General features: G+C 43.2%; 1 protein-coding gene across 3 annotated transcripts; it reads right to left on the minus strand.

Moving 5' to 3' along the window:
• Nucleotides 1-2664: 2664 nt before the first annotated feature.
• Nucleotides 2665-105204, minus strand: cep350 (centrosomal protein 350). 3 transcript variants are annotated; one of them, XM_051933029.1, is made up of 39 exons: nt 104693-105204; nt 76417-76490; nt 72738-72781; nt 70673-70787; nt 70194-70356; nt 65475-66070; nt 65261-65374; nt 61196-61306; nt 56906-57046; nt 53130-53740; nt 52794-52915; nt 50566-51548; nt 50338-50470; nt 40827-40966; nt 38178-38364; nt 35299-35516; nt 32072-32235; nt 31594-31704; nt 30494-30634; nt 29866-30002; nt 28463-28579; nt 27790-27980; nt 27402-27598; nt 23929-24113; nt 23050-23137; nt 22335-22481; nt 21911-22062; nt 17653-17775; nt 13490-13689; nt 13220-13416; nt 12733-12850; nt 12230-12390; nt 10866-11002; nt 10698-10777; nt 8741-10584; nt 6081-6503; nt 5846-5992; nt 3621-3737; nt 2665-3481 (listed from the first exon to the last, which is right to left on the minus strand). In XM_051933029.1, exons 2-39 carry the CDS (start codon nt 76475-76477, stop codon nt 3317-3319), a joined length of 9081 nt encoding a protein of 3026 aa, XP_051788989.1. In that variant the 5' UTR covers nt 76478-76490; nt 104693-105204; the 3' UTR covers nt 2665-3316. The 3 variants fall into 3 exon arrangements, with proteins under 3 accessions (XP_051788989.1, XP_051788990.1, XP_028668252.2); XM_051933030.1 differs by lacking the exon at nt 61196-61306; XM_028812419.2 differs by lacking the exon at nt 17653-17775.
• Nucleotides 105205-106523: the final 1319 nt, after the last annotated feature.

A 106523-nucleotide genomic window follows, 5' to 3' on the forward strand; every position in this document is an offset into this window, starting at 1 on the left:
GCCATAGACTTCCTCCATTTGATATGGAGTCTTCCTGTAGTGAATGTGCAAACCACAGTGGCTACTCCATCCTACAAGTGTTTACAAAGGCAAGCTGGCATTGAACCTGTGCCCTTCATTTACAGTGCATCCTGAAAGTATTCACAGCGCATCACTTTTTCCACATTTTGTTATGTTACAGCCTTATTCCAAAATGGATTAAATTCATTTTTTTTCCTCAGAATTCTACACACAACACCCCATAATGACAACGTGAAAAAAGTTTACTTGAGGTTTTTGCAAATTTATTAAAAATAAAAAAATTGAGAAAGCCCATGTACATAAGTATTCACAGTCTTTGCCATGAAGCTCGAAATTGAGCTCCAGTGCATCCTGTTTCCCCTGATCATCCTTGAGATGTTTCTGCAGCTTCATTGGAGTCCACCTGTGGTAAATTCAGTTGACTGGACCTGATTTGGAAAGGCACACACCTGTCTATAGAAGGTCCCACAGTTGACAGTTCATGTCAGAGCACAAACCAAGCATGAAGTCAAAGGGATTGTCTGTAGACCTCCGAGACAGGATTGTCTCGAGGTACAAATCTGGGGAAGGTTACAGAAAAGTTTCTGCTGCTTTGAAGGTCCCAATGAGCACAATGGCCTCCATCGTCCGTAAGTGGAAGAAATTCGAAACCATCAGGACTCTTCCTAGAGCTGGCCGGCCATCTAAACTGAGCGATCGGGAAGGACCTTAGTCAGGGAGGTGACCAAGAACCCGATGGTCACTCTGTCAGAACTCCAAAGGTCCTCTGTGGAGAGAGGAGAACCTTCCAGAAGGACAACCATCTCTGCAGCAATCAGGCCTGTATGGTAGAGTGGCCAGACGGAAGACACTCCTTAGTAAAAGGCACATGGCAGCCCGCCTGGAGTTTGCCAAAAGGCACCTGAAGGACTCTGAGACCATGAGAAAGAAAATTCTCTGGTCTGATGAGACAAAGATTGAACTCTTTGGTGTGAATGCCAGGCATCACGTTTGGAGGAAACCAGGCACCGCTCATCACCAGGCCAATACCATCCCTACAGTGAAGCATGGTGGTGGCAGCATCATGCTGTGGGGATGGGAGACTAGTCAGGATAAAGGGAAAGATGACAGTATTTTTCTTGCACTTCCCCTAACGTCTTAATTTCCTTTGTGGACAAATAAAGTTCAATCCATCGTACATATATACAGTAGTGCCTTTAGTATCTCCCTATAGTCATGCAGTGATTTTCTGATGTGTTACACTCCGCTTTGCCCGTCTCAGCTCTCCACTGCACACACAGACTGGCAGCACTTTGTTTGACCCCCGGAGGGAAATGCAGCGTTTTTAGAGAAGCTCAGCACTACGATCAACCGGACCCCCTCAGACTCACAAGGAAAGGGAAAAAAAAAAGTGCCATTCCTGTCTCTTATATAGCGCATTTCACAGCTGTCTGTTACGTAGCACCTCTCATTTCCATCTTTTATTCAAGTACTTTTCATATTAATTTCTTATAAAGTCTTTCACATATCTGTTGGTAGTTTTCTTGTTATGTACCGCCCTAATCTATCATATCGTGCCTTTTAAAAGCTTGGTGATTTTCCCTAATGTTATATAGTGCCTTTTATATGGTATCTTTCTCATATAGTGATTTTCTTGTTATATAGTGCCTTTCACATCTGACTATTGTAGGGATATTCTTGTGTGTATTGCCTTTTCCATCGTTTATAAAGTGCCACTCACATCCCCATCATATCGTGAATTGTTATATTGCCTTTCATGTCTGTCTGCCTATTTTAGTGATTGTTCGCGCTATGTATTGCCTTTCATATCTTTAATATACTGACTTTTAAATCTTTTCTATAACGAGTTTTTGGTTATATAGTGCCCTTCAAATCTATCTACTACATAGAGCTTTTCACATATATCCCCCTCATATGTCTTCCTCGTCTGTCTACGATATTTTGCCTTGCAGATCTTTCCTATAGTGACTTTCACATCTTTATTACATACTGATTTACCGGTTATATTGCGCCTTTTCCATCAATCATATGCCTTTCATCTCTCTTCTAAAGAGCACTTTACATTTCTTATATAGTGATTTACCTGCTTTATAGTGCCTTTCACATCCAGCTATCCATCCTGTGGCTTCCAAATCAGCAAGCAGCAGCTCATCCAGTTGAGCTCAATGATGTCAAAAGCACATTTTCACCTCTCGGGGGAGATAAGCCAACGCACACAGACACAGCTCTCTAATGGACCTTTAGGGGGAGACACGGAGTCAGAGGGCTGTGTGTGTGTATCCCGGGTCCTCGTGCAGCCCATGTCTTCTGATGTCACTCGCCACATGCTGGTCCTTGTCATCAGGTCACTTCAGCGAGGTCACAGACGGACATCAATCCTTTCACTAACATTAGGTATCATTTGGGAAGGCTTTTGTCACGTACAGCGCCACCAAGTGGCCGTGTTGAGAATGGCATCACCGAGTCTGCATCTCCCAAGTGATGCTGGTAGCGTGACACAGGTGACACCAAACGACTGCAGTGATGGGGCTCATCTAGGAGGGAGGAGGCTCAGGTTTGGCCACTAGGGTGGGGCACAAGCTCCGGAGCTCCAGCAGGGTGATCCCCTTTCCCAGAATCCCTGCTAATAAAAGTGCTGACTGGTTTTCATTTAGAAATCGTCATTTATTTACAAGTTCCATTTTATTAAACAAATAATTATAATATGTACAGATCCCAAAAAAAAAAAAAATTTACAATGCAGGACTCTAAGTCGCCCGCGCTCTCTCTCTCTCTCGCTCTCCCCCTCATATTTACACGTTGTACAAACGTCCGGGCTGCCGACGTCGACTTCGGTACCTCATTATTACCATTCAGCAAATTTAAAAAAAACCAAACATCCACATGATGGCAGCACTGGGCCAACATGCAGCTTGAACCCAGCAGGAGGTCGTGTGTCACGTGTGCGTGCTGCGGGTTCAAAAAGAAAAAAAAAAGTGCAAGTAATACATTTTTTTTGCACAATTCTTGTCCCTGAGATGAAGATCGAACTGACGAGGACCTGCGACAGGCGTGGAAAGAAAACCTGTAACAGCGTCGGGGGGGGCGTGGGGCTCCGCACAGCACCCCGAGTCCCGGCCAGTCAGGGGGTCATGTCTCGAGTTCAATGTGGATGCCGTGCTTTGTGCAAAATGCAAGCGGCCCTCGTGGGCGTTTTGGGGGGTGGTCTGTGGTTGAGTGGCATCACCAAGTCCACACGCTTTGGTGGCCGAGGCTCAGGTTTAAGGGGTCAACACCAAGGCGTGCTGGGCTCCCATCAGGACAGGCACAGCGCCGCCCTTTTGCTTTCGATCTTCTGCAGGACGTCCACGGTGTCTTTGAGGAGAACATCGAAGACGGTGTCCGTCAGCTGCATCTTCACGAAGAGCTCATACTCGTCGTAGTTGACCCACTGAGACTCCTCCTCGGGCAGCTCCTGAACCTGAAGGGATGAGAAATGAAGAGAAAAGACGTTCAACTTACATACTGGCAGTGCCAACCGGGGGGGGGATACCAACTCTGACCCCACAGGAGTGGGTGGCAAATCCGGTCAAAAAAAAAAGGTGCCGGCGGTCACTCACAAGGATTTGGTCGATGCGGTCTCGCTTCTTCCGTCCAAATTTCAGCAGCTTCTGCCAGTCGGTCTTCTGCTCCTCCTTCAGCCCAATCAGCTTCTGCACCTCAGCACTGATGAAGTCCTGCAGAGGGTCAAAGACGAGGGGGGCGTAAGGGACACACAAGGCCGGTCACAAACGCACACGTTTACGGTCTGAAAGCAGAAATACGCACGGCCAGCGGGGCTTGGGGTGGGACATTATACTGTAAGAGGGGGGTCTGTGAGGACTTCAGAGTGGGCGGGGCTAAGTGGCCAGACGGGCTGAAGTGCGCAAGTCTGACAAAGGAGGAGACCACCACTCGGTCCATAATGTCGCTCGTTTGTTAATCTAACAGTCACGCTGTCCCAGCATCTCATCCAGGAACTTCCTGAAGGTCGTCGAGTCTTCTGTATCAACCCCATGACTTGGTGGTTTGTGTCAAAAAGTTCTTCCTGGCATTAGTTCCCTTAATTATCAGCAGGTGTCCTCATGTACGACATTCACTGTAAAGATCTCCTTCATCAAGGCCTGTGAGGATTTTGAAGACCTGGATTAGGTCCCCACCCCCACCCCCCCAGTGTCCTCTCTTCAAGACTAAACAGGTCCAAGTCCTTCACAGTAGGAAGTGTCCTCAAGTCCCATGATGCACCTGGCTGCTCTCCTCTGCACACAGGACTCCAGATGTGGCCTCATGAGTGCTTTATGTGGTCTGAGGAGAGAGCCCCCGCGTTCAGATTCACGTTTTTATGATGTGACCCAACACTATTTGCTTTGTTAATGGCCGCTGCTCGTTCCTCACATGTTGAGAACGTTGAGTCAACACAAACCCCTCAATCCGTTTCAGAGGTCACTTCCTGTGCCTCTCATCGTGTGTAGCCGACGTTCCTTCTGCCCGTATGTAGCACTCGTTACTTCATTTACCAGACGGTCGCCCACTTCTGAAGCCCATCACGATCTCTTTGTCATCTCCTCCGTGTCACCCGTTCCTCCAGCTGTAGTGTCATCGGCCAATTTCACAAGTTTACTAACTTCACCGAACACTTCAAGCAGGTCCGAGGACAGACCACCCAAGGGACTCCACCGATGACCCCATTCTCCTCTTATCTGCACCCTGTGTCTTCTGCCAGTTCAGCCCCCTGAGGTCACCTCTGATGCCCACCGCAGTCAGAGGCCTTGTGGACATCACTCATTTCTGTCACCTGCTCTGCTTTTGTCAAGTGCAGTTGCCCGTTTAAAAATATCCAGAAGATTGGCTTGGCAGGGTGGTCTTCTTCTCATGAAGCCACGCTGGCTGTTATTTAGTACAAGGTTTTCATTTCACTGCTCTTCTAATTTATTTCTTATTGTCGTTTAAATAACTTCACTCAGCGCCCAAGTCAGTCTCACTGGTCTGCAGCTACCAGGATTCTTTTCTTCTCCGTTCTTAAACAAGTCTGCAACTTTACAGTCCTCAGGTGGTCCTCCTTCCTCAAATGGATGCCCAGATATGCCCAAGTATCAGATTGGCATTGATGCCACGGCGCCAAGTCCACCCGTTTTGATCCAGTTGTGCGTTTTTTGAGCCTCTGCTCACCGGACGTGCCCTACATCCCTCCGTCTTTGTGTCGCGTTGCCTTACTTTACCAGTTATTCGAGTTACTGTGGGCATAGTGTGGTAGACATGGCAGCGCCCTCCAGATGAGACCCAAAGAGGAGGTCCTGACTGTCTGTGGTCACAGAAGACCCCCCGGGCATCCTCTGAGAAGCGGAGGGTGTACCCCACGCCACGCTGGCCTGATGATCTCCCGCCATCCTTACTGGCTCACTTTCTTCTCTCTCATGTCTTCATCTCCTAACAGCTAACGTGTGGCGAGTGTACTGGCACAAGAAGGCTGCGGTCAGGCCATCCAGATGGCGCTATGCACTGGCAGAGATTGAAGTGGCTCCCCCTACTGTCTGTATAAGTGCGACTCTCTCAGCTGGACCCTGCTCAATCCACCAAACGTGGAGCGCCCTTGGCCGTTCTTTAATATCCAGCCTTGCCCTCTACCATCTCATGCCAGCTAGCTCACACGCCCAGGCCCTCTCCTCTCAGTCACTGTTGACTTTCAGCGGCGCCCACCTAAACAAATCAGCTCAGCTCCGGCCGTGGGCGGCCGAGTCAATATTGGCTAAGCTTTTTTCCAGGATGTGACAGTGTGACCCCGCCATGGCGTGTGTGGCTTACTCACCTTGACTTCTTCTGGGTTGTTGGGATTGGTCACCCGTCGGTAGTACGGCAAGGGCTGGCGAGCAGACTTCATCCAGAGGGGCCGGCTGACCCCGAGGCATTCCGCAAAGATCTCTTGGAAAATTTCCCGTGACAAATCAAACACGACCTGAGGGGGATATATTGGAGCGCCGTCAGTTCAGGGCCTATCCCAGCATGCACCACCACACACTGACTGGCATTTGCCATATTCTTACCAACTTGTAGCTGAGCCGACTTCTGCTGTCGCTGTCATGACCAACGGCGTCACTGGCCAGGTAGTGTGCCGGGGCACAGGCCTCTTCAACGCGCCGTCCCGATAGCTTACACTTCCAGAGTTCGTCGACCGCACAGCGGACCAACTTGTCCACCTCTGCTGAGGTGTGTGGGACCACCACGAGTGGCTCATCCCGAGGCTTCAGAAGGGGCAGCTGTGGCCTTGCTAGGGACTTCTGGGGCTCCTTTACAGCTGTGCCCGCTTGCTGCCGCTTCTGCTGCTCTTTCCGGGAGCTCAGGCCAAAGTCCTCGTCAAACCAGTCTTGGTCATCGCCCAGCGCGTCCAGCAGGTCTCGGCCGAGCTCCAGCTCTGCCAGGCGCTTGGCCAGCTCCTCCTGCCCATTAGTGCCAAACACTGGACTTTCCTGTGAGAACAGAAACAGAGAGAGAGACAAGAACTCAGTATGGCACTGGCTTTACCAGGAAATTACAGGCGTGGTACCAACCACAAGGGCAGATGCCCACTAAACACACCTGCAGTCCAACACTCTACCCACCCTTGCTGGATTCTGGCAGCAGTGACAAAACAAGCAAAGAATCTGCATGGCACCTTAATACTTCTTACGTCTCGTTGGGTCAGCCAAGCTGTCCCCACAATCTCATCGGGGTACCACTCAAGTGTCAACACTGTGACTCGAGTTCAATTCAGCTTACTTGTGCGTCTGACCGACATGCAACGTGTCACCAGGATCAGCCACTAGGGAGTGTGGGGACCCCCTTTGTGTACAGAAGTGCTCCCACGCGCCAGTCTGAAGTGCACTTCTACATGATGTCCACTAGGCGTCCTCCAGTATGCGACACATTTATCAAAAAAATTCTGAAGACCCCAGCTAGGCCTGGCACTTCCTGTCGGCTCAGGACTAGAGAGCTTCGTGTCCCTAAAGTCGGTGTCACTCTGCGTGACCGAGAGATCGCATCACACTTAACGGCTGCCCGATGTCATCTTGAGGTTACACGACTTGACGGGTTACTCGACGCCCTTGCGACTTCTCAACTGTCAGATTTCAGGGTCGGAATTTAGGCAACCCATCGACTCGCAGCATTCTTTAACTTTTCCCAATCTGTCGCGATACTGCAAAGGGGGTCTGAGCGGACCCCGAACTTCCACAAGACCTTCCCCTACGACACCGAATGGACGCCTGTGCCGACTGCGAAGGGACGTGAGCCTCTCCTGCACTTGCACCGTCCATCAATGGCGTTACCCTCCACTTCCTAAGGCTGCTACTGCTGTGTGTTTCCTGGGGTCCCCTCTTCTTTGTGACCACCGGTTGCATTTTACTGCAGGCCAAGTACCTGGGGGGGGTGAGCCTGGCACTGTGGACCGTGTGATGCGATACCCACCAGCAGTTGTCCAGAAGTCCCGTCATGCCTGCTAACTCATGTGGAAGCCGAGACTTCAAGCGACTCCTCGCCGGTGATGGGGGGCTCTGTGATGTCTTCGAGACGGCTACATCTGAAAACTCTGTGGGACGAGGGCTTTAACATCACAGCAGGACCGGTCTTTCCATCCCAGAATGCACTTGGTTGCTCCCCATGCACACATTTTTGCAGTGGAGTGACGAGAACTGCACAGCGGTGACGTTAGTGAGGCCTACAGCTCGCCGCCCCCCACTAGTTTTTAGAGTGTCCTCTGCTGTTTGCCTGGACGGTGAGCGAGTTTAGCTGCACACGCAAAAGGGGGACAAGAGGCGTAACCCACCTGTTTACGTGTGCGAGCCCACTGACGGAGACCTCCTTTGGCAAAATGCGCTAAAAAATGTAAACGTCGTCAACGGCCATCGGGAACCTGAAAACAAGCATGGAGCCTGTAGGACCCCTCATCTCAACCCCCAAACTCCTCTGAACCCCCCAAACTCAACATCGTGTCGCTGAGCTCAGTGCTGTACATTCAGATCTCAACATAAACTTCACAAATTTGTAAATATTGAGACTGATGATGTCAGCCTGGAGAAGGAACAACGAGATCACCCGAGCGTCTGCCTCAGGAAGTGAAGCTCCGTGACGTGTCCCACCATTTTCTACCGGTGGCTGCTGGGTGTGTTTATGAAGTAAAGGCTGGTGGGATAGTCGCCTTAGGCGTTAACTGTACACCCTGGTTACGGGGCCACATGGGCCGAGAGATCTACATGTGTGGACCCCCTACTGCTTCTCAGAGACCAGCATATCCCAGTCTCTCTAACTGGAATACGAGTACACATGGCGTCTGTGTTAGTAGGGTGAATGTAAACACACGGAATGAGAGTCTCGTCACTAAACCCCTAAATCCATTTTCAGTGTAATGACGGGAACCAGAGAGGTGGGCACCGCGTGACAGGGGAGTACTGAGAGAAGAACTCCGAGTGGGCCACACCTTCTACTGGACACCTGGGAAGTTCATTTTCAGGTGCAGCACAAAGGTTACGAGGTCAAATCCCAACTCATGTCAAAACTCTGGAGACCCGTTGGATCTCCTCCAGAAGGCAAAGATGCGCAGCATCAGACAAGTGGCCATTACTGCCGCCTACCAACCCACCCTGGCAGGGAAGCCCGTCATCTCTCAGCTTCCACCACCCAACTGACCTTTGCCTGGCGAGTGGTCGTGTTTTCCAGCAGCACTACTCACCGGCCGTAGGCACAAATCAGGAGAAGTGCTGCCATCTTTCTCCTCCAGCTCCTCCTTCCCCATAAGGCGGGGCACAACGTCCTTGAGGACGTCCCGAGAAAGAGGCTGGCGTGGTGGTAGCCGGGGGGCAGACTCGTCCGGCAGGTGGTCTCCCTCTGCGTTGGCCACTCTGATTTTCTCCACCTGGGCCTTCCTGATTTGCTGCATCTGCCACACTGCGTCGCTCACAAACTTGCTAATAATTTTGTCCGCCATCTCCCCCACTTTGTCTCCCGCCTGCTGTCCGGCTGGTCGAATGGCTTCCTGCTCCAACAACGACTCAAACAACGAAGGCTTTCTCTGAGCCTCTAAGCATTCCTTCTCTCGGTTCAGAAGGTCCAGGAGTGGAGTCGGCTGCTTCTCCTGCCGTGTCATGTCCTCTACCTCCACAATTGCCGGTCCGTTCCCATCATGGAGGCCAGAGACACCTTGGGTGGCAAATTCGGGCTTGGACTTCTGGGCAGCCTGGCATGTTTGGTCTGCTACCATCTCGGCTTCAAGGCCAACTGGCTTCCCCATCTCCTGCACGTTGCTGCTTTCTGGCGACGCGTCACCTGCAGATGGTTTCAGGTCCTGGGCCGGCAGTTCATCCAGTGGTGGCTTCAGTTCCTTTTCATCCTCCTTCCTGTCCCACACCCCCTGATCCGGCTCATCTATGGCTTTGGAGCGCTCGTCCAACGATTCTTCATCTTCTGTGGTGTCCACATAGGCCTCAAAATGATCTGGGAGCCGAGATATCTTGTGTGGTGGAGCAAAGATGCCATGCCGCTCCGCACACTCAAAGTAACGGACACCATCGTACATCCCATTGTTGCTTCCTTCTGATTTGTCCAGCTCCACTCCTACCCAGAAGCCATTGGCAAAGCCAGTTTTCCCCTTAAAGCGCAGGGTGCCTGGCTGCACACTACTGACCAGGACCCTGTCACCAACATGGAAGTCGGGAAGCAGGTCAGGATTTTCAGCTGCCGAGGGCTCTGGGGAGTGTCGCTCAATCTCGCCATCGTGCCTCTCCTTGTTCTTATCGTCCTCGGTAGGCGACTTCAGCTCCAGCAGCCTCTCCGACCGAAAGCTGCTGTGAGTGGAATAGGACTTGTCGCTGAGCTCTTCACCGATTTCCTCCGTGCTGTCTTCTTGCTCAAGTGACACTGTCCTGTGGTCCAACTTGGCAGAAGAGCGTGTCCAGCTGTTTTTGAGATTTTCACTGGCGGACGACAACTCAAAGTCATCCCGGTAGCTTTCGTTGGACTCCTCCAGACAGGGCGCCTTCCCAGGACCCTTTGATGCGGAGTCTCCGGTGTCTCTGGTCTTTGTGGAGGCGTCACTCTGGAAGTCCTCTTCGCGCTCTTCGGTCCTTGGCAGGTCAGAAGGAGCCTCTGGCTCAGGTTGACTGTCCTCCAAGGGTCTCTCACGTGCTGGGCCATCATCAGTCTTGACCCTGCCCTGCACTTCAGACTCGTCCCCTTCTAAGTCGTTGTGTTCAGCTTCCAAAGCTGACAGAGCGTCGGTTTCTGAAACTGGCTCTCTAGGTGGGGTCACGCTTTTCACACCAGTAGTCCTCAGGTCTTCCAGCTTTAGAGAGGGCAAGTTGTGAGAGTCCATGTCTTCAGACTCCTCAGATTTCAGCTCCTCCAAGATCAGCGACCTGCTACTGTTGAGGCCGAGCTCGTCTTCGGCCCTCTCTTTATAGTCAGGGGAGAAGGCTCTGTGTGAGGCGTCATGAGGCTGGGGGTCCACATGGTCCGGTGCAGCAGGCTCTAACTCGTTCGGAGACCGTGGGCTCTCTGGACTGCGGCTTCTGGTGACACCTGTGGACAAAGTCACGGGTGGCCATTAGGTATGTGAGGAACACATCCAGTCCAAACCAAACCATCCACAGGGATACACAATTTCACTGTTTGTGCACAATTTGTGAACTCACCCTGCTCTGCGGTGTCCTCTGGTAAGGAGCGGGGGGCTTCTGAATCGGGCAGCAGACTGCTATTCTTGATGGACTCGGGCCTGAGAAGAAGGATTTCACTCCAGTCAGCTGACAGCCCCAAGTGGGACGTGAAGAACACGGCAAGCGAGTAACAAAACTGTTAAATACCAGTGGACAGAGGGAGTCTTCATCTTGGTCGTCTCTGCGCCCATCGAGGGGGTCTTAATCTGTGGCTTGCTCGCTGCCAACGCGTCCTTTTCTTTGCCGAGCTCCTCCTGAGTCTTCTGGATGAAGTCATTGTAAGACTGTAAAGCAAAGGAAGAACAATGAACCACACTGGGGGCGACTTGGATTCGGTTTTTTCTGCTATGCACGGCGCCCACCTGCACATGTAGGCAAAATCACAGTGTAGACGCCCAGAGACCCCACGAGCGTTTGGGACAAAGACGCATTTTTTCCTCGATTTCCCCTCCACAATTTAAAATGACAAAACAACTCAGACATCGTGATGACAGTGCACACGGCAGGCTTTCGCTTAAGGGGACGCATTTCAGTCACAAAACACCGCCCTCCCATTTCAGGGGTTGCATCATAAAGTTTGGGACACAGCAATGACAGCTCCGTCCTATTTAGGACTTTTGTCACATGTCCCTCACATGCAATGACAGCTTGAAGTCTGCAATTCATCGACGTCACCAGGTGCCGAGGGTCTGGAAACCCCATCATGAACAGGAAACAAAGGGGGTGAAGAAGTACAAGGGGGCGGCCACGGACATTGGAGTGAGTTAAAGACACAGGCCGGAGAATCAAGTGGAGCACAACGTTAGAGAAACGAAAGGCAAGCGAAGGAAGAAGAAGCACCGTGAAGGTATTGGCGTCATTAGAACAGGAGACAAGTCAACAACAGACCATTCAGCCCCACCCCCGTATCCTCCCAGTTGAGCTCTGAGGGTCTACCCCCCCTCACTCGGTCTTCTCTTCCTAACGTTTATGTCAAAGTCACCCCTGATTAGTTTCTAACTGTGCCCGCGTGTTCTTGATGAATTTCATTTAAAGTCACCGCCTCGATCCACTGGGCTGCTTTACTTCCCTTCATAACGTTAAGCCCCCCAGTCGGGTCTCCTCTTAACCTCCAGTAAACTAAGTGTGCAGCCTTCTGTGCAACGGGTCAGCATGTTAACTAGGAGTTGTTTGGATTGGTGACAGCGCACCCTTGTGGCGGGAGGATGGGGTTGACACAAAATGTTTACGAACGTCAGCCCACCCGCACTGTAGTAGTTCAGCCACTCCGTCCAAACTGAAGGTGGGCGCTTGTGGTAGAAATCCAGAATCCTGTGATCTTATACAAGAAAACTTCAAGTGGGAGGCTCAGTGTGTCACACAGGTCAGTGTAGTTAAAATTATAAGATGAACACTTTGGGAGGTTGCAAGCGTTAAAGATCCCAGAGGGCAAACCGAATGAACAGTAAGGGTGGACACAAGAACACCCCCGACATCTGGCGTGACCAGAGACCTCCATGAGACTCACTCACCTCCAGCTTCTTCAGAAGGCTCGCCTCCTGGGCCTTCAGCCTTTCCTTCTGCCGTTTCCTTTGCTCCTTCTTCAGCTGGTCGACTATAGACTTGCGCTTGCGCAGCTCGTCCTTCAAGGCATTGATGCGAATCTCGATGTCACTCTGGTCGGACGCCGTTTCTATCAGGAGTAGCAAAAGGAGATCACTGTGGTGGGCAACAGCCCGTCAAGTTCAAGCAACAGAAGCTCCTCAGGCACACAATTCAAAGCACTCAATAAGACCCCAATGTATGGGGGGCAGACGCAGATTTCACATTAAATTTAAGTGCTGCTTCCACTTCTATTACTGTAGACCAGAAACTGAAAGAGAGAACGAGGGCAGCGGACTGCAGGGGCTTTGATGTGCCCACCCAGAAGATCCTCTCTGTGCCTGGCAGCAGCATCTGGTGGTCCCTCTGTAACTTTACTGTAAGGCGCAGTCAGTGAAACAGAAAGAGGTGACGGGGGCTGACAGACGCTTACCTGACTGAAACACAGACTGAGGCTCCTCGGTCCAGGTCCTGGGCGTGCTGGCTGGTGCACTACTGCTCTTGGCACCCACATCTGGCCTTACAGCGGTGCTGGACTTCGAGGGAGCCGTCTGAAAGACAACGTGGAAACTAAGGGACCAGGTAGAAACAAACTCCGTCATGGTACAACCTTGGGGGGGAAAAAGCAGCAGTGGAGGACACAAAAGGAACCAGTGACGTCTCAAAATGACCAAAAAGTCTTCATCTGCAAGACGCGGGCAACACCAAGAACTACAATGGCAGCAGACAGAAAGTTTACAGAAAAGGATTTAAAGGTGAGGGGTGGACTTGTGTTTCTCTCAGATCACTTCAAGCAGTCCAACATGAAATGGCGTATGTGGACAACTCCACAACTGAGACCATCAGTTAAAACACAGCAATGTGCTCACACTGGCATATGACATGCCATCCCCGTACCCGCTCCTTTCACAACATCACACCTGTTTGCTGGGAGATGACGATGGCTCAAAGTCCTGGGAATAAGCCAGCTCATCCTGCTCCTTGGTGTAGGAGGCCACTTCAGAAGCTGCAGTGTTCTCAGCTGGCAGACTGCACACTTCCTCCGGGACAGAGCTGTCGCTGTGCACACTGGACTGGGATGGCACGCGAACAGACGACTCCTCCTCGCTGGCAGCCTCTGTGGAGACAATCGATTTAGATAACGTGCAACATCCACACTGTCCTGCCCACAGCTACCTGTCTCAGCTCACCTTTACGCTCTGGACTGCTGTCCTCCCGCTTCTCTGGACTCTTCTTCTGTCGGCTGGGCTCCCTGTCCCAGGCAGCCAAGGCCTGCTTCTCCATGCGGCGGATCGCAGCCTCTTCCAAGTCCAGCCGTCGCCTCCATTCCAAAAGTTCCTCGGCATTGCGCCGCCTCTGCATCAACTTCTGCTCTCGCTTTGTCAGGAACCTGAGAGGACAAAAGTCACACGTGAGCCTTCCATGGCATTGGAGACGGTCGTACTACAACTTGGCACGGCCCTCATCTGGCCACTGCAATAACTCCAAGACATGATGGACCAACAAAAGGCACACAAGACAAAATGAGGCGAAGGAGCCACAGGGATGGGCTACCTGAGTGGCGGCAAAGCTGCTTTTCGGTATTAGGATTGTCTGTCCGGGCCTTTTAAGAAGAAATGTCCATAAGTCATAAGATGAGGAAAGTCCCCTCACTCTGGCCTGGAAATTGGTGTAGTCGGCAGGATCTCCAAAGTGACGTTTCTCCAGAGTGTCTAGTTTAGTGTATCAGGGATATGGGAGCTTCTGACGAAAGTTTAAATTGCTCCAGAATTCGTGTGTGGACAAATTCATTTGAAACCTCAGCAAATTAATAAGGGGGGGGGGGGGGGGGAGTGAAAGGGATTTTATTAAACATTAGAAGTAAAGGTCATCATAAAACATGAAAGACAGGAGTAAGGGGCACAATCTGCCATCCTTTTCAACAAAGCATAGAGGCCAGAAATGACATTTTAAGGACCCGCTGGCATTGACATGTTGAGTAGCCCAAGAGGTCAGCACGTCTCAGGTAGCCGTTGGTCACCGAGGTGTTCCAATGGTCCGAGTGCTCAGATCAGCTCTTCTAAAGGTGGGCCGTGTAGCCCTTTTCTTTTGAAATGTTTGCCATCAAGTCTAATGTTAATATTCAAACCGTTTAAGGACTCGGCTGTCTAAACTCGAGGACGTACATCTGGAAGAATTACTAAATACGTGCATAAAGTATGCATGTCTACAAGATTTGTAACTAGCGGCCATGAAGAAACAGAGGGAGCGGGTGGTCCCGGCCATAAGACATGCACAGTCCTGCGCCGACTTACACGAGGCTTCACTGGGGGCCAGCGATCAGTCAAAGTGCAGAGGTCTGCTGTGGGTCACCAGAAGGCACCACGCCGGGTTGGTGTAAGGCAGAGTCTCTCAACGATCTCTCGCTTCACCAAGGGGGTGGAGTACCAGCGTTACCAGTGGACTGTCAAAGAACTGAAACTGGGTGACTGGACCATAAAGGCTGAGAAACACTGGTGTAAGGGGAGGGGGTGCGGGCAGAACTCAAAACTAACCTTAAAGGGCCGTCCACCCTCTGAAACAGCAACAAAACATTTATAACGGGGGCTAATTTGGGCATTTTCTAGAACATCCCCCCCCTTCCACATTGTTCTTCGATGGCCAAGGGTCGTAATTATAAATTGCCTTAACTGGGTCAGCCGTATACTGACGCAAGATATACGGTGAAAGTGAGTGCGACAGTCCAGGGGACAAAGACATCAGAAATATAAAGGAGCGCCGCTTATGGCTTCAAAGCTGGGGGGATGCGGGAGTCTCCTTCAGGTGCGCGATGAGATGGCTGAACTACTACAGCAAGTTTCATTTAACAAAAAGGTCTCCAGGTTGGGGATGGCAGATGCCACTTAGCCATACAGTCATGGAGAGCTCCCTGTGAAGACCTGCCAGATGTTCAGGACAGGACAGGAGCAAAACATCAACCCTTAGGCCCATCACGTACACCACGCTATTCAGGGAGTCGATGGCTGTGCTGCCTGACCAAAGTCAAAATATTAAGAATTCTTTGAATTTCGAGAAAGTTGATTCAGTTCATCTGGACATCGTTCTTTTCCAGGGAGACATCACTCATTCAAGTGATCTCCTTGGTCTCTGTCACTTGGAGGAGTGATGTGACGCATCTCCCTGGAAAAGAACGATGTCCAGATGAACTGAATCAACTTTCTCAAATTTCCTTGCCTGGATTATTGATCATGCATAGAGAAATTCATTGAATTATGGATAAAACAGATCATTATATGGATATCTCGGTAACAATGGCCATATGCATGTCAAGTATAAGAATTCTGGTTCAATGAAGCAAAGTCGCCCTGCAGAATCGTGCTGATCAACAAAACCGCGTTAATAAAACTGTCCATTTTGTTAGCCCAAGTACCCAGAGGAGGAGCGGAGGGACGCTGGGGCCTAACCCAGCAGTCATCAGGCACAGTCCCTGGCCAGGGAGCCATTGACACCATCGGGTGAACACACAGACACATAAATCAGGGGGCAAACTATCACCTCAAGTCCACCTGCTCTTATTATTAGATATTTGACCAACACCAGGATCACAACAATGGATTTATTTGTAATGTTAATGGAGGATCATTTGGAAAAAAAAAGTTAAATGTCACTGCTAAAGTAATGTTATTTACGACTATGATGATTATCTGACGTCTCTACTATTACCCAGGAGTCAAGTGACCCAGTGAAGTGGCTATTCATTCATCCCATCCTTTCAGCAATCAATGACCACCTCCTCGTGTGGCGCAGCCGCCATTAAGAGCAGAATCCTCCGAGGTTTAGTGAAGCTCACTCTGGAGGTGATGGGCCTCAGAAACCTCTTCCTGGTTCTGCATGACGCTCATTGTTTTCTTAATGTTTCTCCTTTCCACTATTTTTTAATTAATAGTCGAGTGAAAAATAGGCTCTAATGGACACAAAAACTTGTACAGTTTATTACTGTATGGCCAGTGTTAATGGTCCATTATGGCGGTCGTCTACTTCTGGGGTCTCAGTGTGACACCCAATTTCTTATCTGGGTTACGATCCCCTGGGGGTTTGGACAAATGCTGAATAGTGAACCCTTTTTGTTTCACAGGGATGAGGACTTCATTTAATGTCCACCCACTTTCACCTCAAGATGATAAAGCAGGGAGACGTCGGCATTTCTATCGCACACGGACAGATAGCGAGGGTCAGAAAACTGGAAGTGCTTTATTACCATTGAATGAAACTGCAGGGGTCCCAGTTTGCAGCTCCAAGGTGGCAACGGCTAATAATTAATAATACAGTCGACTCCTATGGTGGCCAGAAAAACATTTTGTGCCACTCACACCAAAGCGAGGGCACACTTTAGTTCCCAGAGCAGGTCTGCTGTATGTCAGTGCACGTACGAGAACCTGGTCACGGTCATTTGATTTGGCAAGAGAAAATAAAATAATGAACTTGTGGTTTGTAAACCGTGTCAGCAAAAATATCTGAAAGCCCGAGATGGATGGAGTTTGAAACAGTGAAGTGTAAGTTAGGCCAACAAGAAGAAAGTCTGAAGGGTGTGAGGTGACATCATCATGTCCTTCTACTCACTTCCACTTCCATTATGTATCAGCGGGATGCAAAGTTCTGCTCAAACGGCTGAATAAATCATTTGGAGATATGACTTTGGGGTTTGGGTCAGGCCGGAATTGGTGGGAATCGTTAAACACAAGGAGCTCAGAAGACAAGGAGATTTCACATTGGGCCTGCGTGATGTAGCATGGGCTTGCTTTGTTGGTGGGGGAGATGGGGGCTTTAAACAGGACAACAAGCTTGGTAAACAGTAAAGAGCTGCCCAGTGACAAATTCACAAAGCAAGCGGTGAAAGGGAGGAAGCTCAGCACTCATTTAATGATGAAGATAACCAATGTACAGACATGCATGACAACAATGTCAGACAGACACACACTGCTACTGGACACGTGCAGCGAGGTGCGGGTGGACAGTGGCTCCACAAGACCACACCGCAGGGTACAGCCCAGCATTCAGTCCGCCCACCAAACGAGACACTTCAGCCAGAAGTCATGAAAGGATGGCGCCATCTGTGCAAAAAGGCACTTGAAGTGTTTCTCATTCAAGCAGAGAAGGTACACTGTGTGCAGACGACTCCAGCTTGTCCCACGCTAAGGATTACGAAGACACACACACACACACACAGCAGTTTCACTCTCTTCAAAAAGCTCCCATGCTTGTCCATAGCACAGCCCCATTAAACCCCCCAGTACGAAACCAATCATCTCCCACCCACGCCCTGGTGCGACTGAACAGAGCATGCTCTATGGCGGCGAGCAAACAGCAACTGTACCTGACCAACTGGTTGTAGATAAACTGCTGGAATTTGGGGTGGAGGTTTGGAAAACAGACACTGAGAGAGGCCCAGTGGTGAGACGTAAAGACAGAGAAGAAGTAGTGGACAGGAGAGCAGTGTCTAGAAAATAAGAGAGAAGAGACGCTGTGACGCGTGGAGAGACAGGCAGGCAAAATGACGGAGGGGTAAACACAAGCAGAGAGCAGCATGCGCCCACCCAGGTAGGGCAGAAGAAATGGGGGCGGGCGGGGAGACGAGTGGCAAGCAAGACGAGGTGTGCCAAGCATAAGAGGCCAGCAGACTTGATGTGCAAAAATGGGGGCTGCAGACGAACATCACAAAGAGCGCCCATTGCTAATGCGGACACTGAAAGGTCATGAGACTCCCTAAGTGAGCGTCTTATCGGTTTGTCTCTCGGTTTCTTTATTTTTGCAGTTTTCACACCCAAAGCCTTCCAGGATTCATAGAAGACACCAGCACCCACCCGAGAGCCCATAATGTACTGGACACCATCAACATCTAGGTGGTGGACAGACGCTATGAAGACGACTAACAGAATGTCAGGTTATATAGCGCCTTGACGTGTGGAGTACAAGTGACAGCAGGGTCTGCTCAGGCTTTAGAACACACTGGTGAGACCTCACGTGGAGTCCTGTGGGGAGTTTGGGTCTCCAGGCTACAAAAAGGACATAACAGCACTAGAGAAGGTCCAGAGAAGAGCGACTGGCTGATTCAGGGCTACAGGGGATGAGTGATGAGGAAAGAATAAAAGAGCTGAGCCTTAAGGAGATGAAGAGGAGACCTGACTGAAGCGTTTAAAATGATGAAGGGAATCAGTCTAGTGGATCAAGACGGTGACTTTAAAATGAGATGAACTCAAACGTCCGCCTTCTGGGAAGGATTGAGGAGTTATAGTGGATTCTACACCATCAGCTGGCAGACAGTCTTGAGAAGCCATTAAAAAGGTTAGAGTGTCAGGTTATATAGCGCCTTGATGTGTGGAGTACAAGTCACAGGAGGGTCTGCACAGGCTTTAGAACACACTGGTGAGACCTCAGCTGGAGTCCTGTGGGGAGTTTGGGTCTCCAGGCTACAAAAAGGACATAGCAGCACTAGAGAAGGTCCAGAGAAGAGCGACTGGCTGATTTGAGGGGGTGTTTCAACTATTCTGTTGGACTGATGAGTGGGTACTCTCCATTTACAACCGATTTCACAATCCGCATTTAAGAATTACAAGCGCCATTAAACACTACATGTGTGGAGGTTTCTTCCGAAGTATCAATCGATTGCAGCGAAGCACCCACAAAAGAACGACAAGCAGCTGAGGGTGGTCCCCAGTGTTGTACCGAGTGCCAAAACAATGAACAGCTAGTCCACCGTGATGTAGTGAGTGAAGCACCAGCACATGAACGACCGCTTGGGGAGCCACGGGGTAAGGCTGTGATGGTAACCGAGGCTGGAGAAAAGGGCGCAGCTTCACAAACATGTACCTTAGGGGGCACACTGGCATCAGTTGTCAGCAAACAGAGAAAGATGGGTGACAAGATTTAAGTGTTCAAAATATTGAAAGAATTGGTGGGGGGGGGGGGGAACCCTTCTGTTACTTTAAAACGACAACAACAGAGGGACACAGTGGGAGCCCCCTGAAGGGTACATTTTCTCTTCAAAGAACCACCCACCAACACTTGGCATAAGTGACCAAGTAGTGGTAGGGCAGAATTTCTTAAACTATTGAGAGTTAGGAACATTTCATTAAAGGTCTACACAGTATCGTGTATAAAGGGGACAACAGGGTGACAACAATGACAAAAGCACTTTTTTCTGGGAGGGAAGACTGGCCTAGCAAATAGACTGGCATTTCTCTTACTCCTGTCGTGAAAACCAACTGAGGGGTGGCAGGATCATCCATCTGATATGTGTACCCGACGCACACCCAGAGGGCAACAGTTTGTGCTGAGAGAAAATATTTACCATTAGGCACAACAGTGGCGTATGTGTGTGTGTGTGTGTATAGAACTAAAAAGGAAACTCAAAAAGGTAAATAAGGATTTTTAAAAATATTTCCCAACAAAATGGACCCTTTAAATAAAGTAAGTTTATAGCAAAGGCGGCTTATAGGCTGAGAGGTGCCACACAGAGTCTACTGTACATGTGATGATGTCTGGTCACCTAAATTCAGAAATGAAAACGAACTGAAGACGAGCCTCACATCTGAGGAGGGTCACTAGGGGTCAGTGTGACGGCGCCTTTACAGAGCATGCTCACATCCACATGCACCACCCCGTGTCCTCGATTAGACCAATGCCAGCGGGTGGAATTATGGGTGAGAAACACACCAAAGAACACAAACCCTACAGGATGATGAGAAAAGGTTCAAATAAAAGCAGACCCAGTCCAAGGTGAGCCTGTGGTGACAATGCCTGGTACTTTAGCACAATCGAGAGGGTTGCACACACACACACACACACACACAAGCCAGGGGTGTCTGCTGCCCTTGTGTACACCAGCATGGCTACTATGCCCATATCTAATAATGCATTTCCTGGGCTTTAGGTGGCAGCACTCTGTCCCCCCCTCTGAGGACCTCTTCATATACAGGGCAGTTTGTTGCTCTTAATTCTCCTATAAACAGAGGGGTCACATTTACTTATTTGGCTGTCACCTTTATCTAAGGAGACTTGCTACATTTATGATACAATTGGTTTCATTTCAGATCAAGTGACGTGTTGAGGGTCAGCCGGTGACGTCAGGAGCAGGATGTGAACCCATAACCCTCAGGGATTGAAGTCCAAAGCCTTAACCACCACACCACACTGCCTGGCACCCCGGACATGTCCCATAAGATCAGATCTCGTTTATTCCATTCTAGCTATTGGCTTGTGGAGATCTTGGACACTGGTGGTGGGACAGAAGGCTTTGTTCAGATGGTGGTCAACACAAGGTGTGTTTTAAATTCATTTGCTCAGTCCTTTTTGTGGCAGGGCAGTCACATTGTCACCGTCCCCTTCAGTGACTGAATGTTACATCACGACACACCACCATAAGGCACCTGCTCAGGGTATTAACACTGGCATTAGTGCCCCTCACTGAGCCAGAAAGAACAGTGGGCTAAATTCAGGGTGACCTACTTTAGAAACGTAATACCAGGCTGGCACTAAAACCAGACAGCTAAAGCGAGCCGAGGACTGATCACACGTCCAACACCTGCAGGGCCGTCGCTCTCAGGAGTCTTCACTTTCTAGCTAAGCTGCCGGGCAGACCCTTTCAGGGCTATTAGGATGACATCTGCATGCGGGGGCCTTGTTTTCCTTTCTCCTCCCATGTCAGACGCACAGCATTGTGCCTCAGTTAGTGCCAACTCGATTCTGAAAATCTGTATGCAAGAATGTGGGGTGCATCCCGAATCACAAGGTACCCCCAACATTCACATACTAAACACTCGGGCATTTTGAAGAGCAAATCACAGAGTGGTGGCACTTTGGGGGGGGGGGGGGGTCCCCGAATAATTAACCCGGGTGTCAACTGCATTGCATTCGGCACTGGTGACACACCTGGGTGGATGAACATGAAACTGGCTGGCAAATCAGGAATAAAACGAGCACCTGAAGGCCTGCAGGCCAGTAAACATCCGAGGTCAGGACCCCCGAAAACTGGGCAGACTGATGGATGTTCCTTTATTTCTCACCAATCACGATGATCCAAACCCAAAACGTTCTTATTTAGTACAGGATTGGGTCATTGATGACATCTCGCCTGAGCGGCCTTGAAAGTTTGCATATTGTAATCTTTAGTTAGCCAATAAAAGGGTCACTTCACTGGACTGGTCACCACAACACCCTGATACTACAGGACTGGCTGAGAAGTGGACTTTGGGGGGTTGGAGGTGTGGGGGGCTACTTCTGTAATCACACCCCACACTAAAGCGGACAAACACAAAAGTTCAAAAGGACAAACCAGCAAAGCAAACAGGGACCTCACATCTGACACACACACACACACACACTTCTGGGGGCACAGGGGGTCTTTAACAGCAGACGTCTGCCAAGTCAAACAAAATGTGAGTGCGCTGGGGGAGGGGGCAGCATTCTCTACCTGAGGGGCTTTGAGGATTAGCAGTCAAGATATGAAGGAGGTACCTGTACCAGTCTGTGCCCCCCACCCACACAAGACCCCCTTCACAGTTACCCACATGCTGCCCAACTAGCACCAGAGCAGAGGCTCTCAAGAAGGGACAGGAATGACGGGTAGCAATTACTTTTCATCCATGTGGCTGCGCATTTTCTTCAGCTTCTGCATTATGCTGCTGGTTTCACTTTCCGAGGCGGACACTGCAGACGGACTTTCCATGCCCTCCGGTGCAGAACTGAGCTTGGCGGCATCTTCCACCGTATCTGAGCTAGGCAGCTCCTGGTCAGGAAAAAACACACATTAGTGTCACAAAACAAGCACTAAGGGGGACTGAACTAGCAGCTGCAGCGGGTCAATCGGGGACTTGCCAAGTTTTAGCGTCGCCCAGAAAGCATTAGAATTGTCGAGAGGTTAGCAACCGAGGGACGGCAAACCAAAGCATTGAATCAGAACCCTGGGTGGTACTCAAGGACCCTCAAATCCAAACACTAAGAGACCTCCTGCCTCGAGTACTCATAGTCTACCTCCCAGAAAAGGATGACGGGACTGACCAGCACGTCATTGCCGGCACACTTGAGCTTCTCCTGCAGCTTTATTGTGGTCTGGCGCATGCGTTTAATCTCCTCCTGTTGCTTCAGGATGAGCTGCCGTTCCTTTCTTGCAGCTTTGTTGGCCTCCTTAAGCCGCTTGATTTCAGCCTGCACAAAAATTCAAAACGATTATGTAAGTAAAAGCTTATGTCAAGTCAACCCCCCCACTCCACACGGGACAGACGAGCCTCAATGAGTACGTGATACTGAAGAACCTCCAAGAAAAAGGTGCCCAGTTATGGAGTAGCTAGTTATGGATCACCCAACAGGCTGCACTTGAGTTAAACTTTTGTGTGAGTGCTGCGATATTTGACCAGAAATATTACATGAACAGCAACCCATGAAAACCCCGTTAATTACACAAAAACATGGAAAACACTGAAGATCAGCACCAATGTCAGGAGCCGTGTGGAAAACAGGACAGCCATGGCGCTCTCACAAAGGCCACATGGACTTCAGTTTAATGTCCACACCGACCTACGCCTGCCGAGTCGCACAGCGAGCAAGTGGCGGAAACTGAACTGGCAAACAACTGTGAGGCTTAAAGTTAAAGGCCGTCGCCTCTTCAGCAGGCAGTGGGGTGTAAAACTCTTCAAAGCAGATAACAGAAGTGCGGCCATTGTCTGATCCACCAGGACCCCCAGCATTGTGTGCATACGAATAGCAAGTTAATGACCTGCTCCTGCTGCAGCCTCAGAAGCAAACCTCTCTTCCTCTTCCGAATTGGTGGCATCTTGTCATCTTCTCCTTTGTCTCTCAAGCGCCTAAGGGGTGACAGTACAAAGGGTTAAAAACCACCCATCAAGTTGTGAAACTTTAAAATATTCTGACGTCTCGTGCACTTTACAGGCAATAAACTTATAAAGTACCACTGCTAACGCCCCCATCGACCATGGCGGTCACCCTTATTACGTGTGCAAACACCCGACATTAAACCGTACACTCAGATTGTGAATACCGTATGTACTCGTGGACAAGTTCTCCCACAGGTAAGTCGGGTCTTGATTTTACCGCATCATTTCTGGTGTTTTATAATGTCGGTCGTGTAAGTCGAATGCGGAAAACTCGTACTATTGGTCCACGAGATTACGATATGCTAAGAGAGGGGAGCCACGGAGCACCATGGGGGTGGGCAATGCGCTGTTTGTGCTCCTAACCTCCCTCTATTGTGCCCACGCGGTGATACCCACACTATTCTGAAGTGACGTTTGCACTGATTTGTGTGTTTTTGTATCTCACACCCTCGTACACCGTTATCGTAAGACCATCCCTTATCTACGATATGAAGCTGGTTTGAAATGAAAAGTCGTTGAAGTGGCGAAAGAAATTGGGAACGGAGCTGCTGCAACAAAATTCAATGTGTCTGAGAAACTGATGTGAGATTGGAGGAGGCAACAAGATGTAAAAAATATTTTACAAATGTGTCGTATTTTTGAACAGGTGTATAAGTCGGGGTCTGACTTGATGATTTTTACTTATACACGAGTACATACGGTAAACCCTAAAAGGGCCTGCACTCCTCATCAATATAAACCACATGGGCCCCACGTCTTACTTTTTCTGAAGCTCCAGCCATGCCAGCTCTGCTTTGGTCTTCTCTTTGAGGGCTTTCTCACGCAGCCTGAGCAGTGAGGACTGATGGTGGGCTCGCACCTCTTCTTCCTTCATATACTGCCGAACCATCTCCATTGTGAATTTGAAGAAGCTGTCTTGACCACCGGAGAAAGGCATACTGGAATCCTGTGAAAGAAGGAGGCAGTGGGCAACACTTCATTAGGCCTCACCATACAGATTCACAAACACTTCGCATATCCCCCAGGTGTTCATCTAAGTTCTCATAACGAAGAGGGAATCCCACCATTTGTAGAGATAAAGCTGAGCAATTCTGATGAGAAGCACTTCCCTACTCAAGTCAAATGAGACCTTTAGAATTCAGTTTCTCCAAAGAGACCTGGCACTAAATGAGATAAGACCACCACAGTGACCCCAGTCTGCTATTGTCCGTCTCTCTCTCTCTCTCTCTGCAAAACAATCATCAGCAATGGCAAAAGTTTGAGTAAGAGATGAACAATTTCCTATTTAGCATTCAGGTGGACTGTAAATGTTACTTACTTCCAAAACTTTCAAAAGACACACTTAGGCCGTGTTATACTTCACACGACGCAAGCTCCAGCGGACACTCCTGCTACACAAGCGTTGTACGGTTTATACTCGCTTGTGTACTTTACGTAAATCTGGAGGAATCCACCAGGTGGCAGTGTGAGATATCATCACGGTGAGAATGGGTTCAGCTTTGCCGTGTTGTGAATTGACTGGAACTGCCATTAAATTCTGATGACACCTCACCACAATATCTCTGAAAAGGATGTTTAATGATTAAATCCATCAGTCCAGAGATTTGTCCATTCCAGCTAGCATTGGGCACGAGGCTGAAACAATCCCTGGACGAGACATCAGCTCATCACAAGGTGAATACAAACACACACATACACGCTGGCGTCATGTTAGTGTCACCAAATCTGCATAACTTTGAAAGGAAACCCAGCAGGAAAACATGGAAACTCCAGGCAGGGAATATCAGCGACGTGACTCCCGGCAAGACAGCAGCGCCAACGCGCCACCACTGTGTCACCCCTATGTGTGTAATCATTACTTAAACAAAATCACCGATTTATCTGTAAAATGATACATGATGAAAAGCATTAAAATATGTAAGTGATATCAAGTATAAATGTAAGGATTCTAAATGTGCAGAGAGTTGGAATGTCACACATTTAATGTGCTCAGTGTGGTGATCTATTGCTGGCGACTGGAGGAAGCCCTAGAAATAAAAGACGTCACAGAAGACGGTATGTGTGACCTTTAAAATGTATTGTGTCGTTACAATCGGGAATACACGACGCTTGAATATCAAAGCACCACAAATACATCTGTATGTCGGCATTTTGCTTCACCACATTGAACCATTTATCAAATATCGAAGTGCGCTCACCGATCTCGTAGGATCACAAAGCGGCTTTATGTCACATGTAGATAGTAAACAGAGACTCTGACGTCACACTCCAACTTGATCACACTGCGTCACCCAACTTTTTGCTGGTACTGCAACCCGAGCACGTGTTGCATTAATTTCTGAGGACCTGCTCAGATGACGCGTCAAATGAACGCTCAGAACGCGTGGCAGCCATGATACAGGCACGTTCTGAGCATGAAGTATAAACGAGCCCTTAGCTCAGAACGTGCAAAGGGAAGACCCCACACTAAAAAGGAAATGGAGGCTCTGCTAAAAAGCATAAAGTGGATGCCTGATGTTAATGGCCCCCCCACCACAGATGGGACTTATCTGCAGGCCTTTTTCTTTATCCAGCCTTCATTTGGACACCAGTGGTGAACCCCAGTCCTACTTGCTAGTTTTTATTAAGGTTCGGTAGACAGAGTAGTGCGGGTTAGAGAAAGGACTAAAAACTGAATAAAATGGGCACCTCCTTGATGTTTTCACAGCACCGCTGAGATGATCCTTGACAGGGGAGGACGTGGAGCCAACTGCTCACCTAACAGCGACTCTGAAGACAACTGTGGAAGACTTTTGACCGATTTCTGATTTCTTTAGGAGATGGCAGCTCTGACAAACATTACCTGAAGGCTTCACAATAGAGCTCTCCAGCAGCGTTAGCGGTGAAAGACACTATAAAATAAACAGCAATCCGCCCTGCTTGGGTTTGGGACATTTAGAGGAAGCTTTAACACACTTGGCAGGATTCCCTAAAGGAAAGGATCTCGCATGCCGATGGTAAGCCTCCATGTGTGCAAGGAAAGGGGGCATCTTGGGACCCCCTGGAACTCTTGACACCCCCACAAGTGAACAGAGTAATGCTGCGTTTTACCAGCACGTCCGGCCACACTTTTACTGATAAATGACCTTAGGGTTTACGTTATTCTCCTGTCACTCGCAATATGTGGCAACAGGTAACGGTGGTAAGGAGCAGAGAGACAATCATTGAGCAGCCACTAAATATAAAATGTGCCCCGATGTTCACGTTCATAAAACAAGTTGGTCAAGCAGTGAATTTGCAGGGCAGTAGTGTCTGTCTTGTCCGTGGTGAGAGATGGACATCTGTGACGGAGCTCCGCTTAACTTTTATTATCAATCCGAGATAACCTGAGATGATTCGGGTACAAGAACATTAAAGAGCATGAACAGGTGACCAAGGGGTCAGAAAGAGAAGGAAATGGTAACTAAAGTTACAAAGGCTAAGCCACAGGCAAAGAAATGGATCAGCCAGGACCTCACAGTGCAGCATTGGCTCCAGCAGACGGCCAACGTGGAAGCAAAATCACGAGTGAGGCAGGCAAGGAGAATTCGCCGATCTCAAGCGACATATTGTATACAAACAGTATGGCCTCTTTATAGTCAACGGAATCAACTGCAACAGAACACGACTCCACTTTAGAGCACAGAGAGATGGAAAAGAGCTACCTGAGCGGAGTTGTTGATTTCCACACTCAGGGTAAAAACAAATGACACAGAGGAGGACTTGTGCAATAGAGAATAGACGAGCTGCTTCAGGATATGAAGGACAAGGAGGAACGTTTAAGTGATTAACTTTGATGTAAATCTTAAATCTAACAAGAACTGATGAAAAAGTACAGGAAAATATGAGCAAAACCGAGAATGAAAGAAGAGTACTTGGTGATGGCTTACAAGAAGTTAAGCCAACATTTACAACTCGAATTGAAGAAGCTGAACAATCGACTTCTGGCACTGACAGAAAAAGCAACTGCTGTAGAATCGGACCGCACGGCGCTCAGTGATGAAACAGCTGCACAGCAGTGTGGGTAAGCGGGGCAGGACGGAGACCACACACCAACATGGACAGAGTCGCACATTCGGTTAGAACTCAAAGTGCTGCCACAAGCTGACCAAATATACTGTTGCCACACACACACACCTATGGAGCATGGCACCATCAGAGACGGCAGCTTAATAAACTTCAACAGCAAAAATGTCAACGCCAGCTGAGGACTCACTTTCACAGAGCAGTGAGAGGACAGACTGCGAGGATGTTCATCATCTGAATCATCGTGAGGCTTGTTCTTCTTCTCCAGTGTGGACCGCCGATGCGATTCTGAAGGCAGGAGAGAACGAAACGACTTCTCTTCAATCTCATCCTCCGTCATCGACTCGTCAAATTTCAGGGAGTACTCGGTGGCCACAGAGGCGTTGTCTAGAATGACAGACCACCACACGATTGTTAACATGTCACAGCAGCAGATAAAAATGACAGTAACAGCAAACAGATTAAGGAGCAGACAGGACAGAGAAAATGAACACGTAAGGAGCACATCGCAATGGGAACGGATACGGAAACAGAATAAGAAAAGGGAACACAGAGGCAGTTTTCCTGAAACAAATCACCTTTTTCATCAGGCAGAGAAGGGATGCTGCCGCTCCGCAGAGAGTCATCAGCAGCCGTGTTCACCTCCTCTTCAATCGAGATGCTCTTGGTCTCCTTTGGGGAGGATTTCTTTTTCCTTTCCAAGGATGGGAGTGGGGAGCCATCACGTTTACTGCTGCTGCTGCTGCTGCTGCTGGCACCACTGAGGGAACTGCAAAACCAGAATGCATTTCTTTCCATAGTGCCATGTCTCCAAAACAGAGAGAGGGTTCAACTGCTCTTAATATACCACAGAGAAATGAACTGGCCACCGGGAGACTTGTGTTCTGATGGCCCCGAGGTCGCCACTCACTCACTCACTACGTACATCACGGTCTGACCGGTGCTGATAACGACTACACTACTTTTTACACACATTCTCCCGTCTCATATTTTCTTTTTAGGGGGGAATGAGGCACAAGAGAACAATGAGAGCTTTTGTCTGTGTCACCTACCTTAAAAATAAATACACAAATATCACAAAATGGAAGATCTAGATGTGCCACAAACAGGCAGAGAAAATTCAGGAGGTGCCGTATAAAAGACCGACAGCACCCCAAACACTTCAGCTTCAATGACAAAAGACAGCAAGCGGACCAAGGATTTCAAAATGTGACAAACAAAGCAAAGGGCACTCCATGAGACGCTGCTTACCTGGCATCGCGGTTCTTTGCAGCTGAAGACTCGGAGTAGCTATCGAATGAGGCAGTGTGATGCGACTTTGCTGCCAAATTATCTTTACTCACCAATGTGGTGGATGCCTCATTTTTCCTGTGCAAAGCAATGAAGCATTAATTGAAAGACGGGAACCCAAGATTATTATTCAGAACTAGACATTAAGCCCGTTACAATAATGGGCGCTAGAACAGTAGTCCATAAACATTAGTAGGTACAGTCGACATTAAACGGCAAGGGACCTTTTACCTCATTACATTTTTCCGTAAAATGCCTGTAATTTTCTCTGACAGTAATATTGGCTTTGCTGTCCGTCATATGCATTTAATTTTCTGTCACAACGGTGGGAAATCAGCAGATTCTCCCCAGCAACTTTTGTAATGTGCGCGAAAATAAATCTACTTTTAAAAGTCATTGTATTGTAACATCATGAAAATTCGTATATTTAGGAAAACCCCTTCAACGACTGACACTTTACCGGGCCGAGCTTCTTAATCACAAATCTGACATCCTCAGAGTGAACACTTGCACAACAAGGGGGAAGCTGGTCTCCGCATCTCAGTACCCGATTGGATTTTTAATGCCTCATGTTTTAGGTCTTACCTCATTTACCGAAATCCGATTGGATCGGCCGCACGATATTTTATAGGTCCCGCCCTCTCTGTCTTGTGTGACGCGTCAGGTGGCCTTTGAAGCATCGCACCGCGCACACGGACACTGGACACACACACGGGTTTATTAAAGAGGATTCTCTTAGTGGGGAAACTCTACACGAATATCTCAGCGAACAACCCCTCGAGAAAGAGGCTCCTTTATAAAGAAGCGGGCATTAAAAACGATTCACTGATTCAAGTTCCAGCTAAGGTAGTCATTCTGTAACTTCCTTACACAGAACAGTTGTATTAAGAAACAGAGCTAAACATAAATACAGTACGTCATGAAAATCTAAAGTATAATCTTTATAGAGTGAAACACTCATTGTAAAGTGGGAAGATCCTGAAGAAAAGAAACAGCACATAGTAAAACTGACAGTAGAGAGACTGGCGCAGAGCTACAAGCACGTCATGGAGTCCATCGGCCTAACTACATGGCAAAGGGGGAAAGTGACTCACATGGCGCTGCCTCTCATCTTAAGTGAGGTACGAGTGGTGCATGTGATGCCAGTGAGCGAGGCACATGACAACACATGGAGCCACAAGGAAGGCAGGTGGTAGAGGTGTTGGAGAATGACCAAGGAATGAGACAGCAGATGACATGAACCCTGGCCGCGGGGCTCAACTCCAACCACGGTATGTATCCATAGTCCTCCAATATCAAAGTTTCTTATAATGAACTAAAGTCCTTGAGGAGCCCTAGTCCATGCTGAGGCCTAATCAAGTTACCTGTCCTGGATGCTCCTGCTCCTCAGCTCCTTGATGAACTCAGACTGCTGCTGCCGCTGCTGATCATATAGAGCTGTGATGGGCATGTGTGGCACACTGATGGCAGATGCAATCTGAGATCTTGCTAGGTCAGTCATCTACAAGTTGGAAAACATGGAGAGAAACTGTTAGGGGCAACTTTTCCAAAAATAAACTGTTAAATAATAATTCTTTGCATTTATATAGCGCTTTTCTCACTTCCCAAAGCGCTCAGCAATTGCAGGTTAAGTGCCCAACAGCGCAGAGTCCCTATTGGCACCTTCTGATTGCCAGTGCAGATCCCCAGCCTCAGAGCCACCACTCCGCCTATTAATATTAATTAAATGTTAATGGCTGTAGCTCACAGCACACTCTTTGCCATTTTATATTATTGAGGTTACTATCCATGGGGCTAAAAGGCAAAGGTGTAACACATAACTGGAGAAACTCCATGGGGTAAGCAGGTCACCTCGCCTGAAGCCAGTAACAGGCTCTCTGGGTTGATGAGCGCCTAAAGAGGTGTGTGCAGCTTGTCCCAGGAGAGCCGATGTACTTGCACCATTCTTTTAAGTGGGCATCTTGCCCTCTCCGCTTTCTCCAAGACACCCACCTCTTTGATGTGCCGCGCTGCATCTGCCGTGTATCGAACCGCCTCGATCTGCTGAGTCAGCATCTGGCTAGCATTGTTCTGCAAAGCTTCAGCTGCCTCCTGCCGCGCCTGTGCAAAACTCTGCTGGGATTCAACGTGCACCTGTAATGAAGACGGGCTTGTTAAGCAGAGACGCACCAAGTCCTTGGCTTTTACCCCAAAACACATTCACAGACTCCACTTTCTGGCATCCTATGATCTACTTGTGATAAAGAAGCAATGCACTGTTTGGAGGGCCATACTCATTAATCAGAGGGGTAATGAACTGAAGAAACGGGCCCAGTTTAATAAGATACTGCTCATTTTGACGTGAAATCACACAATTCATGTGCCCACATTTTGGGATATTTCATGTAAAGCACCGTCCAGCTTCCTTTCTAGGTATCACTCGTGCCGTCCTCAATGTGCTCTCCGCTTCTCACAGTCAGTGCTGACATTCTCAGGGTTGTTGCCTAAACACACAGCAGCCACTCTGGGCAAGTGTGTGAGAAAAATAAAGGCTTTCCTTTTGGAAAAAATATTTGAAGTTAAATTATATGCTGGGTGTAAAACTGCTTATTACTGATCAGACTAATTTAGCTTCACCACAGTATTTATTTACCAACCCTCTCATTACAGTTGCTTTTATAACAAGACAGACAACTAAACTTTTCTTACAGCTAACCAAAGCAATTTCAAAATTAAACCAAATCACAAAAAGACTGCGGGCTCAAGCAATCACACAGGCCTCAGGTGTTCATCACTACAAGACTACGGTGAGGAGCCAAAGACTGAGATGTTAAACATTTGTTTTGTTAAATCAAGCGTGCAGTTCAGTTCAGGACTGGTGGAGTGTAAAGATGACTTGACTAGAGAAGAAATCGTCATTTGGAAAACAAAGACGACAAACTTGGGCCACGAAGACCTTGAACACATTGGTTTGTTTTAAAAATACAGAACTAAGCAGCCGTAACCACCATCACCCCCATAACTCCAGTCATAGTAGATAATAAAAGAATAAAAGCCAGAGACACAATAAAATCACGAGCTCTTTAGAGATAAAGACAAATGGCCTATCATACCTGAGCAGCTTTCTGCCTGGTTTCCTCCAGTTGTCTTTGGGCGTCCAAGGCTTCTTGTTCAGCCTTCATCTTCAGCAAAGAGAAGTCTCGCTCGTGCCTTTGCTGCTGTGCCTAAGAGAGTAGGCCAGACGAAACAAACGAAGACAAATCACAGGCTTTTAGAAATGTTCAGGCCTTGTTTGCAAATTCTACAAGTAGGCACAAACCAGTAGGCCATTTCAGGCATAAGAACAAGCAACGAAGACTTCATTAAATAACAAAGGAAGAATATCTGACACACTTTCATGGTCACCGACATTCAAATTTAGGATTCAGACATTGCATTCACTTTATTAACCCAAATTTGCATTTCAGCTCATTGCACAGCCTAAGTTCCCTTCTGCTAACCACAGCCTCAGGAGGACATTTCCTTTCCTATGAGGGTTTGTCAAGAGGACGGAGGTCAGCGCGTTTATTTCATCAGTTATGCTGTTTTTACCTTCAGAATTTGTGCAAGGGAAACGGTCTCCTGCTGCGCCATGGAAATGCCCCGGACACGCTCCATGTCGGACAGCTGCCGTACCGACTCCTCGATGACATCCAGATAGCTAAGCTCGGCGCTCATACGATGTTGGAGCACAGCTGGTGAAAACTGCATGAAGCCTGGCGGGACATGTTGGAAGAATGTGGACATAAGAAGTAAGAAAGCCAAGAGCATCAAGTGCTAAATACAGAAATGAATGCGCAGTCGGCCCATAGGAGCGACACGAAGCCCACAAAGCACGTTGATATTATGAACTTCAAAAGCAGTAAACAGACTACAGTATATACGTTTAAAAACATCACAATTTATACTTCTGCTAATTGACTTTTTCTTAAATAACTGTAGAATGTGTGACTCACAAGCACTAAGCTGCTAGGATTCATTTCTAACACTTAAAGTGATGAGATGCTTTTTGACTAAGAAATGCACCTCACATTTCAGAACTTTTATCATATCGTACACCTGGAGATGGTATTCATTACAAGTCTTCACATATGTACAGACGGGACCCTTCCACTGTTTAAAATCAACCACAACGTGCTGTGAAATAAGCTGAAACAAACGTAATTAGCACCTACCTTTCTTTATTCCATATACCATACAGAAGACCCTTTGCTTTTGACTTGGGACTTAAAACATTATTTAAAAAAACTAAAACAAATGAAAATGGCAAAGGAGAGAACAACTGGGACCATCAACTTACTACAGCAGAACCCCGAATATCCGAGAAAATGTGGGCCGATGCTACCTCAGATAAAAGGGCTGGCCACATTTCCCCTGGTCCAAATGTTTGCTAGCGTCCAGTTGCACTTGTAAGGATATCACAACGATGCTTCCATTTTCCACTCATTGCTACATTCAAGATAAAAGATTTAATGAACTACAGAAATGTACAAATCCAAAAATCCTAAGTGAACAAAACAATAGAGCACGCCTACAAGGTCAGCGCTGGCAACACACTGAAAATAGCCTGGTGGGCAGCTGGGAAGGGACGAGTGTGTCACACCCACCTTCCCACAATCCCAAGTTCTTCGCCTGGTCCGTACAGTTAAGGCTCATTGTATAGTATTGACACACTCGGTACAATACATTTACAGGTTCGCCTCGGTTAATTGGGTCCCACTATACTGTTGAGGCACTAACAGTAGTCAAACTCTTTCTGAAGCTCTGAACTTCTGTGTGTCTCACTTGGCGATTAGACTCCACTCTTCTTGAGCAAACTGCTCCAGTTCTCTTCGGTTTAATGGCTGCATTCTCCCAACTGTGAGCTTGACAACTGAATTAGGACCAAGACTGCCTGCAGACCACATCCTAACACTCCACCGATTTCCTTTCAGCCATTCTAGGGTGCTCTTAGATACACGTTTTGAGTCTTGTCCTATTGGAGGACCCTGGTGCTGTGACTACTGGGTGTGTTTCACTCCAGAATGACTCCATCTTCTGATGCCATTGTGCCTAAACAGACTCGAGGCAGCTGATCTCAGAGGCAGCACAGTAGCCCCTTGACACTAATGAGGCCCTCCATGTTTTCACAGTATTGATGGCATTTTTGCTTTTTGTAAGCACCTTTTTATCTTTGGTGACTTAAAGTCCTTATGTTGTTTTGTGTGTCTGATGGACATTCTACCACAAGGACTACGGCTCAGATATTTTAGCCAATACCACCTGGGCTATTATGTGTGTCTTTTAGTAGTGGGGTCTTTCTGGGTCTTCTGCCTTTAAAGCCCACTTTCACTCAGACAGTAACGAACTGTGAAAGTTGAAACTGTCGTACTTTGGTCTTGGAGGTCACCCAGAATCTCTCAATGCTCTCCTTAGCTCCTTCTCCCCCATTCAAACCATCCATCTGTTCAATCTGGGGTTAATTTTCATCTTGTGTTCACTTTCATCCCTCGAGGGAGGTTGGCTACAGTACCATGGACCTTAAACTTTTTGATAACATTAGGTAATGTTGTCACAGTAGCATAAAGCTCTCCGGAGATGCTCTGGTAGCCTTTACCTCGACCATGCCTGGCTATTACCTTCTTCGTCTCCTTCTCAGACCACTCTCGGCTGTCCCTTCTCTACTCCGTGTTCAGTGTGATGCACAGATGAGTGACAACTGAGTGACAGATTCTAAAATTGAAGACACCTGTGACACTGATTACAGTAATTGGTCTGCTAGAGATATCCCTCCAAGTCAGTGACGTCTTTTCACTTCTAAGGGGTCACACTTACTTAGTCCATGCCATTTCTGTTAGTTTTATTTTTTTTAAATAGTACGTTAAGTGCTAAATCAAAAGCAAAGTGTCTGCTCTACAGAACACAGTAAAGAATGGAGGATTTCAATTAACTGTCACTTTCAACCAGTTTTGCAGAAATTATGATTCCTTTTATTTTTTTGTTTTAAACAGTGGAAGGGTACAGATACCTTCAGCCACATCTGTACTTTTACAAACGGTCCACCGTCAAGTGAAGAGGCTTGCTCAGGGTCACACACAGAGGCTGGGATTGAACCAAGTGTCACAGTATCTACACCAAAATGTCCAACAAGTTTTATTAAATTTTAAAAATTCACAAAAAATATAAAAGGATGTGAAGTTAAACAGTACCAGGACAGAGGCGGCTATTTCATTTGAACTTTTTTTTTTTTTTTTTTAAAAAGGGTCTATAGATAATGACTTAGCTGGCATGAGAAACACAAGTCCAAGATGGCAGCACATGTGAACTGGTTGTCAAGTTGGCAGCTGTCCTAAAACAGACTAAAGTCCCAGTGAGTTGTGCATCTCCAGCTCAACATGGTAACAAGGCTGAAGAATTTCAAGATAAACTGTAAAAATGGTGGACCAAATGTAAACACATTTTCATATTGAATGAGATTAAAATATTCTGTATTTAAAAAAAAAAAAAAAAAAAAAAGACCCAAAGGCTTTCAAGTACTTTACTGGCATCCCTGCCTTTGGACTGAAACTTTGCATCTACTCAAGCATGGAGTGAGTATTTGTGAAGAGGGCGTAACGCTTCATGCATTCCCCACCCATGAGGCTCTGCTGCTAATCCTCCCTTTTGTCAAACTGTGTGCTCACTGGACAGGATTTTCCTACTGGATGAAAGACATGTGACTGGGGCCTTGCTAGGCAATGATTTACACAAGTTATACAAAACTGCAAACCAGGGGATTTGGCTGAGGAAACATCCCTTACCTGGGGGAGCAGAATCTTTGTTCAAATCTGTAAATGCTGAGGGCACAGATGGTCTAAATCGAGTGTCCAGGGGAGTGGCGACACCCATCTTGGAACCACTGGGGCCTGCTATGGCCTCGCTGCCTTGTGAAGACTTCAGGGACCCTGCTGAACTCACCGGTGATCTGGATGGTGACAAAACCGCACTCCTCTTTGACAGGCCAGCATCTGATTTGACACTGAGAGAGCAAGGGTTAAAACATAAAACTTAACCAATAAAATGATTGAACTTTTAACAAAATAAAGGTAGAATATCCTGCCATGTGCTTCTACAGTTCCTTTCCATGGACATGACATTTACGGAAAGACGCAAAATAGTTAAAAGATTTGTATAAAGTCACTTCTGAGTGGGAAAGCAGCAGGCCCCGATGGTTACCCTGCCAAATTTTATAAGAAGTTCTCCACTCAGGTAGCTCCCCTTTTATCTGCAACATTTACAGAAGATGGGACAATAAAATTGTACCTCAAACCTTTCGTCAAGCATTAATCACCGTCTCTCCTAAATAAAACAAGGGTGTTTTATAATGTGCATCATACAGACCAATTTCACTTCTAAATAATGATGTTAAGATACTCTCCAAAGTCCTAGTTAGAAGGATGGAGAAAGTGCTGCCTTCGGTAATAGCACAAGATCAAACTGGATTTATTAAAAGCCGACACTTGGCGTCCAATCTTCGATGCCTGTTTAATGTTAATATATTCACCCACAAAGTCAAACATCCCAGAGATGATGATATCCTTGGATGCAGAAAAAGTATTTGATATGATTGAATGGAACTACCTTTTCACTACATTGGAGTAATTTGGGTTTGGCCTGAACATTTGTGCATGGATCAAACTACTGTATACCAACCCAGAAGCTTCAGTTTGTATTAACAACATTGATTCAGACTACTTTAAACTAGAACGTGGTACCAGACAAGGATGCTCCTTGTCACCACTACTTTTTGCAATCGCCATTGAGCCACTGGAAAACAATTGCAGTTTCAAGGACTTAGACAGCATTTCTGTCATATATAAAACCATTTTACAGTCCCTCCCTTTCAAAGATCCAAGAGGACAATGGGAAAAGGATCTCTCACTCAATACTTCAGAAAAGGAGTGGAAGGTAGCAATGCACAGAATTCACTTGAGCTCCATATGCGTAAAGCATACAGTTATTTAACTCAAAATCATATCAAGCACATCGGTCTCATTTAAAACTGTCCAAAATATTTCCAGAGTAAGATCCAACCTGCGAACGCTGCAATCGAGTTCCAGCCTCACTGGGTCACGTGTTTTGGGCCTGCGTCAAATTAACATCATTCTGGACCAAAATTTTTAAATGCCTTTCAAACAGCCTTGGGGTCACAATCCCACCCAACCCATTAACAGCTGTGTGTGGTGGGCTCACAGAGGGGCTTAAAGTGGAGAAGGACAAACTGTAATGGCCTTCACTACACTATTGGCACGTAGACTTATCTTGCTAAACTGAAAGAATCCTAACTCTCCTCTGTTAAGTCAGTGGGTGACTGATGTTTTATATTATTTAAAATTGGAAAAAATCAAATTCTCACTTAAAGGGTCTGTACAGGCATTTTCAAAACCTGGCAGGATCTGACCAATAACATTTTAGAATAAGCTTTTAAAGCACTGCAGAAGCAGATTCTCTCCCTATTTCATTTTCTTCTCCGTTTATCTTTATTCACTCATTAATTCATCTATTAATTTATTTCCATTAGCTTTAAGTTTTACTCTGCTGGCCATGCTCTCTTTCTCAGGCGTGGGGGTTGATATGTTTTCAATCCTATTTTTGTAAAATTGATCTATTTGTATGCAATGTTGTGTAACTTCAATAAAATCTATATATAAAGATTTGCCTAACCTCCAAATACATAACATACAGATTTTTAGATATCACTCTTGTCATAGTGCTCCTTGCAATAAATAAGATTGTAAATATAAAATGTGTGACATACTGTGCCTTGTAAAAATATTCAGTCCCCCTTAAAGGCTACTGATACGTTGTGGGTGTTTTTGTAGTTATAAAAGCAACATTTTTCCAGATTTTATTTTTTTTAGAAATTAACTTTTGACAAATTTGATTTTGATTTGAAATGCTTTATTACATTGCTTTAGCTTTAAAAATAAACTCTTCAAACACTTCAGTTGTCAATAAAAATAATTAAGGGAGGAATAGGAGTATGTATCTTAAATCCAAGGAATGGGGAGGACTTTCAAAAGGGACAAAATACTTTTGCAAGGTGCTGAATGTCAAGCCACCAGATGGGGCCTTTGAGCCCAAAACTAGTTTTAAAAAAAAACGTGACGATCAAAAAAGAAAACACATTTGCTATGAGCTCATCTACAGAACGCCGTCTAACATCCTGTACAGTTTGCATATTTAAGAAAGGAACTATTAAAGACTGCAGGCCTGCTTGAAATTATTCTTTTTACATCAAACAGCTGCACCCTGTTGTGTTTTTCCATAACTGTTGACATTTCTTCCTAGCAGGAACTGAACAAACTTGACGCGAGTCTGCGGATTCGACTTGTTTTGTCTTTAGAACATTTTTTTCCTTGAGGAAGTGAAAATGCAATAAAACTGCTGAACATGTCGTCTCAGTTATAAGCAGTGCAAGGACTTTTGCAAGGAGTTACACAAGTACAACACAGATCTGTCTGCCAGCATTTCTGTCCTTATAAAGAACACTCGTTAAACTGTGGCTGAATATTACACTCCACAGGTAACATCCCAACATGTCGGCCTGAAATAAGCCAGGATGCACAACACATTTTCAGAGGACAGTGAAAATTGTTCAAACTGAGGCAAACAATGTATTTGTTCAACTCTGTATCACCTGTGTATGGAGCGTGGGGACAGGTCTCCCAAACTGCTGTCACTTTCCAGGCCTCTGTCTGTTCTATGAGGTGAAGTCTTCGACGGGGGGCTCCACTGCTTCCCTGGTGTTGCCTCAAAATGTGACATTGAAGAGATTGCTTTATCATCATCCAGAGAATGCTGGAGGTTGCTGTCTTCTACATGATCTATCATAAAGATTAAAAACAAAAAGTTAAAAAAGGAAATACCCATCGTGGCCTGTGCCTGGCATAGACTGAATATAATCAAGTCTCAGAGAATGAAGTACATATTATAGTGGAACAGAAGGGAGACAGAATCACATCTACATCTACTGCTCACCTAAAGCCCAGAGACGAAACAAAGCGAAGTCTGTTATAGTGAATTAATCAGAGGGCCAACTGAGATTGTTACTCAGCCATCTCGAATCCAATAATCAGACAGAACCAACTGGGTCATATGAATATTGCTGGAGGTGTCGTGCTCTTCACCTTTACATGTGCAGTGGAGTCATAACCACCACAGCAGAGATGTTGTTCAAGGTGTCAGTTAAGCCAATGTCACACTACACATCTTCTAGTTGGCAGGGATGTCGTCATTGGAGTATTTCAGATTACACAACCAGACAACGTTAAAATGTGAAATTAGACAACTGGCGACATCCAGCACAATTTCACATTTCCAAAGCATTGTTAGCTCGCCCTTTTTTTCCTGACAGATAACACTATGCTTCCTGATGGAACTAGTGCCTGTATGAAGGCTTTACAGGTATGGCAAGTTCACCCACAAACTCAGCCCTTTTCCTTCTCCCCCCGACCCCCCCCCCATATATGTCATGGTATGCAAGAATGTGACATCGGAGAGAGATGAGCGTCTCGGTCCTAAACACCTGCTGTTCGTTACTCCTGATAGCTGCATTATTGGTATATAAGTACAGGGTGAGGACTCATTGGTTGTCAACGTGCTACGACTTAAAAACAAAGCCAAACTTGACAGCTGCAGACTGTTTGGACCGAGTCAGTGGTTACAGGAGATGACAGGGCAGGTGTCACAGTATCACACCTCAAAAATGTTGCAAATTAAATCTGTGAAAAGTTGTATATAGAGTGACGTGGCCTTTACATGCATTTTATCCTTTAAAGCAATCATCAAAAGATCTTGGTGGGACCGTAACTAAATTAGCTATTCTGGATTTTCATTTACTCCTATCTGGTCACCCTGCCACCAAGATGTATGTGCATGTTCTGTATTGTAAATAATAAATCTCGGGGCAACTTTTACTTATTTGGACTGGGCATTTCTGTACCTCCTAAAAGAGGAGTCACGGTCTTTTGGAGGGAACACTTCAATTTGACGTTATCCACCTGAATGACTTGTGCATCGCTTGTCTCCTCAAATGGTCCAGCAATGTCACCTAAAATGTCCATTTCCAAGAATGGACCTGGCCTCTTCCAAATCACTTCGGGGCCTGTGTCTGCTCATAGCCTGTGTTTATACAGTACAGCACAATCACAAACGTACCCCCACTTCACCACCAAACAATTTTACACCTAAGGTTCCATTTCTAAAACACCTTCTCTCCAGGACTCATTTGATCATTTTATATTTTAGAAGCAGCCTGCTCATAAGCCTTTGCACAAGTGTTTTGACTTGATGCCATGTAAGCTTCTCTCTCTCACTTCAGAGTGCATTACGCAAAGCAAAAGGGGGGGGGCAGTTTCAAGAATCCAACTAAACTGAAGCGTCGCGGCTGACCTGCAGCATTTATTGACGGATTTAGGCTTATGGGTTCAATGCACCGGGCAGCTCAAATGCATTACGGCTTAAATAAATCAACTATGTGGATTGGCACCTGCACATCTGAGGTATCAGGCCCCTTATGATAAGCTCAGGTTGATGGGCTTATGAAATGAATACAGTGGGATTATCCAAGTATTCATTCTACTAAAACCTCAGGTATAGGTATTACTGACAAAAATCCCTTCTGATTCGTTATCCTGCTTTCATGACTCCCAACTAATACCTAACTCGACAGCACTAAAGGGTGAGCCCAGGAGTCGTTCTCCCCTCACTCCTCTAATGCCAGACCACCTTCTGATATCATTTCAGTGCTTTGTCTTTTAGCTCAGTAATGAGAGCAAAATCGCTGCCCTGAGCTACTGGGCGGAAAAAACAAGTTTAGAGGCAGCTGGCTAATACATTAAATGACCAAATCACGGGACTTCATCAGTGGGAGTTACTGATGCCAGTTTCACATCTATTCAACTTCTAAATGCTTAAACCTGTAATGGCACAGGAGAGACCTGAATAAGTTAAACGTTTCATGAAGGCAAACCCGCTTAGTCAATATTACAAAACCGATGATAGCAGAAAGAAGCTGCCTAATAATCGACCTTTGATTTGCTGCCCTCTACAGTACAGAATGGCACCTACCAGCATCAGGCCCATCTCCTCAGTTTCTCAATGTACTTAAGACTGGCAGCTGCTGCTGCTGCTGTTGTTGGGGTCTCCCCAACTCTACAAGCCCTTTACTAGATGTGGGCAGACAATGTTGTTTTGGGACCACCTTTTCAGGCCTTTAATTCACTGATAGACTTGTCCATTTAAAATCTGCCCTCGTGCCACACTTGCATTACTTCACACCGCTTACCCTTCTTCAGTGATGAAGCAGACCGAGGTGAGGACGCCACGTCAGATTTGGGAGAATGGTCAACGGATCGGAGGACCTTCTGATCACTGGGTGATTTTCTGCTTGTCAGCTCCTCGTGAAAACTGGAGACACTGCCGTTACTGCAAAGAAAATTCAAACGTTACTCAGACTTTTCTTTTTTTTTTTTTTTATATTCAGAAAGTTTGCTGTTCTAAAGCCACGTCCATGCATGGCTGACAAATAGCCCACCTAAAGGGCAAGTTCACTGGCAAACATCAGAGCTCAGTTGTACCCGCCATCCAAACACCTCTTTGGTGTATCAAGGAGGCTGAGGAGTTGAAATGAGCACAAAACAAGGCTACTTGTGAAGGCAGCGGAGACAAGTCACCTCACATGGATGTGTTCGTCACGCTGCAGACGTAAAACTCCAATAACAGCAACCACCAAGGGGTTTAAAGAAAAAGGACTACGTTACATGAGGTTTCAGTTTTCCAATTTAAAAGAAGAAACACAATGATCTTAATTGATTATAAACAAAACATCAACAAAATCACAAGTGCACAAAGAAATCAAATGACACAATGGCCTGGAGATCTGTGCGATGACAACAGGAAACCAATGTCGCCATGTAGGTTGCGCTCTGTAACCAGACAGTAGATCTTTAACAAGCTCCTATGACTTCACCCATCTTCCTACTAGAGGAACTAGAAGGATAATCATTGGAAAGACAAATATAATCATTACATAAAAAGCAGAGCGTGTGGCTGAAAATGTGCCAATGGCACCCAAAGTTACAGGTGGCAAGGTGTCACCGGGGTTAGCTCTTCTGCTACATGGATTCTGGATTCAAATCCTGCATTCCAGTTGTTGTCTGTGTGGGCTTTAAATGACCTGCCAATGTCCACAGCCACAAAGATATGATGGTAAGGCTGCCAGGCTATGCCACATTTGCTCTGTGTAAGTGGGTACTGGGATGGACTGTCATTTTTGCGCTCAGTGCTGTAGGAATAGGTTGTTGTGTCCCCAAGTGGCCTTGAGAATGTGTGTAGTCAACCTCAAGATGAATTACACAAAATAATGTGATAAATACAAGTAACCAGTATCACACAGCGTAAACCCCAGGGCCTAAACACATTGTTTTTTTTTTTTTTTGACATGGCCATTTTTAACATGACATTTAAAAAAAAAAAATAATAATAAAGAGCCCTCTCTGAAGTTAAGCAGATCCACTGCAAAATGCAGGAGATGTGGAAAATACCATTGGTAAATAATACATTGACTTTTGAAAGTAAGTCCGATTAAAAAAGGAAACAGCAAATAAAGGCGTACCAGTCAGACAATGACAGCTGAATTACACAAAACAAGTGAAACTCGGACTCATCTGTTCATTTTCTGAAGTCTCTTTTTCCAATAAAGGGTTTCAAGCGGCTCAAGAATACACTGGCAGCACAAGGACAAAGGCAGGAATAAACTGAGGACACACACCAGGCCAATTCAGAGAGGTTTAAAATAAAACTGCCCAGCAGAGGGCGCACTCTGCCTGTTTAATGCGTCATTTCATAAATGGAAGCCTTTGCAGACCTCAGAGCTTTTCCACTCGATGTCAATGATGAATAAACAAACAAACTGGGCAAATAAGGCGGGCATTTGCAAAGCAGTGCTGGCTGACATTCCAAAATAAGAACAACTTAAGGAAACCCACAGATCTGGCCAGTGTCAGGAGATGGAATGGCAAAACCCAATGCTTTCATTAGGCTGGCAGAGAGCGCAGCAGTGGAATGAGCTTCAGTGTTTTCAGGTGCCTTTGACAAAGCATTGCTGTTCACCTTTACACTGGGAAAGTTTAATTCTTCACAAAAATGTGAAGGCAAGTGGCTCAACAATCTGACGCAACTAGCTGGATTTCATTTCCTTCTCTAGCAACTATGGCTGCTAGCAGACAGATGCCATTTACCTGCCCAGTGTCACTGATAACTCTCAGCAAACGTCACACTCTCAAAAAAGGGTCCGATAGCTCAGCAGATCCCAGCATCTCCAAGACTTTTATACGTCTGGATGCCCACTTAATGGTTGGGCAGCTATAAAACAACCAGAGTGCAGCTTCTCTACAGGAGTCTCTTGAACTTAAGTGTAGCCAAGCAGAATATCAGCAGCTGCTGGCTCATCTGTTTTTATTCTTAATGGAAAAAAATTACATATCCGTATGAAGCAATTGACTAGAACAGTATTTCAATTATTAATTAGCCTTTGCCTACACTGATTTACAAACAAGATTAAAAAAAAATTCCCAAAAGACATACAGGTAACCTGGCAACTCTATGTGCGTGTGAGTGTGGGCATCTGCATGGGTGCCCGGTAACAGACTGGCATACTACCCAGCAGCACATGCTCTACTACAATAAATCAAGCAGTTTTGAAAATTATGTATGTGCATACATTCTGATTAACACACTGTTTTAAAATTGAAATACTCTGTTGCATATTTGGAAAATTAATTTTGTTTGCATCATCATCATCACAATTACTGTGTGTAAACAACATCTACCTTTTTGGCTTTTCCTATGAAAAGGAAACTAACCTGAACAACTAGAAGTGAAAATAATGCATATGTAACATCCATCCATCCATTTTCCAACCCGCTGAATCCGAACACAGGGTCACGGGGGTCTGCTGGAGCCAATCCCAGCCAACACAGGGCACAAGGCAGGAACCAATCCCGGGCAGGGTGCCAACCCACCGCAGGACACACACAAACACACCAAGCACACACTAGGGCCAATTTAGAATCGCCAATCCACCTAACCTGCATGTCTTTGGACTGTGGGAGGAAACCAGAGCGCCCGGAGGAAACCCACGCAGACACGGGGAGAACATGCAAACTCCACGCAGGGAGGACCCGGGAAGCAAACCCAGGTCTCCTAACTGCGAGGCGCATATGTAACAATTCCAGTGAAACTAACAATCTCTTTAAATTGTATATCCGGTAAACCAATCCCGGGGTGGGCGAGTGAAGCGAGCAGGGGGCAGAGCCCCCTAGTATATAAATAAATATGGAATGGTGAGATATGGGGATGGGTATTTGAGGAGTAAACCACAAGACAATGATTATACTTTTATACAGTGTACATTAAAGAACCATCAACAACAAATCAACAGCATATGGAACTATTATAAAAGTTGAATAAATCAGACTCTGCAGCTGCATGAATGAAAGGTAAAGTACAGTACCACGTCCAGTTAATATAAATGGCCCAAAAGTTGAAAGAAATCTATGTTTTGTACCCAATACTTGAATGCAAAATTTGATTGACCGAAGAGAAAGCGTACTCAAGTCATTGTGTTTACACACACACACACATTTCAAAAACTGTATTTTCGGAGGTTGAGATTCATCAAAATCTCAACATCAAATCTTTGGACAATTACAATACTTCCCCTATACTTCGTATACGAGAAAGTAAAAAAGACCAAACTTGGTTTTATAAATTACACATCGAACCTGAAACACAGAAACTGGAAAACAAGAGCTTGCTTATTTAGATTGGGAGTGCAATAAAATATAAAAACCCTACAGTAACAAGGAGATGGAGTCGGAGAACCACTGCTTTAATGTTCAACAAGAGTTAAAGGCTCAGTTAAGGGACAATCTCTTCAACCCTCTGAAGACAGTAGTGGAGGAGAGAATGAAGACGAAACTGATGGCCATTAAGATCAATGCTGTGTGTCAAAGTAACAAAGTACTTTTAGCCAACGAAATTCACCAGAAGTGTGTCGAGAAACACTAGGAGGGCTCTACAGAACTGTATAGGGTCTCACTGTGACTGCTCTTTTTGTCTTTTGCCAAGTCTGACATTTTCTTTCTTTTAAGCAATTCTCGTGTGTATTTGAGGGGGGTTGTTGATGTTTGTTATGATATTTGTTAACTGAACTTCTTAAAAAACTAAATTTCACTAAAATTAAAGTGCTGTCCGTCTATCTAATTGACTGGTTTGGCAGGGGATCCTAATGTGGGTACTCACCACCTTCCTGCTTGAAACTCCTTCTCTGGACTGTTCAAGCATTGTTATCTAGTTGAGCTTTGTTTGAATGCGGATTTAAAAAGGTTTCCCACTGATGTTTCCAACCTCCTCTCCAGTCACCCCACCACCTGTCCACTTAATCCTATTCCCTCACTTCTTCAGGCCATCTCCCCCTCACTCATTCCTCCAATAACACAAGCCATTGACATCTCACTCTGCTCAGGAAAATTCCCTACCATCTTCAAACACACTCTGATAATCCCACTTCTCGAAAAGCTAACACCAACTACAGGCCTGTCTCTCTCCTGCCTTTTCTTTCCAAAACACTTGAACATGCCGTTTTTAAACTAGATCTCTTCCTTCTTTGTACAGAATGAATTGCTTGATACCAACCAGTGTGGCTTCAAGAGGAACCACTCGAGTGAGATGGCTCTGCTGACTGTAGTCGAACAGCTACACCGTTCTAGAGCTAACAACGTCGCCGGTCCCAATTCTGCTAGATCTCTCTTCTGCCTTTGACTCGGTCAACAACAACAACATCCTTCTTGCCACCCTCTCCGACAGTGGCATCACTGGGACTGCTCTCAGATGGTCCGAGTCCTACATCTCAGGCAGATCCTATAGTGTGCCCTGGCAAGGGGAGTTGTCAAAGTCACACCTCGGTGTACCCCAAGAATCAGTGCTGGGTCCTCTACTTTCTCTGTATACCACCTCGCTGGGCTCCACCATCCAATTGCATTGGTTCTCTTATCATTGCTATGCAGCTGATGATACACAGCTGTGACTGTTGTTTCCCCCCGGAGGACAATATGGTGTCAGCTAGAGTCTCAACATGTCTCATTGGTTATCTCAGCCTGGATGAAGGACCACTACCTACAACTCAACCTAGCAAAAAACCGAGCTTCTTGTGTTCCCCATCTCTGTACAGCTTGGCTCACTGTCGCCAACACACAGCAGGTTAGTTTGCAACTTTGGGGTGGTGATTAATGAGCAGCTATCTTTTTCTGCCCACATTTGTACCGTTTCTCATTCATGCAGGTTCATGCTGTATAACATCCGCAAGATTAAACCTATTCTGACAGAGTACACGGCACAACTACTGTCCAGGCTTTGGTCTTGTCATGTCTGGACTACTGTAACTTGCTCTTGGCAGGAGTACACCTACATCTGCTATCAAGCCACTACAGATGGTCCAGAATGCAGCAGGCCATCTTGTATTTAATCACGTCACTCCTCTCTTCATGTCGCTACATTGGTTCCCTGTAGCAGCATACATCAAGTTCAAATACCTGATGCATGTCTACAGAGTAGTCAAAGGGCCAGCACCTGAATATACGGAGATGCTGGTGAAGTGCTATGCTCCTGCTCACCCACTCAGGTCTGCCAGGGAACAGCGTCTGGTGATGCCACCTCTACATGGCATCAAGTCTCAATCCAGACTCTTGTCGTGTATGGTTCCTAGTTGGTGAAACGGGCGGCCCACCTCCACCTGTACTGCTGACTCCCTCAATGTATTCAGGAAGCAACTAAAGACCCATTGGTGTGGTGAACATCTAACTGAGAAACTTTGTACTGTGATACTTTATATTCTTGGCTATTTAAGTATAACTGCTTTACTGATTGTAAATGTATGAGTTATTACATCTTAACATTATAACGTTAACATTATAAAAAGTTAGTCTTTTTTTACCTGTATTATTATCAATCTTTAATTTAATATTGTTTTTTTATATCAGTATGCTGCTGCTGGAGAATGTGAATTTCCCCTTGGCATTAATAAAGTATCTATCTATCTATCTATCTTGTCAATTAACGTTTGTTACCTGTCCTATTACACTTGAACAAACAGGCCCTCGCCTAATGCTACTCAATTGTTTACCTCTTTTGTAAGTCGCTTTGGATAAAAGGGTCTGTTAAGCAAATCAATGTAAATGCACCAACAATTAGCAACGAGAACGTTTTTTGGCAATGATTTATTAATTAAATGTTTGCACATTGTTCAGATCATGACCACCAATATTCAGGTGACACACATCACTTCTCAATACCAAGACAAGCTCCCTCTTCTCCATATTTTTAAGGCCTCTCTCTTTCGCTCCTTTCCTTCATGAGCGTCATTGCTGGTCAGGCTGGGGCAGCATTTCTGAAGGGGGTAAACGGATTTCTATGCATGTTGATCAGCCGGATGTCAGTTCAGCTCCAGGTACACATGTGACAAACAAGTTGCAGAGGCAGGTCTTTGAAGTATTCTGGGACTGCTCAGGCTCTCTACCCCTCTGCCATTAAATACATAAAGCTGGTATCCATCGTTTGTTTAGGTACTGGTATTAAGGTCTACAAGCTGTCATTGATACTAAAGTCACAATTTTTAGACCAATGCAACACTAGTATAGGGCATGCACGCTGTACAGATCCGATAAACCTTCAAAATGCTGTTAGGCAGATGGTTAGCACTACATTTTATGTAGATGAAAGTTATCCTAAGTTCTGCTGCTCCAGTCTCTGGCAGCACCCAGTAAAGCAATGGCATCTAATGAGGTTCAAGCAATTCTTTTGGTTTTTTTTACCTTCACAGTGCATGGTGGGCACAACAAGACACACAGACTGAAGTTCTCAGACCTCAGCCTTCCCTTTGAATAAGTCTGTCTGCACGAAAAGAGAATTGAAAATGTGCCTTCACATGAAGCTTAAGAAAATCTTTCAAAGCTCTTGCTCTTGTTCACGTGAGTTAAGCACTATTCGTGTATTTGAAAAGAAAGACAACCCTCAACAGAGCAACCCATACTTCAATAAGGAAAAGGATCCTCTTTAACACGGAGCAGAAGGCCTCCCTTTTCATCAGTGACATTGGTAATTTGCAACTGAAAGTGCTCTCCAAACACAAGCTGGCGATCTGAAGACCTCAAATTAGTAAAAAGTAAACCGAGGCACAATGCAATTCTTACTGTTCTGCTTTCAACAGATTTATTAATACACTAAAATTATATTTGACTTGAGATATTTACTCTGAAAGAAAAACTCCATAAAAATGCTGGATCTTAAAAGGATCTGTCAGATTAGGCAAAAATTAAAAGTTTAAATATTCATATTAAAAAGAAGTACATTTTCAAATATATTCAAACCTGGGTTAAAAATTCTGGGTACTACATAAACGTGTACTAGTGTTGCATTGGTCTAAAAATTGTGACTTTAGTATCAATGCCAGCTTGTAGACCTTAATACCAGTACAAAACAAACAATAGATAACAAAGCAGGAAAGTGCGGGATCCAATAACAGAGGGAACTACGTGGAGCTTCTCTCTCTCATTGCTGAGAGCAACACGGATTTACATTACCACCTGTCCACCAATAAAGTGTTTAGTGGGACGTCGGGTACAATACAAAACGACCTGATCACTGCTATTGCTGAAGTGAAGGGAGAAGAGATAAGTGACGTTTAAAAAGCACCGTTCGTCTCTATTATAGTGGATGAGACGACAGACACGAGTAATGCAGTGCAGCTTAGCACTAGTCCTGCGTTACGTAACGGGCACAGGTGTCAAGGAGCGATTTGTCAGATTTGAAGATGTTACCAGTGGGAAGCGAGCCGATGACATTGCAGGTCTTATCAGATTTTTGTTGGAAAATGAATGTCTGGGTAAAGTTGTGGCACAGTGTTTTGACAGCACAGCGGTCATGTCTTCTGGATTAAATGGGGTGCAGGCTAAAGTTAAAGAGAGAGCACCTTTGGCTTTATTCATACACTGCTATGCACATCGGCTCAATTTAGTACAGACTCAAGGGGCCTCAAAGCTTAAAGAATGCAAGATCTTTTTTTTTCGGCCACCTCAATGGCCTTGCTGCATTTTTTTCTAGATCGCCTTGGCGCACACAACTACTGGACGAAATCTGCCAGCAGCGTCTCCCTCGTGTGGCACCAACACGGTGGCAGTACACATCTGGAGTGGTCAATACAGTCTTTGAGGAGAGAGATGCTCTAAAGGAACGGTTTCATCACATTCTGGAGCATCAGGACGAGTATGAGGAGGACACAGTATGCTGTGCTGATGGATTTAAAGCACGTCTGGATGATTTTGAGTTTTGTTTTTTGCTTCACACATTCAATGGCATTTTTGAGTATTCAGACGTGCTCTTTCAATACTACAGGACAAATATTGGATGTGCAGTTTTGTCTGGCTAGGGTAAAGGAGTTCTGTGACACCGTTGAGCGAGATAGAAGCCGATATGAGGAACTCTACGAGGCCACTGAACGCACCGCAGACACTCCGGGCGCATGAAGAGGTCAAGTGCAAGATCCTCGCGCGCACTACCACCAACTCCATGGCAGGATTCTGGACAATATTATTTGCCAGACACAGACCAGATTTCAAGACCATGAAGAACTGATGTTTCTCACGCTCCTCGACCCCCAGAAGTTTCGGGAATACAAGAAAAATTTCCCACATGCAGTCTTCCCCAGTTTAACACAGAGCTGTCTCGGCTAAAAACAGAACTGACTGTAATGTATGCCATGGATGATCTTGCAGGAAAATCTCCCACTGATCTCCTTGACTTCCTTCATCAGAAAAATCTGAATGAGAGCATCATGGGGCAGCTGTACACATTGGTATGTTTGGCGGTGACCATTCCCATGTCCACTGCTTCTGTCGAGCGGACATTTTCAGCCCTAAAGCGAATTAAAACTTATGCCAGAAATACGACAGGGCAGGTTTGACTTTCAGCATTAGCTTCGATGGCGATAGAAAGGGACTTCGTGATGGAACTGAAGCGCACGGACAATCTGTACGACAGAGTAATTGAACTGTTTTTGAGGAAAGAGAGGAGGATGGATTTTGTTTACAAATAATCCGAATTTTTGGTGAGTAAAATGTTGCAATTTTCCTAAATAATATTGCAAGTTTATGAGTTATTATTGATGTTTTTTAGGTGTGTCGCGGCTGTAGCTGCAGTAGAAAGGAACTTGTTCACCCCTGGTTTGTCTGTTCAATAAAGGCATTTATTGTGGCTACAGGAGTTATCCATCTGTGATGCAACGGCTCTTTATACTGTATTTCTGCACATTAAGATGGTTTTTATAACTATAAATTAGTTTTTGAGGGGTGGGTTGATTCAGACGGAGCACTACTGAAGGCGGAGGTGTGAAATGCACGGTCCGCCACTGTCTAATGGTCAGGTGCGTCTTAAGGAGCAAAAAAATATGGTGTCGTATTTTTGAACAGGCATATAAGTCGGGGTCTGATTTTATGATCGATTTTTCAGATTGTAAGGCCCAACTTAAAATGTGAGTATATACGCTAATTTTGGCACTACAGTGGCGACGTGCAGCATCTTCATTCGCCCATGCAAGTAAGAATTTCACAGTATTCTGCACGTGACACAATATTTACCCTAAGAACCAACTATAACCTAAAATCATCTTAAATATGAAGGAGTTAACCCTGTAATGGGACATCGACTTTTAACACTAACCACTTATTTTAGGGAGATATTACCTGGAGGCTCTCTTGACTGAGTGGCTGCTGCTGCTGTTTGTAGAGACAAAGTCATCTTCATACGACACCTCGGCAGGAGTCCCGGCAGATAGCAATGATCTTGATTGTACTTTCTCACCTTTCTCTTCCAATACTTCAAAAAAGAAAAATACATAAAATGTCAACTCTCTACAGAAATTCCAAAAACAATCAGCTGTTTATAGTCTAATGCATGCAAAGCCAACTCACCTTTTGAACAGGATTGAAAGTTCCTGGTAAAAATATTGATGACACTGTGTGGACTTCCTTTGAGTTCCTCCCAAGGGCCCTTCCAATCGGCCTCAGCCAGCTGAGTGGTGAAGGTTGGGAATTTCTCGGCTTCCTTTTTGAAGTCTGTGATAGGCTGAAAAAGGGTTTGTTCAGCAGCACAAAAATCTCTCTCCTCAAGTCGCTCAGCTAGTTTTAGGGGTGACTGCAGATGTGCTGGCTCTTCCTCTTCGGAGAGGGTGCCCTCGCTGAGGAGTGTTCCTTCACTGATCGAGTCCAAACTTGACTCATGTGGCTCCAGCTGAACCTTAGATGATGCTACTACAGGCTCTGGGGAGCTCTTGGTCTGCTTTTCAACCACAGAGACTGTAGCTGGCACAAGTCCCTCTGGGACAGGAGATCGGTCTGTGTCTTTACGCTTTTTAAACTCGTAGAGATTTCCAACACCTGGAAGGTCCCCTTCAAAAACTGTCTGTCCAGTATTTAAGTACCTCTCAATTCTGGAAGACAAATCCTCTTCACTGTTCTCTCGTACTGGGGGACTTTCAGATTTTGCCCAGCACCCATCATTATTGCTAAATGGCGTCACGGCCTTTTCAGCGGCACACACCGAGTTACAGGCTATGCTGGTCTGAGCCAGCTTCCTTGCCTCGTTTTCAATCCTGCTGGACAGGGAGGCAGCGGTGGCCTTAAGAGCCTCAATGCGGTGGGATCTGCTTTTGTTCTGGCCAGCGCTCTTAGGCAAAACGTTACTAGATAGAGATGAATAGGGGATCCCCACAGAAGGCGGCTCCTTCCTCTGCCTGGACAGAACGGACTCAAACTCCTTCTGCAGTAGGGACTGTTGATCCAGACCAAGCAACTGTGTGAAAAGACTTCCCGACTGTGGTGTTGGAGAGGTAATATTCCTCTCTGATGGGCTCAAACGATCTGGTTGCATCCAGCTGGGTCCTTTCAAGTCATTTCTGAAAAACAGCAAATAAAAAAATACACTAAATGCTACTACAAAGAGTGGCACTCTTACCCATCTTATAAATGTTTTACTTGCATCATCAGTACACACAGTAGAGGTTAGTGGGATTTCAATTAAATTTCTCATTCTGTCCACTAGGTGGAGACAGAGAACCAGCGAACAGGAAAACCAGGCTTTAAGGGGGCAGACAACTGGACACCTATAGGAGTCGTCCTATCACAGCAGAGCTACTGACGATGTGATTATTTTAAAAACATAGTTCTGATGTAGGATTCTTTTAAAGCCAAGCAGGTAAACAGAAGTTGCAAAGGAATCTGGATTTTATACATCTGATAAACATTATTGTTTATCATCACCCTTACTAGTGTAACTCTCGTCACCTTAGCAAGACTGTCTGGGGAAAAAACAGTAACAGGGCGCATTTGCTGAAACACAGTCTCCCATGCAAAGTTCACGGAGCCCAAAGAAATATTTGCTCCAAAATGTGCTATGGAGGCATTAATTAATGACACAGAATGAGAACACACGGTTAAAATTTGAATTTTCAGCGTCAATCAGAGTCCAGGACATCTTTAAAGTGGCACATACACTGAGGAAACACTATTAGGTCTACCTACATATGATGCCAATGGCCTGCTCCTCAAAAAGACTGCTACTCGATATTTACAGAATGTAGGGCATGACCAAGAGGGTGAAATGATGTTTGTTCAAAAATCAGAACGGACAAGACGCATGATCTGAGCAATTTGGACTGTGGCACACTTCATGCGGAGTCTTGCATTGGAATGCCATGACAAGATGGTCTTTGACCATTCCTTCCATGTCTGCATGGCATTTTGTTTGGTCTTCATCCAGCATTCCCAAAGACACGCCCGAGTGGGTCAGCCACTGGTCGAGTGCGTGCCCTGCTGAGGACTGGCTCCTGCTTTAGGCTATGAGGTTCCTGATATGTCCCCCCAGCTCCTGGTAATACTGAACTGAGGTTTGAGAATGTTAAGTAATACAAATCTAGGAATGAGAAGCTCAACTGCCGCCATTCCATAACTAATGCTGCTGCTGGAGTATGTGAATTTCCCCTTGGGATTAATAAAGTATCTATCTATCTATCTATCTATCTATCTATCTAATGTGGCCAGAAGCTACTCACAAAATACATTAAGGGACAAAGCATTTGAAGGGGTGACACCACTCCTTTTAATCTCTTTAAATGCTAAAAAAGACGATGTGTGGTCCTTACCTGGTCAGAGGCTGCTGGGGCTCAGACAGGGACAGGTCGCTGCTGGAAGAAGCACTTAGAGGACGCTCCTGGACTTTGTTTTCTTTGTCCGACTCCCCAGAGGGTTGATACATGGGTTTGGCCTAGAAATTATTGACAAAATAAACCTTCAATATGACAAACGTGTTACAAAAAACACCCACCGCCATGCTCAAAGCACAGAAGGAACACAAAGCTACCTGCGGCTTTTATAAGTAGACATAGAAGTCTCAGCTGTGTTTGCTTGCTTGTTCCATTTTAAAGAAACGAGAAGAAAATGCAAACTGTTAAATAGTAAAATGTATTTTTGACTCTCACCTGAACTTCACTAACTGTAGGCAGCTGGTCCTTTAACTTGGTCTGTTCCAGGAGTTTGGTGTAGGTCTCCTGCAGCCTCTTCTGCGCTGCGGCATGTGGGGTCAGCTTGGATTTAGCAAAGGCCTCTTTCTGCTTTTTGTAAAGCTCTTGCAGGCGCTTGTTCTTGCGCTCAGCCTCCTCCTTTTGTGCTCGTTTCTCCTCGCTTTGCCTCTTCTTGCGCTCCTCCTGTTGCCGGACAATGTACTGTCGTACACTGTCGCTGTCATAGTGCCTCTTTTTTAAGCCTGCCTCGTTACTCTCTTGCTTGCGTTTGGCAGGACTTGCGCTCCGAGACAGGCGAGAACCCCTTGCCATTCTGTCCGTTACCCCCGACTGCTTGTCTTCTGCTTCCCCTATGGGATTGTCCAAATGTAGGTCATCCAGGATGCTGCGAATCTCCACAGACAGGAAGTCTTTACTCGTGTGAGGCTTCTCCTCAGGCCCTGACGGTAGTTCAGTGGAGGAGGTGGATTTTTTCAAGTTGACTTCTGGTTGCCGACCCTCTGCACTTCGGGCTCTTGGTTTCTTAGTCTTCTCGAGACACTTGTCAGATTCGGTCTTTAACGTGCTTCCTTTATATATTACAAAAAAAAAAATTTGGTACTTTTTTTTTTTTATAAAGCTCAAGATAAAACAACTTTTCCATTTAAAGATGGACACATCACTCTTCTAATGCTCATAACGAACAACACCGTTTACACCTGGACAGCCACACGCTAGCTGATCTCCGAAGAGACACCGCAACTCAAAGTTGATGGTTGCTTGTTGTCTTATTGGCCATCTAGTCTCCTTCTCTATTGGTGATGACCTTTTTAGTTGAAACAAAGTTCAGTAAACACACTAAACTCCATGATCTCTGTAGAAAACGGGATCCACACTACGCCATGAGAGAGAACAACTAGCACACAATAAGCCTCAACAACTTGGTAAGAAGATGAAAACTGACTTCATTGGTACATCAATGAAAACATTCAGCTACTGCAGCCAGTCACAACAACTCTAGGCAAGAATCTCACCTTAGCATTAAAACTTGGGATTCAATCCCACTTATCACAAGAGTGGTGAGCCAGGATGAAAGACGACCGACTCTGAATGACACCAATATGTGATGAGAAAAACTCCCATGGAAATGACTAGAAGAACTCAAACATTTGGGAGTTTTAATGGCCAAACCCACAATGATAATTGCTATAAGGGTATTAAAATATTTTAAAGTTTTATACATCTTAGCTAATCTGTAGTACTTTCATTTTAAAGTTACTCATTAATTGAATTAACCTACCCATCCATGCTCTAAACTCACTTAATTATCATAAAATGCTGTTCTACCACCTTAACTACACAATGATGGACAAAGCCTAAGAACTGATAGAATTTGCACTATTAGAGATTCTGTAGGTGTTCAGTTAGCATCAAGACAGATCAAGTAACTTCATCATAGTCTGCCTAAAACTTGTGCGTCTTTGGGATTGCTGGCTAAAGACCAGACGCGTCACTGGGTCATCCAATGGACTTGTGCGCTGCCCAGGACTGACTGCGGCCTTAGGCTTGTCCATCACATTTAGAAAAGCAAAACAGTAAAAGTGCAGCCTTGGCCAAGATGATCTCCTGTGTAAGTTGTCATGCATTCTGCATCACCTTGGACATACTTAGACTGTGAACACCTTGTCCTACTGCCTTTACACTTGGTAATGCCTCTACGATGGCAACATGACATCCTCAGAAGGAACACGAAAATTTCAAAGGTGTGAATAAATTTGATCAACTTTCCTTCTTACAAGAAATGTTGGAGAAACTGCTGTACAAATTACACACTGTACGTACAGTGTAATACAACTTGGGGGGGGGGGGGGGGGGGGGGGGAATCAGGAGTGGTCTCCCCTCGACTTTCTCGTATACTCAGATATGGGGCTGGATATTTGAAGAGTAAACTGTAAGACAAGGATTTGTATATTATGTACATTAAAGAAGCATCAACAACAAATCAATAATATACTGAACAATTATTATAAAAGTTGAATAAAATCGGACTCTGCAGCAGCATGAATAAAAGGTGAAGTACCAATTCCAGTTAGCGGAAATAGTCCAAATGTTGATAGAAATCTACGTTTTGTACCCAACACTTGTATGTAGAATGTGGTTGGCCTAAGTGAAAGCGTACTCAAGTTATCGTGTTTACACACACACACAAAATTCCAAAAATGGTATTTTCGGACGTTGAGATTCATCAAAATCTCGAAATGGAATTTCTGGAGGATTCCAACACTTTCCCTATATCTCCTATACGAGAAAGTCTGGGAGGTTTAAAACGTTGTGATTCATCAAAATCTCGACATCGAATCTTTTGGACGATTACAATACTTTCCCTGTACCTTGTATACGAGAAATAAAAATGCATGCAAACCATGTGGAAGACCATACATTTCTTGGTGCGGGTTACATGGGGAAGACGTGCAGTCAGACAGGCTCAATACCGAAAAAAAAAAAAACCTTTTCTGCTGTTTCAGACTTTTCTGGGTGCCTCTGCTGGAGGAGATTCCAACAGAAAACATCTCACAGATTTACTAAAATTGTCTAAAATGGTAGGTGGCAGGCAGTGTAGTGCCTAATGCTGCAGATTTAAGATTTGTGAGTTCTACCTGAATCAAGCACATTTTTCGACGTACACTTTAGTTTAACTTACACTTTCCAAATCATGCATGTGGAGTTGAATTGTGGACTCTAAACTCAAGACACAGATATTGGTCAGCAAGTGCCTGGACTTTGTGTGAGGCCTGTACCCCTGCTACCATATTTTAGAAGCAAGAATTGCAAAATTCAAAACTGGAGAGAAATGCATCAAATTGAATGTTCATATCATCACGACTGGTTCAGGCTATATACCCAATAAGTGCGTCACCAAGACATTTTTTATTTTTGTTTCTTCTTTTTTAAATTACTGTTTTGTGTAGTAGCTAATAGTCCATCGCTCAAGACAGCCTCAACCCAGTTAGGTCATTACAATGTGGCTAAATCAATTAGCGTGAGGCATCACTATGCATGGTCATGTGACACAGGAGCAATTCTTTTCATTTGTAAAAGTGCCGCTGGTAAAAATATCATGAGCTTCTGTTTCAAAATGCAAGATGTTTAAATTTCGTCTGCAGGTTTAGCAGCAAATACTCTACTGAACTGTCTGCTTGAACATTGTGTTTCAGTGCAGTTAAATACGCTTTATTTGCATTTTATAATATTAACATTTTTTGTGTGCTCTCCATGTGCCGGTACAGTCTACACAGAGTCACATGTCTCCGTAGGGACGTGCGAGTGGTTTCATCAACAAGGTCTTTGTTACCAGTTAACATGTGGGCCTTTTACCTCAAATGCAATTTGTCTTCATGGTTAAACCTCAGGCGACTCAGTGGCACATTTTTGCCTCCTTTAAACAAAAGTTGTATTTTTTTGTTTTAATGCAGCAGAGTCCTGACAATGTGTTCCCACATAAAAGGCATGACCCAATCAAGGCGCAAAATTTTATGGTCGGTTCTTTGCAAAAACAAGCAACAAGGAGGAGGAACAAACAAGGACCTTTGTCCACAAGTTAACAGTTAGTATTATTACTTGGACTAAAAAGGAGAGGCAAACCTTAAGGCCTAAGCCTCTGAACCGCTGTGACAAAAAGATTAATCCAAACGCTCCTGGAAGTTTAATGCTTACTTCTGCTGCCGTACCATAATCCTCAAAGTTCAAGCACATACCTGTTCTATTCCCTGTGGCCGGTGCTGCTCTCTCATTTGACTGGGCCCGCTTTGTGCCAGCAGTGGTTGGTGGAGGGCCTAAAACCATTCGAACGACCTTCTGCCCTTCTCTCCAGGATGCAGTGTTAATTCCATGCGAACCTAACGGTGGGAAGAAACCATGCAGTCAGCCTCATCTCTATGCATCACCACAACATTTTCAACACAAGGCACACTACTTGCAGACCCACGCCAGAAATGCTGGGACATTCACATTAGTCTGAGGTTACCAGTAAACATTTTATACATTTTATTAAATCTGCATTCCCTTGCTTAGAAAATGAACAAACCCCTGGTGAAAGTTCTGATTCATTGGAGGAGTCTGTCAGGAGACATCAGGCCCCAGCTGTCAACCACTATATTTAAGTACAAAATCCATCATCAGTAATTAGCTCTATTGCAGCGTGGGTCAGAAAGGTTAATATTCACAAAAGATTATACAAACATCTAAAAAACACTGAAATCACAGCTATTGCTGGCCGAACTAAAACAGTGCTAAGTACTGAGATTTGGGAGCTAAGGAAATCAGAATTTGAGGTCAGCTTGTTCTCATTACTAATGATGGCGACCTAAAGTGGCAGCGAGTTGCATGTTGTTTACCAGAAACAAGAAAGAATCCCACTGGACTCTGTCAATGTGGCAATAAGGACCCTATGTAGTTTGGCTTCTTGCAATCTGGTGGTGTGCACTTGTTAAATTAAATCTTTTCTCTCCTAACACATCAAGACCGTATTCTATGGGTAGACTGAGTAAATGACCAGGACACACAAGGGTTTTGTTGTGAATGAGTGTCCGATTCCTCAACATGTCACTTGATCGGCCTATACTTTAGCTGCAGAAATACAGAAGCAAATGGGCTTATGATTTAAAACATGGGTTTGTATAAAGAACAAGCTAAAAAAATGGAAATGGAAATATAAATCATATTTAATAATTTGTCAGTAATGAAATTAGATTACAGGGAAAGCAAACCAAATGAGTCCCCCTGCATTAGACTGAAGAAACAAAAGTTGACTTATCTTTACAGTCATAAAGAAGAAATAAAGATGGATAAGGCCTGATGTTGGAAGTGATCATGAGAAGATTCATGCCGAGAAGACCAAGAGAAAGGAAACAGATGACAATCTTAGGCGATGTTCAGAAAGAATGGACATGTGGGCAGATGAGGAGAGTAGCTGCTTTCTCTTCAGAGTGCCTTTGACCCGTTATGATCGGCTGCTTTGTTTAATATATTTTTCTGCACTTTATTTGGGCTTTAATCAATAATTTGTTGTTAAGAATAGACTTCTGAAGCCAAAGGAGTCTTTTTCTGACATTTCTTTTTTGCTTTAGGATTAGGTTGCATAATATTAATTTTGACATTCTCCCATAATATTGTGTCACCATTCAGGTCCACTGAAAATGAGCGGCACAGGACATCGCCGGCTCCAAAAGTATAAAGGTCAGTGTTATACAACACCTACAGGGTGCGCACAAAGTCCGTATACCCCTATCTATAGAAGCATTTACAGGAATAAGTGACAATTTGGTTCTTGTGGACATCAGCCCAAGTCTTCCTGGTATTTCGAGGTGTTTCCCCGACATCCCGTCTGGTGCTGCCGCTCAAGAAATGCAACAATGTGGCGGTTGTTCCAAGACGAAGCGATGGGTGACACAAGCGTTTTCACAATCAAGGAGCATCTGGTGGCCACTGTGTGGGTTCATGAGTGGCCTGTTACTGGGAAATCGATCAAAAATGTCATGGATGACTTTGTTGTGCATTTTGGGAAGGCATCGCCGACAAAGAGGACATTGCTGCAGTGGGAGAAGAAGGCTTTTGCAACGGGCAGCGTCCGAGATGCGCCACGAAATGGAAGACCATCCACAAGGCATGAAACGTGTGCAGATGTGGCAGAGTCTGTCCAACGATCCCCAATGACATCCACTCGTAAACGTGCTGCTGAGTTGGGAATAACGGAATCGACAATGTGAAAACACATCAAACAGGACTTGCAAATGAAATGTTGGCGTCCATTGCCCGTTAACGAGTTATCAGATGCCGACTTGGACAGATGTCAGGATCTGATGCTGCACCAATTTCCAACAAATGCTGAGAAGGAAAAAGGTTATGTTCTCTGACGAGTGCGCGATTTATCTCAGCTCCCGCAATCGAAACGTGTTTTCTGGGGAAAAGAAAGTTCCAGAAAGTCACCCCGCAAATGTTGCAGAACATGAGCAGGAGAACCTGGTGGTGCATTCGGCTAAGCAGAGATCATGGAGGAACCCATACAGATGTTTTGGATTCCTAAGAGATAACCTTCAGCTTTCAAAATCCTCCCAAAGATAGGGGTATACGGACTTTGTGCGCACCCTGTAGTTATCAGAGTGCAGATTCAAGGAGACATTTCAGTGCGTTTTTTCTTTACTTGCCTTTCTGATTAACAATTGCTATGCAAGATTTATTCACGAAGACTTCTCATTGGTATTTGAGGGTTAAATGTCATGATTTGTTGACTTCTTAGTTTCAGCCTGACCATTTGAATACTTTAATCTTCCTATCTTTCATTGAAAAATACATCCTTCAGGTAACAGAACAAGACCAGTCTAAAGACAAAACACTTTCTGATGACAATAATTTGTAAATACTCAGTACTCTAGGAAGCAGAGAAAATCCTGTGCGGTACTCCAGAAAGTCTCTTGAGAGACACACCAATTATTATGGGTCTCCAACTCTGATTCCCGAGGGCTGCAAATTTTCATTCTAACCATTTCCTAAATTCGGGACTGTAATTTGCTGCTAATAAACGCATTTTAAGATTTATAATCGTATCTGACCCACCTTAAACACTACTGTGACATTCATGCCAATGTATTGCTCATGGATTGTTTTAATTTGTGGGTTAAAATTTAGTGAGAAGTCAAGCAAAAGAACACCTTATATTGGCTAATTAAAAAGATTACAATATGCAAGGTTTCGAGGCAATTCAGGCCCCTCAGGCAAGATGGGTTAAAATTTAATACCAGTTCTCACTAACACTCTTAAGGCAGCAACCACGCTGGAAGAATTTTGAATTCTCAAAGTAGACAAACTCAAAAAGGAAACCAGAAGGCTGAGAATATCGGCCTTATTTTTTTTCAGTACCAGCTGCTTACAGTTGTTCAGCTATGCTAAACGCACTGAACAGCAACACCCTATCAGCTGTTCATTCTCAAAGCGCCAACGCAGCTGAAGCCAACAGCAGGAGTTTCTGAAGTCTAAAAGGATATTTTTAGTAATGATACACAGCTGCATGATAATTCTGCCTACTCGGGAATGGAAGAGGGAAGCCTGTTCACGATACTGATGGATACGTTACCAGAAGAGGAGAAAAGCTCTCCCTCGGGAGGTACACTTTGCCGATAACTGGGTCATAATGGCAAAAATGAGTGGAGAATAGCAGCAGAAGGTACTTAAGTAGCAAAACTGTACAAGAAGGAAGGGGCTTAAGACGAGCAATAAAAGAATAATCAGTAGTAGTGCAAAAACTGCTTAATCAAGTATCTGAAATTAAAGTACTTAGTCTCCATAATATGTGAAGGCAGAAAGTAAAAAGGAGATGTGCCGTTTTTATTTGTTCTGACAGGTAAAATGGAGAAGTGTGAGCTGTGTGATCTAGAACAACAGGGTACTGCTGTCAGAAGCTAAAGAGTACATCACAGACATTAGGCCTACATTGCTAAACAGTATAGAGAGACAATGTCACCGAGGAAAGAAATGAGGAGAGCGGGCTCGATACCAAAGAAATGAAAATACCGAGAGGTACAGAAGTGTCACTGAAGGAATGGACGTGCATGGGTGTGCAGTATAATAAATGCAGAGACTTGGTCAAATATTCAGAATGGATGATAATGCTGGAGTAAAGACAATGTTTAAATTCAAGAATAAATTCAGCATTTTTCAAGTCAGTTATTTTTTTCCCCCCCACAGACATGGTATATATGCATTTGCTACATGAAACTGTTTTTCAAAGTCCAGCGTTTTCCCTAAATGAAAAAGAAAAAAAGTGCCTGCACTGGTGTTTTAATATATTGTCACATACTGAAAGGAAGGTGCTACTTTGAGAGCTCAGCCAATGATAAATAAAAATCCAAAGAATTACAAGGGATCCTCAAACTTTTTCATATAACTGTATATCCAACTCCAAAAGTTCAAAACACAGCAATTCCATATAAATTTATGGAAAAGTCCCATCAGTTCTTCATCCCTAACAAAATATAAGCCTTTAATCCAACCTGGTTTCGCTTCCGGACTGAGGGAGAGGGGTGCTTTATGGACTTTCCTTGTTGTTTTTACAGGCTTCTTGTCTATTTCGGGCGGTTTACTTTTTGTCTTTACTTCTTCAGCTGAAATATAAGAAGAAAGATAGAATTTAGTGGTTTCTGATGAAAGTGCTTTAAAACTAATTTTCTTTCTCACTATTAAAGTTGCCTGATATATAAAACCGTCAAATTTAGGGTCAGCAGCAACACATTAAACAATGATCACTAACTGGAGTCAAAATTTACAAGTACGCCAAAGAGGTGGCTTCTGAGAGACTAAAATATAATGTGACATTAGTAAGAAGAGCATAAACAGAAAGAAGGCACTTGCATCTTGTCATAGTGGCTGGACAAATATAATATATATTATATACATACACACACACACACACACACACACACACACACACAGCATCTGGAAAGTATTCACAGCGCATCACTTTTTCCACATTTTGTTATGTTACAGCCTTATTCCACAACGGATTAAATTCATTTTTTCCCTCAGAATTCTACACACAACACCCCATAATGACAGCGTGAAAAAAGTTTACTTGAGGTTTTTACAAATTTATTAAAAATCTAAAAACTGAGAAATCCCATGTCCATAAGTATTCACAGCCTTTGCTCAATACTTTGTCGATGCACCTTTGGCAGCAATTCCAGCCTCAAGTCTTTTTGAATATGATGCCACAAGCTTGGCACACCTATCCTTGGCCAGTTTGGCCCATTCCTCTTTGCAGCACCTCTCAAGCTCCATCAGGTTGGATGGGAAGCGTCGGTGCACAGCCATTTTAAGATCTCTCCAGAGATGTTCAATCGGATTCAAGTCTGGGCTCTGGTTGGGCCACTCAAGGACATTCACAGAGTTGTCCTGAAGCCACTCCTTTGATATCTTGGCTGTGTGCTTAGGGTCGTTGTCCTGCTGAAAGATGAACCGTCGCCCCAGTCTGAGGTCAAGAGCGCTCTGGAGCAGGTTTTCATCCAGGATGTCTCTGTACATCCTGACTAGTCTCCCAGTCTCCCACAGCATGATGCTGCCACCACCATGCTTCACTGTAGGGATGGTATTGGCCTGGTGATGAGCGGTGCCTGGTTTCCTCCAAACGTGACGTCTGGCATTCACACCAAAGAGTTCAATCTTTGTCTCATCGGACCAGAGAATTTTCTTTCTCATGGTCTGAGAGTCCTTCAGGTGCCTTTCAAACTCCAGGCGGGCTGCCATGTGCCTTTTACTAAGGAGTGGCTTCCGTCTGGCCACTCTACCATACAGGCCTGATTGGTGGATTGCTGCAGAGATGGTTGTCCTTCTGGAAGGTTCTCCTCTCTCCACAGAGGCCCTCTGGAGCTCTGACAGAGTGACCATCGGGTTCTTGGTCACCTCCCTGACTAAGGCCCTTCTCCCCTGATCGCTCGGTTTAGATGGCCGACCAGCTCTAGGAAGAGACCTGGTGGTTTCGAACTTCTTCCACTTACGGATGATGGAGGCCACTGTGCTCATTGGGACCTTCAAAGTAGCAGAAACTTTTCTGTAACCTTCCCCAGATTTGTGCCTCGAGACAATCCTGTCTTGGACATCTACAGACAATTCCTTTGACTTCATGCTTGGTTTGTGCTCTGACATGAACTTGTCATCTCTGGGACCTTCTATAGACAGGTGTGTGCCTTTCCAAATCATGTCCAATCAACTGAATTTACCACAGGTGGACTCCAATGAAGCTGCAGAAACATCTCCAGGATGATCAGGGGAAACAGGATGCACCAGAGCTCAATTTTGAGCTTCATGGCAAAAGCTGTGAATACTTATGTACATGTGCTTTCTCAGTTTTTTTATTTTTAATAAATTTCCAAAAACCTCAAATAAACTTTTTTCACGTTGTCATTATGGGGTGTTGTGCGTAGAATTCTGAGGAAAAAAATGAATTTAATCCATTTTGGAATAAGGCTGTAACATAACAAAATGTGGAAAAAGTGATGCACTGTATATATAAATACAAATAAAACCAATGGATCTGAACACCTGATAAATATGTTCAAGAGTGGGAACAAAAGCAATTTATTCACATTACACATTTAGTTTAGGTACTGCAAAAAGAAAACAATTATTCACTTACTATTAAGTTACTAAACAGTAAGAAATGCTTTGTTTGGTATTAACACTTACAAATCAACAATTAAGAGTTTATTCAGCTCAGCCATATGGCCTGCTAAACAATTTCACTTTGGAAAGGTCAAAGGTGTCTTAACAGACATGTTCTCTGAAAATTGCATATTTCAGTACAAGACCAGGGAATCGTTAATATTTGCAATTAATTTTACCAGCATTTTAATAAGCCACACTGTACAAAGGTGAATAATCACTTTACTGATGCTTTGTCCATGTTAGCGAGACCAAAAGATGCTTTTGTAAAGGTCTTGTTACATGGCAGTATAGGAGGAACTCAGGCATTTTTGGAGCATAGTAACAACTAAAGTCTACCAACTTCTAATCTATCAACACTATAAACATCCCAGACAGTATTCAGAAGCCATTAAAAAGGCTAACAGACTGTCGGGTTATATAGCGCCTTGATGTGTGGAGTACAGGTCACAGGAGGTTCTACTCAAGTTTTATAACACACTGGTGAGGCCTCATCTGGAGTCCTGTGTGCAGTTTTGGTCTCCAGGATATAAAAAGGACATAGCAACACTAGAAAAGGTCCAGAGAAGAGCGACTAGGCGGAGTCCAGGGCTACAGGGGATGAGTTATGAGGAAAGATTAAAAGAGCCGAGCCTATACAGGCTAAGCAAAATAAAATTAAGAGGTGACATTATTGAAGTTTTTAAAATTATGAAGGGAAATAGTACAGTGGATCGAGACTTATTTAAAAATGAGCTCATCAAGATCATGCTGACTCAGAAACTTAAGGGTAAATTTCAGTTTGTGTTTTTTTTTTTTTTTTTTAAACACAGAACCATGGATACATGGAATAAGTGACCATGTAAAGTAATGTAGTGTGGTAGACAGTTGAACTTTATGAACCTTTAAAACTCGACTTGATGTAATTTTGGAGGATAAGCGGATAGGACTGGTGAGCCTCGTTAGGCTGAATGACCTTTTCTCAGCTACATTTTTCTAATGTTCTTTTCAGAGTAGTGACAACTATCTTCTAGTCATCTGAAAGCATTTGATGAGCTTGTTACCAAAACTATTCAATAACAAGCAACCCGTTTTCTTGCTACTGCAATAGCATCAATAACTGCAGGTAAGCAGAATCAAAGTTATCATAAACCTAATCATTTGTGACCATTTTAATTTTCACGTGACTTCAAGTTCTTACAGTTATCAGTAGTAGAAATCAATCTGTGACCCTCAAGCAAACAAGCTAGATTTCAGAAAAGCCATCATTCACGTTAACTGTTTGAAAATGGACACCTTTGCCTTGTTATATCAGCAGGCCCTTATCAGTAACGTACTTTGTGGCAAACATGACAAACAGACTGAAATGAAGCATATTTGGTTCATTTGCAAAAAAAGGTCTCTCACTTTCATGCAAAACACTTCCAGTTAAATGTTTAACACAGTGCATAGCCAAAAAGTCTAAAAGAGGAACTTGATAAGTACATTTACATTAAGCTGTGTCTATGCAACTTTCTTTTGACTTGGGCTTCTTTCACATTAAAGTCAAAAGCAGCTACTAGGCCAGTGAGTAGAAGTTTCTTAGAGTTCCATATACAACGCCTTAGGACATTTCCCCATTGTAGCCAACAAAAGGAAAAGAAACCAGCTGCATGCTAGGGAATGAATAAGGGCGTCATGTTGGTAGCACATCACTGAGAAGACTTAAGAGAACTGACTGCACGTAAAGTAAATGGTATTGAATGCTACCTTTCATGACGAAGACAATCCTAAAACGTGTTACAAGAAGAGAACAACCTAACGGTATGTTACACTATTTGCCCAAGTCTCACTAATGACCAGGCTGTGATCTTATCTCATCATCTATGGCATCGGGGTAACAACTTGAGCTGTCCAGTCTCTAAGTAGACCTGACCACTTACCTGCTAGCTGAAGAGACAGGTCTCGATAGATCTCTCTGCTAAGATTCTGGAATTCTGCTTCTGGCCACACTTTTCCATCTGGAGTTCGAATTTTTGTCTCAGTTGGATTGAAACCTGAAGGGGGAAAAAAAAAAAAACGATTGGGGATGCTGGTTCAAAAATAACCCTGGCCGAACTAAAAGCAAAAGAAGATGACACTTGGGTGAAAACCTACCCTTATAGACAGGTGCAGGACGTGCCACAGCCACTTTCCGCACTTTAGCATTGGGAGCCGACGTCTCCACGTTGACTGGAATGGGCTGCTCCAGGTACCCCATTTGCCGTTCCCTCTCTGTCGTTTCCTCTGAATGTTCCCGTTGCTTGCGAATGCGCTCCTTCAGCTTCTCCAGTTTCTCATCGTGCTGCCTGTTCTTCAAGATTTCTAGACGCTGAGAAGAGGAACTGGGACTGGAGGACTGTGAGTTTGCTACTGCCACTTGACAACCATTAGGGTATAGCACTCTGCTTCCATCGTCTGCAGCGACAAAGTCTTTTTCTGCTTTCCATGACCCTGTAGTAGTTTTGTAAAGTGCTTCAGATCTCCGTAGAATGTCCAGAGCTGGACGATCATTAAGATACTGGACGACCGTATCATTAACGGCAGTTGAGAGAGTGCTTTCAAAATCCTGACTCTGCAAGTCCCGTGTGTCTCGTTCATAGATCATCCTGCTCAGTCTGTCATCCACTTGCTTCGTATCAGTGGTATGCAGGTCAGATAACAAGCATGGGTCATCTAGATGGGAAGGCATCAAGTAAGAAGGTGCTGCATCTCTGGGGAAAATAATCAGATATCAATCAAATCTCATTTACTCTGCAGTGACCTAGTTTTTTTTTTTTAGTCAAAACTTAACGTTATTTTCAAATACTAGGGATGCAAACAGAAAACTTTCAAACATTTAAGCAAAAAACTGAACGTAAGATGATCTCCTCCCAAAAAATTACAGCGCTTGAAGAAGAAAAAGTTTCAACACGTCCTCCTTGTCAAACTGCAGGTCATTTCGATTCCAGTGCCATTACAGGTGGGAGGGGTGGTCAAGGGGCTTCACAGGCTCAAGGCCTTTATCTTTGAGGATCTAAAAATCCCCCCAACACTACTGCTCTAAAATCTAACATACATGTACAACTCACACAAAACTCTGATTTTATTCCTGCGTAAGACGGCACGTGAAAATCTAGGGGCGGTATGAGACCCTGACATACGCAAATCCTGACAAAGACCCTGGTCTACTGGGTAAATCACATTTGCACAACTGAATCAAACAAGTGAAACAACAAAGCGACTTTCAACAGATCTCGATAAAATGCGTTATGGACCCTTTCATCGCTGGTCCTCCCCACTTTAATGATACATACGCTCAGATCACAACTTATTAATCCAGTAGGTGCTCCATCACTGGCAGTTGCACCTTTTATAACATAAAACATTACTTTAACATGGCTTTCTCATAACTTCATTTTAGTTTAATCCTGATACTCTGTGTATGCATTTAAGTATCATCATTCATGGTGGCTCCGAAATCCATCATACTAACCCCTACTTTCTCTGCTGTTCTTTTCCTGTTTTTCTGTGCTGTTTGATCTGCACCCCCACCACCCGATCAAAGCACAGTGCTGTCCCTACATTGATGGATTAAAGGCCAGAGGTCCTCATGAACGTCATCATCAAGTTCTTCCATTTGAACCCCGAATACTATGAGAGACTGATTGAGGTCATTGACATTAGGTAGAATACCTAGAGGGGGCTGGGTGGTCTCATGGCCTCGGACCCCCTGGAGATTGTTTTGTTATTTTTGTCCTCCCTGGCCATCAGAACTTATTATTATTCTATGTTAATTAGTATTGCCCAATTTTATTTTTTATATTTTGTCTTTTTTCCTCTTTCTCCATCCTATAAAGTACTTTGAGCTCATCATTTGTACGAAAATGGGCTCTAGAAATAAATGTTGTTGTTAAGTAGCAATGAGGTTAGAGTCAGGCAGCGAGTAAACAAGGAAGAGAAAGCGTACGTTATCGAGGCTGAGATACTGCCGTGTGTAGTTTAGATGATCAGACCAAGAAATAAAGTGTCAGCACTTTTCTCAGGTTCAGGATGCTATATGGGGAGTACAACAAGAAATGTTTATCATCACTTATAACTGTTGATGTCAGGGAGCTTTTGCTTCTTTAACCATTTTAAGCATCAATGGCATTACTTGCAGGAGGGCTGCCTGTTCTGCTTACAGAAACATCGGTAGGCTGGTGCAGAGCAGAGCGATATACTGATTGTTCAACATTTTAGTGTTTATTAAAGAAATTGAGTTATTAAAATGTTGTGTTTAGAGACGAAGGATTGTACTCCAAAAGTTTTTTTCCCCCCTCTTAGTTCCTACTGGAGTGGCAACATGGCTTCCTAATCAATATGCAAGACTGCCAGTTACTGTACTTCTTGGCATTTGCTGTATTGGAGGTAAGTGTGACACTTATGAACGTAGAACCATCTTAATCTGCATTGTGTAAAAAGATATCTAATGTTTACCCCGTCCACCATCCAAATTTCTTTTAACTTTATTCCTCTTTTTTTACAAACTGAAGGGAAACAGCCAAAAATAAAAGTTGCTTGATTTTGCCTGCTTATACAAGCCATGTTATGTCTGCCCTGGCACATGGAGGGAGCAAGTAAACACATCGAGTGGCCAAGACCAGGAAAAAAAAAAAAAAGATTTTAATACCAAAATAGAAGAACGTATGCTGCTAAAGTTTATACCCCAGCTCCAAACGTTTAAGCACCAGCCACCTACATGATTATAAAACATGGAATAAATTACGTGGCCTTTGTGTTCTGCTTGTAGACACTCTAGAGGAACAGTGTGGCCTACGCAACCTTAATGTACTTTGCGGAAATCGCCAACAATAAGACAAACATTGAATTTGCCTATTTTGAGTTGCCTGACATTAGTATATTCACATTTCCATGTAGAAGTTTACATGCTTCATATTCTTTTTATATGGTTTACCAAATTTCTTGGATTTTAAAACACCTACCAAATAATGTTCTGATTTTTAGAAATATGCATCAAAAATGGTTTAAACATCCATCCATCCATCCTCTTCTGCTTATCTGAGGTCGGGTCGCGGGGGCAGCAGCTTGAGCAGAGATGCCCAGACTTCCCTCCAGCGTGTCCTGGGTCTTCCCCGGGGCCTCCTCCCAGTTAGACGTGCCTGGAACACGCCCGAGACACCTCATCTGACTCCTCTCGATGGGGAGGAGCAGCGGCTCTACTCTGAGTCCCTCCCGGATGACTGAGCTTCTCACCCTATCTTTAAGGGGCCCTCCTTGAACCGCCACCTTATCGTGGTGGAGGGGTTTGCGTGTCCACCCCCTCTGGAGGTGGGGCTCGATGGCGAGCGCCTGGTGGCCGGGCTTGCACCCATGGGGCTCGGCCGGGCACAGCCCGAAGAGGTAACGTGGGTCCCCCTTCCCATGGGCTCACCACCTATGGGAGGAGCCAAGGAGGTCGGGTGCAGTGTGAGTTGGGTGGTGGCCGAAGGCGGGGACCTCGGCGGTCTGATCCTCGGCTACAGAAACTGGCTGTTGGGACATGGAATGTCACCTCTCTGAAGGGGAAGGAGCCTGAGCTAGTGCATGAGGTTGAGAGTTTCCGGCTAGATATAGTCGGGCTCACCTCGACGCACAGCTTGGACTCTGGAACCAATCTCCTTGGTTTAAACGTATTAATTTAAAACGGATATTATCCGCAATTCAAAAATGACAAACATGGCTTCCACTTAGCCAGCCAAAGTTTGCACATGTCTCTACTTATCGTATATACTCAAGGACAAGTTCTCCCACGGATATGTCGGGGCTTGATTTTACCGTATAATTTCCGATATTTTATAATGGTGGTTGTATAAGTCAAATGCGGAAAACTCACGCTATTGGTCCAAGAGATTACAATATGCTAACACCCACCTGAGAGAGTAACCACGGAGCACACAGCCTTTTTTTCTATGTATTGTACCTACGTGACCACACGGTAATGTCCAAACTATTCCAAAGTGATGTTTGCACCATTTTGTTTTTTTTTTTTGTATCTCACACCCTCATACACCTTTATCATAAGAGCATCCCTTATCTACAATGGAGCGTTCAATCAGAAGAAAACATGAAGGTGGTTTGAAATGAAAAGTCATTGAAGTGGTGAAAGAAACTGGTAACTGCGCTGCTGCAACAAAATTCAATGTGTCTGAGAAAGTGAAGCAAGCTTGGAGGAGGCCAGAAGATGTACATTATGATCGATTTTTTGGGTTTCAAGACGCAACTTATACACAAGTATATACGGTAATTTTAAACTGTTAGTAAAGCGACTTCAGGTCCACAACTCTGGTCTTTCTTATTTGAATCAAACAAAGCTCTCTCACCCACTAAGACCAAGTGGGCATAGGAGCTGGGCAATAGGAGATAACCTCTAAGCTTCAAGTGACACACTTCTTTGTTTGTGATGCCAGGCTAAGTTATCTCATCTGCAAGGCAGTACGGGGGTCTTCTCTTGCTCAAGAGAGATGAGAGCTCCTGAGTAATCAGAAGGCCACCAGATTGCAAATGGCACAGAGTGCTTAGCTGCACCACCGCAGAGTGAACTCCCAGACTGAAAGAAACAGTGCCATGACTAAGATGCACTCAACGGGGTAGAGGAAAGCTGAACCCGAGAGACACAAAGAAGCACCCCACTTGCAGCTTAGATGATGTCCCATCTGCAGGGTGGCGTCTCCATATATTGCTCAGCTTGGTAAGAATGAGTCAACACAACCAGAAGCCCGCCGGTTTTCAAAAATTGTGGAGAGTGCTTAGCAGAGAGCCCACAGAGAAAATAACCGGACAGAAATAGACTCAAAGAGACCTAGACACCATGCTCACCTGTATGAAGCCAACGGCTCACGAAACTCCACTTTGTGCCCCTTCTTGACATTGCTCTCCAGGGTTGTGACCCTTAGAGGGCTGCGGGAGGACTTGTCCTTGCCTGCCCGTCCTCGACCAGTAGGTTTGGCAGCTGAAGCCGAATCCACATGGTACCGTCCATCTTCAAAATATGTGAAGAGCAGAAAAGTAAAAAGTAAATCATCTGTTTAACAGTAGAGTTTACATAAATACAATTATCATCAGTGAAAACAACAAGTTCACACACAAAATCAGTAGTGCACTGCTGTAATCATATGCAGCTTTCATGCAAAGCAGGCGTCAACATTTGCACTTCTTTTATATTTAATGTCCTAAACTCGCTTCCTTTTGATTGAACACACTATAGGGCAGAATACAGAGTAGGCAGCTTTGGAAAACAAAATGGCATTCACAGCTTAGAGAATGTTACTCACTTCAACTTCCTTCACTGAGCTCACCTTTCCTGCTGACTTTCCTATTTGAGCTGCTAGATGTCTTCTTCACGTCCATGATAGACTCCAAAACTGCCATAGAACTTGGAGCAACTTCGAGGCGATTCTCTATGTGCCGCAGCTAGTGGGAGAGAAAGCAAACAACAGCTTCAAAAAACTGATTATTTGGTTATATTAAGGCTGGTTACATTTCTACACATTTTTAGCACTCTAGCTGAAATCACAGAACATGGATATTAGCCGGCATCGCCAATTCAAAGTGTGGCTGACAAAGACTCGCTTTAAATGTCTCTATATTAAGCTCTTGATACTTTTGTCACAGGCCTATCTAGCTGTTCGTAGTTCAGAGTAGCCTAATCTTTCATACACATTTTCATGGAACCATTTTACAAAATGAGACAAATGTAAGGCTATTGGTCACGCAGGATGGGTTTAGTTATGTAAAAACCAGATGCAAGTCTTCAGAATATGCACACTAGGAAGGTGGCTGCTAAGGAAAATTACTTTTTTTTTTTTTTTAGCATGTGTGTGATGCCTCGTTTCTGAAAGTCTCTTGAGTTGAACAGCTTTTCAGCTGGCGTGGCCGAGGAGATCTGAGCAGAAAACAAACGCTGGATAAGGCTGACCTTCAACAGTCGAGCATTGACATCTACACTGGAGAAAATCTGCTGCATGAGTCTGCTTTTTCACTTTATTTTCCCAGTAAGTTCATACTTTGACTTATACATATTTATTACTTATTTCTTTAGCAAATCAATCTAACCATTCTGTTCCACTTGTTACTTATAGATGACATGTAATCTTTCACAGTTTCTTTATTTTTGGGGTTAAAATGAGCAACTTTTTAATCTTGATTGCCAAGTACATGTAAAAGGACATCTGTGAGAATGAGTGATGGCGCAAATTGGAACAAGTGAATGTCTATAATGACCTTAACTCTGGTATCTATAAGCTGGCAGAGTAACACTACTAAAAGTGACAAGGTGCTGATGTGGCACTGTTCCCCATAACATATGGCTGCTTCATACATTTTTAACAAATTCCCCACTTTGAGACCCACTGTTCTAACCCCTAGGCAAACTGTGATTCTCATTTATAATTATTAATAGGAGTGTTTTTACCTCTCTGTGTTGAAAATAAAGTATATCCTGTGTAACAGGATATCAAACCTGATATGAATTTAAACACCACTGAATGATAAGCTCAGTATGAGCAAATGTGGGGTTTATGCACAATTGTGCCCTGTGATGGAGTGATACCTCAAGATGGCTTCTTCATTCCAGGTTTTCAGAGGCAGCAAACACATCAGGATGAGGGGGCTGCCCATTACAGGGTACATTTTATACATAACACATCCATTTAATATCACTGGTTAATCCAAAATGCACAGCTCTGGGATGCAGGATGAGTTACCCATTAAAGCCACCTATGCTATTAAATGGAGAAAAGAAACTCCACATAAGCAGTGAGGTGGTGAGGAAGGAAACGCACAATATCAGTAACATCAAGATATCAGTTTCCAACTCATATTTTCTGATCTAACTCCCAACCTACTATTATCTCTTCCAGTACTAGAATCAGATGCATTTCAAAAAGTACTGAAGATGTGGAGAACAAAGCCAGGGATGGAGAAAATCCTTTGTGCTACCTGCTCAACCATTCTGCTAGCGGGACCACAGTATGAAACAACGGCACGACATCTCTTGAGCCAGAAGACTTGCAAACTCAGAAGATCTCTACTGAAGCTGAAAGGTGCAAGCTGAGGATGAAGAACACCTTCAGAAACACCAGGGGCATCTGTGAACCTACTCCTTTTAACTCTACCAAAAGAGAGTAACAATGAAGGAGGTCGTTAAGGGATGTTAGCAGTGTAGTTTTTTTGTATGATGACAAAGGATTCTACTCTTGGAATGAGTCTCGACATTTCTTTGCAAGAAACACCTTAGCCAATCCAATAACTTGGCAAACTTTGACCGTTCACCTGGCAGATATGATACATATTCTTTTTAATGGTCTAAAAGACAACAGGCAATTGGAACAGATGAACTCAGAAAAATGAGAGGATACTCACAGTGGCTTTGGTTTGGTTCAGACTTTCCCATGTTGAAGCCAGTTCTACAAAAAAGAATTTCAAAATCTTTCACTTAATGATGGACATGCACAAATGAAAGTTATAGATCACAAAAATGCATCACAAACAGCAAATTTCTGGATTTTGAGGTGCTTTGTATCCTTCTGTTGCCAAGTATTAATATTAATCTAGGTTAGTTCTTCTGGAAAAGTGTAAAACTGGAGTGCCGCTACCACATGATGTCACACTACAGAAAGTTATCTTTAATAACACAACTACCACCTCATTTTATTTATGTATACGGTCCAATTACACCTTTTTGACTTCACCCTCAAAAAGACTAACAATAATAGAAATTAATACAAATAAATAGAAACATAAGAAGAATAATAGAAATACATAGAAGAAATTAATATGTAGCCAGTAGTCTCTTGGGAAAGTAAGCCACATTCACCAAACTACAATTCTCGCTCTCATTCATTCATACAACTTAACATCCATCCAACCATTTTCCAAACCCACTTATCCACAGCAGGATCGGGAGGAAGCTGGAGTCTATCCCAGCAATCATTTGGGCACAAAGCAGTTTAACAAATGACTTACTATGTGGAAAAACAGGCCAATATGGCAGGAAAACAGAAAGTTAAACTACCATTAATTGCTTTATCTTGGTGTCTCACAATATTTCTACACTCTGCTCGTTGCTTTCATAAAGCAGTTCCTACTCCATTTATTTTTGCCTACTGTTTCACCTGAAACAAAACAGAAAAATATCAATCTATGAAGTCACTACCAAGAGAGCAAATATGTATATTTTACTGATATTGAGATGCGAGGACACAGGGATGGTTAATAAAATTTAGACTTAAAAGAACAAAAGCTGACACTAGAAAACTATACTTAAAGACTGATCTAATATTTATTACACCCTAATACATCCATCAGAATATTATAAAATCGCTTTGCAACTTTTAGCTCCATTCACTCACTTTTATGTTTCTCTGGGTCATGCTACAAAAAAATGTGTGACTTTTTAGCTTGCCATCTAACTCTGAACTACACACTTGGAGGGGTTTTCAATTATATTTCTGGTTGGACAGCTTCAATGGTCTATGAAAGTGACAAACTTCAGCCCAATGGGACAGAGGACTGCACTTTTTTTTCAATGCTTGTTTTGCACATGAAGTTATAGGTTAGAACATGGAATGGTATTGTCAATCACTCTTTATATATAGAGTGGGGCACCACGAGCCCTGGACAATTACTGTCATCATCAGTGCTTTAATTAATTAGACACCATCAACACACCTCAGAGTTCACACATGTACTTGAAACAACAGGCCACTGGCACAGTGCTTAACTTCATCCTGAACAGCCAAGACCAGCTGTACCAGAGTGAAAAAACCTGGTGTAAACTGCAATAGAGTTCCAAAAGCAAAAGTGGCAAAATAAATAAAAGTAACGCCTCGACATGAAAAGTTAATAAAAGCACCTTGGTTATGTTCTCCTTGCTGAGGTGATATACTGCATCTCATACAGACAAGCACCCATCATATATTTGAATTAATTCAAACATGCATTTCCCTCTCCCCTAATGGGATTTATTAGTTTAGCTGACAGCTATTGTCCAGGATAAGTATTTTCTTATTAAAGGGACACAGGTAAACGCAAATAGAACAAAAAACAGGACACAAAAATCAGAAAACAAGTTAAAAGTAGCATTTTAAAATACTGTAAACTATAACTTGCCCTGCACATTTCCTGAACCAAAGCAAATATGGCTGATTGCAGAAATAGCAGGGGTATTTCAAATTGTATCAAGGACAGGTGCCCATCTATTTGTTAAACTCAATATGGCCTCCCTCATCACTATTTTTTGCCTTTTGCACTAATAAAACTTGTCACTATACATAATTAAACATGTATCAAGCAGATTTATGAGCACTGTGTCCATTTCAAACAGGACACAATCCAATCAAAAATTATTAAAGGGAAACGTGATTGGATCCAATTTTGAACCTGGATATTCGGACATAACATTCATGAAATAGCCTGAATATTCTTCATATACAAGTCTACTTCAACTTGATCTAATTTAAAAATTGCAGAGACCAGTTTTGGTGTGGGTGTCAACACATTACAGGATGGATGGAGCTTTAATTGCACCAATGGGAAAATTTACCTTTATAGAGAAGCTCAAGAAGAATAGAAATATAAAAAAACTACCACCTCCCTCAAAATACACAAAGAAATCGGACTTGGCCAAACATAAAAGAGCAGACACAGGGACACATCATAAAGGTGTATTGATGTAGGTATGTAGGAGTCAGAAGCAAATATTGGGTGACTGGAGTCAGAATTGGTAAAAATATACCAACTCTGACTAAATGTATCTGTAAAAATCTCCAGTTTCACATACAGATTTGATTAAACTGTCTTCTAGATATTTGATAAAAATAGGTTATTTTTTTAATTCTGTAAATGTAGTCTTATTCTTCTATTTAATATTACTCAGTGTTTGTAAGTCACAACAAAATTGCCACAGCCTTTAAAAATGAAACTTTAACAGGTTAGTTTAATAAAAAGTAGCTCGACGATTCATGCTGGGCTGTGATGAAGTGCTTTGTATGTTGTGTGTTAATTATAAATTACAGGAGTCGGAGGTACCAGAAATTACGGAGTCAGGCAGGCAGTGTGGTGTGGTGGTTATGGCTTTGGACTTCAAACCATTGTGGGTTGTGGGTTCAAATCCCGCTACTGACATCACTTGACCTGCCTGTGCTCCGATTGCAAAGCCAAAAGTAATGTAGCCAATTGTTTCATAAATGTTGTAAGTCACCTGGGATAAAGGTGTCAGCCAAATAAGTAGATGTAAATGATACGACTTCACAGCCCTGGTCAGGGGCAGGATGTGCAACATTACTGGGCGAGTCAAAATAATGTTAACACTAATAGTACTGCCATGTATATATGTATATACAATTTTTGTGGACAATTTGTGTGCCACATGAATTTGAACAGGTTGAGACATTCCTGTAACTCATCTTGCACATATGAAATATGAATTGTTTCCGCCATTCATATGTTAACATAATTTGGACTCGCCCTGTATTCATAACTGAACGGAGTTTCATCCTCATTTTCTTCTATTCTACTGCTATCTCCATCAGTAACAGGGGGGCATCCCATAACTGAGTCTGCCTTCTTAATCAAATTGTTGATTCAGAGGCCTCTCTTGAAGTGATGTTATTGGACCAGAGCACCACAGCATAGAAAACTGCACTGGCCAACACAGTTGCAGAACACGTAAAGGATGTCGCTACCCACAGTTAAAGGATGCAGTCTCCTAAACAATAAAAGACTGTGCTGCCCTTTCGTATATACAGCAGCTCTGTGTTACAAAACCAGGCTATTTAACAAGCACATCCTTCAGATGAAGCAGTAACACGACATTAAACCTCCTCACAGTTACAGGCCAGAGAAGCTGTGGCCTGTGGCTGTCAAACACGACACAGAGAACTAACTGTATGTGTTGGTACTCAAACAAAGTTTTGAGAATTGTCAATTATGTCCAGCATCCCCAGTTTCCTGAACCAATGCACCACATTATTGTTTCCAAGAGATTCTAATATAACTGCTGGGCAAACATGACCAGCACAGAGGCCTGAAAATTTCTTACCTCTCCTGCTGTTGCTGCTCAGTGGAAGCCCCGAAGCTTCACCAGTCTTACTACTCCACATCTCTCCTCTTTACCTGAAATAAAAAGACGACAAAAGGTATTTTAACTTATCAGCAAAAGAGAACATTTCTTACAAACTGTAGCAGAGGAGGAAAAATACTGAAATTCTGTCACAGATTTATATCTGTTCAATAAAGTTTGTGGTTAAAAACAAAATGTCGCAGTAATAGGAAACCGCTACCTAAAAATAGTTTATTATCCTGATTCTGTCTGCTTCTCCATTCGTCATTGCTACTGATCAAGAAACTTTATTGCACCTTTAAAATAAGTTTACATTTGTCAGTCCAGCCATTACCAAACAATAACTCTGAATGCTCTGTTGGGCCTAAGTGAGCATAAAAAACGGCAAGGCCCTGGGCACCAGACCAAGAGAATACACAAAAAAAAAAGCACCTGTACTTCTAAGTGCATAAAACACTGTTCTTATTAGAGTGGTGTGAAGACACACAATAGCTGGAAGAGAAAGAAGCCTGTGGCTGACCGACACGTGTTTTTGAGAACGTAAACAGAGCTCAACCCACAATTCAGCTCTTTTATAGAAAGCTGTTGGTTTGTGTATTTGTCAAGAGTTTACTTCAGGGTGTTGCATTAACCTCAAAGAAGCTTTCAAGATTTCAGAAGGTAAAAATTCCTGTAAGTAGATTGATGCACAACTCTTCACTATCACCAGGGTCACAAAACAGGGAATGTGTATCTGAAAAAGTCAGTGCTTGTTAATGTATAGAGGTAGAGCTTTAAAAAAGGCCTAAAAGGCTGAAACCACACTTCAGTCTCATCATTTGGCTTTCAGCAAGGCAAGTAAACAAGCGTGTGGTCCATTTGCTTTAAAGAGTGTATCCTCGTCTTGGGTAAAGCAGTCAGCCAAACATAAACCAGATCGCTGCTGGATTTCTGAACCACCCTTAGAACAGTAACAATGGAAACTGAGTAGCAAGTCAGTGGTAGAAGAACTCCCTTCATTTACATTGACTTCCAAAATCTCATGGGATTGACCATGCCCTTACCACACACCACAAGCTGATATACAAAACTGCCTCGGTTGAAATGCCCCAAATTTTTATTAGGGTTACAACACTGGGAAAGACTCGTCCCATCCAGCAGAGATGAACACAGTGACGAGCATTAAAATATGCTACTACACTTAAAAGGGCTTACGTAAAATAAGGACTGACTGAAGGCCCTAATGCAAGTGCATTCCTGAAACGCGATGGATGCTCAGATCAAACATATAAAGAATTCCTTTGAGTGAATGTAGGAAATTGACAAAAGGGATGGTGGCCTATTAAAACCATTCCAAACTGTTTATTTTTTTTTTTGGCATGTCCTGTTCTCAGTTTCATCTCATCATTGGCTTTTTAACCAACACCACAGTACAGATGTGACACATTTTCATGCTCAACAAAAATAAAATCTGGCCTGTTTATTTGCGAGACACCACGTGTCGGTTATTGCAGCCTAAATGTACAAAGAGGCTAATGCAGAAGACTCAAAATGCCCTATTTATTAGAAAAAAAAAAAAGTGGTTACATAAATAGACAATCATGCAATTCAAATTCAGTAGGAATTAACAAGTTAAGATTTCAACAAGAGATTTTCTTTGGCCAACTTAACAGTAACACAGAAGGCCAATTTCTTGTATTAGACAGAGTCACCCTCTGAGTTGGGATTCATTCTCCTTCCCACAATGTCATCCTACTGGAATTGAGAGAACACTGCTAAAGCTTTTTTGCCACTTCATTAACACAAATTAGGGTGCAACAGCTGGGATGTCTGGAGACCTAAAGGCAGTGGAACTGCTACTAGAAAAGCCAAGCACTACAAATTGGACAGACGTGCCAAACAGTGTCGCTACATTACGCAGAACTCCATGGGTTTTGCATATAAAGCACTTGTCAACCCAATAAATATATTTCTATCTCGTCTACTTGAAAAATGTGAATGGCTGAAAAACCGTGAAAGCAAAGAACAAATTAAGTGCATGACACGAATGACAAGATCAAGGAAGGCCACACATCATCAATGACAAATGGTTCAAAGATCTGCTAGCAGGGCCGGTTGGGGAGGGGTCATCGAATGGAAGGCATTCAAGGATTGTTGAGAATTTTCTTGGCAACTACAGAAGACCAAACTGTACCCAGCTGGTTGACAACATGCTTCAAGCCAATAACAAAGGCTTAAAGTAGAACAAGTCACAGAAGATTCAAGTTCTGCACTCACACTTGGGGAATTCTTCCCTGCTAATCTTCAAACACAAGGAAAGGATTCACCACGACACTGCAATGATGGGAAAGCAGCATCAGGGTTAAGTGGAATCCATCAAAGCTGGGCACAATTTTACGTTAATTAAATTAACGTGTCAGCATTATTAATTTAATTAAACACTCTAAATTTAGTAAAGGTTAATGTCGCATTTCTCCAAATTCCTTTGTTATACAGTCAGAGATTCTAGTTGTGCTCTACAACAATCACCAAATATTTTCCAGGAAGGAAAAAAAAAAAAAAAAAAATTGTCAGGTGTTAACTGTTTGAGGCACAGAATGTTTTTATTTGTAGAAACAATAAATCTCTTAATTATTTTAAAACACCCTAAAAGAAATACCTGGCCAATTTCTTTACTTACTTTTACTATGGGGTTAAAATAAATCAGAGCCTTCAATGGAGTGGCAGCTCTGAGGCTAGGAATCTGCACCGGCAATCTGAAAGTCGCTGGTTTGATTCCCATAAAATACACTAGATGTGACTCTACTGCATTGGGCCCCTTGAGTAAGGCCCTTAACTTGCAATTGCTCCGTCCCGGGCATGACGTTAAACTGCAGCCAGCCCTGCTAGCAGGTCCTCCAACTTGCGGGGAAATCTCTGTGGTTGGTGGCAGGATTGTTAAAAACCTCGCACTGTTCGGTGTGGTGCTGAGGTGTCACCCCGTTACACGGCAGCACTCAGATCCCAATCCAGGTGGTTCGTTGTGTGGTGGGTGCAGCCAGCCTCAAACCTCTCTCTTTAATGGAAGCATCAGGTGCATTACCAGTAATCAATCCTCAATGACAATCCACTCCACCATAAGGGACACCTGACTACACACCGTCTCATTTTCTCTTTGCAAATCTAAATCTCTAATTAACCACAAAGTGCTTGAAACTTGAGAGGGAACGCTGGTACCTTGAGAGAACCACCATTAACTTCATACTGATGAACACCAAGGCAGGATTTGAAAGCGCAATGGAGGGCAGAAAGTGCCAGCCTTACTATGCATTTCAAAAATGACAAGAATGATTAGATCTCCAGTAAAAGGTAAAAAGACTTCCTGTTGGACCAGTCATTCTTGAAGTGGAGTAGGTCACTACAGGATTTCATGGGAACTTCCCAAGTTCTTAAGGAAAAGTGTCACTTGAATAATTAAACGAATTAAAAAGTGTCATTATGACCAATGCTGCAGATCCTCTCTCTGACACACTAACATGGAGGACATTTCACTAACAAATTGCTCAGAAGTGTGCCAAGAAATGCAACAGGGGCTCCTTGAACAGTAATACAGTCTGCCTGATGCCTCACTGAGGCCGGCCCTGCCAAGTCAGAAGTTTTTCTTTTTTAATTTTATTCTGTTTCAGTCATTCTGGTGTGTGTTCAGACCATAGCGTTATACATATCTATTTATTTTTGTATTTAAAAGATTTCTGTAATAGGTCAGATTTCCCACTGGGCACAAATAAAGTGTTATCTATCTAATTGGCCCTTCATCCAGTTCTCCTTAGATTGGTCAACTGGCTGCCTAGGTGACGTGACAAAAGCACAAAGGACAGAGCTGCTGTAGCTTGTGGTTTGCTCACGCCAAGTGCACAAGGCTGAGGCGTCGTTCTGTTCATTTTAATCTCCCAATGTGGTCTCCTTTTGTCGCTCTCTTTTCTTGTTGTTTCTGTAAGCCCTCAACTCTCCCTTCCTCTACGGGTCCACCCATTTTCACAAGATGCTCAGTTAGTTTTTTGACTTTAGTAACGAGGGTTTCTTCCCCACCACCCCAATCACCCGTTTTAAAGCTTCAGCATTTTGACTAAAGTCTTCAAGTCACGGCCAGCCGAAGGAGGTTATCAAACGTCTGCGTTGTTGGGTCCTGTGCTTTGAAAATACAACACAGTCTGCACTTAAATTTTGGATAACACTTTTGTACATCCCACTCACAAAGGAGGGATTTTAAAAACAAGACTTGCAGTGTAACAGCAATTTTTGGAGTAACACTAGATGGGTTAAAAGTCGGCTATGAATTAAAAAAAAAATGGCTGTAATATCCAATAACAGAACTCAAACATACAGTGTGAAGACCACACAGAAATCAATGGGATACACCCCCCAGTTTTCAATAGTAAATCATGTATTGGCATAAACGTAACACACAGATCTCAGCAATTTACAGTGCATTCAGAAATGTCAATGTAGTATTTCAGTTTATTTTTAATTTGTAAAGGGGTCTAATACCCGGTTTATGATTTGCCATTCTGAAGTACAGAGTGTTGCTTGACTTGGGATTAAGTGGCTGCCCAACTCCGATCTTGTAGGACGGCAGTGGCTGCAGGTTTGATTGACTTTGCTATTTAAGACTCAGACCCTTTAAATCAGGGGTGTGCAATGTAAGTCCTGGAGGGCTATAGGTTTTTGTTCGAACCCCCATTTGCTTCAGGAGAAGTCAGATATCGAGGATTGCTTATTGCTCAGGTGATATTTTCCACTTTATTTTCATTATCTTGCTTATTTTAGTCTTAAACCGCTGCATTCACTGTTTTCAATGACACCAAATGACAAAGGAGCCAGCAGTTTTCCGTCTAACTTGTCTCCACTGACAGCTGTGTGTATTCATCAGGCACCGTTTGGTAAAATAAAGAAAGAGAAGGAAGCCAAAGACAAAATGAACTAAAAAAATACTTTTAATTTCAACCAGTTGAAGGAATAAGGCGATCACTCAAACATTCGCCTCTGGACATGTCCTCCATCTTCAAACTGTGGCTGCAGGGTGCCTATGTGAAGCTGACAGAGCGTAACGGACAAGCACAGATTACAAAATCCTTCAGTGTAACCCAGTTAAGAGTTTACATGGCCAAATAAATCGGGTTATTTGCTGTGGAGTCTACCTCTGCTAACCCAGTTTCTCAGAGACGAAAAACATGGCTTCTCATCAAGTGATTCCGTGAGAACCCTAACTACAAAGAGGACTATTTCATTTATGTTAGGTAGAATGCCCAGAGGGGACTGGGTGGTCTCGTGGCCCCCTACAGATTTTATTTTTTTTCTCCAGCCTTCTGGAGTTTTTTTTTTTTTTTTTTTTTTTTTCCACCCTGGCCATCGGACCTTACACCTTTTCTATGTTAACTAATGTTGTCTTATTTTAATTTCTTATTTTGTCTGTTATTTTTCTTTTCTTCATTATGTAAAGCACTTTGAGCTACTTTTTGTATGAAAATGTGCTATATAAATAAATGTTGTTGTTCTCTAACCAGAGCAGGGGTTTACATTGCATTATAGACAACAGACTTCTGTGACTGACCAGGGTGTTAAAGCACATGTAAACACACCGTAAACGTTGATTTGTGAAATTTTTACTGCTGTAAACTTAACAATTTAAGCTGCTCTTCAACTTGTATACGAGGTTAGGTCAATGTAGTAAGGCGCGTCTACTGGGGTCTGCATTTAAGGCGACAACAATGAATGAAACCCTAAAAATAGGACCAGGCATTCCTGGCCAGGATAGCGAGAATTTAAATATTTCTACACTTGGAAAATGGTCAAGAATTCCAGGCATTGCCCACTTACTCATTCTGTCCAGCTATCACTCTACACACGCACTATTAATAGTGGAGGCTGGCCGTATTTGATGTCACACAAACTGTGAACCACAGTTCACTCTCACAGATGTCATACACAGGCAGATCTCTTTTTCTAATGACATCAGTAATACACCGGGTGTTAGCCAAGTTAAAACTCATTTCCAAGAAGCAGCGTCACTATGGTGCCTATCATCTGACATCACCTATTCACACAATCCATTGCAAACAAATCTTCAGAACCCTGAGGTCCGCTACAAGGCGTGCAGTGTTTTACGAGTATATCCATTTAACGCACGTTCTGAAAACACCACTCCAGTTCAGGTTCGCAATGAGCTGAAGCCAGAACTGGCAGCACTGGGTGGAAAGGACAGCAGAGCACACTCTTATGCACACAAAGAAAGACTAATTTGAAGTCACTCATCCTAACCAGCGACTCTTTGGAACACCACAACAGCAGTACGTGGAAAAAATGCACAAGAAACTGAGGATATGCAAACTCCATAGGGTGCCCGCGCCTTGGAAGTATGAGGTAGCAACACTAACTGCTGCACTGCAGTTCACTTTGTATACAAACAGCTTGTCTGGCCAACACAATGGTGATGCTGCAGCCACATTTTTACAGTTAGCGTGCCTACCAATGAATGTTCAATATGCACTTGAATATTACGGCTACAATTAGTGCTCCCCACCTCTCGTTTCTTTTTAGCCTGAAATATTGTTTAGGAAGATGCATCTTTATCAAAGGACATATAAACCTATAATGATAATGAATGAATTGCTGGTCTATTAGAAAAACAACAAGAGATTGTCTTAAAGCTGCAATTATCTAAATACTCTAAATGTAACCGAGAAATTAGTCATAACATTTTTGTAGTGCCATTGACAGAATAAAATTCCACAGCAATGACGCAACCATGTTCTTACACAAGCAACCTTTCTGCAAGTCGCATCTTAACAAGGAGGCCAAGAATGCATCCAACAAAAACTTTCAGCAACTATCTATTATGATGGGCCAAGAGGTTTATTCATTTTTCATTTTGCTTTCCTCCAATCCTACTTGTGGGCTCTTTCTGCACAGATTCTGCACACTCTCTACATGCTGGTGTCCTCACGTTTTTCATCTCACTTTGGCAGTTCTACATTATCCTAATGTGACTGTACAGAAAGCCAGGTCCATCCTGTAAGGGGACAAGACTGCACAAGGTGCCTGTGAAGGAGTGGGATTTGGTTTTGCTTTGCTTGCTTCACAAGCTTTGTGCCAGAAGATTAGGCAGGGTGAAATATGTTATGGATAGACAGACAAATACAGAACACTTTATCCCCAAGCGGAAATAAGGGTTTACAGAAGTTCAATATTGTAACAAAGTACAACCCCCTAAAAACACACAAGAAATTCTAGATTGGATAATATTCTGTTAAAAGCTGCCAGTCAAGACTCCTGATCCACAGTAAAGACTTGGTGCAGTTTTTCTTAAGCAGGACACAAGTCTCACTTTGCTTTAGACAATCTGGATGAGTAGGCCAGATGAGCTTGTCGAGTGAAATGGCCTGTTGTCACAGTTGGTCTAATGTTAAAGTAAACCCAGGAATACAAGTTGGGGCGATACATTCAAATCTGCTTGTAACCAAACTAAAACACATATATAGATTTTAAACTAATCTTAGCATTATGATAACATAATTCAAAATAAGTCTTTAAACAGTAAGGGCCGGTTTATACTTCACATTCAGAATGCAGACGCGCATGCATCATGGCTGTCACGTGTTCCTAGTGTTCATTTGACACGTCCTCAGAAATTAATGCGACGCGTGTGCGAGTTGCAGTACCAGCCCAAAAAAAAAAAAAAAAAAAAAAAAAAAAAAAATCGGGGTGCACAGTGCGATCAAGTTGAAACGTGTCGTCAGAGTCTCCATTTACAATCTACATGGGACAGAAAGCTGCTATGCGGATCCTACATGATCGATGTGCGTGCCTCAATGTTTGATGAATGCTTCACTGTGGTGAAGCTAAACGGTGCTTTTATATTCAAGTGTTGCATATTCCCCAATGCAGTGATAAGATACGTTTTAAAAGTCTCACATACCATCTTCTGTGCCGTCTTTATTTTTTTGCACCTTCACAACAGCATCAGAATGTATGGCAGCGTATTTGGACACAGTGAAAAGGTCTATTTTGTGAATAAAGGGGAAATTTCAGTTTTAATCTCAGAATGTCCACTTTAACCTCGTAGTTTATTTTGCCATTAAAGCAGACTGTTGTAAACATCATCTTAAAACCGACCCAGTTGTTAATCGCCGTCTGCTTCTCGGGCTTCCTCCTGAGCTGACAGCAGCGGCAAGCAACAATAGATCACCACACAGAACACATTACATTTATGATATTCCAGCTCTCCGCACATTTAGAATCCTTACATTTATACTGGATATCACTTTCACGATGAAATGAATTAAAGTATGTATATTACATTTTACAGATAAATTGTTAACTTCATGTAAATAATGAATACTGCTAATAATTACACACGTGGGGGAGGCACGGTGGAGGAGCGGTAGCACTGCTTTCTCCCAGGGAGTCCCGTCTCTGGTGTTCCCTGCCGGGAGTTTGCATGTTTTCCTGGTGGGTTTCCACACTGTGCTGCGGTTTCCTTCTAAAGACATGAAGGTTTGGGGATTTGGCGACGATAAAATGATGCCAGTGTTTGAGGGTGTGAGCTTGTATTCACCTTGCGATGAGCTGATGCCCCACCCAGGGATTTAGTTTCTGTCTCACGCCCGATGCTTGCTTGAATGGGCACATCCCTGGATTGATGGAGGTAATCATTAAACATCCTTTTCAGAGATATTGTGGCAAGATGTCAGGAATTTAAAGGATGTGTCATGCAATTCATAACACAGTGAAGCCGAACATTCTCTCACTGTGATGAAATCTCGCACTGCCACCTGGTGGAATCTTCCAGATTTATGTGAAAGTACACGCGGAAGTATAAACAATACAACGCTTGCATTGCAATAGCACCCGCTGGAGCAGGTGTCGCATCGTGTAAAGTATAAACCCGGCCTAATGCTCCAATTGATTGGCTGCCAATCAGCCAATTTTTACTTGAAATGACCATCAGTGACATACAAATTGATCACAAAAAAGTTTTGCATCCAATTTTAAAAGCTTCCCACTAATGAAGTGGTAGAGACCCTTTACACTAATTATGGTACCAGTAACAGCAGACTGCACAATAACGTGCAGTGAATCAACTTGACTTGATCATTCCTAGTTTTCATTCTCTCTCTGTACGTTTACCATTCGTTTGCTCAGAGGTTGATGCGTTTGACGCTTCCTGAGCAGCTCTTCTTCTCTCCACCCTAGCGGCCCACTGATCATCTTCTTCCGTCGGCATCTTTTCGCATTAAAACTGATTAAGTCAGTGTTTGTGTTGCAATTATTTAGTTCGTTTTCTTTAATTTTTCACTTACGCTGGCACTAAAGTCTTCAATCTGCCTCAAGAATGATTTAAAATATGAAAAGGTAGGGGAAGTGATGGCGAAGGTGGTAGGGATGAAAACGGCACACAACTGCTGTGGTGCAGAGAGCCATTTCTGCAATAAAATAAAATAAAAATAAAAACAGTAATAAAACTGATCACCCCGGAAGCGGACAGTAGAGGTGATGTAGTATATGTGTACCAAATTTTAGGTCAATAGTTCAAACGGTTTGCGAGCGACAGGTGATTTAAAATCCTGGACAGAGATTAAGGCACCTGAGGAAGTATACAGACTTTAGAAGAGAGAGCGGACCAGATGATTGCAATACAATTTATTTCTGTAGAACCCAAAAATCACACAAGTGCTGTGATGGACTTTAACAGGCCCTGCCTTTTGATGACTGGCTCATACAGTAAAGAAACTCTAGCAATAAACTGAAAAAAGGAATCTGTGGAGTTACTCTGTGCACGGAGAGGACCGGCAGACACTTGTGCTGTGCAGCGGAAATTGAAGTCCAAGAACAGAGAGGCACATTAAATTGTTCATTTAATTTAATTAAAACAGATCCTCCTTGTGGATTCAGAGCACACTTGTATTCAGTGCAGCAGCTCATATTTTAATTGTAAAAAGAATAGAGAAACAAGAATCTGCTTTCACTGCTTAGGAAGCAACAGGCCAGTTAGCTTGACAGACACATACATCCATTTTGTGTGTAAACTTAAGAATCTGCTTGGTCAACATGTTATGAATACTTTATTAGAAATATGGCATGTAATAATTAAACTATTTAGTTTTATGCCATATGTATTAAGGGTACTTTGTACATGTTTTATTAATAGAAAATGTATTTTAAGGGTTTTCTTTTTTAGGATTTTGTATGTTCACTGAACAATAGGACTACAGCATTTCTTTTGTTAACATAAAATGAACAGGTAAAGGTCGTAGTCTGCAGGTTATTTGAAAAAAATAATATTGAACATAAGGCTTCGACACATTTGATTATGTGGGGGCTCAGTGTTAAAAAAAAAATTTAAAAGGGATCAACAATTAAATACATGAGCGTCAGGCAATTCTAGTAATATGAAATCAACAATCTGCATTATTGCTAACACCCCTGAATGCAGCATTCTCATCAATTGCAGGCTTGTGTGTTTATTATCTTATCATTACTGAAATGTTAAAGACAATCGAGCAAAAAGTTGACTTTATTTTTTAAATGTTTTAATGTATATCGACGCACATTTGAACCCTCTAACAAAGCTCTAACCATCCCAAGAGAAAACCCACACCAGACCATTCCTGATGCACTCTTCACTTCTCTCTTTCTGGCTACTACAATGCTTCAAAAGATGCCTGTCACAAATCTAACTTAAAAATAGTCCGATGCACCATAAAAGGAATAGATTACCACTATTGAGCATTAAATAGAATATTGGGAAAATTATCAACCACCACTAAAGTTAGCAGCTTTAGTAGTCTTTCAAAATGTCTACAATGTATTAAGAGCCCATAAGCTTTGCTGGCGGTCCAACTTGCAACCAATGCAAAGCTATTTATTTAGTGATTCAATACAAATATAAAGTGAGCCAAGACAAACACCCATTTGTGTTCACATTTTAAAAGATAATCAGCCTAGAATGCACTCAACTCAGCTCAGGTGTCAAGACAACTTTTGATGTGGTGTTCTATAGATCCTGCAGTCAACCAACAAATCAGATTAAAACAAAAACCAACCCACTTGATAACTTATGACAATCGTCATTAATGGTACTTTTAAGTCCTTACAGTAGGGGTGTCCAACTCATAGCCCGCAGTCAGGATCAGGGAATTAGATTTGTGTGCGAAGTGAGCAGGGGGCAAAGTTTTTTGGTGCTAATTGACTGTTGACATATTTTTGCCTGCACTAGATATATGAAGTGTTATTTTTGGCCCTCAATAAAAATGAATTTGAAATCTGTGGCTTATTAGCATTGTATATTATGAAAGTATTATCTCAACAAATTCTGGGAATATTTGCTGCTCAAATAATGCCCACTACAGATTAATGCTTCTTCATTTAAGCAATACAAAAAAAAAAAAAAAACACCACGTACAGAGCTACGACAGTTTGTACAGACTGGCAACCCACCAACTGAGAGCTTTATAGACTGTTTCAGATAAACTGTCAAAAATAAATACAAAAAAAAAAATTCACAATAGGTTCGTAAATCACTGCAGGTAAAATTTATGAAAGAGTTTAGAACATTCACCCACCAACTGCAGCATGCAACATAAACATGAAAGAAAGCAAAAATGGGAAGACAAAAAGAGAAGTGGAAGGATGCCACAAGTGGTTTATCATTTACAGTGTTTGTTTAAACACGTCAACATTTCCAAGAGTGAAGCAGCACAAGTGAGTAATTACATGTGGCTGGCTGCTTTTATTACTCCGCTAACAAAATCAAACCAACAAGCCTCAGTCACAGTGGAGATGAGCAGAACATCAAATCCTGCTGCAAACAAAATTTCCCGCTGGGATAATCAAGTCTACCTGAACCCCTAAATCATTAACAGGCCCAGCAAACTCATCTGTCCTATTCAAAAGAGATTCCATGTGGCTATGGTTGTTTACGTGAAGAAACACTTTCTACCATTTGTACAAAACCTGCCCTTAACAAAATTTCCAATCACGTTCCTGTGAATTGATTTTAAAGTAACAACTGGGATCTACTTTGCTCATTCCACTCATAGTTTTAAACACTTCAATCTCGTTAGCTCTTAAATCACCATTTGCTTAAACTGAGAAAGTTCAACTCCTTCAAATCTCTCCTCATAGCTCAGGGAATGATTAAATGAACAAATTCATTAAAATACCTCATCTTTTCAATAAAAACAAAGTATTATATTTTATATTTATATAAAGTTTTATTTTTATTTACTAAAAATACACAGACTACAGAGTGCATTCTAGAACTACTGGCCCTGAGTGATCAATCAGCCAACGGCTTTCCTCCTATTCTTCTGAAGTGACTCAAGGCTCCAGCAAGCCTCCAAAAATTAACTTGGATGATGAAAGATGCAAAACATTAAAAAAAAAAGGAAAAGAAAAAGAAAATCCCAACTGTAGTGTGCTGGCAAGCTTTAGGATTCAGTTACGTGTCAGGCAGCTCCCCTTGGAATGCACAATGTTGCTTCTCTATACATAAAGTGTATACCTGTACACGTGTGTGTGCGAGCACACACACACACACAGAGCTGGGCAAATTCATGGGTTTTAAAATTTGGCACCATGTAACAGCTGCTTTTCACTACACCAGTTTATTAATCAACATCAATTTTGTCTTTAAACAAGCAACTTGTTAATAAAGACACCATGTCATATTCCCAATCTACTGTCAGAAATATCCACATGAGCCTTCTCTTTTACGTAAAATCGCCATAAGTAAAAAAAAAAAAAACACGTACTATGAATTTGCTGTTAAAGCAACAACTTAGAGAGGTCAACATGAAATCATACACCCAAAGGATGTATTGCCATCTTTACCAAAATCTTTATATTTATGCAATAGATACTTACAAACTTTACAAGAAACTTAATTAGAAGACAAGACCAGTTTCATATAACTTAAACAGAGTGAAGTCATCCAGGTTTCATAAGGAAACAGGAACACACAACACTAAAGAAACAAGACTGCATTTACACCACCAGGTCTCACTGCCCAAATCAGAATTGGTGAAGAAGTCTGAGCACATGTTCACATTACATGGTCTAGTTGTGGCAATACATACTTAGCTTAAGTGGGACATAACTACTGCAAATGCGTTGTGAGGTACCATGCAGGTATGAGATAAACATGAGCTCTGCTGATGTTGTTCAATTTTCTGTTTAAGAAGCAGAGCTCATTTTGTTTTTGTTTTTTTAAATAGGGAGATCTACACGTTTTATTTGATTATGCTGACCTCTTTTGGAGGTCACTTTGGAGAAAAGTGTTTGCTAAGCGAATAAACGGAAATGTAATGCATGTTCTGCTGCGATTTCTTCCTTCTCCATTCTGAGAAGACACTCCAGGACTGCATACACTGCAGGATGTTAGCTGCATTGAGGACTCTGAATGGCAGAAGAACGTTTGATTTAGACAAAAAATTTTCACTTTTACTTTAAAACTTCAGTTAAAACAATATTTGAAATTATCTTTTCTTCAAGATCGCATTGAATTTTGATTCAGTGTTTGGAGTTGCATCATGACAACGCAACGTATAATTGCCTGTGAGTGAATATCGTTTCTTTCTCTCTAATAAATAAATTGACTTTTTCGAATGTTTGTCTCTGATCTGTTAACTGTCATAGCAAAAGCTATTCTAACAGGAAACTGTAAACGTTTTAATACGAATGGCATATCAAGATCTCCTTTGGTGTCTCATGTTAGATGTACTACAGTACCTTTCTTCTTGCCTGTTAAAATTTTACATGTCAGAATTGTTCAACCAATTTTGAATACAACTAATATTGTCTTATTGCATAGCCCATCACTCAGACATAAATTACACAATAACATTACGATACATCCTTCTTTCAACAGTAATTCAGGCAGTGGAGGACCAGACGGTGTTAACACCTGTAGATATTCTTTGGGATATTGTAGGTTGATGTTTTCATCTTCTGCCCGATCAACACCAACTGCTTCAGCATAGTCTATTGATACGCATTTAACCAATTTGCCGTGTAACCGATCGACAATTTTCACGTTAATTTGTTTGACTTCATCATTTCTCACTGCAATATTTAGACGAATGGGTGATTCTAAACTGGATCTTCGTAAGTGTGTGTGTGTTCATAAGTAATCCCCTTAATGCAGGGGTCCTCAATCACAGTCCTGGAGGGCTGCAGTGGCTGCAGGTTTTTATTCTAACCCAGTTGCTTAATTAGAAAGCCAATTCTTGCCAATAATTTAATTTCATGGCTTGTTAGTGCTTTAGCTCTGCGATGTCAGGTAATTCTCATATCCTAGATTTTCTTCCTCTTTCTAAGGATATCATCCAAATGATTTGAAGGCTAAAATGGATGACTAATTCTCAGTCCTTCAATTTTTTTCTCTTCACTTTCCTTCCAAGTATTTAATTAAACCCAGTAGTGCATTATAAATACACACAGGTGTAAATGGTAACAAGCTAAAAGGAGAAATACTGGTCTGTTTTGTCATCTGCATGTTATTGCTAATTAGGACCAATTAAAAACCAAGAATACAGCTGCTTAAGATTAAAATAAGATTTTGAACCCTCATTGCTTAACGAGTGAGACAACTAAAGTGTAGCAGAAGTGTTACTTTAGCAAGAAGTGCTTCTTATTAAGCAATTGGGATGGAGCAAAAACCTGCAGCCACTGCGGCCCTCCAGGACCGTGACTGAAGACCCCTGCTTTAATGGATTGGTGTCTGTCCAGGTTAAGTGCCAGAACGCACCCGATGACCATGGTCTTGTTTGTAAATTTGTAAGTAGAGCGTGCCTTGAAAGAATCTCATGGCAAAAGTCTTCCTTCCAAAAAGTCTCTTCAAAAAGTCACATCTTGTTGCAGGATTAGTCCCATCCCAAGATTTTTTTTATTATAATAGAGAGAAATAAACACCCTCCAGCACCTCATGTGCTGGACATGTTAAGAATCGAAGTTAGATCATAACAGAGTGGTAGCGTCAATGCAGTCCATGACTTTAAAGCCTGAGGGCTGAATGAGTCACCTCCATGAACATCTGGTTCATATAACAGCAGGTACTAATCTAAACAAAATGAAGAGTCTGAAAAACACCAAATCAAATGAATGCCTTCAAGCAACGTACATACCATGTGCCTATCTGCGATGATGAACTAGGAACGAGAGCAAGCCATTATTGAGCTGCAGGCAGAGTGTCTTAAATGCTAGCAAGATGCACAAGCACCACACGGCGAAGACTACATGCTGTGATTTGTGACTGAGCAATTCCGGCCACTTTCAAGAACAGCAGTAAAATACACAAAAAAGAAATATTAACTGCACATTAAATATACAGTTGTTCTTCACTTTCACATTATATAATACTTTATTTGTCCACAAGGGGGAAATTAAAATTTTACATAAGTTTCCAAAAATAAATGTCTAAATTGACCTTTTCTCTAAGATTAAATGGGCTCAGGGTCCCAAATAAAGACTGCGTTCAGAGTGGCGGGAGTTTTCAAAGCAAAACACAGTCTGAAGTGTTTTTAAAAAAATGTGCCCAGAAACAGACGTCGTCATATCCATTAACTCTGTCAAAAATCTGCAGGGTCGGTCCACTTAAGAGATTTGCCTATTAACATAAAGAGGGCCTTTAAGAATTTTATCAAAAAAACAAAAACATTTTTAAAAACTAAGGCTCCCCAAAAATTGCAAGTTGTTTCTTCATTCTATGCAATGCAGGGCGACGCTCACAGTACATGCCGCTCTTCCTCTCCATTCATTTCTAGATAAGTAACATCTTTTTTTTTTTGTTAATTTTACAGTTCACTCATGCAGCAGGAAACGGATGCTGAACTCTCCAAGCATATGACTAACTTCATATTGGGAATTTGTTTCGACTTCAGCAGTGACTGTCAGACAAGTAAAAGAGGACAATATACAAACTGAGTGACCTTACCAGGTAAATGTGAAAGAGTAATCGGCAATTCAAGGCACACAGAATGTTTGTCTTAAAGTGGACATGTTAACAAATTCATCAATGTGTCAAAAAATTGACCTTTACTGACCAATGTCATTGAAAAATATAATAAGTGTGACATATAAAGGACATTGTGACAGCAGTTGGTGTTTTAACATTATATGTGAATGCACCTACAAATACCTAAACATGGAGGGAGAGCCTCTCATCTGCCAGCTGACATTGATAAAGTGTTGATCAGCAGTGACAGTCAGAGTTTAACTATGCAGGTGGACCCACAAGCAGCACCTCCGCATGCCTCATTATTACGCACAGGGAAGCGTGACTATATTTAGAGTCACTTTTACCAGCAGCGGTGAGAATGCATGCAGTGTCAAGAACGATAAATCAACAAAGCGGTGTGCTGGAACAGAAACCAGCAGACACAGCAGTCCATTCAACCAGCAAGGCCAATCTGTGATAAAGAAACGCAGCTTTGCACGCGCAACAAGACAAGCCACGCAAGTGAGCTGTCAGCACAAATCCCTGAGGTGAAGCGACCTAACAACTGCCCGTGAAAATACCCAGCCTGTCCTCACAAGGCAGCAGCACTGTACTACAATGGCTCGTTTCCAACTCCCGTGAAGGTGAATGCTGGATTACTGGTAGTGTAATATTTTCTAAGAGGCCTGACCCACATAACAGAGACCGGGTTTAAACCAATGGCATAAGCAATAGTCACAAGATAGGAAGTAACCTTGGATAGATTACAGACCTACTACCAAAATGATCATTATTGTTACATTCATTGTGCCTCTCATTTCTATGATAACTAGAACACACGAGAACAATAAGAACTGGCCATTCTACACATTCCTATCCACTCCCTATCACAGTACTTGATATTTTATTTCCATGTCTTTACAGTACGGTGCACAATGGAAACTGCTGCCACTGTACCCTGTGTACTTTAAAAAATATTAGGGGGCTGCCCCCTGCTCGCGTCTCTGGATATCATTTTCACCTAACAAAAAATCTTTTTTTAATTCTCGCGTATACGCCTCTTCTTTGGGAAGAAACACGACTTTTCCCTGATGGCAACACAAATTAGATGATCTACAAGTCTCCAACATAAAGTTTAGATCTGAACAATATATTCACTCTCTTTTCGCTGTTTTGTTATTTCACCGAGTAATAATTTCCATTTGTTAGTGCTAATACGATCTTTACTATCATTTTTTTGAGACTTGAATTTTCATACATTCATTATCTCGAACTTACCCTGCAGGTCCATGGTGCCAACGTTTTTGAATCTCTTTACAACATTCTACTTTGTCATCTACTTTTTGTCTTTTATTTCCGGCCCCAGGCGAGGTTTAAATCACTTAGCACAAAGTCTCGTCTCGCAGGATGTGAAAGTATCTCTCTGAAAAAGTCTCGTCTCAGGATTTTTTTTATTATAATAGAGAGATTTGGCCATTAAGTTCTAAATGCAATTATTCCAGTGTTTGACTGACAGGTGAGCTGGCATCTAACTTGAAAGGAACCTACACTAGGCCAGCTTCCAGTGACACTACCTTATATAGCCCATTTTTGTGCCAGAGGTGAGCATCGCTAACTTTCTTTTGGCCAAAGTGAGGAAAATGACTTGTGCACAAGAAAAAAAAAGCATTTTTGGTGAAGGCATACCATCTGGTGTTGTGTACCTAGCACACTGAAAATGGCCAAAGGCCACGCAGCAAAGAACATAACAAAAATAGAGGAGCCAGGGCAGCTCTACACAAGAATGACACCTGACCAAAACCTCAACACCAAGATTTCACCCACTTCCTTTCTTTCATACATGTCCAATACTCATGGTGTGTCACCATCTATTTCAAGTTAGGAGAAACTGCATTTAAACCATTTCACTTTCATGTATTATCAGACGGAACACTAAAATATTTTAGTAGTGCAAGCCACCGTGTACTTTATAGAACGTCATCTTTTCAGAAGTAATATTGTAGTCATTAGGTTGCTGCATGATGATCTAATTCTTTTCCCACGTCACCTACCACGTGTGGAGTTTGTCACATCAATCTGGACAGTGTCTAAGATGAGTTAACTATTCATATATCCATCTGCTTCTTATGTTAAGAGTCACATAGAGCCACTGACTATCCCCGATGAAATGAACACCAAGTAAAAAAAAAAAAAAAATCTTGGGTGGGCACACTGAAGAACACATCCACACTCAATCAATCTGGGTCAATCAAGAGTGGCCAAACAACCTAAGACACATACATGAAGGAAACCTGGACCACCTGGAGAAAACTCACTCAGACAGGAAGAACATGGAAAATCCACAATCAGGGAGCACCCTGGCACTAACTACTATTAAATAAACACTACAAATAGTAATCTTAAAATTATACCAATGCTTACAATATGGCTCACCCTTAGAATTTTCTAAAGCAATGCAGAGAAACTACAGTTAATGGACAAAGAATGGAAAGTCATGCTCTCTTAGCAACTGAAAATATTTCCACCTCTTTATATTGATATATATCTATAGATAGATATAGATATATCTATCGATATCTATATCTAATGGAAAAAAGCAATAATCAATGCGCAAATTGCATGCATGTGTGTCTGCTCGTGTATATGTGTGGGTGTGCGCACGTATGCATGTGTGTTCTTTTTTGCCTTCTTTTCTCTTCAACGTATATGCTTAGTTGTTGACGTGCCCTCTAGAACGATTACATTTTTAAGAGCTGTGAGCACATGAAGTGTGTCTGCCAAAAGCACTCCAACAACTGAGAGGTTAGATGTCTGTGATCTTGTTTTAAATTGGTTGTTCTTGCGGGACGTCAAAGTGTCTTTCCGAGAAGGTCACGTCTCGACCCAAGATTTTTTTTATATATATATAAAATAAAAAAAAAATCCTGGGAAAGAAACGGGAGACGAGATGTGATCTTCACGTTAAGATTACGGAAGACTCTTAAAAGACCCATGAGACGAAAGAGATTAAGGTCCCCACGAGACGCTCTGTGGCCAAACATGAGACTCTGTGCCAAAAGATTGACCCAGAACCGTCTCGCAAGGATGTAGAACATGAGATTCTTGCAAGACATGCCCTACTTACAACCAATATCAAATAAGACCACGGGCAGCAAGACATTCAGTCGTCTAAAGGATTTCAGTACACACAGATCCATGGTCTCGGCACATATAAGGACAATACGTTATAAATGAAACTTTGACGACTAAGCAAAGAAGAAAGCAATGAGGAGAAGAGAGACTCAAAAGTGTTGGAGAGAAAAAGAAAAAGAATAATCTGGTGGAAATTCAGAAAATAAGTAATTATCAGCCAGGAACAGTGAAATTGAAAAAAAGCACGTCCAATTGGGCTCAGAATTAAAAGACAGAGCAAAAGACAAAGTAGAACTTCATAAAGACGTTCATGTTAGACACATGCAGAGCAGGTTACAGATTATGAAAGCAGTGGAATTTGAAAGTTGGTGCAATACACATGTGGAGAAAGTTATCAAGAATATGAAAGTAGGAAAATTAGAAAATCTAAAAAAAAAAGAAAGTAAAGATCGCAGTGGCACAAACAAATGGAAATTACTACTCGAAAAAGGGAAAATAATCACCACGGACCAGGTGTCACTGAAAAAAAGCAGGACAAAGCGAGGCCAGAAATAAGAGTAGAAAACAATGTAAAACGTCATAAAGAGGTTAAAAAACAAGGAGGCCAAACGCAAGCTGAGCAGGTTAGAGACAATGAAAACTGGAATTCAAAAGGATCAAAAAAAAAAAAGAAAAACTAAAATAAACACGAAGACGTGAAACACATGCTGAGCAAGATGCAGAATATGAAAGCAGAAAAAAAAATGGCAGTGTCAAAACAAAGACAGTAAACATCGCATTAGCGCAAAACAAGAGAAATTATTACTCGGAGAAATAACGAAAAGGCAAAATGAGATTGAATATATGGACACAGGTGATATGTCAGAAGTATGTAAATATTGTAAGGCTTTGAAGTTTAAGTTAGAGAATTTCAAAAATGGGGTTTACCTCAAATGCATTTATTGGTTACTTTGCAAAAAAAATTATTAACTGCTGATGATGTTGATCGCTTTGTCTGTGCTGAAATTTCAAACAGAGAAACCTATCCTGAATTAAGGTACAAAGTCATTAAACACACGTCTCACTGACCTCATTTATGAGATTCAGCATATTGGGACTCCAAAGATTCCAAATATTGTTTTTACAGAAGTTCTGAAATAAAAGTGAAACTAATGAAATAGCAACAATTCAAAGAAAAAAAAAAAAAATTCTTAAAAGTGTGTATCCGGAAAACCAAACACTGGGGTTGCAAGCGAAGCCCCCTAGTTTATTATATATATATATGAATGGAAGAGAAGGTCTGTGATACGGTTTGCATATTTGCAGTTGGAGATCCACGAAGGGAGAAAAAACGAATCACGTATCATAAAATAGTTTTATTCCTGAGCTTTCAACCCCTATCAGGGGTCTTCATCAGAGGATAATGCTTAGACTTACAAGAATCAAAGGCGCAATATAGCAACACATTCAGTGGTGTGGGTGGAGGTGACTAAGTCAGTATGATCAAGGCGGGCGGGGGGTTGTATAGTTTAATTTTTGTGTACATGTCCTTCTTAAGTTGGCATATCGACACATCAACTTCCTGGACATTTACATCAAAAGAAATAGTGACGCCACCCTGACCACAAGTGTTTACCGCAAACAATGCTACGCAGACAAGATTCTACACTTCGCCAGCAACCACCCGGTATCTCATAAATGGAGCTGCGTGAAAACCCTATTTAAACGAGTCCACATGCATTGTAATACCAAGGAAACAAAAATTAATGAGACACGCTATCTCTTCCAACTTTTCACCTCGAACGGATACTCAAAAACATTCATTACTCGGAGTCTACACAGCAGACGCCAAAGGAATCAGCATACAATCGACTTAAATCAGAACCCCCACCCCACCTGGCATTCACTCCCGTATCACCATAATGTGTCAGAAGGCACGGCACGCACCGACCAAGTGGGGCATCAGAATAGCACATAAACCCACGAACAATCTGTGCATGGTCCTGTTTAATGCTAAAAACAAGAAATCGACAGCCGAAACACGAAATGCAGTTTATAGTATTCCATGCAATTCTTGCTCAGCGGTATACATAGGACAAACGTCAAAAAACAATTTCAACACGTGTACAGGAACATCGCAATGCCGTCAGAAGAAAGGACGCACTATCTTTGATATATGCACATACTAAATCGACAGGACACACATTCAACTGGGACAACGTAAAAGTAAAATTTAAGGCCAGTACTAAAAGTGCCAGAGAGTTGGCCGAGTCTTGGCTATCAGATGAAAACGCCATCAACAGACACTTGGATATAAATCCAGCATATGCCAACTTAAGGAGGACATATACACAATAATTAAACTATACAACCCCCCCCCCCCCTTGATCATACTGACTTAGTCACCTCCACCCACACCACTGAATGTGTTGCTATATTGCGCCTTTGATTCTTGTAAGTCTAAGCATTATCCTCTGATGAAGACCCCTGATAGGGGTTGAAAGCTCAGGAATAAAACTATTTTATGATACGTGATTCGTTTTTTCTCCCTTCGTGGATCTCCAACTGCAAATTATATATATATATATATATATATATAAATAAACACACACAAACAAACACCTTGTAATAGACAGAGGGGCAAATCCCCTAAAGTTAGTTCTTGTCTTCTGCCCTGAGCTGCCCAGCTAGGCTTCAGCTCCCCATGACAGTGAAAGCCCATCAGAAAAGCAATTCCATAAAAAAAGAGTGAATGGATGGAAAGACAACTGTAACCACGCACAAGCAATGAATCTGAAGATTCGACTTCCTCATCAAGACAATCAATGATGTTTTTATCAGCCAGCAATCCATCTCACGATCGTTCCCAATAGCAGTTGTGACTCACAGATGATTATTACATCACCACACTCTCAAAACAAGCACACATTATGAATAGTCCTTTTTTTTTTTTTTTAAACTCACACCTAGTGCTGGGCGGTATGACCAAAATTCTATATCACGGTATTTTTCAAGATTGTACCGGTTTCACGGTATTCGACGGTATTTTTTCCCATGCATGAGTTAATCACATTTTCCACTGCAATTACTGCAGTAGACTGGCTAAGAATAACCTATTCCACTGTCATGAGAATTGTACATTGTACAAAAAAACATTTTAATGTGCACACAAGTATTAATACAGGTTTGCATGGCTCCATAAAGTGATAGTTTTCAAAGGGGGGGGCACTAATGAAGAGAAGGAATCACACTGCATGACAGTTGCTGTCAAAATACAGAACCTTTTTATTGAACAAATTTTGCAAACCGCTTAAACTAAAACTTTAACAAATTGTCAACCATCCAAAGAGGCATTTAGTTGTATTGCACTGAACATGTCTTAGAAAAGGAATAAATGGCAACTATTTTTTTAAACCAACTACACTTTGTTAATGTTAACAATCTCTGTCCACTGACATGTTAAAGTGACTTTTTAAACAACTTTACCATCATTAAACTGCATAATATATAAACTAATAAATAACAACAATAAAATAAATAATAGTGCAACTTCCAGTAATAATACTATTACATCAAAACTTCAAGCCCAGGTACATTACACAGTATTCACCAAACTAAAATAGAACAAGTGCAACTTGGAGATGACATCTTTACCAAGTGAACCATCATTAAGGCAAATTGCATTAATATAGACCTTGCTTCAAGCTAAGCTATATGTGTGTGTGTGTGTGTATATATATATATATATATATATATATATATATATATTCACGGCATTCGTAGTCTGTGTCACAATCCGATTGTATGGGTGGTTACCTACCAGGTAACGCTTGTGGTTGGCCAGCAATCTGCACGCCGTGGCGCAACGTTAGGGGCATCGCCTCTGACGCTGACGTCCGAGGTTCGATTCCCGAGAGGGAGTGCAGTGGAGTGTGTACACCTGATGAGCCCAGAATGAGGGCGAAACACGTGTCGTGTACTCTTTGCATTTATTTGACAGTAAAACTATTTCAACTATATATATATATATATATATATATATATATATAAATAATAAAACTGCAACTTGCATTTATAATTCTATTTGTTGTTTAGTGGGTCAAAAAAAACAAAAAAAAAAATGGTCCGTTTTTAAATCCAGTTTGCCGTGTCTGTCTTCGTGGGCGTGATTGCTCGACCGCAGGGAGTTGACAAGGTGATCGTGGCGAGTCGCATCTGATCATTCTCAGTTGCTTCGTCGGCTTAGTGTGGCATGTGAATAAGGCGCTGAGCCCACGGACGGAGACGTATATTTATGGGCCGGCAGGATGGGGGAAGGAAAAAAGAAAAGATAGAACACAAGGAGGTTAAAGAAGGGAAAAGGCAGTCATGGGAGACGATCCAGACACCAGGAAGGAGAAGGCAGCACGAGCTGGTGCTCCGTGAGGGAGTGCAGGCTTAGGCAATTAAGGGGCTGGTTCACCCCACAGAGTAAGCGTGTGGAGTGGGGCGAGCGAAATGTAAGCCCTCCAAATGGATCTGAGGAGTGACTGAGTGAGCACGAAGGAAGATGGGAGGTGTGCTGACCTCGGACGGTCTGGTTGCGCAGTGTGGCGGCAGCCAAAACAGGGGTTGGCAGAAAGCAGTTCGTGCTGCAAAGGCTCCGTCAGCAACGCCAGTGAAGGGTGAGCCGTGGAGACAGAAGGTGGTGTGCTGCGATCGGGCGAGGAGAGAGACTGCATTTTAACGGATATATTTATTATGGATTTTATCCCCACATTTCACTGGCTTTATGGATTTGCTATTTATTTGGGTACTGTATTTTTCTGAACACTGTCCAACGGACACTTTTGGTTTTACTTTGACTGTTTTTAACAAAAGCACTTGAGCACTTTCCAACATCCCCTGGCTTCAATGAGATTTCTCAGCTCATCTCGGTCATAACTATCGACGGTGTTGGTTCAACAGACTCCCATGTGGGAAGAGGGAGTATGTAGGGGACCGGCACCATCACAGTATTACACAGTAACCAGATACATTACACAGTATTTAAAAAAAAAAATAAAATAAAACAAGTACAACTTGGCTTGCAGTATTATCCAGTAGTATAGAAACAGGATTCATACATTTGAACATAATGCTGCACATCCGACCTTTTAAAACCAAAGTATCTACAGATAACAGAGACAGCACCTTTTTTCATCAAACGTTCTTCTGTGTTATGTTCAACTTTATCGTCTGCTACAGCTTCAGTTTCAGAATGTTCCCTGTCCATTTTCACAGCTCAATACCTCCACTAACACATGTACTCTGTTGGATGCGTATTTTGCGGTGCACCAGTGAAAAAGGTTCCCCTTAAACAGTTTCCCGCTGCGCCATGTTCCGAATGTTGTTTAGGCTATTTAAACCGGTGTTCCAGTAAAAGAAAAATCCATAACAAAAATAAACAGTTTTTGGTATGAACCGGTATACCACCCAGCACTACTCACACCATAATGCAGCGTTTCTCAGCCTTTAAGTATTTGCGACCCGAGTTTTCATAACAGCTTTAATCGCGCGCCCCCCCCCTAACGTTTTTTTGAAAGGAGCCCACTAATACCAATTTGTTCTTTTTTAATTAATGATATATCATAGATGCATATTTTATTATACCTACTTAACCTTTACCGACATTTATCTAACTATATTTATTTTTCTAGTATCAGAATGCAGTTTAAGTTAATTTGTTTTGGTTTCAATAGATGTATTTTTTATATTTTTGATTGTTTTCTTTTTTTCACATAATGGATCAAGATTGGCAAGAATGAAAGATTGATACTGTATATGCTCTTGTCTGGTGAAGGAGAGAAGAAAATGTGACTTTATTCATTTAAATCCATGCAGAATATGAAACTAAAGATGCTAACACTGCAACCCAGGCAACAGAAACTGACATTATGGCATGACATCTCTCTCTTTTCCATTTCTTAAATGAAGTTTTCATGGCCATTCCTACTACAAAGCACACTTGTCATGCCGATTATTTCAAAAACTAAGACTGGAACCCCTGTGACTTCTCATTAGCAGCACGTTACCCACAGCACTCCTCTCAATTATGAGAATCTGACATGAACAACCATCTCTAAAAACTTACTAGACCAAAAACAATCTTCACCAGAAGCAGTAAACTATACCAGCTTATGAAAACTAACAAAGACTTTATAAAATACTGGACAGAGAAATGTTTTGAGTTGACCCTTCTGCTTTCCAGGAGCGTCAGAAACAAAAAAGGATCATCAAAGTGTTTATTAGAAACTGGGTAAGCTGTGGGCATTCACTGCCCTGTGCTGTAAAAATCAGGTCTATACAAGGAATGAATGATCAGGTCTTGAATTTGCTAAGGCGCCATTTCAATATTTCATCACATTCACATTTGAACATCAATGCCAAACACACGACGCGCTCTCTCTCTGCTACGGTTTGGAAAATGCAACTACAGGAGCACCTCACAGAACACTTGATTCACAATCAGTTTTCTTACCACAAAGCAGTAAAAGTGAGACGGAGTTCAAAAGGACTGCTGCGTATTACACTGCAAAGGATGAAAGCAGCACTTTCCCACATGGTGTATGTTATGCTGCAAACCACCACAGTACTTTTCAATTGCCACGTAAATGTTATTTGTGCAGCATGTCAGCACAGTGCCTCACAGACTGAGTGCCCTTAGTTCAAATCTCACACCCAGGCATTCTGCGGAGTCTTCATGGGTTTACCCCTAAAACGTGTAGGTCAGGTGAGTGGTCAATTTCAAACTCACCCTGTGCACGTGTGTAGGGTCTGCCATGGATATATTACCTTGGCAGGGGTTTTTTTTTTGCAGCCATATGCCCAATGTTATTGGGATAGCAGCCCCCACGTTCACTGAATTCAAAAATTTCACGTATACTTTTCACAAACTTACAAATTTCTTGTTACAACATTTGAATGAGCTTTCAAAAGCAATGCAGCAACACGCAGTATTTGGATTTGCCAGCAGCCACACCACCTGCACTTCAGATCAGGTAATCAGGTCACCTGAAGCAAAGCATGTTTGGGTCTGGCCAGGACTTGGTAGGGAGGCCAGTCTGGAAAGGGTTTACCCCGTGGTCACAGGGTGCAAGGATCACAATGCCACAGTGCAGAAAAACCTCTGCTATCCCTCAGATGAGACATAAAGCCAAGGTCCTGACTTGCTGTGGATATCCCTGGGTATCCTTTGAAATGAGCAGGGTGTTCCCTCCAATGTCCTGGCTAAACTGACATTCTGCCACCCTAAAATCCCCTGTCCCTAACTGGCCATCTCTCTCACCAGCTAATACCGAACATGTGCCGAGTGTACTGGCACAAGAATGGCTGCTGTTGCATCACCGCGTGGATGGCTGCACATTGGTGGTGGTTAAACTGGCTCCCTGTTATTATCTATGTAAGGTACTTTGAATATCTAGAAAAGCACCCCATAAATGCAAGTTTTATTTTTCGGTTTAGCATTTCTGTTTATTGCTTACCCCAAGTGACAGGGCCAATTAGAAAATGAAAAAGCTACAAACAAAAAGTGTAAAACAGCACTGCACACATCAAAGTTCACCAGGACGGTAGTGAGAACAGCCAAGTTATAAGTAGTGGAGACAGTGGCACAAGAGACAGAGCTGGAGGTGGCAGATGCTAAGATTTGCATTGGGTGTGACAAAGATGGACAGGATTAGGAACGAGGACATTAGAGGGTCAGCTCAAGCTGGACGTTTGGGAGACAAAGTCAGAGAGGTGAGATTGCGTTGGTTTGGAAATGTGCAGAGGAGAGATGAGGGGTATACTGGGAGAAGGGTGCTAAGGATAGAGCTGTCTGGGAAGGAGGAGGAGAGGAAGGCCTAAGAGAAGGTTTATGGATGTGGTGAGAGGACATGCAGGTGATGGGTGTAACAGAGCAAGATGGACAGGAAGATACGGAATAAAATGATCCACTGTGAAGACCCCTAACTGAAGCAGCAGAAAGAAGTGGTGAAGTTCACCTCCAATAGCACAGTACAGTATGGTACAGCCCAGCAAGGCATAAAAATCTGATCTTCTAGTAAAGCCGGACAGTCAGGGTAATAAATGACATTAGAAAAGATGATTCAGGATATGTGCCCAGTTAGGAAAAATTATAACCAATCAACTTTTATAGTCATATATACCAAATACAGTGTGTTAAGAATAAAATTCCAAACTTTGCATGAAAGCCTTGCACAAAACAAACATCACCTAACAATTACTGGTACAAATAACAGTACAGAGAGGTGCAACAATACAGAAAACTAAATACTAAATAACCAAGTACAGGCAATAGCTAACAACATACAGCCTGGAATCGTAATGAGCTAGAATATGGCAGTCTATGAATAAAGTGACAAGTCTTAAATGGAGTTGTAGTCATTTTAACAGTTCAGGAGTTAAGCAATAAAGACGACAAAGACGATTTCAAAGGTCTATGAAAATGCACAAGACTTCCAAAAGTCACAGGAAAAACACAATCACAGTTCTAATATGTACAGAGTGCTCTTCACGTTAGACTTGAAAGGCACTATATAAAAGATAGATGGAACTTTATTTGTCCCCAGCGGGAAATTTCACTCCCCCCAAGTAAAATGCAGGATAAGGACTATCCACGTTATGCCTTATTGCGACCACTTTACGGGCTTTTGAAATTTTTCAAGACAGCATTCTTTCCTTCAGACCGAACCCCCGAATATTCAAACAGACAAGTCAGTACTTCAATCAAATAGCCAAAACTCAAAAGAAAAAGACCAAACAGAAAGCGTCTTCATTTTTTAAACTCATAAGGCATCAACTCTAAAGGTTTCAGAAGCTACAGAAACGGCGTGTTAAAGACGGAGTTTGAATTTAGTGTTTTCCCAGTGAACATTTTCTCCAAACAGAATCAAACCGTTCCAGAAACAAAAGCGACACTAAGACATATTGTCATCCGAAGACGCTATTCTGCCGTTGTCAGGGCAACAAAATCACGCATCCATTCACAGGCGGCACGGGGGCACCCCGAACTACTGAGCCTCACACATCCGCCACCCTACCGCTGTCAATGAAGCGGAGTGCACGTCCCTCCCCAAACCGACAAAGGGCTTCCCTACAAACCATTAACGGAATGGTCAGGGTTCGGGCCAACTGTACCAAAAATAAACATAAAGCGAACCGCCCGCTTACCTCCTTGCTGACAGCCGTGGGCATAGCGCTCGTACAACACCGGCCGAGTCCACACACAGGACCGTGGGGTAACAAGGCCGGTATTCGTCCCAGCGGGTGACGCTAATCTCCGAGACTGTGAACGTTCACTCGCGTCGCTGGTGCGTCAGCTACAACTACTTCAAAGTCTCCGTGTCCTTCGGGTTTGTATTCTTTCTTTTTTTCTTCCTCCGTATGACCGGACGCCGAAATAAACAGTTTGTCCAGTTCTACTCTCCGGCTTTGACTCACACGTCCTCGGCGAACGCAGCTGTAGCGTCAGAGTGACCGGGAGACGACCGTTTAGCGTCCTCGTCTCCAGCGCGTGTATCACAATAAGAGTCCTTATGGGCGACAAATACCTTGTGTCGGTTGCTCTTTACCCGCCAGCAACGCTCGCTTTCCCCGCGTCTACCTCACCCAAGCCAGTCAGAAACTGTTAATCACCGCCATTAAACAACAGCTAAGCTGCCGTGGACAGGAAGTCTGCCGAGCCAGCGCGCGAGAGATCGCGGGACTTTCTAAACGTCGCGAAACTTTGGGCGTGTTTATCTGTCGACCTCATCAAGATGGCACCCCAGAAGCAGCTGAAGAGCCGCGCCATCATGGGTGAGTGTTGAGTCGTGTACTGTGCATTTTGAGTATTACAACGGTATTACGTATGTACTGTATTCATATACTGTAGTTATCTTCCATTCATAAAAACATTATTTTAAAAGGGTTAAAACTTTTTTTTCTTGTCCTCTTAGGGAGTCAAGGCTGGGGGGGCGGTCAAATTTTGGACCCATTTTAACCCATTGAAGAATTCGAGGTGTGATTTTGGAATATACAAGAAAAATAAATGTTTGTTGTTTATTTTCTGGAACCCATATTCAAGTCAGGATTGCATTTCTACATATATGAGCCTGAGGCTCTGCAAGTTACCTAGTTTTATATGATAACTTGCCAATATAATTACCTATTTGATTTAACTAAAAGACCCGCTTTCCCTTCTGCTTTTCATACAGCCATTTAATATTTTATTGGAACTGTGGATATTTTTCTTTCTTTTCACTGAACACCAGAGTTTTATTGTCTTTAGAATCTGTCGAGACTGGAGTATTGCTTTCTGTTCCTTGGATGAGGGAGGTGTGAATGTGGGGTGGTGCTGCCAGGATGGGGGGGTCCATTGTAGTAGTAGGGTCACACTTCCAGAGAGCAGTGGAATTCTTCGTATGTCCAGAGGACACGCTGCCATTGTAAACCTCATAATCAGAGCTCATGGCTCAGTACAGGTGTCAATATGATCTAATTAATCTATTAATTACAAAAGCGCTGCAGATTAATGACCACTGAAGCAGAAAACCCATCCAGTTTTCCAATTATATTGCCTTTATGTAAAAATTGTACAATAACTTTATTCTTGTAGAGTGTCCCTGGATGATCAATGTAAAAAAAGAATCTATTAAAATAACAGCTTAATGCTGTGTATATATAGATTAAAATAATTATACTATATATATATCTCTATATACAGTATATATAAAATCTAATGTCTGTCTGCTTTTCATGAGAGAACTAATTAACGGATTTAGATTTGTTTTTTGTCTAGAATTTGCTTGAACATTCCGGTTGGTTTTGCGACGTCTCTCTTCGCACTAAGTATCAGAGTTCACTTGTAGGAGCGATACATTTGCGCTAATCCAAGACAGAGGCTGCAGTCCAAGAGGAGGGGGAAGAGTGACGTCAGGAGTGGGGAGCCGGGCAGGGACCTCGTCACTCATGCTCCTGTCACCACGTGTTAGAGCGCACCTCGCCTCCGCTTAGCTAGCAA

Source organism: Erpetoichthys calabaricus, chromosome 10 (genome assembly GCF_900747795.2).
Source record: "Erpetoichthys calabaricus chromosome 10, fErpCal1.3, whole genome shotgun sequence".
In the NCBI taxonomy this organism is placed as follows: domain Eukaryota; kingdom Metazoa; phylum Chordata; class Cladistia; order Polypteriformes; family Polypteridae; genus Erpetoichthys; species Erpetoichthys calabaricus.

Bases quoted from the DNA above. Each gene is read 5' to 3' on its own strand.
- cep350 (XM_051933029.1), bottom strand. From the start codon at position 76,477: ATGTGGAGTAGTAAGACTGGTGAAGCTTCGGGGCTTCCACTGAGCAGC. The intron at 70,788-72,737 runs GTGAGTATCCTC...CTCTCCCACTAG, and splicing joins TGAACCAAACCAAAGCCACT to CTGCGGCACATAGAGAATCG. The intron at 12,851-13,219 runs GTGTGATGTTGT...GTTGTCTTTCAG, and splicing joins CGTCATCTCCCAGCAAACAG to ACGGCTCCCTCGAAGTCCAG.